The 121,896-nt window shown below is 47.4% G+C and overlaps 4 protein-coding genes, 1 long non-coding RNA gene and 1 pseudogene across 7 annotated transcripts; 4 read left to right on the top strand and 2 right to left on the bottom strand.

The window, feature by feature from the left end:
- Window positions 1-31,075: 31,075 nt before the first annotated feature.
- Window positions 31,076-34,705, top strand: LOC103108228 (zinc finger protein 709-like; annotated as a pseudogene).
- A 28,413-nt stretch (window positions 34,706-63,118) lies between these two features.
- Window positions 63,119-69,271, bottom strand: CHCHD4 (coiled-coil-helix-coiled-coil-helix domain containing 4). The gene is made up of 3 exons (XM_007517072.3): window positions 69,113-69,271; window positions 66,821-66,919; window positions 63,119-64,193 (listed from the first exon to the last, which is right to left on the bottom strand). Exons 1-3 carry the CDS (start codon window positions 69,132-69,134, stop codon window positions 63,892-63,894), a joined length of 423 nt encoding a protein of 140 aa, XP_007517134.1. The 5' UTR covers window positions 69,135-69,271; the 3' UTR covers window positions 63,119-63,891.
- A 95-nt stretch (window positions 69,272-69,366) lies between these two features.
- On the top strand, window positions 69,367-76,416 carry TMEM43 (transmembrane protein 43). The gene is made up of 12 exons (XM_007517073.3): window positions 69,367-69,511; window positions 71,201-71,350; window positions 71,861-71,995; window positions 72,403-72,497; window positions 72,702-72,751; window positions 72,930-72,999; window positions 73,472-73,542; window positions 73,649-73,770; window positions 73,907-73,981; window positions 74,236-74,337; window positions 74,879-74,996; window positions 75,233-76,416. Exons 1-12 carry the CDS (start codon window positions 69,374-69,376, stop codon window positions 75,433-75,435), a joined length of 1,329 nt encoding a protein of 442 aa, XP_007517135.2. The 5' UTR covers window positions 69,367-69,373; the 3' UTR covers window positions 75,436-76,416.
- Window positions 76,417-77,433: 1,017 nt separating this feature from the next.
- Window positions 77,434-97,952, bottom strand: XPC (XPC complex subunit, DNA damage recognition and repair factor). 3 transcript variants are annotated; one of them, XM_007517127.3, is made up of 16 exons: window positions 97,817-97,952; window positions 95,587-95,782; window positions 91,744-91,862; window positions 88,375-88,498; window positions 87,146-87,230; window positions 86,661-86,818; window positions 86,193-86,313; window positions 84,926-85,015; window positions 82,627-83,463; window positions 81,639-81,799; window positions 80,752-80,833; window positions 80,064-80,198; window positions 79,819-79,988; window positions 79,530-79,623; window positions 79,332-79,421; window positions 77,434-78,713 (listed from the first exon to the last, which is right to left on the bottom strand). In XM_007517127.3, the coding sequence occupies exons 1-16, from the start codon at window positions 97,917-97,919 to the stop codon at window positions 78,504-78,506; spliced, it is 2,775 nt and encodes a 924-aa protein (XP_007517189.1). In that variant the 5' UTR covers window positions 97,920-97,952; the 3' UTR covers window positions 77,434-78,503. The 3 variants fall into 3 exon arrangements, with proteins under 3 accessions (XP_007517189.1, XP_060036608.1, XP_060036609.1); XM_060180625.1 differs by lacking the exons at window positions 91,744-91,862; window positions 97,817-97,952 and having other exon boundaries at window positions 95,587-95,749; XM_060180626.1 differs by lacking the exons at window positions 91,744-91,862; window positions 95,587-95,782; window positions 97,817-97,952 and adding an exon at window positions 89,414-90,377.
- LOC132535290 (uncharacterized) lies at window positions 91,171-91,602 on the top strand. The gene is made up of 3 exons (XR_009547073.1): window positions 91,171-91,330; window positions 91,404-91,444; window positions 91,587-91,602. It is a non-coding gene; the product is annotated as an uncharacterized LOC132535290 (long non-coding RNA).
- A 108-nt stretch (window positions 97,953-98,060) lies between the features above and the next one.
- LSM3 (LSM3 homolog, U6 small nuclear RNA and mRNA degradation associated) lies at window positions 98,061-118,422 on the top strand. The gene is made up of 4 exons (XM_007517074.3): window positions 98,061-98,174; window positions 101,081-101,191; window positions 104,547-104,642; window positions 118,069-118,422. The coding sequence occupies exons 1-4, from the start codon at window positions 98,154-98,156 to the stop codon at window positions 118,147-118,149; spliced, it is 309 nt and encodes a 102-aa protein (XP_007517136.1). The 5' UTR covers window positions 98,061-98,153; the 3' UTR covers window positions 118,150-118,422.
- The last annotated feature ends 3,474 nt before the right edge of the window (window positions 118,423-121,896 follow it).

Here is a 121,896-nt window from a genome sequence, read left to right on the forward strand (position 1 = left end):
CTCAGCGCACCCACCATCCCTACCCCCCTGTTCCCATTCCTTCTGGTAATCTCCATATTTTTCAGAGTCTAAGAGTTAACTTTTTTTTTACTTCATTTGATCTAGTTATTTATATCCCTCACATGAGTGTAACCATTCAGTACTCTCATTTGTTTTATTGTTGTTGTAGTTATTATTCTTGTTATTGCTGTCATTGTTAGATAGGACAGAGAGAAATGGAGAAAGAAGGGGAAGACAGAGTGAGGAGAGAAAGACAGACACCTTTAGACCTGCTTCACTGCCTGTGAATCAACCCCCCAGCAGGTAGGGAGCCAGGGGCTCGAACCGGGATCCTTACATTCATCCTTGCACTTCAGCTCATGTGCACTTAGCCCATTGTGCTATCTATAGCCCAACCCCCTGGTTGACTATTATTTCTATAAATATCTGTATTTATGTATATTTGCTTTTTTTTTCCTATGGTCCTGACTTCTCTTCCTCTCTAAGTCACACCTACACCTATTACTACTCCAAATCTCCTTCCTTTTTTCCTTTTTTCTCTCCAAGTCTTGATGGAATCTCGGTTCAGAGCCATCTTCCCCTAACATTTCTCCGCCTAGAGTAGGAACCAAAATTCTATATAGGGTGCAGAATGTGGAATGTCTGGCTTCTGAAATTGCTTCTCCACTGGGCATGGGCAATGGCAGTTCAATCCATACTCCCCTGTTTCTCTCTCTCCCTAGTGGGGTAGGGCTCTGGAGAAGTGAGCTTCTGGGACACAATGATGAGGTCATCTGCCCAGGGGGTTTAGGATAGAATCATAGTAGCATCTGTAACTTGGTAACTGAAAGGTGATAAGATATGAAACAGGACAAAATGTTTAATAAACAAAAAGGAACCCTTTTAATGACTGAGTAGTATTCCAAGGGCAACATATCTTTATAAAATCTATGCTGAGGAATGTCTACTACACTATATATAACTTGATATTTTAGACTTGTGTCTGTTTCAGATTAGCACTAACTATGACTTAATCAGTCACTCTGTAATATGATAACTCCATGGATTTCCAGAGGTCAGTGGGTGTTGGGAGAGGTCAAATCCTTCCCCTCCACCAGAGCAAGCGCCTAAGAACTGATAGGAAACTATGTGACCTGTTAGCCTTCAGAGACTTTACCTACCTTGATACCATGTGAAATTAGTTAGTAGAAATGGGAAAATATTGTACTTGTCCTGAGAAAATTGATGACCCTGCCATTCAGTATTTTCCCTGTGTAATCAATATCTCTGCTATGACCCCACAACATCTTTCCAGATGTACCCATCATGCTTTTCACTGATGTAAGCTTTGTGTGGAATTTCTTTGTTACAAAATTATAAAAGAATGGACTGATCTAGTAAGAGACACTGCATTCTCCTGTCTCTTTCAGAAAGAAGAGTATTTGTCATACCATCTCTACCAAGAATAAACTTAAGTCTTAGAATATTTTTCCTTGTTTGAGTAACTTTGAACTAGCCTACATGAAGATTTCAGTCTCAAGGTCCAGCAGAGCACGTTCTTGACTTCTGCAACTGATTTGTCTAATCATCCTTTGATGGCTATTTTGCCTGAATATTGTGCTTAGTGCTACTATAAACATAAGGTTACAATCATATTGTTGAATTAAAGTTAAACCCAATTTTAAGTGGCTTCATCAGGTAGGTCTCAATAGTAAAGTATAAGCCTTGCGTGTCTGAGGTCATATATTTCACCCCTAGCACCATATGAGGGAGATAAAAGACAAAGCAAGCACAGCTTCCTAGAGGGTGGAGAGATGACTTGGCTCCCCATAAATCAGTAAAAAAAAAAAAAATAACAAAATGCCATAAAAGTTGTGTCCTTGACATGGTTCAGTAGCTCATACATACCAAAAAAAATGTGAGGTTTGATCATCCCCAAGCTGCAAAACCAAAATAAAATAATATATTTATTATCTTAACCATTCTGGTTACCATGTTAATATTTTTTGTGAAAAATCTTTTTCGTTGTGTGTGAAAAATCTTAAGGGTTGTTCAAGTTTAAATGATCCAGGTTTTTTTTTTCAGAGTATTTACCTTTTTAAAAAATATTTATCTATTATTTATTCCCTTTTGTTGCCCATGTTGTTTTATTGTTATAGTTATTGTAGTTGTTATTGATGTTGTCATTGTTGGATAGGACAGAGAGAAATGGAGAGAGGAAGGGAAGACAAAGAGGGGGAGAGAAAGATAGACAACCTGCAGACCTGTTCATCTCTTGTGAAGTGATTCCCCTGCAGGTGTGGAGCCGGGGGCTCGAACCGGGAACCTCCTGCGGTTCCTCGCACTTTGCACCACCTGAGATTAACCCGCTGCAATACCGCCTGACTTCCAGTATTTACCTTTTAAGATTATGTTTCATTTCCTGTCAGGGGTCTTTGGAGCACAACTCTGCTCCACCATACTTTCTCTCCGTGACACTTTCTTCCAGTGGGAATGCCGGGTTCTTACTACCTCTAATTTGTACGCTGTGTTATGACGCCATCTTGAGCAAGAAGAATCACATTTTCATAGCACATTCAAGAGCAAAATGAGTCATTCTGTTGTTAAAATTTCGGAAGCTCTTGCCGGGCGGGCTAGCTTCACGGCGGGTAACAGAGATGCGGAGACAACAGCTGGGCAGGGAAGCTGTATTTTTTTATTCAGGAACAACGATTCATAAACTAAGACAAACTAATCACCAAACAAAACTCTGCTGTCTCTTTGCGGTGGCGCAAGAACTCTCTCTCTTACTCTGGAACTCAGGAACTCTCCAACTCTGGCACTCTGGAACTCTCGTACTTGAGAACCCTCTGAAACTCTGGCACACTGGAACTCTCTCTTACTCTGTAACCCTGAAACTCTCGAACTCAGGAACTCAGGAACTCTGTCTAACTCAGGAACTCAGGAACTCTCCGACTCAGGAACCCTCTCTCGGGGTTTCTTTTTGGGCGGGGCCAAGTAGGCCCGCCAAATTAATAGGACTCACCCAATTCCCTTGGCGGGGGAGGGCTAGAACAAACCAATCTAAAGCATACGACAATTCCCCCTTTTCTTTTTAACTAAATGACTATAGTATCAAGGGTGTGGGGTGAACAGAAACATATATAACAAAAACCAGCATGTTGCCAAGGGAAGGCCTGAGGGGGCCATATCTGAAAAAAAAAAAAAAAACATTTCTTGCCTCTGGGGGGCTACTTGCCTCGACGGGCAATTGCATTGGGGCGGGGAACGGCCTAGGGTCCCAAAGGCAGCTGGCTGCAACTTACTTACTATGAAACAAAACTTGTTATTAGCATATCTACTGCACGATCCAACGTTTCTAATAGAGAAGGAATTTGAGACTTTTACATATCAACAATGTCTTTTAACCTTTTGTTACACCCATTCAAGATGGAGACACACCCTAGGTGTGGGCCAGAGAGGAAACCTCAGGCATGAGAATAATTAGCATAGCCATTGTGCGATCTACCATTTCTAATAGAGAAGGTAGTGTTTTACATATCAACAAGTCTATTTAACCTTTTGTTTAGACCAACTTAGTTAAAATATATTGATTGTTAACTAATTTTTACCTCAGACTTTAAATGTAAGTTAATTTTATCTTTATGAGAATTACATTGAAAACCTTTTTCATTTAACTTTGACTAGTAAGAATTTAGCCTTAAAGCTACTGTTTACCAAACTTTAAACATACACATAAACATGGTCATTAATACACAAGGAGAGAAACCTTTGTTATGAAGACATGTCATTTTAAACACGAATTTAAATCTGTACTGTCTTAGTTGTTGGGGGGGGGGTTTTCACCATCCGGAGGTGGCTTCCCGTGTAGCTCCACTTCTAGGAATTGCAGGTTGCGATCTCTGCACAAATCTCTGCGTACTCCAGCTTGTCTGCCTTCAGACCGGACCGGCGGCTGGAGATCTCGTGTGCCCAGTTTCAGCAGGGAGCCCGGGGGTCCGGGAGGCCCGGGATGGTTCCAGAATTCATAGAAAGAGGGCAGGCAGGCCAGCTTTGCAGAAGGCGTGGGCCTAGATTCCCAGGGGTGGCGGCCATGATGGGCCGCCGCGGCCCTGCCCCATGGCCCTGCCCCATGGCCCTGCCATGTCTGCTGCCCTGTTCGCAGTGGCCGAGCAGCGTAGAGGGATCACGCGTCCAGTGCCCTGCGCCATGCGGTGGAGAGCCGGCTCCTGTGGGCTGGCCTCGGGCTCTTGTGTGTTGGCCTCGGGCTCTTGTGTGTTGGCATAGGGCTCCAGCATGTTGGCATTGGGCTCCAGGGGCTCTTGTGTGTTGGCGACAGCCTCCTGCGGGCTGCGGGGCTGCGGGGCTGCGGGGCTGCAGACGCAGTGCGCGGGGTTGTCTGGGCGCAGCCGGCTGGCTGGCTGTTTAACCAGGTAGAAACAGCAGCTCCGCGCCTCACCTCCCTCCCGCTGGCTCTTCCCGCTGGCTGTTCTGAGTTCGCCAGAGTGCGTGGAAACCACAGAGTGGTCCAGAGATAAATGTTCCAGAAACAGCAAAACAGTATCGTGAAGAAAGAGCAGAGGCCTTTGGAGATCTCTTCACAAGCAGAAGAGAAGGCCATAGTGCATAGGTAGCCAAATTGTCTTTACTTATCTGAGAGATGCGCAGGTCAGGTCCACGTGGGCGCCATTTGTTGTTAAAATTTCGGAAGCTCTTGCTGGGCGGGCTAGCTTCACGGCGGGTAACAGAGATGCGGAGACAACGGCTGGGCAGGTAAGCTGTATTTCTTTATTCAGGAACAACGATTCATAAACTAAGACAAACTAACAGAACTCTGCTGTCTCTTTGCAGCGGCGCAAGCACTCTCTCTCTTACTCTGGAACTCAGGAACTCTCCAACTCTGGCACTCTGGAACTCTCGTACTTGAGAACCCTCTGAAACTCTGGCACACTGGAACTCTCTCTTACTCTGTAACCCTGAAACTCTCGAACTCAGGAACTCAGGAACTCTGTCTAACTCAGGAACTCAGGAACTCTCCGACTCAGGAACCCTCTCTCGGGGTTTCTTTTTGGGCGGGGCCAAGCAGGCCCGCCAAATTAATAGGACTCACCCAATTCCCTTGGCGGGGGAGGGCTAGAACAAACCAATCTAAAGCATACAACACCATTCCATTTTTCTGTGGTGCCAGATCAAACCTAAAGTCTTGTGCAAACATGTTACCGAAGAGCCACCTCCCTGATCCAACTTTTCTCTTTTTAAAAACTGGAATGGGGGGAGTTGGGCGGTAGCACAGCGGGTTAAGCGCAGGTGGCGCAAAGCTTAAGGACCGGCATAAGGATCCGGGTTCAAGCCTCCCCCCCACCTGCAGTGGAGTCGCTTCGCAAGCAGTGAAGCTGGTCTGCAGGTGTCTTGTCTTTCTCTACCCTTCTCTGTCTTCCCCTCCTCTCTCCATTTCTCTCTGTCCTATCCAACAACGACGACATCAATAACAACAATAATAACCACAACAACAATGAAAAACAACAAGGGCAACAGGAGGTAAAAAAAAAAAAAAGGAATTAAATATCTAGTGAGGGAGATTGAGAAAGGAGAAGGAAAATAAAGGAAACCACTGCTCTGCCTCATACAGAATTCTTGTTGCCACCATGTGGTGCTGGGGGTTACAGTCAGATCCCCATGCATAGTAGGTGGTTGGTCTATCACTAAGCCACCTCCCCAGTTCCTCCTGATATTCAGTTGGGTGTAGTTTAATATGACTGTAAATCTTCTATTTATAGGCTGTGTAGAGAGTTCCTCTGACCTTTGCACATGGTCAATGTTGAAGCATTCCCTTAATTTTTTTTTTTCCTGTGGTCCGGGAGGTGGCACAGTTGCTAAGGCACTAGTCCCGAGTTCGATCCCCGACAGCACATGTACCAGAGTGATGGTAAATTCTTTTTAAAAAAATGTTTTCTATTCTATGTACACGAAAGGACACACATGCATGATTCCTATTTCAATCAGCTATTAAAATCTCGAATGTGGGCAGGGGTAGATAGCATAATGGTTATGCAAAGAGACTCATGCCTGAGGCTCCAAAGTCCCAGGTTCAATCCCCTCCACCACCATAAGCCAGAGCTGTGCAGTGCTCTGGTAAAGAAAAAAAAAATCTCAAACTTATAGGAGCCAAGCAGGGGTGAGCCTGGTAAAGCATACACATTACTATGAGCATGGACCTGTGTTCAAGGACCCAATTCCCACCTTCAGGGGGAAGCCTCAGTGGTGAAGCAGTGCTGTAGGTGCTTCTGTTTCTCTCTCTCAATCCCAGCCTTCCTCTTAGTTTCTCTATCAAAAATAAAGAAAATATTTGTTTAAATCTCAAGTATATATATATGTGTGTGCATATATATCTATATTATGCTATTTTTCACTTTATCTTAGCAGTTTTCTTAATTAATGGACACATAAGACCCTATTTTTAAGACCCTGTTTAAAAAATTTATTTTTTTAATATTTTTTTTTCAATATTTTTCAATTTATTTTTTTCAATATTTATTTACAAAATTATAAGATAGCAGTGGTATAATTCCACATGTTTGCTATCACCAGAATTCTGTTCCCCCATTCCTCCACTGGAAACTACAGTGGTTCTCTCAAGGTCACAGATATGGGTTGGCTATGATTTCTACAACTACCCGTTTGTATTTATATATATTTGCCCTTTTTCCTATGGTCCTGCCTTCTCTTCCTTTCTGAATCACACCTACTACTTCCAAGTGTCCTTCTTTCCTTTTTCTTTTTATTCCTTTTCTCTATGGGTCTTGATGGAGTTCAGAGCCCTTTGGTCTTCCCCTAACATTTCTCCCCCTCTTGGAGTATGGACAAAAATTCTTTATTTTGTGTAGAAGGTGGCAGTTCTGGCTTCTGTAAATGCTTCTCTGCTGAACATGAGCATTAGCAAGGACCTTATATTTTAATTTTTTATGTTTCATTTGTGACTGACAATAGCTTATAAGATTGTAAAATTAGAGTGTATAGTTCCACACCAAAGTTTTATGTCCCCACCCGACCACCTCCCAAAGATAACCACCATAGTTCCCACTAGTCTTAGAAACAGTTGGCTTGCTTGTTGTTTTTTTCCAAGTTTATGTTCATGTGTTCTCTAGATTACACATGTGAGTGAAACCATCTAGTAGTCTTTCATCTCTTATTTTGTTAAATACAGTCACATCCAGTTCTGTCCATTTTGTCCCGAAGGACACAATATCATCTTTTATTTTAAGAATTTATTTATTTATTTATTTATTCATGAGAAAGATAGGAGGAGAGAAAGAACCAGCCATCACTCTGGCACATGTGCTGCCAGGGATCGAACTCAGGACCTCATGCTTGAGAGTCCAATGCTTTATCCACTGCTCCATCTCCTGGACCACACAATATCATCTTTTTCAATTGCAGAGTAGTAGTCCATGGAATATATAGCCCATAAGTTCTTTAGCCAATCATCTGTTGATGGGCATTTAGGCTGCTTCCAACCTTTGGCTTTTGTGAACAATCAATCTATGAACATAGCGCAACGCTGTATTAATGAACATAGGATAATTCCTGTATGTTTAAGGCATACAAGTCAATTCATTTCATCATATGTAACATATAGAAATCTAGCCAACATCATGCCTTAAATTTTCCTTGTGACTATTAATAATTCTTTCTCAGGATCGGGCAGTAGTGCAGCGGGTTAAGCGCACATGGTGTGAAGCACAGGGACCAAAGCAAGGATCCCAGTTGGAGCCCCTGGCTCCCCACCTGCTGGGGGGTCGATTCACAGGTGGTGATGAAGGTCTGCAGATGTCTGTCTTTCTCTCCCCCTCTTTTTTTCCCCTCCTCTCTCGATTTCTCTCTGTCCTATCCAGCAACAGGAATGACAACAATAACTACAACAAAGGTAACAACAAGGGCAACAAAAAGAAAAATAAATAAAATACTAAAATAATAATAATTAATTCTCTTAAATATTTATTAACAAGGGGAGAGGAAAAAGAGAGAGAATTAGAGCATCACTCTAGCACATATGGTGTTGAGGGCTGAACTGAGAACCCCATGCATGAAAGTCTTTCACTGTTCTCTGTGTCATCTCTTGGGCTGCCCATTTTTCCTGTTTTCATGTTATCCCTGTGCCATCTTCAGACAGCTACTTTCTGTCACTTGATGGTTTGACACTGGTTACGTGGTTCTGTTCTTAGGAGTGTGATTTACATTTGATCCTTGAATAACTGGTAGTTATGAGTGAAATTACCTGTAGTTTTTAACTACAAACATCTCTAAACTAACATTAATAAAATAAAAATAATAAAAGCCAAAAACATATATTTCAACTAGTCCATACAACCTATTCAATATCCTATGAACAACCATTTAAAATTATTACATTGCTTTATATTTTTTTTTAAATTTTTATGTATTTATTTATTTATTTTCCCTTTTGTTGCCCTTGTAGTCATTATTGTTGTTGTTACTGATGTCGTCATTGTTAGATAGGACAGAAAGAAATGGAGAGAGGAGGAGAAGACAGAGAGGGGGAGAGAAAGACACCTGCAGACCTGCTTCACCACCTGTGAAGTGACTCCCTTGCAGGTGAGGGGCTGGGGGCTGGAACCGGAATCCTTAAGCTGGTCCTTGCGCTTAGCACCATGTGCACTTAACCCACTGCGCTATCACCCGACTCCCTATATATATATATTTTTTTAATATTTATTTATTCTCTTTTGTTGCCCTTGTTGTAGTTATTGATGTCGTCATTGTTGGATAGGACAGAGAGAAATGGAGAGAGGAGGGGAAGACAGAGAGACACCTGCACACCTGCTTCACCGCTTGTGAAGCAAGTCCCCTGCAGGTGGGGAGCCGGGGGCTCGACCCGGATCCTTATTGCTGGTCCTTGTGCTTTGTACCACCTGCGCTTAACCCACGCAGAGCTACAACCCGACTCCCAAGGACATACTTTTTTTTTTTATTTTATCAGAGCACTGTTCAGCTCTGGTTTATGGTGGTACAGGGGATTGAACCTGGGACTTTGGAGCTTCAGGCCTGAGAGTCTCTTTGCATAACCATTATGCTATCTACCCCTGCCTGCTATATTTTCTTTAAAGATATTTTATTAATTTGTTGCATAGAGGGAGAGTAAGAGTGAAAGCGAAAGAGAAGATAGAAATATGACACTGGTCAGTTCTGACTCACTACCACCGGCCCCCATAAACAGACTGTTAGGCCTGAGGCTCTGAAGTCCAATGTTCAATCCTCCACTGCACTGTAAACCAGCTGGATTATCAGTGCTCTGGTAAAAAAAATTTAAAAAAAAAGAAAAAAGAAAAGTCCTTCTAAGAATGAGGTGTTCTCCACCTCTCTGAGTTAAGATATTTTCATTGTGGAAATTAAGGAATACTGTGCATGCAGTTCCTTTTTAAGCTTATTAATGATATCTTTCATTATGAGAGCAGATGATCTCAGTCTATGAGAGGAAAAAGGAGTTATCAGCCAAAGCAGGGCCTCAGAACAGCTCCCCACAGGGTAGAGAGCATAATGGTTATGCAAATTGTTCACATGCCTCAGGCTCAGAATCCAGATTCCAATCTCTCCACACCACTACAAGTCACCAAGACTGGGGCTATTCCTCCACTCGTGCTGACGGCTCTATCTTAGCCGACTGGGCTTCAGCGAATGACCTCTCCCTATTATACGATCCCAAACAGCCAGGCTCTTTTCACAGTGCTAGATGGAGTAAAGACTCGTCACCCGACCTGTGCTGGATTAGCACAGTCAACGGCCAAGCCTTTCCCGCTACAAGACACGTTCTCAAGATCTTCCCGCACAGTCATCACTGCCCAGCTATCATCCACATTGGTCTCCAGCTCCCACTGATTCTGTGCTCGGAGAAACTAAGATGGAACTTTCGGAAAGCAAACTGGCGTCTGTTCAGTGATCTTACCAACAAATCTATTCCTGCAATTCCAATTAACTCTATCCCCTCTGAAGATTCCTACAGGCGCTTCCGCCAAGCCATCTTCAAAGCAGCTTCCCAAGCCATTCCTCGTGGGAGACGTGCTAACTATACGCCTTGTCTTGATGCTGAATGCGAGCAACTACTAAAGCAGTATGATGAGTCGGGTGACCCAGATGTGGCTGACCATCTCATTGCCTCCCTGGATGCAGCACTGTCTGAACTGGAAGACGCTTTGAAGAGGGTTAAACCGGGAACAGCTGCTGGCTATGATAACATCACCCCAGAACTCATTCTTTTTTTTTTTTTTTTCCTCCAGGGTTATTGCTGGGCTCGGTGCCTGCACCATGAATCCACCGCTCCTGGAGGCCATTTTTCCCCCTTTTTGTTGCCCTAGTTGTTGCAGCCTCATTGCAGTTATTATTGCCATTGTTGACGTTGCTTTGTTGTTGGGTAGGACAGAGAGAAATGGAGAGAGGAGGGGAAGACACAGAGAGAGGGGGAGAGAAAGATAGACACCTGCAGACCTGCTTCACCACCAGTGAAGTGACTCCCCTGCAGGTGGGGAGCCGGGGGCTCGAACCGGGATCCTTACGCCGGTCCCTGCGCTTTGCGCCACGTGCGCTTAACCCACTGCGCCACCGCCCGACTCCCCCCAGAACTCATTCTTAACTTGGGCCCCGTGGCAAAGAAGTGGCTCACTTCATTCCTGTCCCACATCTTGGAATCCGAATCTATGCCCAAAATTTGGCATCGTGCGAAGATAATAGCAGTTTTGAAACCAAAGAAAGACCCAACACTGGCCACCAGCTATAGACCAATTTCTCTCCTCTCCATGTGTTACAAACTCCTTGAGAGGCTGCTTCTGTCACGAATTTCTCATCTTACAGAGAAATTCCTATCACCTGCCCAAGCTGGTTTCCGCCAAGGAAGATCTACCTGTGAACAAGCCCTGGCCCTCTCAACTTACATTGAAAATGGATTCCAGAAGAATTTAAAGATGTCTTTGTTGATCTCACAGCAGCCTATGACACGGTCTGGCACCGTGGTCTCCTAGTCAAGATCTCAAGATGCCTGCCTCCATGGGTGGCCAACACTATATCGTTTCTTCTCCAAAACAGAAGATTCCGGGTGCATCTGGGTGACAAGTCTAGCAGATGGAGACTTGTCTCAAGTGGCCTCCCCCAGGGCTCTGTTCTGGCTCCTACACTATTTAATATTTACATCAATGACCTCCCAGAAACTTCTTCAAGGAAGTTCATCTACGCCGATGACATCTGTTGTGCAACTCAGGCATCCAAGTTCGACATCCTCGAGGAAACACTCACGAAAGACATGTCTCTGATATCTGATTACTGTAAAAAATGGCGACTAATCCCTAGCACTGCAAAAACGGTATCATCTGTTTTCCATCTACACCATGCCTCGGCCTCGCATGAGCTTAATGTGCAGCTTGGCGATACGAGAATCCGGCATGAAGCCCAGCCAGTCTATCTTGGCGTTACTCTCGATCGCACTCTGTCATTTCACGAACATCTCATAAAAACTGCAGCAAAGGTGGGCGCGAGGAATCACATCATTGCAAGACTGGCCAGCTCCTCATGGGGCGCGAGCGCTTCCACACTACGATCATCATCTCTGGCATTATGCTATTCCACTGCAGAATACTGTGCCCCAGTATGGTTCTGTAGCCCCCATGTCCACTTAGTCGATTCCAAATTATATTCCTCCATGAGGATAATTTCTGGAACCATCCGTTCCACCCCGGTTCCATGGCTGCCAGTTCTTAGCAACATCACCCGGCCAGATATTCGTCGGGATGCGGCATCATCTAAGTTCATTTCCCACGTCTACGCTCGACCGGACCTGCCAATATACGCGGATATCTTCGCCCACCCTGTCCGACATTTGACGTCTCGTCACCCAATCTGGTCCCCTACGCCTACACTGAACTTCTCTGTTCCAGACTCTTGGAAACAGAGTTGGCAGTCAGCTGAGGTAAAGAACAAACACCTCATCACAGACCCCTGGAAGCTTCAACCCGGCTTTGACCTAGCACGTTATGATTGGGCCCTCCTCAATCGCTATCGAACAGGCCATGGTCGGTGCACCGCTATGTTCCATCGCTGGGGAGCCAGAGACGACCCGAACTGCCCCTGCGGCTACAGACAGACTATGACCCACATAGTCAACGACTGCCACCTCTCCAGATTCAAAGGAGGTCTCGAAACTTGACATCAGGATCCACCTGACGCTGTTGACTGGCTACAGAAGAAGGGCAAATGCTAGAAGAAGAAGAGCTTAACAGTGTCCCAGTTGGGACAAAACAAACAAACAACAACAATAATAATAATAAAGGAACAGGACTCCAAGCCTCGCGGTTCCAGTCCCAGAGGCCCTCTGAGGCCCCGGTTCCAATCCCGCCATACCACTACAAGTCAAAACTGAACAGTTTCCCAGTCAGGACAAAAATAATAATAATAGGGTGGGGGTAGATAGCATAATGGTTATGCAAACAGACTCTCATGCCTGAGGCTTCATCAAGTTCCAGGTTCAATCCCCCACACCACCATAAGCCAGAGCTGAGTAGTGCTCTGGTAAAAAAATATAATAATAAAATAAAATAATAATAATAGTAATAATGGAACAGACTACAAGCCCCACCCCCTCCGCGGGGCCCTGGGGCTGCTGACTTTACCATCTTCCATCAGAATTAGCAGGAAAACCTGTGGCCAGTAGCCAGCTGGACTAGGGCCTAGGCCTAAAATACCCATCAGTGGGATTTGAAGAAGAAAAACCTGTGGCCAGAGGCCAACCAGAGTGATCACCTAAGTGGCAGAGGCTTGGCCCAGCAAGCTAGAGCTGCACAAGTCCAAAAACACTGCAGGTCAGGGCATTAAAGAGTGAAGGATGCCTGTGTCCACCTGAGAGCCCTCCAGACTTTCAGGCTGTCCTGGCTGGCTCCCGTGCTCCAGAGGGTCTTCTGAGGATGCAGCTGCTTCGGATAGAGAGGTCACCTGGGAGGGGCCCAGGGGCAGGCTGGCTGCTCACCACCATAGCCACACTCCAAGGGGCCACAGGAGGCAGGGGCAACAACTGTACTTATGCTCCCATGTCTTGCTCATCTCTAACTCAACAGTTTGGATCCTCAAATGCATTCACATCTTGACCGTACCTCCACTGCAGAAAGCTAACAACCCATCTAGATGACATATCCCTGGGATTCATTGGCTCAGAGAAGTGCCACCCCCCACCACCGTACCAAACACACATGCCTCTAAGCTGGATCAGCCCTGCAGTTGTACTCTTATCCCTCACGTTGCCAGCTTCTATCTTTGCTCCCCTTTCCCTGTGTGCACCACAGCCTCTGTGTCTTCACTCTCTCTGATCAGTTGAATAACACAAGACTCCTACATTCTGCTCAACACCACAGTTGGGTGGGGTAGGGCTGAGGGTTGGGGGAGGGCATGGATTTTTAAAAGTCCACTGTGAGTGGTAAAATAGTGCAGGCAAAGTCCCAGCACCGTGGTCTGGTCTTCAAAGTCAGAAGCCTCCTTGCTGCCCAAAATTACATGGGGATACTGTCATTTTACTCGCAGTCAACTCTTGTAGAAAAGGGCGGGGGGCCTAGGGAGCATAATGGTTATGTAAACAGACTGGTTTTTTTTTTTCCTTTTTGTTGCCTCCTGGGTTATAGCTGGGGCTCAGTGCCTACACTACAAATCCACTGCTCCTGGAAGATATTTTTGCCTCTTTGTTGCCCTTCTTGTTTATCTTTGTTGTTGGTACTATTACTGTTATTACTGTTGTTGTTAGAACACAGAGAAATCGAGAGAGGAGGAGAGGACAGAGGGGAAGAGAAAGACACCAGGGAGTCGGGCAGTAGTGCAACAGGTTAAGCACAGGTGGCACAAACTGCAAGGACCAGAGTAAGGATCTCGGTTTGAGCCCCCGGCTCCCCACCTGCAGGGGAGTCACTTCACAAGCGAAGCAAGTCTGCAGGTGTCTGTCTTTCTCTCCCCCTGTCTTCCCCTACTCTCTCCATTTCTCTCTGTCCTCTCCATTTCTCTCTGTCCTATATGACATCAACAACAATAATAACTACAACAGCAACAAAACAAGGGCAACAAAAGGGAATAAATAAAATGAAAAAGCAATAGAAAATTAAAAGAGAGAGAGAGAAAGACACCTTCAGACCTGCTTCACTACTTGTGAAGCGACCACCCTACCCTGCAGGTGGGGAGCCAAGGGGTTCAAACCAGGATCCTTGGGCAGGTCCCTGTGCTTTCCACCATGTGAGCTTAACCCATAGCTACTATGTTCATTTGCAGTTGAGAGGTAAAATTTACATGTCACTCAACCCAGACTTCCATTAGAAATGTATATACAGGGGCAAATAGTATAATGATTATGCAACTCAGTCTATTTTAATTAGTTACAGTGATTTGACAATGTTTAAAAATTATATTTTGGGAGTCGGGCTGTAGTGCAGTGGGTTAAGCGCAGGTGGCACAAAGCACAACCCCGGCTCCCTACCTGCAGGGGAGTTGCTTCACAGGCAGTGAAGCAGGTCTGCAGGTGTCTATCTTTCTCTCCTCTCTGTCTTCCCCTCCTCTCTCCATTTTTCTCTTCCCTATCCAACAATGACAACAACAATAATAACTACAACAATAAAACAACAAGGGCAACAAAAGGGAATAAATAAATATTTAAAAAATTATATTTTGGGGTATACTTTCTCATGCATACATGGTTCTAATCTTCTATATTCCACATATGAGAGGAATAATCTGGCCCTTATCCTTCACTTCTTATTTCAGTTAGGTTTTATAGAAATGAGGAAGGTGTCTTGCTGTCTTAAAAGTTAAGAAGACAACAGATAATTATTATTATAACCAAATTATTTGGAAACTTGGTTTACCTTAAAAATTCCATGGTTAGGGGACTTCTGGAGGTGGAGCTATGAGCAGCAAATCGCTTTCTCTCCTCTCCTCTCCCAGATCAACTAGGAATACCAAAGGAGACCACCCAGGACCTAAACAAGACAGGACTAGAATGAACACAGGAACCCAGTAAGTCACCGGTGAGTACAAACACATGTGACTGGTGACAAAGAGGAGAGAGGAGCCTAAGGAGAGATTAAGTGACTGCTAACAGTTCAGCAGTTAATCAGTTGAGACACCACCTCCAGTCTTCTCCGCCAACAAGGGGACAGCTTAAGGGAGGAAAGGACTCCCCAGAGACTCACCAAGTGCAACTCTGAGTCTCCATTGCTACTACCCTCAGAATTTGGAGCAGTGAAAGGGAGGAACACCAGAGGACAGAGATCTAACCGGGAAACTCAGGAGAAGACCTATACGTTGGTGGCATAGCTGAGGGGCTGTGAAAGTGTCTTTGCATAACCACTGGATTATCTCTGCCACAGCCTGCTTTATCTCTTCGTCAGGAGTCAGTGATTAAGCTAAGAAGCCTATTGATAGTTTAAAAGCCCTCAGGCTCCCATAGCCTACAGGGAAGAAAAAAAAAGAGGCTTTTAAACCACTGAGCTCCAACTCAGGGATTGAAACAACTATTAATGTCCACCACTGTGAACCCCTTAATTAACTTACTTAGACACAAGTAAATCCAGGCAATAGTGATCAATAATTTGAAAAGTACTGATAAAGGGAACTCATAACATAATATATAAAATGGTTAAAACAACAAGAAAAAATATTGGAGAATCAAACCAGGACAAGAATCCAGCTAAAAGTCCTCCAGAGGTTGAAGCACAAAACAACGAGTTCAACATCCAAACATTAGCTAAGGAAATAATAACAGGAGTGAGTAAAGAATTTGAAAAAATTGTAATCAGAAATGCAGGAACAACAAATGAGAATATGGAAGAAAATACTAATTATCTCATGGTTATTAGAGAGCTGAAAGCTGAAATGGCTGAGCTAAGAATGCAACTAGTTGAACAAGCTAAAACAGTATCAGAGCAAGGCAACAAAATAGATTAACTCCAGAAAGCAGTAGAGGGCAGAGAGAATAGAATCTATGAGGCTGAAGACAGAATTAGCAAGATTGATGATGAATTAGAGACAACTAAAAAAGAAGTAAGAGATCTAAAAAAGAGATTAAGAGATGCTGAAAACAACAACAGAGTCCTATGGGATGACTTCAAAAGAAACAATATATGCATTATTGGCATACCAGAGGAAGAAAGAGAAGGAGAGGAAGAAAGCATTTTCCAGGCCATAGTAACTGAAAACTTCTCTAGTCTAGACAACATCAAAGACATAAAGATTCAAGAAGCCCAGAGGGTCCAAACAGAATTTACCCAGACCTAAAGACACCAAGACATATCATACTTAGAATGAAAAGGAATAAGGATAAAGAAAGGATTCTGAAGGCTGCAAGAGAAAAACAAAGAATCACCTACAATGGAAAATCCATAAGATTAGCAGCAGACTTCTCCATACAAACACTACAGGCCAGAAGAGAATGGCAAGATATCTATCGAGTGCTCAATGAGAAAGGCTTTCAACCAAGAATACTATATCCTGCTAGACTGTCATTCAGACTAGATGGAGGCATCGAAACCTTCTCAGACAAGCAACAGTTGAAGGAATCAACTATCACCAAGCCTGCCCTGAAAGAAGTTCTGAAAGGTCTCCTATAAACAACCAGACCACCACAAATAGGACATATATCAAAACACTCTAAAACTCTACAAGAATGGCATTAAAATATCTTCAATCTTTGATATCAATAAATGTCAATGGCCTGAATTCACCTATTAAAAGACACAGAGTAGGAAGATGGATCAGAAAACACAACCCAACAATATGTTGTCTACAGGAAACCCACCTAACTCAACAAGACAAACACAGACTTAAAATGAAAGGATGGAAAACTATCATACAAGCCAATGGCCCACAAAAAAGGGCAGGTACAGCTATTCTCATATCTGACATGATAGACTTTAAAATAGATAAAATTCAAAAAGATAGGAATGGACACTACTTAATGCTCAGAGGATCAGTCAATCAAGAGGACTTCACAATTATTAACATCTATGCACCCAATGAGAAGCCATCTAAATACATCAAACTTCTACTGAAAGAGCTACTGCAATATATTAACAGTAACACAGTCATAGTAGGGGACTTCAACAACCCACTCTCTCAACTTGACAGATCATCCAGGCAGAAAATCAATAAAGACATAAGGGAGCTAATTGAAGAGATAGATAAACTAGAACTATTGGACATTATCAGAGTCATTCATCCCAAGAAACTGTAATACACATTTTACTCAAATCCACATGGGTCATTCTCTAGGGTAGACCATGTATTAGGCCACAAAGACAGCATCAGCCAATTCAAGAGCATTGAAATCATCCCAAGCATCTTCTCAGACCACAGTGGAATTAAACTAACACTTAACAATCAACAAAAGATTAGTAACAGTCCCAAAATGTGGAAGCTCAACAGTACACTTCTTAACAACTTCTGGGTCAAAGAGGAAATCAAGGAAGAAATCAAAATGTTTGGAGACTTCAATGAAAATGAAGACACAAGCTATCAAAATATTTGGGACACAGCTAAAGCAGTCCTAAGAGGGAAGTTCATAGCTATACAAGCACACATTAGGAAACAAGAAAAGGCAGAAATAAACAGCCTAATTACACATCTTAAAGACCTAGAAGAACAACAACAAAGGAACCCTAAAGCAACCAGAAGGACAGAAATCACTAAAGTTAGGGCAGAAATAAATAACATTGAGAATAGGAAAACCATACAAAAGATAAACGAAAAGTAAATGTTGGTTCTTCGAAAGAGTAAACAAAATCGACAAACCTTTAGCCAGACTCACAAAACAAAAAATGGAGAAGACCCAAGTAAATCGGATAGTAAATGAAAGAGGAGATATCACAACAGACACCACAGAAATTCAACATATCATGCGAGGCTTCTATGAACAACTATATGCCACCAAGCTAGAGAACCTGGAAGAAACAGACAATTTCCTAGATACCTATGAACTTCCAAAACTAAGTAAACAGGAAGTAGAAAACATGAACAGGCCCATCACAGCTAATGAAATTGAAACAGTTATCAAAAATCTCCCCAAAAATAAAAGTCCTGGACCAGACGGTTTTACAAATGAATTCTACAAAACCTTCAAAGAAGAACTAATACCTCTACTTTTAAAAGTCTTCCAGAAGATTGAAGACACTGGAATACTCCCTGCCAGCTTCTATGAAGCCAACATCACTCTGATACCAAAAGCAGACAGGGACACAACCAAAAAAGAAAACTACAGACCAATATCTCTGATGAACATAGATGCAAAAATATTGAACAAAATTCTAGCCAACCAGATACAGCAGTATATCAAAAAGATTTTTCATCATGACCAAGTGGGGTTTATCCCAGGCATGCAAGGTTGGGTTAATATATGTAAATCAATCAATGTGATCCACCACATCAACAAAAGCAAGACCAAAAACCACATAGTCATATCAATAGGTGCAGAGAAAGCCTTTGACAAAATACAACATCCCTTTATGATCAAAACACTACAAAAAATGGGAACAGATGGAAAATTCCTGAAGATAGTGGAGTCTATATATAGCAAACCTACAGCCAACATCATACTCAATGGTGAAAAACTGGAAGCATTGCCCCTCAGATCAGGTACTAGACAGGGCTTCCCACCATCACCATTACTATTCAACATAGTGTTGGAAGTTCTTGCCATAGCAATCAGCAGGAACAAGGAATTAAAGGGATACAGATTGGAAGAGAAGAAGTCAAACTCTCCTGATTTGCAGATGACATGATAGTATACACAGAAAAACCTAAGGAATCCAGCAAGAAGCTTTTGCAAATCATCAGGCAATACAGTAAGGTGTCAGGCTACAAAATTAACATTCAAAAGTCAGTGGCATTCCTCTATGCAAACACTAAGCTAGAAGAAATTGAAATCCAGAAATCAATTCCTTTTACTATAGCAACTAAAACAATTAAATATCTATGAGTAAACCTAACCAAAGAAGTGAAAGACCTGTATACTGAAAATTATGAGTCACTACTCAAGGAAATTGAAAAAGACACAAAGAAGTGGAAAGATATTCCATGTTCATGGGTTGGAAGAATTAACATCATCAAAATGAATATACTACCCAGAGCCATCTACAAATTTAATGCTATCCCCATCAAGATCCCAACCACATTTTTTAGGAGAATAGAAAAAATGCCACAAATATTTATCTGGAACCAGAAAAGACCTAGAATTGCCAAAACCATCTTGAGAAAAAAGAACAGAACTGGAGGCATCACACTCCAAGATCTCAAATTGTATTATAGGGCTGTTGTCATCAAAACTGCTTGGTACTGGAACATGAATAGACACACTGACCAGTGGCATAGAATTGAGAGCCCAGAAGTGAACCCCCACACCTATGGACATCTAATCTTTGACAAAGGGGCCCAGACTATTACATGGGGAAAACAGAGTCTCTTCAACAAATGGTGTTGGAAACAATGGGTTGAAACATGCAGAAGAATGAAACTGAATCACTGTATTTCACCAAATACAAAAGTAAATTCCAAGTGGATCAAGGACTTGGATGTTAGACCACAAACTATCAAATACTTAGAGGAAAATATCAGCAGAACTCTTTTCTGCATAAATTTTAAAGACATTTTCAATGAAACGAATCCAATTACAAAGAAGACTAAGGCAAGTATAAACCTATGGGACTGACTACATCAAATTAAAAAGCTTCTTCACAGCAAAAGAAACCACTATCCAAACCAAGAGACCCCTCACAGAATGGGAGAAGATCATTACATGCCATACATCAGATAAGAGTTTAATAACCGATATATATAAAGAGCTTGCCAGACTCAACAACAAGATAACAAATAACCCCATCCAAAAATGGGGGGAGGACATGGACAGAATATTCACCACAGAAGAGATCCAAAATGCTGAGAAACACATGAAAAAATGCTCCAAGTCTTATTGTCAGAGAAATGCAAATCAAGACAACAATGAGATATCACTTCACTCCTGTGAGAATGTCATACATCAGAAAAGGTAACAGCAGCAAATGCTGGAAAGGGTGTGGGGTCAAAGGAACCCTCCTGCACTGCTGGTGGGAATGTCAGTTGGTCCAACCTCTGTGGAGAACAGTCTGGAGAACTTTCAGAAGGCTAGAAATGGACCTACCCTATGACCCTGCAATTCCCCTCCTGGAGATATATCCTAAGGAACCCAACACATCCATCCAAAAAGATCTGTGTACACATATGCTCTTGGCAGCACAATTTGTAATAGCCAAAACCTGGAAGCAACCCAGGTGTCCAACAAAAGATGAGTGGCTGAGCAAGTTGTGTTCTATATACACAATGGAATACTACTCAGCTGTAAAAAATGGTGACTTCACCGTTTTCAGCCGATCTTGGATGAACCTTGAAAAAATCATGTTGAGTGAAATAAGTCAGAAACAGAAGGATGAATATGGTATGATCTCACTCTCAGGCCGAAGTTGAAAAACAAGATTAGAAAAGAAAAAAGTCGAACCTGAAATGGAATTGGCATATTGCACCAAAGTAAAAGACTCTGGGGTGGGTGGGTGGGTGGGGAGAATACAGGTCCATGAAAGATGATGAATGACATAGTGGGGGTTGTATTGTTAAATGGGGATCTGGGGAATGTTATGCATGTACAAACTATTGTATTTACTGTTGAATGCAAAACATTAATTCCCCAATAAAGAAATAAATTATAAAATTAAAAAAAGAAAGATAAAGATGAGTATGGGATGATCCCACTCAAACAGGAATTGAGAAAGAATAACAAAGGGAAACTCAAAGCAGGATTTGACTAAATTTGGAGAAGGGCACCAAAGTAAAAACCCTGAAGGTGAGGGTGGATGTTCAGCTTTATGATTTTGGCTGTAGGTTTGCTATATATAGAATTCACTATCTTGAGGAATTATCCATCTATTCCAATTTTTAATAGCCTTTTGATCATAAAGGGATCTTGTATTTTGTCAAAGGTTTTCTCTGCATCTATTGATATGACCATGTGGGTTCTGGTCTTGATTTTATTGATGTGGTGGATCACATTGATTGATTTACATATATTAAACCTCGTTTGCATTGCATGGAATAAACCCCACTTGGTCATGATGAATAATCTTTTTTATATACTGCTCTATCTGATTGGCTACAATTTTCTTCAATATTTTAGCATCTATGTTCATCAGAGATAGTGGTCTGTAGTTTTCTTTTCTGGTTGTGTCCCTGTCTGCTTTTGGTATCAGAGTGATGTTGGCTTCATAGAAGCTAGAAGGGAGTATTCTGTGTCTTCAATCTTCTGGAAGACTTTTAAAAGTAGAGGTATTAACTCTTCCTTGAAAGTTTTGTAGAATTCATTTGTAAGACCATTTGGTCCAGGACTTTTATTCTTGGGAAGGTTTTTGATAACTGTTTCAATTTCATTTGCTATGATGGGTCTGTTCATATTTTGGTTCCTCTTTAATTTTGGAAGTTCATAGGTATCTAGGAAATCCTCCATTTCTTCCAGGTTCTCTAGCTTGGTGGCATATAGTTGTTCATAGAAGCCTCTCATAGTATGTTGAATTTCTGCAGTGTCTGTTGCTCTCCTCTTTCATTTACAATACCACTTATTTGGGTCTTCTCCTTTTTTTTGTTTTGTGAGTATGGATAAAGGTTTGTCAGTTTTATTCACTCTTTCAAAGAACCAAGACTTACTTTTATTGATCTTTTGTATGGTTTTCTTTTTTTTTTATTTTTTAAAAATTATTTATTTATTCCCTTTTGTTGTCCTTGTTTTATTGTTGTGGTTATTATTGTTGTTATTGATGTCATTGTTGGATAGGACAGAGAGAAATGGAGAGAGGAGGGGAAGACAGGGGGAGAGAAAGATAAGACACCTGCAGACCTGCAACTCCCCTGCAGGTGGGGAACCAGGGGCTTGAACCAGGATCCTTATGCTGGTCCTGGCTCTTTGTGCCACCTGTGCTTAACCCGCTGTGCTACTGGCCAACTCCCTTTCTAATTTTTTTATATTTATTTATTTTCCCTTTTGTTGCCATTGTAGTTGTTACTGTTCTTGTTATTGATGTCATCATTAGATAGGACAGGGAGAAATTGGGAGAAGAGTGGAAGACAGGAAGAGAAAGCTAAACACCTGCAGACCTGCTTCACTGCCTGTGAAGCAACTCCCCTGCAGGTGGGGAGCCGGGGTTTGAACAGGGATCCTTAGGCCAGTCACTGTGCTTCCCACCATGAGTGCTTAACCCTGTGCTACCGTCCAACTCCAAGTTTTCTTATTTAAAAGTTATTTATTTCTGCCCTCACTTTAGTTATTTCTGTCCTTCTGGTTGCTTTAGGGCTCTTTTGTTCTTCTAGGTATTTAAGGTGTGCAGATGGTTTATTTGTACTTTTTCTTGTTTCCTAGTGTGTGCTTGTATGGCTATGAACTTCCATCTCAGGACTGCCTTAGCTCTGTCCCAAATATTTTGATAGCTTGTTTCTTTGTCTTCATTGATTCTTTCAACTGTTGCTTGTCTGAGAAGGTTTTTATGCCTCCATCTAGTCTGAATTACTGTCTAGCAGGATACAGTAGTCTTGGTTGAAAGCCTTTCTCATTGAGCACTCGATAGATATCTTGCCATTCTCTTCTGGCCTGTAGTGTTTGTATGGAGAAGTCTGCTGCTAATCTTATGGGTTTTCCTCTCTAGGTGACTGTTTTTCTCTTGCAGCCTTGAGGATCCTTTCTTTATCCTTATTCCTTTCCATTCTAAATATGAAGTGTCTTGGTGTCTTTAAGTTTGGGTTAATTCTGTTTTGGACCCTGGGATTCTTGAACCTTTTTGTCTTTGATGTTGTCTAGACTAGAGAAGTTCTCAGCTATTATTTCCTGAAGAATGGTTTCTTCCCCTCCCTCTCGTTCTTCTGGTAAGCCAATAAATAATGTATTATTTCTTTTGAAGTCATTGCATAGGTCTCTGTTGTTTTCAGTATTTCTTAATCTCTTTTTGAGATCTCTTCTTTTTTATTTGTCTCTAATTTTTCTCTAAATTTATCTCTAATTTGGATGGCCAGAGTACCATTCAGTTATTTCCTGTGGTGGTGCTGGGCATTGGACCTAGGACTTTGGAGCTTCAAGCAATGATTTGCATAACCATTTTGCCATCTATTCTCTGCCCTATGTCCCAAATATTTTGATAGTTCTATTTCCATTGATTTTGGGAACATTTTAATTTATTCCTTAACTTCCTTTTTGACCCAGTAGTTAAACTTTTTTTTTTGTTGTTAAGTGTTAATTGAATGATGTAGTATTTTTATGCATTACAATTTTCCTCTTGTAGGTAAGTGCTATCAAGTGAAGAGGCTGCTGGTGGATTTAAATCAGAGTCTCAAGCTGCAACTGTGATTTCTCTTCATTTTCTGCCTTGAAAAAAAGTCAGAGAAAGACAAGATGGCAGTTTTTCAGGTAAATGACCTGTTCCTGATCATAGTTTCCCTTTCTCTTCCTGAATGAGTTGTATTTCAAATAGTAAATATTTATTTTACTGGTTCAGATTTTCCTGTCTTACCTGCCATTCCATGTACTGTTAAAACAAACAAAAAATCTATTGGAATTATCACTGCAGCTCAGTGCTTCCTACACACTGTCACCACTCATGACTGCCAAGAGATAGGGAAAAGTGAGGGAATAGCAGGAGAAATACCTTTACTTGAGAAGCTTCCCCCTGCAGGTGGGTCATTATAGGACCTGAACCACATACCATCACAGGATAATAAGTGCTCTTTATTCTGGACGTGTTACCATGCAGACCTTATAAAATTTTTGAAGGCCCAAGATCCAGCTGAGATGTCAGAGTTTAACTACCATAGTTGGAGACCCAGTCTCAAGCCTCTCTAACAACTTATTAGGACATAAAAAGGGGAAACATCATTAGTGTTACTCTTTTTTTTTAATAATTTATTTCTTTATTGGGGAATTAATGCTTTACATTCAACAGTAAATACGATAGTTTGAACATGCATAACTTTCCCCAGATTCCCATTTAACAATACAACCCCCACTATTTCATTCATCATTTTTCATGGACCTGTATCCCCAGAGTCTTTTACTTTGGTGTAATACTCCAATTCCATTTCAGGTTCGACGTGTGTTTTCTTTTCTGGTCTTGTTTTTCAACTTCGGCCTGAGAGTGAGATCATACCATATTCATCCTTCTGTTTCTGACTTATTTCACTCAACATGATTTTTTCAAGGTCCATCCAAGATCGGCTGAAAATGGTGAAGTCACCATTTTTTACAGCTGAGTAGTATTCCATTGTGTATATAGAACACAACTTGCTCAGCCACTCATCTGTTGTTGGACACCTGGGTTGCTTCCAGGTTTTGGCTATTACAAATTGTGCTGCCAAGAACATATGTGTACACAGATCTTTTTGGATGGATGTGTTGGGTTCCTTAGGATATATCCCCAGGAGAGGAATTGCAGGGTCATAGGGTAGGTCCATTTCTAGCCTTCTGAGAGTTCTCCAGACTGTTCTCCACAGAGGTTGGACCAACTGACATTTCCACCAGCAGTGCAGGAGGGTTCCTTTGACCCCACACCCTCTCCAGCATTTGCTGCTGTTACCTTTTCTGATGTATGACATTCTCACAGGAGTGAAGTGATATCTCATTGTTGTCTTGATTTGCATTTCTCTGACAATCAGAGACTTGGAGCATTTTTTCATGTGTTTCTCAGCCTTTTGGATCTCTTCTGTGGTGAATATTCTGTCCAAGTCCTCCCCCCATTTTTGGATGGGGTTATTTGTTATCTTGTTGTTGAGTCTGGCAAGCTCTTTATATATATTGGTTATTAAACTCTTATCTGATGTATGCCATGTAAAGATCTTCTCCCATTCTGTGAGGGCTCTCTTGGTTTGGGTAGTGGTTTCTTTTTCTGTGAAGAAGCTTTTTAATTTGATGTAGTCCCATAGGTTTATACTTGCCTTAGTCTTCCTTGTAATTGGATTCGTTTCATTGAAAATGTCTTTAAAATTTATGCGGAAAAAAGTTCTGCCAATATTTTCCTCTAAGTATCTGATAGTTTCTGGTCTAACATCCAAGTCCTTGATCCACTTGGAATTTACTTTTGTATTTGGTGAAATACAGTGATTCAGTTTCATTCTTCTGCATGTTTCAACCCATTGTTTCCAACACCATTTGTTGAAGAAGTGTTACTCTTGTGTCTCTCCCCACCCCCCCCTTTTTTTTCCTCTCACTCTCTTCATAGAGAAGATAAACAAGGTTGCATGGTGGTGCACCTGGATGAGCACACATTTTACAATGATCATGGGCATGGATTTGAGCCTCTAGTCTTCACCTGCAGGTAGAAAGATTCAGAAGTGGTGAAGAAGGACTGGAGGTGTCTCTCTTTTTCTCTCTGTGTCTGTCACCCATTTTCTTCTCAATTTCTGGATGTCTATAGCAAATAAATAGATAATAAAACAATTTAAAATTTTACTTAAAGAGAAAATAAAAACAGATCACCAATAGTGGTGGAATTATGCAAATATAAAATTCATTAGATCATACTTGACTATATTCAGAGCCTTCTTTTCTACATAGACATTCTATGGGAATGAGAAATTCTTTTATTTTTTACAATTTCTTTATTGAGGGATTAATGGTTTAGTCAACAGTAAAATAAAATAGTTTGCAAATGCATAGCATTTCCCAGCTTTCCACATAACAATATAACCCCTACTAGTTCCTCTGTCATCATATTCCAGGGACCTGAACCCACCCCCACCCCAGAATCTTTTACATTGATGCGATACACCAGCTCCAGTCCAAGTTCTGCTTAGTATTTTCACTTTTGATCTTGGTTTTCAACTTCTATGAGTGAGATCATCTCAATATTGATCTTTTCCTTTTTTTTGCCTCCAGGGTTATTGCTGGGGCTCAGTGCCTGCACCATGAATCCACTGCTCCTAGAGGCCATTTTCCCCCTTTTGTTGCCCTTGTTGTTGTAGCCTTGTTCTGGCCATTATTGTCATTGTTGATGTCATTTGTTGTTCGATAGGACAGAGAGAAATGGAGAGAGGAGGAAAGCCAGACACCTACAGACCTGCTTCACTGCCTGTGAAGCGACTCCCCTGCAGGTGGGGAGCCGGTGGCTCGACGAGATCCTTACCCCAGTCCTTGTGCTTTGTGCCACATGTACTTAACCTGCCGTGCCACCATCCGACCCCCAATCTTTTTCTTTCTGACTTACCTCACTTAACATATCTTCAAGCTCCATCCAAGATGGGGTAAAGAAGGTGAAATCATTTTTAATAGCTGAGTAGTATTCCATTGTGTATATATACCACAAGTTACACAGCCACTCATCTGTTACTAGACACATGGGTTGCTTCCAGGTTTTGGCTATTAAAAATTGTGCTGCTGAGAACATAGGTATACACAAGTCTTATTTGAATTGGTATGTTTGGTTCCTTGGGATATATCCCCAGGAGAGGAATTGGAGGATCATATGGTTTGTCTACTTCAGCTTTCTGAGAGTTCTCCAGACTGCTATGCACAGGGATCTAATCAATTTATATTCCCACCAGCAGTGCAGGAGGGTTCATTTGTCCCCACAATCTCTCTTGCATTTGTTGCTACCTTTTCTGATGTATGACATTCTCCCAGGAGTGAAGTGATACCTCATTGTTGTCTTTATTTGTATTTCTCTGACAATCAAAGACTTGAAGCATTTTTTCTTGTCTGTTGGCCTTTTGGATCTCTTCTATGATAACATTCTGTTACTATTGGGCATGAGGAATTCTTGATTAGTAGCATGAAACTGTTGAGTGTGTTGTCTTTTTCACAGATCATATTAATCAGAGTAATATTTCTATTGAGGGTACTATCTGTCCTGGGGTATCAGTGAGATAACATTTCTGTTTATTATCAGTGTAGATCTTCCATAATTTTTTTTGATCTTCCATAATTTATATCTAGAGTTGAATAAGAAATGTAATTCCACAAAGGGATAAAAATTTATAAATAGCCATAGTTTTTTTTTTAAAATGCTGTTACCTGTGGTCCGGGAGATGGCACAATGATAAAGTTTTGGATTCTCGAGCATGAAGTCCCAAGTTCAATCCCTGGCAGCACATGTGCCAGAGTGATGTCTGGTTCTTCCTCTCTCCTCCTTTCTTTCTCATAAATAAAATCTTTTTTTTTAAAAAAAAAAATTCTGCTACCTTTTCTGGTGTATTACATTCTCACAGGAGTGAAGTGGTATCTTGTCTTTATTTGCATTTCTCTGACAATCAAAGACTTGGAGCATTTTTTCATGTGTTTCTCACCCTTTTGGATCTCTTCTTTGGTGAATATTCTGTCCATGTAAATGGGTGGGGTTATTTGTTTTCTTGTTGAATTTGGCAAGCTCTTTATATATTTTGGTTATTAAACTCTTATCTGATGTATGGCATCTATGTCTTTGATGTTTGAATTTGGTTTACTCACATTGGTCATATCACTCTTTCCTTTCTTCCCTTTTCCTATATGTCTGCTCTTTTTGTTACTTTTTGAGTTTGTGTTTGAGTTCACATTTATATTCTACCACATGCTACCCTATTTGGAGTTAAGAGTTCCTTTACATATTTTCTTGTACTCCTTTCAATAGTCCTTGCAAGACAGGGTTATTACTGGTGAAATCATTCAGTTTCTATATGTTTAGATTTTGTTTTTTCAGGTGTCTCCATACTTGAAGGATAATTTGGCAGGTTATAGTACATATGGCCGATAATTCTTTTCTCCTAATGGTATTAAAAATGTCGTGTTTCCTTCTTGCTTCTTGGGCTTGTATTGAGAAATCTGGTGATGCATGATGTTTCTGCTTCTTTCTGTCATCTTCCTTTCTCTTGCAATGTGCAGTAGTTCCTTTTCTTTACTTATGGATAGTGCTTTTATTATACTTCTTGAGGTTGTTATTTATTTAATAAATTATGATGGATTATGGTGGTGTGGAGGATTGAACCTAAGACTTTGGAGCCTCAGGCATGAGAGTCTCTTTCCATAACCATTATGCTATCTACCCTCTGCCCAGAGGTTTGTTTGTTCATGGATAAGCATTTTGGCTTCCTTTCAGCTTCTACCATATTTATCTTTTGACCATTACCCAGATGTGAGAAATTTTCTGCAATATCATCAGGGATCCCAGAAACTTACACTTTGTTTTTTTTCCCTCCAGGGTTATTGCTGGGGCTCAGTGCCTGCACTATGAATCCACTGCTCCTGGAGGCTACTTTCCCCCCATATGTTGCCCTTGTTTTATTGGTGTGGTTATTACTATTCTTTAGTGCAATACACCAGCTCCAGTTTAAGTTCTGCTTAGTATTTTCACTTCTAATCTTGTTTTTTCAACTTCTGCCTATGAGTAGTTCATTCCATTTTCATTATTTTGTTTATGTTTATCTCACTTAACATGGTATCTTCAAGCTCCATCAAAAATGAGGTAAAGAAGGTGAACTCACCATTTTAATAGCTGAGTAGTATTCCATTGTGTATGTATACAAATGGCTATAGTCTGGATAAAGTTTTATTGATTTTTATTTACTCTTTTGAAAAACTAACATTTAGCAGGAGTCAGGCAGTAGCATAGCAGGTTACGCGCATGTGGCACAAAGCTCAAGGACTGGCATAAGGATCCTGGGTAAAGCCCCCAGCTCCCCACCTGCAGGGGTGTCACTTCACAAGCGGTGCAGGTCTGCAGGTGTCTGTCTTTCTCTCTCCCTCTGTCTTCCCTTCCTCTCCCTATTTCTCTCTGTCCTGTCCAACAACAACATCAATAATAATAATAACTACAACAATAAAACAAGGACAACAAAAGGGAATAAATAAATATTTAAAAAACCTAACATTTAGCTTCATTGATATTTTGTACAGTTTTCTTATTTTTAATGCTATTTATTTCTGCCCTAACTTTAGTTATTTCAGTCCTTCTGGTTGCTTTAGGGTTCTTTTATTCTTCTAGGTCTTCAGGTGTGTGATCAGTTTATTTCACTGAGCTTTTTCTCATTTCCTAATGTGTGCTTGTATGACTATGAACTTCCCTCACAGTACTGCCTTACCTGTATCCCAAATATTTTTATAGCTCCTGTCTTCATTTTCATTAAATTCTCAAAATATTTTTACTTCTTCCTCAATTTCCTCTCTGATCCAGAAGTTGTTAAGTAGTGTACTGTTGACTTTCCATATTTTCTGACTTGCTAGTTTTTTGTTTGTTGTTTAGTGTTAATTTAATTCCACTGTGATCTGAGAAGATGTGTGGGATGATTTCAATACTCTTGTATTTGTTGACACTCTCTTTGTGGCCTAACATATGTTCTATCCTTGAGAATGACTCTTGTGGACTTGAACAAAATGTGTATTCCACTTTCTTGGGGTGAATGACTCTGAAAATGTCAAATAAACTAGAACTCTTCATTTAGCTCCCCATTTTTTTTCTTTTTGTTGCCCTTGTTTTATCATTGTTGTGGTTATTATTATTGTTATTGTTGGATAGGACAGAGAAATCGAGAGGGGGGAAAGATAAAGACACCTGTAGAGCTGCTTCACTGCTTGTGAAGTGAACACCCCTGCAGGTGAAGAGCCAGGGCCTCAAACCAGGATCCTCAGGCCAATCCCTGCACTTTGTGCCATGTGTGCATAACCCACTGAGCTACCACCTGACCCCCAGATCCCTCATTTTTTTATTGATTTTTCTGCCTGGATATCTGTCAAACTGAGAGAATAGGGTGTTGAAATTCCCTACTATTACTGTGTTGCTATTAATATATTGCTGTAGCTCTTTCATTAGATGTTTGATGTATTTAGATGGCCTCTCCTTGGGTGCATAGATGTTGATTTTCATTAAGTCCTCCTGATTGACTGAGAATTAAGTAATGTCCATCCCTATCTTTCTAAATTTTACTTGTTTTAAGGTCTATCATGTCAGATATGAGAATAGCAGTCCCTGCCCTTTTTTGTGGTCCATTGGCTTGTATGATATTTTTTTCATCCTTTCACTTTGAGTCTGTGTTTTGTTGAATTAGTTAAAATTCCTACAGACACTTATATGGTTGGGTTGTGTTTTCTGACCCATCTTCCTACTCTGTGCCTTTTAATAGGTGAATTCAGGCCATTGACATTCATTTGATATTATAGAACAAAGATATTTTAATGCCATTATTTGAAACTTTTAGAGTGTTCTGATATGTGGAATGATTATGTGATATGGTTGTTTATAGGAGACCTTTCAGAATTTCTTCTATTTTTACTTTACCTTTTGTTGCCCTTGTTGTTTATCATCATTGTTATTATTGCTGTTGTTGTTGGATAGGACAGATTGAAATCGAGAGAAAGACATCTGTAGACCTCCTTCACTTCCTGTGAAACAAACCCCCTGCAGGTGGGGAGCTGGGGGCTCAAACCCAGATCCTTATGGCAGTCCTTGTGCTTTGCATGATATGTGCTTAACCCACTGTGCCACCGCCTGGCTCCCCTTTCAGAACTTCCTACAGAGTATGAGCCCTAGAACTATTGCTTATCAAAGAAGGATTTTATCCCTCCAACTATTCTGAATGACGGTCTAGCAGAATACAGTAGTCTTGAAAGCTTTTCTCATTGAGTGCTGGTGCTATTAACTTTATGACCATCTATGTGAATATAGTGATTTATATTAAATAATTGCTGTTAGTGGGCATCTTTCTATATCTATCATTTAAATAAATAAAAGTCAAATGATGAAAATTATCATCACTATCATTTTTTGCCACCAAGATTATAACTGGGACTTGCTGCCTGTGCAATAATTCCACAGGAACAAGTGGATGTGGAATTCTGGGGAATAGATTCAGAATCTCATGCCTGAAAGTCATATGCTGTATTCACCGTACCACCTCCTAGTCCATGGAAAAGAGGTTTTTGCAGATCAAAATGCCAAGGATATATTTGGATATCACAAAACCACAGCTTTCATTAAATACAGTCTATATATCCAGTCTTCTTTTGATATAAATCATTGTTCATATTCAGATACTGTATATATTGTAGGACACAATGTTTTGTGAAGATGTAACTGTGAACTTCAGTCAAGAATAGTGGGCACTACTAAGTCCTTCAAACAAGAAACTCTACAAAGATGTGATGTGGGAAATATTCCACAATTTTGTCTCAGTAGGTATGAATAATCTTTCATTTGCTATTTAGTAGCCAATTTCTCTTTTTGTCCACCAATGTTCTATGCTAAATATGGGAAAGGGGGATTGTTAAACTAGCAGAGGCATGCCTTATTTCTATGTCTATTTACATTTTATGAAAATTGCTGGAAGATTCATTTATTGAACAATAGCAAGACCATGAAGGGAGTAAACAAAGGTGAGAGTGGGGCCAGGCAGTGGTGCCCCTTAACTCACTACAGTGCTGAAGGATTCCAGTTCAAATCCCTGGTCCCCAGCTGCTGAGAGCTGCTGGTGTCTCCCTCTCTATATTACACTCTATTCCTAATTTCTGTTTCTATCCAATAATAAATTAATTAATCAATTAAAGAACTGTTGAGAGTCACATGTACTATAAAATATACTGAGAAAGCTACTGTGGTTTTGAGGTTTGTTTTTTTTTCCAGTGGGGGGAAAATAGTATAAAGGTTATGCAAACAGACTGTCATGCCTGAGGTTCTGAAATCCCAGATTTAGTCCCCTGCATCACCATAAGCCAGAGCTGAGCAGTACTCTGGTTAAGACAAAAGAAAAAATGTTGCTATAGACTTCACTGCTACTTGGTGCCTACATGGTTTCCCTGTGTTAATATTTTTGATTTTTCCAAATTTAGTGTAAATAACAGAGTAGGAATGTCAGAAATAGATCATATCAATGCTCTACCATCAGTGAATTTTCCACTGTGTTTGGTAATGATTTTTTTCTAGTATATTAAAAACATCTAAGCATTTTTGTCTCAGGCAGGAGTATGTCTTTGTATAACCATTACTATCTACTGCCCTTGCTTTTCTTTTTCCAAATTTATTATGAGTGTCAGAATGGGATAATAAGAGAAAAAGAAGACATAGCTTTCCTTAACACCTGTGAAGTATCCACCGTGTTGGGTAATGATTTTTTTCCAGAATATTAAAAATATCACTTTTGTGATTACTTATTTTTAATAAATGCCTATACTTGAGGGTTTTTTTTATCATTTTTATTGCTTCCAAGGTTATCGCTGGGAGTCATTTTGACACTAAGAATTTGCTTTTTTTTTTTTTTTACTTCATTGTTATCGCCGGGGCTTGGTGCCTGCACTATGAATCCACTGCTCCTGCTGACCATTTTTCCCATTTTTGTTGCCTTTGTTATTGTTGTTACACTCTTGTTGTTGAATAGGAAAAAGATAAATTGAGAGAATAAGGGAATATGGGCGAGAGAAAGACTCCTGAAAACCTTCTTCACCATTTGTGAAGCGACCTTTCTACAGGCCAGGACCCTCCCGCCAGTCATTGTGCTTTGCACCATGTGAGCTTAAACCATTGTCCTACTCTCAAAATTCACCATTCTTAGTGACCATACTTATTTTTTTCCTTCAAATTTTTATTAGATAGGACAGAGTGAAATTGAGAAAGGGTGGGGAAATAGAGTGAAGGAAAGATAAATAAATTCATATAGAACTGATTCACCACTTGTGAAGTGGACATCTTGCAGATAGGGGACTTGAAACCAGTTCTTTTTGTTTGGTAATATGTTTGCTTAACTGGATGTACCACCACCTCCCCCCCCATGTATACTTTTTCCCTAATAACACTAACAACTTATTTATTTATTCCCTTTTGCTGCTCTTGTTTTATTGTTGAAGTTATTGTTGTTATTGATGTCATTGTTGTTGGATAGGACAGAGAGAAATGGAGGAGGGGAAGACAGAGGGGGAGAGAAAGAAAGACACCTGCAGACCTGCTTCACTGCTTGTGAAGTGACACCCCTGCAGGTGGGGAGCCGGGGCTCAAACCTGGATCCTTAAACTGGTCCTTACGCTTTGTGCCACCTGCGCTTAACCTGCTGCACTACCACCTGACTCTCACATTAACTTAATTTTATTTTAAATAATTAGTAATGTCTCATATTTTATAGAAATATAGAAGATAAGATATCTGAGAAGGAAGTAAGTCTATATAGAGAGAAACCTCAGAAATGTGAAGAATATCACAAGAAATGCACTTGTTGCAGTTATCTTCAAACATATGAAAGAAATCAAATCAGGAGGAATCCTCATGTGTAAACTATGTAGTAAAGAATTCATTCAATTCAGCAAACTTTGGACACATGAAAGATCTGAAAGTGGAGATAATTTCTATGAATGTAAACAGCAATGTAGTAAAATATTCAGTCAATCTAGTTCTCTCCAGATGCATGAAAGAACTTACATTGGAGAGAAACCCTGTGAATCTAAATCATGTACTAAAACATTGATTATATCCAAATATCTTCAGATCCATGAGAAAACTCACAGTGGTGAGAAACCCTATAAATGTAAACTATGTAGTAAACATAAAAGAACTCACAGTGGAGAGAAACCCTATCAGTGTAAACAATGTAGTAAGACATTCAGATCTTCCAGCCATCTTAAGAGACATGAAAGAACTCACAGTGGAGAGAAACCCTATGAATGTAAACAATGTTCTAAAGCATTCAGTTATTACACTTCTCTTCAGAACCATGAAAGAACTCACACTGGAGAGAAACCCTACAAATGTAAACAATGCAGTAAAGCATTCAATTTTGCAAGTTCTCTTCAGAAACATGAAAGAACTCACACTGGAGAGAGACCCTATCAATGTAAACAATGTTGTAAGAAATTCCGTTCTTCCAGTTCTCTTTGAAAACAAGAAAGAACTCACAGTGGAGAAAAACCCTAAAAATGTAAACAGCGTAGTAAAGCATTCATTTGTTCAACTTATCTTCGGGAACACAAAAGAACTCACAGTGGAGAGAAACCCTACAAATGTAAACAGTGTAGTAAAACATTCCGTTGTTTAAGTTCTCTTTGAACACACGAAATAACTCACACTGGAGAGAAACCCTATGAATGTAAACAATGTAGTAAGAAATTCAGTTATTTCAGTTCTCTTTGGGAACATGAAAGAACTCACAGTGGAGAGAAACCCTACAAATGTAAACAATGTAGTAAAGCTTTCAGTTATTCAAATTATCTTTGGAAACATGAAAGAATGCACAGTGGAGAGAAGCCCTATGAATGTAAACTATGTAGTAAGACATTCAGTTCTTCCAGTTCTCTTCAGAGACATGAAAGAACTCACACTGGAGAGAAACCCTATGAATGTAAACAATGTAGTAAAGCATTCAGTTGTTTAAGTTCTCTTCGGGAACATGAAAGAACTCACAGTGGAGAAAAACCCTACAAATGTAAACAGTGTAGTAAAGCATTCAGTTGTTCAAGTTATCTTCGGAAACATAAAAGAACTCACAGTGGACAGAAGCCCTATGAATGTAAAAATGTAGTAAAACATTCATTCCGGTAATCTGCTAAGCCATAAAAGAACTCACAGTGGAGAGAAATCATATGCATGTAAACAAGTAGTAAGACTTCAAGCCAGTTATCTTTGGACACATTAAATAACACACAGGTGTATGAAACTTTATAAAAGTAAACAGTGTTATTAAATGTTCAATTTATGTAGTTCTTTTCAGACAGAAAATAACTTGTTAGGGAGGAACTGTATGGATGTAAATTATTATTAAGCAGAGTACTGCTCATCTGTGTCTTAAGTTGGTGTGGGGGTTGAACCTGGGACTTTGGAGGGTCAGGCATGAGAGTTTCTGTGCCTAGCCATTATGATATCTAACCCTGCCCTATATGTAAATTATATAGTTAAGTATTCATTCCTCTACCCTTTGGAGAAATAAACTTGCAAGGTATACATCCATAAAAGTAAAATGTTTAGTAAAGCCTCAGTTATTCCAGAAATCCTTAGTTACATGAAAGAAATAGCATTATCCAACTATGACACTATGTTCCCAGACAATAATCTGGGTCACCTGCATATTACATGTCAGGCTCAGGCAAAAAGAAGTAAAGTCATGGACTCCTTGGAAAATAAAAATAGACCCACTAGCTTTTTTCAAAACAGAGACCCCAAATCTTAATCTGCAATATTCTTGCCATTAGGTTCATGATTAGGCAACAATTCATTCTGCTTTCTATCTTAACTCTTTTTCAGATGTCTTGCTAGAATTCCATTTGTTCTTTAACTACACACAATCCCTTCAGCAATGTCCTTGAGAGGAGGAATAGTAATTGCTACTTTCTTCCACAAAAAACATGTTTAACCCAAGAAACACACATCCCATTCATCCCTATGCTAGTTATACAAACCTTTGGTCTATTAATTCAACTGTTCCTCCACATATATGCGGAACAATCAATATCTCTGGCAGCCATGTGCTATTTTAATTTTTTTTTTTTGCCTTCAGGGTTATTACTAGGGCTCAGTGCCTGCACCACGAGTCCACTGCTCCTGCATGCTATGTTTTTCCCTTTTGTTGTGCTTGTTGTTTTATCATTGTTGTGATTATTATTGTTGTTATTTATATTATTGTTAGGGCAGAGAGAAGTGGGGAGAGGAGGGGAAGACAGACGGGGAGAGAAAGATAGACACCTTCAGACTTGCTTCACTGCCTGTGAAGTGACCCCCTGCATGTGGGGAGCTGGGGGCTCGAACTGGGATCCTTATGACAATCCTTTGTGCTGTTTGTGCTTAACCTGCTGTGCTATTGTCCAACCCCTTAATTTTTCTAGATGTAGCTAAGCAGACATTGCAGCACAGCCTCCATTCCAATTCCTTTAAGAGGTTGCAGGGCTGTAGGAAGGCAGAATCTGCACCAGCAGTCACCTATGGTGTCTTCAACAGGAATGTCTGTGCTTCCTGACACATAGATGAACCCACACAAGTGATAACGTGAATTCAATTCTACTAAGGAGTAATTATGTGAATAGAGATTTACTTTAATTAAATACATAAGACTTGATCAAAGATTATGGGAACTTAAAAATAGTATGTTTAAAATAATGTGATTGGGGTTGTGTGGTGGCACTTAACACATGTACTTAACCCGCTGCACTATCACCTGGTCCCCATTTGAGTTATTTTTTAAAGAGTAACATCTCACTACATTAAAAAAGAAGTTTGTGGTAAAGACTTTTGGAACAATTTGAAATAGAATACTTAATTATTGTAAATATTAACTTTCTAGAAATTGGATATTTTCTTTTTTATTTTTTAGATTTTACTTATTTCTGAGAAAGATAGGAGGAAAGAGAAAGAACCAGATATCACTCTGGCATGTGTGCTACCGGGGATCAAACTCGGGACCTCATGCTTGAGAAAAAAAATTTTTCCAAAGTTTTATCACTACACCACCTCCCAGACCACTGGATTTACTTTCTAAACTTTCCTCATTGGTGTCATAAATCTTATAGACAATTTCTGATAGAGGGAGAAAAAAAAAAAAAAAAGAGCTTGTCCAAGGTCAATTAGAAAGTAGAGCTATATCTATGGCTATACTGCCCTAAACATGCCCAATCATGTCTGATATGGGAAGCTAATCAGAGTCAGGCCCAGATTAGTACTTGAGAGGGAGAATGCATTGACACATATACACATAATAATTACCTGGCTGGGGGTTCAGGCGGTAGCATAGCAGGTTAGGCACACCTGGCACACAGTGCAAGGATATTGATTCAAGCCCCCAGCTCCCCACCTGCAGGGGATCGCTTCACAAGCAGCGAAACAGGTCTGCAGGTGTCTATCTTTCTCTCCCCCTGTCATCCCCTCTTCTCTCATCTTCTCTCTGTCCTATCCAACAACAAGAATAACGACAATAATAACAATAAGCAATAAGGGCAACAAAAGGGGGGAAATAGCCTCCAGGAACAGTGGATTTGTAGTGTAGGCACTGAGCCCTAGCAGTAAACCTGGAGGCTATATATATATCCAGGTAGTTTTGATACCAAGCATTCCAATAGCAAAATTGGGTTTTCCTCTTTTTAAATAAAGATTATATTTTTATTGAGCAGAGATAATATATAACCTTAGTATTATAATTACCAACTACCAGGTATACAGTTTATTCTATATATACTTCTATGCTGCAGTGAACATTGATGACAACAAACACTGGGTATTCCAGAAAGTGTTGGAGGAAGGAGAAAGGGTGCAGGTCAATTTGGGAAGTTGGTAAGTCAATTTATGAATTTCTTATCTTTTAAATATGGAACATAAGATCACATTTAATCCATGAGATCATAAAGTAGATGCTCTGGTTAAATATACGTATATGTCCAACAACAGACAAGAAATAAGAAATGTGATATAAATGTGATATCGTGTATATTTTACTCATCAGCAGTAATGATAGAGGGGCCAGGTGGTGGCACACCTGGTTGAACACACATGTCACAGTGCACAAGGACCAGGGTTCAAACCCCCAGTACCCACTAGCAGGGGGAAAGCTTTGGGGGTAGTGAAGCAGTGCTGCAGGTGACTCTCTCTAATTGGATTATTTCCTGATGAGATGGTCAGCTTTCCTCCTGCCCCATCTTCTGTGCTGGGTTGAGCCTTTCCCTGCCATCATTTTTTTTTAATGTCTTTGTTTATTGGATAGAGACAGCCAGAAATTGAGAGGGAAGGGCTTGATAGGGAGAGAGACAGAGAGACACCTGCAGCTCTGCTTCACTGCTTCTGAAGCTTTCCCCTTGCAGGTGGGGACCGGGAGCTCAACCTGGATCCTTGCACATTGTAACATGTGCTCAACCAGGTGTGCCACCAGCCGGCTCTTTTTTTTTTTTTTTAAGTGAAGAAAATTCTAGTACTTCAGGTTTTAAAACAAAAGTTCTCTCGGGGCTGGAGAAACAGCTCAACTAAGAAAATTCTAGTAGAGGTTTATTTTTAAATCTTTACAGTTTGTATTGAGCCACTTGGATGTCAGCACCAGCTGTATATGTACATTGTGCTAAGTGGTGTGGTATTGAATTGCATGCAATAGATTTTTTTCTCTGTTATTAAGATATATTTTTATTTTGATTAATGGTGGTTTAAAGATTTTATAGTTTCCACATGAACTTGCTAAAACAAAAACTGAAGCAAAAAAATAGTTTGGAAGATTTTGTGAAAAATATTACAGTTATCTTTGGAATGGTGGGGGACACAGAATTTTGTTGGTGGGTGCCAAGTATAATCTCAATCTTGTAAGCCACTACCACAAATTAAAAAGTTTGAAAAAATAAAAAATCTATAAGGAAACAACCACACGTGATGATTGTATAGTTTTTGTTTTGTTTTGTTTTTTAATGGAGTTTTTTGGGTTTTTTTCCCTTTTGTTGCCTTTGTTTTATTATTGTTGTAGTTATTACTGTTGTCATTGTTGGATAGCACAGAGAGAAATGTAGAGAGGAGGGAAAGACAGGGACAGAATGATAGACACCTTCAGACCTGTTTCACTGCCTGTGAAGCGACTCCCCTGCAGGTGGGGAGACGGGGCCTCGAACCGGGATCCTTACGCGGGTCTTTGCCCTTTGCGCTACCTGCGCTTAACCTGCTGCGCTACCACCTGACCCCTTGTATAGTTCTACACTACACCCACCACCAGTGTTCTGTCACCCACTTCCCTAAGGATATGTACCTTAGGATATTTCTCCTAAAACCTTAGAGACAGTTTGCTGTAGTATTCTGTTTTCTTTCTTTTTGTTTGTTTTTTGATTTTGGCAATTTCATAAGTTCCAGTTCTTATATCCACATGCAGTAGTTGTCTATTTCTTTACATGCTTTGATAAACATAAAAACTTCCATGTCTGAAGCTGTGTGGGAGTGCACCCAGTTAAGCATACATATTATCAAGTGTAAGGATCTGGGTTTAAGGCCCTCAATCCCCACCTGCAGGGGGTCCACCTCATGAGTGGTGAAGCATGTCTACAGGTGTCTTTCTGTCTATCCATTCTTAAACAATTTCTGTCCTACAGTTCTGATAAAAATTTGGGGAAAAAATGGCTGCAAGGAATGCTAACTTCTGCCAATATTTTTCTCTAAGTATTTGATAGTTTCTGATATAACATCCAAGTCCTTGATCCATTTGGAATTTACTTTTGTCCTTGGTGAAATATCATGGTTCAGTTTCATTCTTCTGCATGTTTCACCCCAATTTTTCCAACACCATTTGTTGAAGAGTCTCTGCTTTCCCCCATTTAATAGGCTGGGCACCTTTGTCAAAGATTAGATGTCCATAGTTATAGGGGCTCACTTCTGGGCTCTCAATTCTATTCCACTGGTAAGTGGGTCTACTCTTGTTCCAGTACCAAGCAGTTTTTATTACAATGGCCCTATAATTCAATTTGAGAATTGGGAGTGTGATGCCTCCAGTTCTGTTCTTTTCAAGATTGTTTTGTCAATTATATTTTCTGGTTCCAGATAAGCATCTGTAGTTTTTGTTCTATTCTCTAGGAGTGGTGAATTCATAGTATTATCATTAAGCCCCAGTAATAACCTTGATGGCAAAAAACAAATAAACCCCCCAAGCCCAACCATTCTGTAACAAAGGACACAATATCACCTTTGCATTACAGAGCAGTATTCTATAGCATATATAACCCTATTATTTTGTTCAATCATTTGTCAATGAATATTTATGATGCTTCCAATCTTGGCTACTACAAATAATACAGCTATGAACTTAGGGGTTTGTCTCTTTGAATTAGGAACACTCTGACTTTAGTCAGGAGTTGTCTACCTCTTTTTGCATAAGCAGGGCTTTCAAGCATCTGCCCTGTGTCTCATTCTAGACTCAGACCCAGCCTGCACTGTACTCACTCATTTATTAGACCTGACACACTCTGGTACTTGAAATAAAGGAAGCTTTTACAAAGTGTGAAAGAGGATTTTTAATAGAAAAAAAAAAAAAAAGCAACCACCAGGGACTGAGAATTTGGAGGAATCTTGCACACAAGGTGCAATGCAGTATTAAGTTACATTTTGTGGACCTGAAGGATGATATCCAAATATCATCTTTAGAGACTACCAACTATGCAAGTCAGTTCACTGGCTACAGCTCAAATGTAGAACAAGACATCCACGTTTGAGGTTATGGGTCCTATCAAAGGACTCCTGTGCCCCAGGAAGCTATGGCTTCCCCGGATCCCCTTCGTACAATACAGAAACATCTTTGGGAAAGAACAAAGGCCCAGTGTGTGAAATGTAGTGTTTCAGAAATGGAGAAAGAGGAACCTGGCGCACCTCTCTTTGCCATGAGCTCTAGATTCAGAGCTGCTGCCAGGGTGATTCTGAGTGCAGAGACCAGAGAGCCTCATGTCTCAGGAAGCCTTTCTGCCCCTTTGGGATAACTTGAAATGCCTTGCAGATATGACCCCTGAAAACCACACACCACTATAAAGGCAAGTTTAGGGGAATCGGGTGGTAGTGCAGTGGGTTAAGCACATGTGGCACGAAGCACAAGGACCAGTGCAAGGATCCTGGTTTGAGCCCCTGGCTCCCCACCTGCAGGGGGGGTCACTTTGCAAGTGGTGAAGCAGGTCTGCAGGTGTCTATCTTTCTCACCCCCTCTGTCTTCCCCTCCTCTCTCCATTTCTCTGGCCTATCCAACAATAAAAATAACTACAATTAAAAAAAGGCAAGTCTAGGCAGTGCCTTATAATTTTTAATCAGAAATAATCAGCTCTTGCTTCAGACTATTGCTGGGAGCTCAGTGCTGAGCCTCAGGAATGAATGTTGTTTGCATACCCATTAGGCAGGTTTCCCAAACCTACAATGTCCTACAACTACAGTGGATGCATTTTTGTTTTTAAATCTCCTAGAGATTTTGCCTCTTTTAATTTTATGATCAGGATACAGCGAGAAAGAGACCAGAGCACAGTTCATCTCTGGCTCATGGAGATGCCTAGGATTAACACTGATTTTTGGAACCTCAGGCAGCAAATTTGTTTGCATAACCATCATGTTGTCTCTCACAGACCTGCAACGATTTTTAAATAGCCCATTTCTTCTGGTTGCCTTAAATGAGAAACTTATTTCCAGGACTCCTGAGCCTGGAAAGTCTGGATCAAGATGTTTGATGATCTGGTACTGAAGAAGGCCTTGCCTACTACCATACCCCTTTAGGGCAAGGTGGATGACAATCATCAAACACCAGCTAAAGACAATTAAGAAAAAGACAAAGAAAAGATTATACTAACTCATGGACCTTCATGAGGAAAATATAACTTTTCATGCATAAGCTCAGTGAATCTGAATTTCCCCCCAACTGTTCTTTTCTTCATTCTATTTATTTTTATGTGTTTACAAAAAAATATGAGAATGGCCCAGGAGGTGGAACAGTGGATTTAGCACTGCTTACTTAAGCATGGGGGTCCTGAGTTCAATTCTCAGCAGCACATGTTCCAGACTGATGTCTTGTTACTTCTCTCTCTCCTAACTTTATTAATAAATCTTTAAAATTATCAGATGGTGGGGGTATAATTTTTTAAAACTTTTTTTTTGCCTCCACTTGCTGGGACTCAATGCCTACACCATGAATCCACTGCTCCTGGAGGCCATTTTTTCTATTTTGTTGCCCTTATTTTTATTGTTTATAGCTGTTGTTGTAGTTGTATATGACAGAGAGAAATTGAGAAAGGAGGGAGAAGACAGAGGAGGAGAGAAAGATAGATACCTGCAGCCCTGCTTCACCACTTATGAGGTAAGCCCCCACAGGTGGGAAGCTGGGGGCTTGAACCAGGGTTCTTGCACCAGTCTTTATGCTTTGTGCCCTGTGTGCCTAAACTTTTGTGCTACTGATCAGGGTTATAATTTGATAAATGAATTTTTAGTGGGTAGGCTTAGCAACGTTAACTGACTTAATTATTAAACATTTTCTAGAAATTAAAGAGGCACAAATAAGCAAATATGAGAGAAAAATAAATTATGAGACAAATATTACACAGCTGCACTGAGTTTTGAAATAAAGTTTGATGAAATATGAAAAAGTAAGACTAATTTTTTTAATATTTTATTTATTCCCTTTTGTTGCCCTTGTTTTATTGTTGTAGTTATTATTGTTGTTGAATAGGACAGAGAGAAATGGAGAGAGAAGGGGAGAGAAAGACAGACACCTGCAGACCTGCTTCACCACCTGTGAAGTGACTCCCCTGCAGGTGGGAAGCCAGGATTGCTGTGCTTCGCACCATGTGCACTTAACCCGCTGCACTACCGCCCAACACCCAAAAGACTGAAAATTTATGACCCATATCTATAAAATATGTTGAAAGGGTTGACTTAAAAATGGAGAATCCCAAAGCTTTAAGACCATGTGGAAATATGATGTGGAATATGGTCTTTGTTCTTCATAATCAACTTAAGGAAAGGCTGGGAAATAATAAGTCTCTAGCACAACCTGCATACCAGAGTCCCAAATTTGATCCTTGGTATGACTAATACCTAGAGTGAAAGAGTGCTGTGGTCTGTCATCTATATGGAAGTGAACAACTATGAGAGCATCATGCCTGTGCCTGGTTGGTGATGCAAGTCCCAGGTCCCCACATGCAGCGGGGGAAACTGAAGACCACTGAAGCTGTACTGTATCACTCTTATCTCCTCTCCCCTCTCAGTTTTTCTCTGTGCTAACAAATAAAAGAAAGGCTGAAGAAGGGGTAGAAGAGAAGGAATCGTCTTCCAGATTTAAGCTCTACGTCCTTCACTACTAAGAGCTTTAAGATATTAGATATTCTTTGCACAGCAAGATACCCCTTTGAAGAGCTTTCCCCTTTATGTATGTACTTATCTCTTGCAAAAGGCAGGGTTATCCCAGCTTTAACCTGAGACTTTGGAGCTTCAGGCATGAGTCTCTTTGCATAACCATTAGACTATATGCCCCCACCCTCTCCTACAATATGAAATAAACACAAGTCTTCAAGAGAATGTGGTGAGAGAGAGTTACTCACCTGTTAAGAGACTCTGGGTTAAAACCTGACACCACATGGAGGCACCATGGAAGACACCTGGAGCACTTCATAGATGGTGGGGTTTCATTCCCCTAAACACCTTTTCCCCTACTAACACTATAAGCCAGAGCTGAGTATTAGATAAACTTGCTCTCCACTAGACCAGCAGTCAGCAAATTGACTTGCATATTTGAGACTCTAGCCATGACATTTGGATGTTAGGAAGGTGCATTCTGGTGAATATCCACATGAGGGCAGGTTCTTTATGCAAAATTCCAAATGCTCTGGAGTGAGGAGGGGTGGATAGCCCAGCGTGTTAAGCACATGTGCTGCAAAGCACGAGGACTGGCATAAGGATCCCGGTTCGAGCCAATTCCATTTCAGGTTATACTTCTGTTTTCATTTCTGATCTTGTTTTTCAACTTCGGCCTGAGAGTGAGATCATACCATATTCATCCTGTTTCTGACTTATTTCACTCTACATGATTTTTTCAAGATCCATCCAAGATCGGCTGAAAACGGTGAAGTCACCATTTTTTACAGCTGAGTAGTATCCCATTGTGTATATAGAACACAACTTGCTCAGCCACTCATCTGTTGTTGGACACCTGGGTTGCTTCCAGGTTTTGGCTATTACAAATTGTGCTGCCAAGAACATATGTGTACACAGATCTTTTTGGATGGATATGTTGGGTTCCTTAGGATATATCCCCAGGAGAGGAATTGCAGGGTCATAGGGTAGGTCCATTTCTAGCCTTCTTAGAGTTCTCTAGACTGTTCTCCACAGAGGTTGGACCAATTTACATTCCCACCAGCAGTGTAGGAGGGTTCCTTTGACCCCACACCCTCCCCAGCATTTGCTGCTGTTACCTTTTCTGATGTCTGACATTCTCACAGGAGTGAAGTGGTATCTCATTGTTGTCTTTAGTTGCATTTCTCTGACAATCAGAGACTTGGAGCATTTTTTCATGTGTTTCTCAGCATTTTGGATCTCTTCTGTGGTGAATATTCTGTCCGTGTCCTCCCCCCATTTTTGGATGGGGCTATTTGTTGTCTTGTTGAGTTTGGCAAGCCCTTTATATATGTTGGTTATTAAACTCTTGTCTGATGTATGGCATGTAAAGATCTTCTCCCATTCTATGAGGGGTCTTTTGGTTTGGGTAGTGGTTTCTTTTGCTGTGAAGAAGCTTTTTAATTTGATGTAGTCAGTCCCATAGGTTTATACTTGCCTTAGTCTTCTTTGTAATTGGATTTGTTTCATTGAGGATGTCTTTAAAATTTATTCGGACAAGAGTTCTGCCAATATTTTCTTCTAAGTATCTGATAGTTTGTGGTCTAACATCCAAGTCCTTGATCCACTTGGAATTTACTTTTGTATCTGGTGAAATACAGTGGTTCAGTTTCATTCTTCTGCATGTTTCAACCCATTGTTTCCAACACCATTTGTTGAAGAGACTCTGCTTTCCCCATTTAGTAGTCTGAGCCCCTTTGTCCAAGATTAGATGTCCATAGGTGTGGGGGCATAATTTTAAAATATTTTTTATATTTATTTCCTTTTGTTGTACTTGTTTTATTGTTGTAGTTGTTATTGATGCTGTCATTGTTGGATAGGACAGAGAGAAATGGAGAGAGGAGGGGATACAGAGGGGGAGAGAAAGACAGACACCTGCAGACCTGCTTCACCGCCTGTGAAGCGACTCCCCTGCAGGTGGGGAGCCAGGGGCTCGAACCAGGATCCTTGCGCTTTGCACCACCTGCGCTTAACCCACTGTGCTACCACTTGACTCCCCATAAAGATAATTTTTAAAAAATAAAAAGATTGAGATAATACAAATTGTACTGCTATGTACATAAGTTTATATACATCACTTCAAATATGTCCCTTTGAGTCCTATGTGTGCATATGCACAGAGGAGTTACCCAGTCATAGGCTGAGTCCATTTCTAGCGTTCCTCTGAGCTTCCAGACTGTTTTCCATAGAAGATGAATCCACTTACATTCCACCCAGCAATGCAGGAGAGGTCTTTTTCACTTCACCCACAGCTTCTCCAATAGTTAGTACTTATGTTTTTTCTATTGTACAACATCCTTGGATGGATGGAGTGATATCTCATTATTGTTTTTATTTGCCACCTAATGGTCATCAGTCACTCTGAGCATTTTACCATCTGTTTTCTTGATCTTACTGAGTACAAATCATGTCTTACCATGAACGCAAGCTGGTCGTTCCAGGGCACCAGGAAAAGCCCTTGTGCTTTAGTTTCTTTCACTTTTTTTCCCCTAATTTTATTAGCTAGATAGATAAATTGAGAGGACAGGGAGGATAGAGAAGGAGAGATATAAACACACCTCACCACTGTTGAAGTGGATCAGGGGTTTGAACCCAGGTGCTTCTGCTTTGTAATATGTGTGCTTAACTGGGTGTACCATCTCCTGTCTTTCTGCTCTCCAGATATGTAACTTTCAAATAAAAAAGAATGAAAAAACTCTAGGGCAGTGGTGCAGGAGGTGGCACAGTGGACAAAGCATTCAACTCTCAAGCATGAGGTCCTGTGTTGCCACGTGCAGCACATGTACCAGAGTGATCTAAGGTTCTTTCTATCTTCTGTCTTCCCAAATAAAAATCTTTAAACAATAGAAAGGCTCTAGAACAATGAAATGACATCTTTGTAAGGATCTATTGCTGACAAACACAATTTTTTCCCAGTAAGGCAAAGTGTAAGTGATCCAAAAAGGAACAGTAATTTTCCTGTTGAAATTGAACTCTATGATTGTATTGTAAACCATTAACTCCCCCCTAATAAAGTGGAAGGAACAACTATACTATAATCCATTAATTCCCCCCATAAAATGGAAAATAAATAAATGGCAGCCTTGCGATTATATCGTTTTGTCAAATCACTAATAGTAAAAAGTAAACCCATCTTTGTAATGTAGCATTTGTCATGTTAAAATTACAGTTCACTCAGGCTGTGGGTATTGATTGACCTGCTAATGCTCATGTCCAGCAGAGAGGCAGTTACAAGACAGAACTACTTTCAGTACCCCCAAAAGAAATTTTGTCTCTATCCCCATGGGGGAAGAAATGTTAGGGGAAGATGACTAGAGGGCTCTGAAGTCTAATTCCATCAGAGCTCAGAGAGAGAAGAGGAAAAAGGGAAAGAGATACAGAAGTAGTAGTAGGTGTGACTTAAAATGGGAGATAAGGCAGGGCCATAAAAAAGCATAGAAAAGACAGATAATAGGTAATAGATTAGATGGCCGAAATAATAAAAGAGAACCCCTATGTCTAAGTCTAGAAATCAGAAGAGTAGAATCAAGTGATCCCACAATGGTAGAGAGTTGCCGGGTTCGAGGACAGCCATCATGAAAGCATACTGGCAGTGGGATTAGGGACAATCAAGATAAGACTGGTCCCTGGGACCTGGCCCTGGACATAAAATAATTCTTAACTCCAGTTAGATGAGCTGGTTTTGTTCATTATGAAATCTTTTCTTCCCTTTCATTGTTCTTTTTTTTTAATATTTTCCCTTTTTTAAAATATTTATTTTCCCTTTTGCCCTTGTTTTTTATTGTTGTTGTTATTTTTTATTTTATTTCCTTTTGTTGCCCTTGTTTTATTGTTGTAGTTATTATTGTCGTTGTTATTGATGTCATTGCTGTTGGATAGGACAGAGAGAAATGGAGAGAGATGGGGGGAGAGAAAGGCAGACACCTACAGACCTGCTTCACCGCCTGTGAAGCGACTCCCCTACATGTGGGGAGGCAGGGGCTCGAACCAGGATCCTTACACTGGTCCTTGCGCTTTGCACCACATGCGTTTAACCCACTGCGTTACCGCCAAACTCCCTCTTCATTTGAAATTTTTACATGCTCCCTATCTACAGGGGAGTCGCCCCCTATGTCTTCTCCTCCTGTCTCCATTTCTCTCTGTCCTATCCAACAACGACAACATCAACAACAACAATAACTACGACAACAATAAAACAAGGGCTGGAACCGGGATCCTTATGCCGGTCCTTGTGCTTTGTGCCATGTGCGCTTAACCCACTCCACTGCTGCCTGACTCCCCCCTTTCGTTATTCTATATCATCATCATTGGCACAAATTGTGAGTTGCTGGTAACCATGAGGAGCTACAGTACGAAGAGGTTTTGCTGCTGGGCTTGGAGACAGAGGCAGGTGTCTGCAGTGAGTGACAGAGCACCAGAGCCACCCAGGACAGAGCAGGGTCTCTGCTGACTTAGGAGCTAGGGTCCCCCCCACACACACACACACACACAGGCTGAGGCAGCATCTACCCAAGGTCCAGGACTTGGTGATGACTAGTGGGTTTTTGACCACACTCTATACCAGTAGAATTCTTCTTTCATCGCCATCCTACCCTGGCTCCTAACTCACTGTCAGTCCCAGTTGGCATCATTAGACCAGCCTCAAGGTGAAGGCTGAAAGAGCAAGAGCAATAGGGAACATTGCAAGCACCCAGTTCCCAGGAAGCCAAGGGCACAGCTGTCCCAACACATAAACCTGTCAGTGACACAGTGACCATTACAGTTCAGACACTGGGCCAATCTGGGAGTGTTGTGGGGTGTGCAGTGTGTAGAGAGCCCAGAGTGCAGAGGGTCAGACAATCAATGGTTATCGGACTCACCTGTGAGAGCCCAGCGAGGCTGGGAACTTCTGTGGTGGAGGCCATGGCAGGAGCTGACCGGGTTCCCTAGCTGTGGAACTGAGGCTGAGGCTGCTGAAAGGTGGGAGGTGTGGTTGCTTGGCAGCCCCCCCCCCCCAGCATTCTGCTTGCCCATTGTGACATCAGGACTGGCCACACCCATGCCAGCCACATCAGGTCGGTACCCACTCTTAGATCTCTGGAGTAGGTGCCAAGAGAGTGCTAGGGAAGCCCATGGTGCAGGGAAAACAAATAGCACCAATTGTTGTCATTTTTGAGAGCTCAGTCTGGAGAGCCGGCTTGGTAGAGGGAACGGTAGTAGGTGCTCTGGGGTCCCCAGCCCATGGGCAGAATGAAGCTGCTTAAAGGGTGGAGCCTGCAGTTCTGAGGTAGCCCCTGCCTTTCTTCTCTCTTAGTGGAACTTCAGATCTGGCCATACCAACCCTGCCACCCACCATCAGCTGTCCACCCTGTACCACAGCAACTCAGGAACAGGAGTGAATGCAGGTGGGGAGGGGGTGCAGGGGGGAATTAGAGCCAACTGCTCTCACATATGTGGGAGTGTATCCTCTCCTGGCTCCGGAGAAATCTCAGCAGACTTCAGATGGGCCCTCTGCCCAGAACTAGCCTGTGACCACTAAATGGACCAAGGTTTATTGGGGAGAACATTCACAGCCTACCTGCTTGCAAAATCAGACTTCCCACACCACTGACTCCACTAGGAAGCCACACTCCAGCTTCTCCACAGCCTAGGACACTTTCTTTCCTGGCAGCCTCTTGGGTGCAATGCAAGGCAGAATCCAACTAACTCCTGTGGATAGTTCTACCATTCACACAGGCACAGTCACACTACTCTGCAATAAATCTCAAAAGTGTGTGTGTGTATGTGTACCTGGGTGGGTGAAGTGGGGTGAATTAGGTTAAAGATCAAGCTGATAAAGTGTGTTCTGCACCCCATAAAGATCTTGGTTCCATACTCTCAGAGGGATAAAAAATAGGAAATTTTTCAATGGGGATGGGATACAAAACTTGGTGGTGGGAAGTCTATGGAACTGCAGACTTCTTATCCTACAATCTTGTCAATCATTATAAAATCACTAATAAAAAAATTTTGATGTGGGATTGATTTGGAAGAAATGGGGGTGGAGTTTATGACGGTGACATCTGTAGTGTTTCCAGCCTTTTTACTTATTGTGGGTTCTTTTAAAGATTCATGTAATTTTGAAGGTACACAAGATAGAGATTGAGAGTAACATACACACACAGAGAGAGATAGAGAGAAGAGAGAGAATTATGACCAGAAAAATCACTCTAAGCATGCTTGTCTGGGCATGGGAGAGGGTACTCCTGTTTGATAGTGCATGGCTTTATCTGTTGGATTACACACAAATTGTCCCATACCCTGGGATCTCCAAGAACACATGGTCACCCCAGTAACTATGGTCACCAAGTAACCTGCAAGAATGTGCTTTACTTGTTTTGAATTTTCAGCCTCTGCATCTGGAGAAAAAGAGAAGGAGCGGGGAGAGGAATATAGAAAGGAACACTGGGCTTGAATCTTGAAGGCCTGGCAACCCCACAAGCAAGTGCTCAGTAGAGCTTCTCTAAAAGTAATATATATATATATATATATATATATATATATATATATATATATATATATATGACAAAATAAAGTATATAATTGAATGTATGACATAACACATAAACTTGTCAATGACATAGTGTCCATTACAGCTCAGACACTTGGTCAATCTGGGAGTGTTGAGAGGTGTGCAGTGTGTGGAGAGCCCAGAACGCAGGGGTCAGACAATCAATGGTGATCGGACTCACCTGTGAGAGCCCAGCCAGGCTGGCGTGCTGCTGTGGTGGAGGCCATGCCAGGAGCTGACTCAAGGTCCCTGGATGTGGGCAGACTAAGGCTGCACAAAGGTGGAGGGTGTGGTAGCCTAGCAGGCCCCAGCATTCTGTTTGTCCATTTGTGACATCAGCACTGGCCACACCCATGCCAGCCACATCAGCTCTGTAACTAACCTCTTATATCTCTGGAATAGGGACCTAGAAATTGCAGGGGCAATAAATAGCCCAATAGTCAATTATCTCACCTGTGAGAGCCCAGAGAGGCTGGAGAGCAGGCTTGGTAGAGGGAAAGGCAGTGGGTGCTCTGTGGGTCCCCAGTCCATGGGCAGAGTGAGGCTACTAAAAGTTGGATCCTAGGGAGTCAGGCAGTAGCACAGCCAGTTAAGCACACGTGGTGTGAAGTGCAAGGACCGGCTTAAGGATCTCAGTTCAAACCCTGGCTACCTACCTACAGGGAAGTCACTTCACAGGCAGTGAAGCAGGTCTGCAGGTGTCTATCTTTCTCTCCCCCTCTCTGTCTTCCCCTCCTCTCTCCATTTCTCTCTGTCCTATCTAACAATGACGACATCAATAACAACAACAATAATAACTACAACAAGAATAAAAAACAAGGGCAACAAAAGAGAAAATAAATAATTTTTTTTAAAAAAAAAGTTGTATCCTGTAGTCCCGAGGCAACCCCTGCCTTTCTGCTCTCTCAGTGGGACTTCAGATCTGGCCACACAGACCCTGACAGCTCCATCAGCTGTCCACCCTGCACAGCAACAACTCAGGCACAGGAGTGAATACAAGCTGGGAAAGAGGGAAGCAATTAGTCAATCGGCCTCACCTGTGTGTGGGTATGTTCCCTGCTTGTCTGGCTCAGGACAGATCTCAGCAGCCTTCAGGTGGGCTCACTGCCCAGAATGTGCCTGTGGCCACTGAAGGGACATGGTTTATTGGGGAGAAACTTCCCAGCCCACCTGCTGGCAGAGCCAGACTTCCCACACCACTAAGAACACTAGACAGCCATATCCCAGGCTCTCCACAGCCATGAACACCTTCTTTCCTACAAGCTTCCTCTGTGCTTCGCAAAGCACAAGCCAGATATGTCCCCTCTGATGAAGTTATGTCATTCACACATTCACAGTCTCCTTCAAGAAATATGTGCAGTGTTGTGTTTGGGGTGTGTGTGTACCTGAGAAGTGAACGCCGTGGACATATGAAAGGTCAAGTTTTAATTTATGGTAACATCAAAAGTCAGAGCTTGAAGGGTAGATAGCATAATGGTTATGCAAAGAGACTTTCATGCCTGAAGCTCCAGAGTCCCAGGTTCAATCCCCTGCACCACTCCACTGTAAGCCAGAGCTGATCAGTGCTCTGGTTAAAAAAAAAAAAAAAAAAAAAAAAAGCCAGAGCTCAATAGAGCTCTTAAAAATGTAACTATAGGGAGTCAGGCGGTAGCGCAGCAGGTTAAGCACACGTGGCGCAAAGCACAGCACTGGCATAAGGATCCAGGTTCGAGCCCCCAGCTCCCCACCTGCAGGGGAGTCGCTTCACAAGCGGTGAAACAGGTCTGCAGGTGTCTTTCCCCCTCTCTGTCTTCCCCTCCTCTCTCCATTTCTCTCTGTCCTATCTACAACAACAACATCAATAACAAAAACAATAATAACTACAACAATAAAATGAGGGGAATAAACAAATACTTTTTAAAAAATGTAACTATAAGTGACTGGATAAGTCAAAATAACTTATTAAACGAATGAGTAGGTGAGTGAGCAAGTTGATGAATAACAAATACATTAATCTCTGGGCCCTGGGCTTGTAAAGTTTGTAGCTTATAATCCGTTGCTCTCTGAATATTGAGATCCCTAGTTGAATCACTGGCATGTGATACACAGGCTAATGTTTTGCTTTTCTTGCTCTCCCTCTCTCTCTCTCACTCTTTACTTCACTCACTCACATTTTCTTTGTTCCTCAAATAGTAAGTCAGTCTTTCAGAAAATATCATAAAATTTTCAAAGGGAGACATTTGAATTTTGATGGGTCTGTCCACAGAAATATCATGAACACTGGATATATAATATAAAGTGTTGCTAAGTACAAGGAATCATTTTCCAGGAATTGAGGATGGGAGAAATGAGAAAATATTCATCAAAATATACATATGATTTCAAGTATATAATTAAGTTAGGGGGTTCTAATACATAGTATAGTCTGTTAGTAGAGTTAAGATATATAGATTAGCCACTTGCTTGGGGAAAGCAAATGAAGCTTATTGCTGTACAAGTCACTGCATGGCAAGCAATAAAAATGTAGAATCAAAGGAATGTCCATAACATCTCAATAAGAAAAGAAGGAATTAAAATGATCAGATTGGAGATGTTAATATAGTATTTTATCATAGAGTTCCTAATTGTATTCATTTAAAAATATTTTGCTTATTTATTCTTTTTAAAAAATTTTTATTATTTATTTACTGGATAGAGACAGCCAGAAATCAAGAGGGTAGGGAAGATAGAGAGGGAGAGAGAAAGAGAGACACCTGTAGCCCTGCTTCACCATTTGCAAAGCTTTCCCTCTGCAGGTGGGGACCGGGGGCTTGAACCTGGGTCCTTGAGTACTGTAACATGTGCGCTCAACCAAGTGCACCACCACCTAGTCCCTGCTTATTTATTCATGAAGACTATAGGCAGAGACAAAGAACCAAACATCACTCTGGCACATGTGGTGCTGGTCATTGAACTCAGGACCCCATCCCTAAAAGGCCAATGTTTTATCCACTGTGCCACCTCCCAGACCACTCTTATTGTGTTTCTTGAAACATTCTGGAATATAACTGTGAACCAGGTAGAAAACTTTCTGGATTTTTTAGATCATGCAGTTGAAGGAAACAAGAAACTATAAATGAGTGATCCAGGAGGTGGTGCAGTGGATATAGCATTGAACTCTCAAGTATGAGGTCCCAAGTTCAATCCGTGGCGTCACATGCATTAGAGTAATGTTCTTTCTCTCTTTCCTCCTATTGTAAATAAATAAAATATTTTTTAAAAAGAAATGATTGCTTTTAATCTCTTTATTGGTGAAACATTGGGAAACATGGCTGTTGTCACAGGGTACTGATCCTCATGGCCTTAAATGGGTGGCACCAGACCTTATCTCTGCCCAGTGAGCATCCTCTGCCCAGTGAGCATCCTCCCACACCAGCAGCCAATGGACCCCCAACCCCATCACTGAATCCAGATTTATATGGAAGCAGTAATGGGTACCCATGTATGAAAAAAAAACTCTATTTCTTTATCAAATTCTATAAAGTCTTAGGGAATGTGCATAGATAATGAAAACAAATCAAGAAGGTATGAAGAGCTATGCACTATAGGGAGTCGGGTGGTAGTGCAGAGGGTTAAGCAAAGTTGGCGCAAAGCGCAAGCATAAGAATCCCGGTTTGAGGTCACTTCACAAGTAGTGAAGCAGGTCTGCAGGTGTCTATCTTTCTCTCCCTATCTCTATCTCCCCCTTCTCTCTCCATTTCTCTCTGTCCTATCCAACAGTGACAACAACAATAATAACTACAACAATAAAACAACAAGGGCAACAAAAGGGAATAAATAAATATTTTTTTAAAAGAACTATGCACTATAGATGCACTGAGATGATGCCTTGAGATAAATTATGTAATTTAACCTGGGGTTGAATCAGGGGCAAATTCAGGTAAATTTAAGTTTGCGCTTTAAAGGTAAAAGAGGCATGACCACTATTGATCCAAGTGGAGGGCAAGGTTCTATGGGGCCCACAAGGGGTCTATTGTGTTGTTCCTGATAGAGATGACTGGTAACATTGGGGAGAGGGATTTATTCGAGGTCTAGGCCCATCATGTCTGTTTGGGAATCTCAGGACTCCCCGACTAGGGCCCCAGCTGATGGGGTGGCCTGATAGTGACTAAACAGTCATTGTTAAAGTATGCCAGTCTCTTGCCCTTACTCAGCTTTTGCAGTCCTTGCTTTGATAAGGTTAGCTTTGGAGTGAGTGAGAGAAGTCTTATAACAAGTAGGTGAGGAGGGTATCTAAGTCTAAGTAGACACTATTTCATTATGAACTTTGTACTGACTCACTGCAGACTACTTTTGCTTTCAGGTATATATTTTGCCCTAGTTTATGTATACGTGTGAACATATGCCCCATCTCTTGCTGTATATCTAGGTTTGGTGTATATCTAGGGACTTGGTGTATATCTAGGTTTTGGGACTTTGTTAGGAAGTGAGCCACCTGAAATGGAATTAGAAAATCCTATGAAAGGAAAGGTCTCACCTGAGTAATGAGGCTGAAAGGTTGACAATCCATGCCTGACTTCTCTGGACACAGTCTGAAGTGAAGCATGCTGAGGTGGTACTCGTTGCATTGATCAGGTTGAGATCAGCAGATGCGATATCATTTGGTATGAATTGAGAGAAGCATGCAGGAAAGTGTGCTCCACCCTAGAGGTTCCAGGACTGGGGGAAATAAAGGCTCTGAGGAAGCTGGAGGTTTCTGCTATCTTAGGGTTTAAGAAGACAATAGATAGTTATTACTGTAATCAAATTATTTGGCAATTGGGTTAACTTTGAAAAATCCCTTTGTTAGGATTTGCTGTATCATATACACAACATCACCATATTTTATGTCCTTTGACATTATTTGTATATAGCTGTGCCACTGGTTGCTTCTGTTCTCCCTGGTCTAAGCTTTTAAGAGTCAACATATCAAAGACTCAGTCTATGGTCTGCATTAAAAAGTTTGAGACATTCAATCAATTTTTCCCCTCTCATATTAACTAAATAGTGATTTATATGACTACAAATTAATAGGAGTGTACATAAGCACCATAATATTCCCAACACCAAAAGACTGTGTCCCATCCCATCCTCGCCCCTGCCCACACCCCCACCCCAGGAAGCCGAACATCCACCCTCACCCTCAACCCAGAGATTTTGCCTTTGGTGCCATACTCCAAATCCAGTCAAATCCTGCTTTCAATTTCCCTTTCTGTTCTTCTTTCTCAACTTCTGTTTATGAGTGGGATCATCCCATACTCATCTTTGTCTTTCTGACTTAACATAATTCCTCCTAGCTCCAGCGAAGATGGGTCAGAGAATGTGGGTTCAATTGTTCTTCTTTTTTTTTTTAATGAGAAAGATAGGAGGAGAGAGAAAGAACCAGACATCACTCTGGCACATGTGCTGCCGGGGATCGAACTCAGGACCTCGTGCTTGAGAGTCCAAAGCCTTATCACTGCGCCACCTCCTGGACCACTCAATTGTTCTTAATAGCTGCATAGTGGGGTGGGATGGTGACGCACCTGGTTGAGCACACATGTTACAGTGCACAAGGCCCCAGGTTCGAGCCCCCAGTCCCCACCTCCAGAGGGAAAGCTTTGCAAGTGTAAAGCAGGGCTGCAGGTGTCTCTCTGTCCCTCTCTATCACCCCTCTCCCTCTCAATTTCTGGCTGTCTCTATCAAATAAACAAATAAATATAATTATATTTTTATATATTTTATTTATTAATGAGAAAGGAGGAGAGAGAGAAAGAACCAGACATCATTCTGGTACAGGTGCTGATGGGGATTGAATTCAGGACCTCATGCTTGAGAGTTCAATGCTTTACCCACTGTGCCACCTCCCAGACCACAAATAAAGATAATTAAAAAAAAAAAAAAAGCTGCGAAGTAGTCCATTGTGTAAAGCTGTGTACCACAGCTTTCTCAGCCATTCATTTGTTGTTGGGCACCCAGGTTACTTCCAGGTTTTACTATTAAGAATTGTGCTGCTGGGAGTCGGGTGGTAGCGCAGTGGGTTAAGCGCACATGGTCCAAAGTGCAAGGACCGGAGTAAGGATCCTGGTTGGAGCCCCTGGCTCCCCATCTGCAGGGTGTCGCTTCACAGGCGCTGAAGCAGGTCTGCAGGTGTCTATCTTTCTCTCCCCCTCTCTGTCTTCCCCTCCTTTCTCCATTTCTCTCTGTCCTATACAACAACAATGACATCAATAACAACAACAACAAAACAACAAGGGCAACAAAAGGGAATAAATAAATAAATAAATAAATAAATTTTTTATAAAAAAATGGTGCTGCTGTGGTCCGGGAGGTGGCACAGTAATAAAACTTTGGACTCTCAAGCATGAAGTCCTGAGTTCAATCCCCAGCAGCACATGTGCCAGAGTGATACCTGGCTCTTTCTCTCTCCTCCTATCTTTCTCATTAATAAAAAATTAAAATTTTTTTTAAAAAAAAATAAGAATTGTGCTGCTATGAACATCGGTGTACACATATCTTTTTGGTTCGGTGTTATGGAGTTTTTTTTTCCCCTTTATCTTTCTTTTGCCACAAGGGTTATCACTGGGGTTCAGTGTCAGCATTACAATCCACTGCTCCCAGAAGTCTTTTTTTTTTTGCCTTTATAATTGTATTAGATAAAACAGAGGTAAATAGAGAGGATGGGTAGGTAGAGGGAAACAGAGACAGACACCTGCAGACCTGCTTCACCACTCCTCAAGTAGACTTCTTGCAAGTGGGGAACAGGAGCTCCAACCTGGGTCCTTGAGTTTGGTAATATGTGTGCTTAACAGGATGCACCACCACCCATCTCCCTTTCTCTATCTGAAAAAAAAAAGCATGAGGTGACACCAAAACACATATAATTGATAAGTTAAATCAGTGATAACACTTTATGACCTTGAATTTCAAACCAAGTTTACGTTTGATGTAAAATTTATGATCAGAAGGCGGCGGTAGCACAGCAGGTTAAGTGCACGTGGCATGAAGCGCAAGGACCAGCATAACGATCCCGGTTTAAGCCCCTGGCTCCCCACCTGCAGGGGAGTCCCTTCACAGGCGGTGAAGCAGGTCTGCAGGTGTCTATCTTTCTCTCCCCCACTCTGTCTTCCAATCCTCTCTCCATTTCTCTCTGTCCTATCCAACAACGATAATAACTACAACAATAAAACAACAAGGGCAACAAAAGGGAATAAATAAAATAAATTTTTTGTTTGTTTTTACTTATTCTTTTTTTTTAAATTTTTTATTTAAGAAAGGATTAATGAACAAAAACATAAGGTAGGAGGGGTACAACTCCACACAATTCCCACCACCCAATCTCCATAACCCACACCCTCCCATGATAGCTTTCCCATTCTCTATCCCTCTGGGAGCATGGACCCAGGGTCATTGTGGGTTGCAGAAGGTGGAAGGTCTGGCTTCTGTCATTGCTTCCCCGCTGAACATGGGCGTTGACTGGTCGGTCCATACTCCCAGTCTGCCTCTCTCTTTCCCTAGTAGGATGGGTCTCTGGGTAAGCTGAGCTCCAGGACACATTGGTGGGGTCTTCAATCCAGGGAAGCCTGGCCAGCATCCTGGTGGCATCTGGAACCTGGTGATTGAAAAGAGAGTTAACATATGAAGCCAAACAATTTGTTGAGCAATCATGGATCCCAAGCTTGGAATAGTGGAGAGGAAGTGTTAGGGAGGTACTCACTGCAAACTCTAGTGTACTACTGCTTTCAGGTATATATTTTGCAGTAGTTTATGGATACGTGTGCACATAAGCTCTCTCTCACAGAAACTGGTGTATATCTTGGTTATGGGACTTTGTTAGAAAGTGAACTACCTGAGATGAAATTAGAGTATACTATAAAAGGAAAGGTCTCACCCGAGTAATGAAGCTGAAGGGTTGTCATTCCACACGTGAAGTCTCTGGACACAGTCTGAGGTGAAGCATGTTGAGGTGGCAATCGTTGCGTTGGTTAGGTTGTGATCGGCGGATGCAGTATTATTTGGTTTGGATTGGGAGAGGCATATGGGAAAATGAGCCCTATACAATGGTTCTAGGACTGGGGGAAGTAGAGGCTCTATAGTGGAGATGTGAGGTTCCTGCTGCCTTAGGGTTCAAAAAGACAATCGATAGTTAATGTTATCATCACATTATTTGTTAATTGGGTTAACTTTGAAAAGTCCTTTTGTTATGGTTTGCTGTACAGTACCCAGTATCTTGTTTATAGCTGTGCTATTGGATGCTTCAATAAATTTTTTTTTTTTAATTTCTCAGTGTTTCACATAACAATTCAAGCCCCAGTAGGTCCCCCTCTGCCATCATGTTCCAGAACCTGAGCTTTCCCCTCCCCCACCCCAGAGTTCTTTACTTGGGCGCAATACACCAAACCCAGTCAAGTTCTACTTCGGGTTAAGCGCACGTGGCACAAAGCGCAAGGACCAGCTTACAGATCCCAGTGCGAGCCCCGGCTTCCCACCTGCAGGGGAGTCGCTTCACAGGCGTTGAAGTAGATCTGTAGGTGTCTGTCTTTCTCTCCCCCTCTGTCTTCCCCTCCTCTCAATTTCTCTCTGTCCTATTCAACAACGACATCAACAACAAAACACAAGGGCAGCAAAAGGGAAAATAAATAATGAAAATTTTTAAAAAATAAAATAAAACACTGGGCCCTGGGAAGTGGCACAGGAGGCAGAGTGTTGGACTTTGAAGCATGAAGTCCCACAATGGATCCCTGGTGTCCATGTGCCAGATTGATGCTCTGTTCTCTTTCCCTCTCTCTAATAAACTAATCAATAAAATATCGCCTAGCAGGAAAAAAGATACTACTTACCAGTTTATACTGGACATTAGCAGTCTTGATTTCAAAACTTGTAAACATTTTATTAAAAAATAGGAGAAAAAAGTATCGTAAACCAGTGGTGTATATAAATAATGCGGACTAACCCAAGCGAGAGCCTCTTCATGAGCCCGTCGATTTCCCTGGAGTGGAGCAGAAAATCTTGGTGGTCCGGGAGGTGTCGCAGCAGATAAAGCACCCCGGGCCTTGGGGCGGCCGGCCTATCCCTCTGCCCATAACCTATGTCTGCATGGGCCTGTTTTCACACTGATGGCACCTGCCCCGTGACACAGGAGAAATCTCTCATCCCTCCAGTCATAAGCTGCATCTTCAGAGCCAGAGCCTCCCTCCCAAGGAGCACCCCCAGAAAAAACAGAGAGGGGGATTGTTGAGAGGAGTCTGCTTCTGGTGAGCTGTTTTACGCTCAGATCTGTTGTGGATGTGGTCACGCCATCTTCCATGGACAAGGGGCCCAGTTGGTAGTGTGTCCAGAAGCCCGTGGTCAAGGCTATGGCACAGACATGCCCTTGGTGCTAATCAGTGCTCAGAAACCAGTGATTATGCAGACACTATGCCCATGTGAAGAAAAGCTTGATACGTCACAGACCTGCAATAGAAATCTCTATTTCCTGGGGTGGGGGTGGGGGGGAGAGTACAGGGCCTGGAAAAGGATGACAGAGGACCTAGTGGGGGTTGTGTTGTTGTGTGGAAACCTGAGAAATGTTATGCATGTACAAACTGTTGTATTCACTGTCGAATGTAAAACATTAATCCCCCAATAAAGGGGAAAAAAGAAGAAGAAGAAGACTATTTCTTGGAGCTGGGTCCTCGCAAAGGTGACCTCACGGCAGGCACCTGGGGCTGACAGGGACACAGGGGCTGACACAGGGGCTGACAGGGACACAGCAGGAACTGTGGCTCTCCCAGGACGGCCAGGGCTTGAACCTAGACTGTGCGCCAGCAGGACAGTGTATTTTTATTATAGCATACACTCTATTTTTATTTATTATAGCATACACTCCTTATTTTTATTATAGCATACACTATTTTTATTTATTATAGCATACACACAGAGAGAAATTGGGAGGGACGAGGAGCTAGGGAGAGACACCTGCAGCCCTGCTTCACCACTCGTGAAGTCTTCCCCCTGCAAGTGGGGACCAGGGCCTTGAACATGGGCCTTTGTGCACTGTAGTGTGTGTACTCAACCAGGTGTACCATCACCTGCCCTGCAAGGCACCCTGATCAATAATATCTCCAGTCTAGTATTTCAAGAAACAAAGTCTTCCCTTCTTCTAAGGTAATTTTGCTTTATAAAATTCTCTGAAAAAATATTGTGGGACTATAAATCTTATTAAAAAATTACAGTCTTATTTGCAAATAATTTTGATGTCCATATCAATTAGCAATTTGGATAATATTTACATTAACTCGGTGATTTTTTTCTTTTTTTTAAATACCTATTTATTCCCTTTTATTGTCCTTGTTGTTTTATTGTTGTAGTTATTATTATTGTCATTGTTGTTGGATAGGACAGAGAGAAATGGAGGGAGGAGAAGACAGAGGGGGAGAGAAAGACACCCGCTGACCTGCTTCACTGCTTGTGAAGCGACTCCCCTGCAGGTGGGGAGTCAAGGGCTCGAACTGGGGTCCTTACGCAGGTCCTTGCACTTTGCGCCATGTGTGCTTAACCTGCTGCGCTACCACCCGACTCCAATTTTTTCTTTTTCTTTAACCAGAGCACTGCTCAGCTCTGGCTAATAGCAGTGTAGGGGATTGAATCTGAAACTTCGGAGCCCCAGGCACTGAAGTCTTTGTGCATAACCACTATGCTCTTAATAATTTTTAAAAATTATCTTTATCTCCCGTTATGAGTCCCTGGTTCCCCACCTGGAGGGGGTTGCTTCACAAGTGGTGAAGCAGGTCTGTAGGTGTCTTTCTCTCCGCCTCTCAATTTCTCTCTGTCCTATCCAACAACAACAGCAACAACAATAAACAACCAGGGTGACAAAACAGGGAAAATGGCCTCTAGAAGTGGATTCATGGTGCAGGCATTAAAACCCAGTGATAACCCTGGAGGCAAAAAAAAAAAAAATCTAAATTATCTTTATTTGTGGATAGAGACAGAACTCAAGAGGGGGAGGGGAAGAGAGAGGGAGACACCTGCAGCCCTGCATCACCACCCACAAAGCTTTTCCCTGTAGACGGAGACAGGCTGGGACCCTGGTCCTTGCACTAACAGGTGCGCTCAACCAGGTGCCTCACCACCCGGCTCTGGTAATTTTAAGAACACGTCCTGTAAAAAAAACATGACAGGGGCTGTGTGCCTAGTGCTGACGTGAGTGTGCATCCCAATCACGTGGCAGCACATGCAGGGGGAGCCTCAAGGGCTGGGCGGCGGTGCTGCGGTGTCTCCGCTCTCTGCCTCTCCCCTCTAAGGAGAATGGGAGCACTGTGCATGGCGGGGCAGTGCTGTTCCTCCCTGTTTATAAGCATCACAAACACCGCAGGGGATGGGTGGAGAGGGGCCCAGGCAAGGTCTCAAGGGGACTGTCCCTCAGACCTCAGGCTCCAGCTCACAGGGACTCTCAAGGCTCCGCTACATGGGCATGGCCGACTAAGCTCCTGGCCATCGCAACACAAGTAGCTTAAACACCTCAATTTTGAGATTTGCAGTATTTTTATACATTTAAGTTTCCCTTTTATCAGTGGCCTGGAACATGGCAGTGGATAAGACACAGGGCTTTCTAGCGCAAGGTCCCAAGTTCTATCCCCAGCACCATGTGTGCCAGAGGGACACTCTACTACTTCTCTCTCGTGTGGATGTGTTTTTTTTTTTAATATTTTTTTCATTTTATGGTTGTAATTATTGTTTTTATTGATGTCATTGTTGTTGGATAGGACAGAGAGAAATGGAGAGAGGAGGGGAAGACAGAAGGGGAGAGAAAGATAGACATCTGCAGACCTGCCTCACCACCTGTGAAGAGACTCCCCTGCAGGTGGGGAGGTGGGGAGCCGGAGGCTTGAGCCAGGATCCTTATGCCGGTCCTTGTGCTTTGTGCCACCTGCGCTTAACCTGCTGCACTACCATCCCAACTCCCGGATCGTTTTTTTTTTTTAACTTTTCATCTATTTGTACTTTTGTTTTTGTTCTTGGGGATAAATGAGGGATAGGAGAGAAACAACCAGACATCACTCTGGCACATGTGCTGCCGGGGATTGAACTCAGGACCTCTTGCTACAGTCCAACACTTTACACTGTGCCACTTCCCAGACCACTGAAGTACCTTTCTTTTTTTTATATAATTTTTTATATTTACTTTCCCCTTTTGTTGCCCTTGTTTTTTATTGTTGTAGTTATTGTTGATGTCGTTCGTTGTTAGTATAGCGATATGGATAGAGGAGGGTAAGACAGAGAGAGGGAAAGATAAGACACCTGAAGACCAGCTTTACCGCCTATGAAGTGACACCCCTGCAGGTGGGGAGCTAGGATCTCGAACCGGGATCCTTATGTGAGTCCCTGGGTTTTGCACCACGTGTGCTTAACCCGCTGAGCTACTGCCCAACTCTCTGAAGTACCCTTCTTTTTTAAAAAAATATGTATTCCCTTTTGTTGCCCTTGTTGTTTTATTGTTGTAGTTATTATTGATGTTGTTGTTGGATAGGACAGAGAGAAATCAAGAGGAGGGGAAGACAGAGAGGAGGAAAGACACCTACAGACCTGCTTCACCACTTGTGAAGTGACTCCCCTGCAGGTGGGGAGCTGGAGGCTCGAACCGGTATCTTTATGCTGGTCCTTGTGCTTTGCGCCACGTGCGCTTAACCCACTGCGCTACCACCGGATTCCCTGAAGCACCTTTCTTAAAGAGCAGTTGGTTGAGACGGTGTATGTCTTCATTGGTGACAATATCAGTTTGGATGAACATTCACGACAGTCCCTGAATCTCTTTCTTCTGGGTCCAAATTCCAGATAGTCAACAACATGCTGTCATTGATTCTGCTTTTTTTTTCTTTCCCCAGAGCCCTGCTCACTTCTGGCTGACGGTGATACAGGGAACTGAACTGGAATGCTGGAGCCTCAGGCAGCAGTCTCTCTGCATAAGCTTTATGCTGCCCACCTGATTCCACTCTGAGCCTGTCATCCATCTCAACTGCTGAGCAGCCACTAGGACTTACGGACACTGTGTGGACATTTGCTTTTCTCTCGGAAGCTTTGGTAGTAGGTACCTGGGTTGTCTGGTGTGTCCAACTTTCTAACGTTAACTGCTAAAGGGCTAGGCAGTGGCCCACCAGAGACCCGGGTTCAAGCCTCTGCTCTCCAAGAAGACTGTGCAGGTGCACCCTCTGAGTCTGTCTGTCTGTCTCTCTCTATAAGGAAGAAAACAACTGGCCCAGATGGAGCAGCGATGACCCTGCTGGCAATGCAACCTGCAAAAGCCTCCCAATGCATATGGCCGCACATCTGTACCTGCTTCCTTTCTCTCCCGGCCATGGCTTTAGTTTAAGAGAAATCCACGTGCATATAAATAATCAATCATCCTCTAGTGTACAACCCAGTGGTTACCGTGTTCTACGCTCAGTTCTGACGAGGCAAGTGTGCTAGTGCTCAGTAAGTGTTCAGCCCATGCACATAAGCAAACACCTCCCCTATAGTTTAGAGCATTTTCAGCACCCTAAAACAGCCCATAAAAAGTTGACAGACCCAGGGCCACGTTGTGGCACATCTGGTTAGGCACACACAACAGTGCCCAAGGACCTGGGTTCAAGCTCCTGGATCCCCACCTGCAGGGGGAAAGCTTCACGAGTGGTGGTGAAGCAGGGCTGCAAGTGTCTGTCTCCCTCACCTCTCAATTTCTGTCTCTATCCAATAAAGAATATAGTTATCAGATCCAACCTGATTCACCAATTGCATCAGAGAAGAATTGTAAATGAATTTTACATTAAAACCAGCTGTGACTATTAAGAACAAACCCAGCATTATCACGTTTTCCTTTTATTAACACGTAATTCACACCTGTCCTCCCCTGGCTGCTACTCAAGTAACAGGTTCCTCCCTTCTTGAGAACAGGGCATCTCAAGAGGCTAGACAGAGGTGGTGTGAACACAGGGCTTCAGAACAACAGAAACAGCAAGAAAATAACAGTTAGTTTCCCCTCTGCTAAGAAAGGGACTGTGAATGTGAGGTTCCAAAGCTCCACTTTCTCCATGGAGAAAACAGAGCTCATGGCAAAAACAGTAGCCAAACTGCATTGGAAACAGAACCCTGTGCCTCTTCACATACTCGGGTCAAGACGGCTTTCGGGTGAGACCTGACTGGCCTCTTCTGGTAGGAATGCCCACTCCAGCTGGTCTAAAGATGTCTTTGCTTCTATCTCAGTTCAAAAAGGAGTACAAAATCTATGACAGGTGACACTACAAGTCACAAAAAACCAGCCTACTTGCAGGAGACATTCTCAGTCAACGCCTTCTGCTTGCTGAGTTCTTCAGCATGTTACTGCAAAGTGGCAAAACCCAGAGAAGCCTGAGAATCCCAAAGTGCCACCTATACTAGTGGGTGGTTCTGGGTTAGACACACATACACACACCGTATTTTTTTCAGTGTAGATGACAAGGTGCCAGTAAGTCATTTTTCACATCACAGTACAGAGTAAAGGGCAATACTTTCTGGAGAATGACGGGAAGGCATTCTGCAAAAGGTTCATGTCACTCTGGGGTGGAGGGATAGGCGCCCCGAGCCCGCCAGCCTCCATTAGCTCGAGCCCCCTTTCTCTTTGACTGCAGGAGCCTCAGAGGGAGCTGCTTCTGCTGAGGGCTCCACTGGCTCCTCCTCCACCTCCTCTTCCTCCTCATCCTGGGGATAGAGGTCCGGGTACTTCTGCATGCATTCCTGCATGGCTCGGAACTGGCCTACACAGTCCGACCCTTTGATCTCCTCCCTGCTGTGGTGGAAGCAGGAAAAGGCCGACTTGAACTGCTCCCCACAGGGGCCACTGGCCATTCCCCCCAGGCACGGGCAGTTCCAGTTAATGTCTCCATTTGGCAGTATCAATCCTGGAATGGGAAGATGGGCAGGAAAATGAGAGAGCACATTCTCAAAGGGCTCAGAAAAGCAAGTCCGGGCTCAGCTGAGTCCACACTCCCTGGGGCCACACCAGAGGTGCAGAAGACTGAACTGCCCCGACTGGGTTCAGTGCCTGCACAAGCCCAGCGTTCCAGGCCACATGGCCACCCCCAGTGCTGTGGCTGCAACTGGGCCCCAGGAACTAAACACTGGCAATGATTTAGCCCAAGAAGCTGCAGCCTCGATGGCCAGCAGCTTTCTGAAAGCCAAGTGAGCTTAAGGAGCTGAGATGTTTCTCAGAACTGCCCCTCTGGCCCGTGCAAGCCCAGCACAGGAAGGACCGGCACAGGGCAGGCGCTGGGTGCGGCAGTGCTCACTGGGGAGACGCCGAGACTTCGGAGGACAGGTGAGGGCTAGCCGGTGTCCCTCTGGAAGACCAGACGCTGGGGGTAGGAGCCAGAGGACCCTCTGCTCGGTTACACCTGTGTTGGGGAGGGGAGGGTTACAGATGACTCTAGCTGCAGACCATAGGGTCCTGTTGTTTTCCCATCCTGAGTCTTTTTCCCATCTCAAGTGTCCGCTGACCATCTTTCCCCGTTACTGCGGCACCGGTGCGTGAACCCACAGATCCGCACAGGTCACACTACTTAGGGCCCCTCCAGACCTACTTCCTACTCAACACGATGGCCTGCTGACAAATATGAAAATATAACTCAGACTCTTTTTCACAAGACTTCTACAGAAACCGAGAGCACTCTTAAAGACTTCAGGAGAGGGTTGGGGGAATAGAGTAATGATTATGTAAGACTTGTGCCCAAGGCACCAGAAGTCCCAGGTTCAATCCCCAACACCACCATAAACCAGAGCAGAACAGGGCTCCGGTAGAATAAGTAAGTAAATAAATAAGCAAACAAACAAATAAATAAAAGGCTGCAGGGAGAAGAACATTCAAGACTGGGTCAGACAGAGGCACACCCTGTTATCACACACAAGGACCCAGGTTCAAGCACCCACTACTCCCCATCTGCAGGGTAGAAACTCATGAGCAGTGAAGCAGGGCTGCAGGTGTCTGTCTCCCCTCCCAATTTCTATCTCTACCCAATAAGTAAATAAAAGGAAATTATAAAAAAAAAAAAAGGTTAAGAAAAGCATGTGCATGTTTTTCCCTGCAGAAGTCCCCAGGCAGGCACTCTGAGCTGGGGCCAAAGTCCTGGTCCTGGTCCTGGTCCTGGTCCAGGCAGAGCCCCACCACAGTCCTGCTTAGGAGGTCCCGAGTGCCAACAGGCACTGGTACATCTCCTCCCTGGTGGGACAGGACAGGCAGCAGTGGGGGGCAGTGACTCAACCAGGTGGTGACGCACCTGGTTGAGTGTTCATGTTACAATGTACAAGGGCCGGGTTCAAGCCCCTGGTCCCCACCTGCAGGGGAAAAGCTTCATGAGTGGTGAAGCAGGGCTGCAGGTGTCTCTCTCTCTCCCTTCCCTCTCAATATCTGGCTGTCTCTATCCAATAAATAAATAAAGACAATAATAATGAGAGAGATGGCAGTGGGAGATCTCCCCACCTCAAGGCAGATGGCTACCAGTGAGCACCGTGGGTGACAGCCAGGCCACACACAGGCTTCTGCGGCCCACTGGGGTCAGCTCAGCATCACTCAGCATCACTTCTCAGACCCCTGCACTACCCTCACGCCTCATTCCCACCCTCCCTGCTCCCCCGCAACCTCACCACTGCAACATACAGGGGCTGCCACCTGGAGGTCAGAACCCGAGCAGTGCTGCAGGCGTGCATCAGTCTGTCTCTACCTACCCCGTCTCTCGCAAAATAAGTAAGTAGGAAATGTTTTTAAACGGCGCAGCGGCAGGGGGTGGGGGGCAGTGCTGCACCTGGCTCAGTGCACACAGCATCGTGCACACGGACCCAGGTTGGAGTGCCAGCTCCTCACCTGCAGGATGAAACTTCACAAGTGGTGAAAAAGGCATCTCTCTCTCGCTCTGTCTCTCTCCCTATCTCCCTCTCAACTTCTCTCTGTCCTATCAAATGAGAAAGGAGAGAAGGCAGGAAGGAAAATGTGCTGGCGCGACAGCTTACTTGGGAAGTACTCTGCTCTGCCATGTGTATGGCCCAGGTTTAAGCCCGGCCCCCACTGCACTGGAGGAAGCTTCCTCACTCTGCCAGTCTCTGTCTCTGTGTATCTGCAGGAGTCGTCCAACAGAGGTGAAGGACAATGCTGTCCATGTGGGCTGAATGTGAGATCAGCACCCAGCACCCACCTCACCAGTACAGCCAGTGCGCCCAGTAGTCCAGGTCTTTGGAGGGCACCTTGAGTGACCACTGGCCACTAACCAGCCATGTGCAACAGTCCCAACCAGGTGACTGTCACCCCTGTCTACATGCAGCAGCTGTGACCACTCTGTGACCGACACACGGGCAGCATCTGTCAGAATGGGGGAGGGGTGCTCACAGACCCCTCGGCTGAGGGGGAAGAGCTTCCTGTCCCGAGAGCTGGTGCGTGGCTGGGATGGATCTGGAAGCCCAGCTGTGGCCAGGATAGGCGGGAGGGGGCTTTGCAGACGGCCCTGCCCGCCCCGGGTGTGCGTCTGTCCCCGTCACTCACCATGCTCCTCGTAAGGGTCGTTGGGGTCATCTGCCACCAGCTCTGCACTGCTGGGCATCTCGTGGTCTTCTTTGGTCACGAATATAATTCGGTCCTTCCCTGCCATCAGGGGAGAAAGGAAGAGCTTCTCTCAGACAACAGCAGGAGCAGCCCCGAAGCTGAGGCTCAAGCCAGGTCTGAACCCAGTGAGACCAGCACTGCCCCTGGGGAGGAGTCACTGCCCACCAGACGCCAGAGGGGGAGCTGAAGCCTCCAGCAGACTGACAGACCCTCAGGCAGACTCTCAGACAAGAGAGACAGACTGCAAAGGGCAGCGGGGTGAAGAAACTCAAGAAGGTGAGGAGTGAACCCCAGGTACGAGTCCCACCACCACCAAGCTGAGAATGGGAGAGGAGGATGGGTCCCCACAGGGCCCCAGACTCAGAGGAGTCAATCACACCGGGGAAGCTGAGCACCAAAATGTCCCCAAACAAAACGCTTTCCCAGCGAGTAGTGCCAAACCCTTCAGGGAGCACCTGCCACTCGCATCTCGAGCCCTTCACACCACCCGACAACTCAGGCTGGCGCCCCACGCCGTGCTGCCAAGGCTGCGCACCCCGACGAGCCAGCGCACGTGGACAGGAAAGGAAGACACGGCGCTGACGGCCTGGGGCTCGCAGGCACAGGGTCCCGAGTGTGAAGACCCCCAGCACAGCACGTGTCAGCGCTGCTGCTGCTGCTGCTGCTCGGGTCTCTCCACCTCCACTGACGACAAATCTTTCTCTTACTAGTTTTGATCCATGTGGTTATTTCAACAGAGGCTAAAAGCCTCCCAACAAGATACAACATCCTCTTAGGTGCTGACAGGAAAGCATGGCGTCCCAGGGCCAGGGGCGAGTCATGGTGGACAGCCAGAGGCCGGGTGGCGGTGGCCCCCGTCACCGTGCACAGGGCAGGCTGGGCTCACCGGGCAGGGGGTGATGAGACCCGTGCAGGAGGCAGGGGCGCGGCCCACCGAACACTCTGCTCAGTGAGCAAGGAAGGAGGCAAAAGAGAGCACGGTGAGCCGTACAGACACCTAGGGTCCCGGCCCGGGTGTGCAGCAGCGCCCAGGTGGGGAGCCAGCAGCCTGGAGCGGGTCTCTGGGTCTCAGAAGTGCTTCCACCGTGAGGAGCTGGGGTCCTGTGGCCAATGCCATGGGGACAACAAAGAACAGCAGGCAGAAAGCAAATTCGAGGACACAGAGAGCAGAGAGCGGAGAGGCGCACTCTCCACCAGGGTCCCTGTGGCTGCCAGGTCCTCCGCTGGCTCCTGTACCTCAAGGCCACAGAGGGTGGGTGCTCATCGCCCCGGGGAGGGAGGCTCACGCCATATCGGATTCTGGAAGAAAGGGAATTAGGAACCGGAGGCCCACACATCACAGTGCTCAAGGATCCGGGTTCAAGCCCCCGGTCCCCACCAAGCTTCGAGTGCTGAAGCAGGACTGCAGGGGTCTCTCTCCCTTGATTGCTGGCTGTCTCTATCCAATAAAAAAAGCAAAGATAATAACAATAATAATTAATAATAATAAAAGATGAAAGAAGCGAGGCCTGGCAGCTAATATCCGTGAGGACTTTCACCCGCGGCTCAGCCGGGCATGTCAGCCCCAGGGCACAGACGCGGTCGGTGCCGCACCCCTGGGAGCAGGGTGGCGGCAGGGGACGAATCTAAGGGGTTCACCCCAGAGGCCGCCCCTGTCCTCTTCTCTAAGCGAGAGCCTGCGGTAAACGGGGCTGGAGCCCGGGGAGCAAACAGCAGCGCGCCCCGCCTCAGCACCCGAGCTCCAGGCCAAGGGGCCCCTGGGTCCGTGCCCGGGGCTGCGCTCGGTGGGCGGCCGGCGGGACAGAGTGGGGGTGACCCCTGTGGGGGATGTGTGGGGGCTACCCCGGGGATGTGGCTGTGACCCGGGGGGTGATGGGGGGGGCCCTGAGGTGTACGGAGGGCTGGGGGTGTGGGTGTGACCCCGGAGTGGTGGAGGAGTGACCCCCGGCGGAGGGAGGTGGTCCGGGGGTGTGTGGGGGGTCTTCCAGGGCGGCCCGCAGAGGCGCAGGAGCTCCAGGGCCCCCTCGTGGCTCCGAGCCCCCAAGTGCACGTGCGCTGGGCCCGGGTTCAAGCCCCGCCTCGCAGGATCTGGGTGGCCGAGGCCGCGAGGAGCGCCGGCGGTCACCAGGGGCCTCGGGGGCCTCACGTGGTCTTGTGGGTCACGGGGGGGGGGGGCTCATGGAGTCACGTGGGGTCTCGGGGGGTCGCGTGTCCCCTCAGTCCTCCGCCTACCTTCCTGCCGGCAGTAGGCCATGGCGGCTCACGCGGTGACCTCCCCGCAGCGGGACAGAGGCTGCCGACCCGCCCCTCCGGCTGCGCGCCGCGTTTATTCAGTCCGGCCCTCTGCACGCGGCTCCACCTCCCGGCAGGCCGCGCTCCGTAGGCCCCGCTTCCGGCCGCGGGAACTACGCGTCCCGGCAAGCTCTGCGACGCGCAGGCGCTCCGGCGGGCTCCGGGCATGGACTACGCTTCCCAGGAGGCCGCGCGGCGCGCATGTGCAGACACGCCGGCCGCGGGCGCGGGCGGGAGTGTCCAGGCTCTTCCTGGCGGTGTTCGCAACTCCGAGCGCCAGGCTCCGCTCTGCTGTCTACACCACGTTCCGCGAAGCGAGCCGACGGCATGGCGGCCAACGTGAGTGCGGGGCCCTGCCCTCTGCCCCGGGGGAAGAGAGGTTCTGTCCGGAGGAGCCTACTTGGGTCTCTGTGTCCCCCCCAACCTGGCACCCCCTCCCAGGGCTCTGCCCCCCCAGTCTGGCACCCCCTCCCAGGGCTCTGCCCCCCCCAGTCTGGCACCCCCTCCCAGGGCTCTGCCCCCCCCAATCTGGCACCCCCTCCCAGGGCTCTGCCCCCCCAGTCTGGCACCCCCTCCCAGGGCTCTGTCCCCCAGCCTGGCACCCCCTCCCAGGGCTCTGCCCCCCCAGTCTGGCACCCCCTCCCAGGGCTCTGTCCCCCCCAGCCTGGCACCCCCTCCCAGGGCTCTGCCCCCCCAGTCTGGCACTCACTGCCCCTTGGGCCCTGGGGTGCTCAGGGGTGGACACTGCACCTCCCTGGCCGGGGCTCCCTCAGATGGCCTGGCACCCTCACGCAGCTGGAGGGGGTCCCCAGTGGGTGTCCCAAAGCCCCCCACCACAGTTTGGCAGGTGGGTCCCGGGGATCTGGCACTGCCCCGGCTCCTGCTGACACGCCCTCCTCTGAGGGCCCAGGGAGACTGTGCTCGGCACTGCGCCTGCTGCGCAGCAGGTACTTAGTGCACAGGACAAACCTTTTGTGGCCAGGGGAGAGGTTGGCTAAGCCCGTGGCCAGAGTTGAGCAGGGCCATTACCCAGTGAAGGACAGGGTGCTCGCTGGCAGGTGTCCAGGGTGGGTGGGTGCAGGCCTTGCAGCAGCTGGCCTGCATCAGGGAGCCTCCAGGGACAGGAGCGAGGTGGGGGGAGAGGCGTGGGTGATGCGGGTAGGTGGGGAAACAGGGTCAGAAAGACTTGCACAGCAGGTCCCTGCAGTGCCGGGTTCTCACCAGCTTGGTCCGTTCCAGAACCTGCTGCTGGGTGGGGCCAGCGTGCCCTGCACGGGGCATATGGCAGGGCAGGGGACAGGAATATCACGGGACACATTCTCAGTTCTGATCACATTCTGACCTAACCCCCCCCCCACACACACACACAGGTGTGTGCAGAGCTGGTGTGAGGCAGGCACAGTCCAGTCCAAGCCCAGCCCTGGCTCCAGGCTGCCCTCTACCCTCACTCAGCAGTGGACACTTGTCCACACCAGCCTGCCGGTTGCCCTTAGGCCATGCCCTTCACAGCCAGGCGTCCCTGGTCCACTCCTCCATATTCCCAGGCGTCCCAGGACCTCAGAGTGGCTTGACTGAGTTCATGGCTGCGTGAAGCTATGTCACCTGACCCTGGAGTTGAGGACCCCGAGAACCAGCCTGATAGCCTGGCAGCCCTCATTGCCAATCTACACACACCCCCACTCCCCACTCCAGCTCCCCTCCGGAGTCGCTTCCTCACCCCTGCTCTTCAGTGCCCCCAGCCAAGGCACCCTGACCCAGGATCTTGCCCCAGAGCCCCCTGCAACCCAGGCGGGCAGGGTCACTCCGTGTCCTGGGCCTCAGGTGTTCAGGGTCACTCTCTGTCCTGGGCCTGTCCCCCAGAGGCAGGGTTACTCCGATCCTGGGCCTATCCCCCATAGGCAGGGTCACTCTGAGGGCCTTGAACCCAGGTCCTTGTCTAGGGTAACATGCACTCACCTCCTTTAATTCATTGCTAAGTAACTGTTTTTACTCTGCTGTCTCTAAATATGTATTTCCCCCTCATTCTAGTATTCCAGCACAAGTCACAGGAAAGAGCACGTCAGAACCACCACAGAGGCCCAGCCGGGCTTTCTGGAGCGGCTGAGTGAGACGTCGGGGGGGATGTTGGTGGGGCTCTTGACCTTCCTGCTCTCCTTCTACTTGATCTTCACCAATGAGGTAAGGCCGGGCCCGCTGGTGGGCACCTCCACGTCACGGGGAGGAGTTCTGCCAGGCACCCTCCCCATGCTCGGAGCAGAGGATGGAGCCAGGCTCTTGTGTGCCTGATAGGGTCTCCATTTCTAACCCCCCACCCTCCCCTGCTGTGGATCCCCACTCTGCTTTGTGGTGACCAGGGGCCCAGCCCCCCAGGGTCACACCCAGGCAAGTTAGCAGCACCCACAGGGTAGGGGCCACCCTGGGTCTCTCCCTGGCCAGGCCTTGAGTGAGTGGACTCCTGATCTGACTGGCTGGGCCCAGGCCACGTGAGCTGGCCTGCAGCTGGGCCTGCGTGAGCCCCGTGGAGTGAGACAGGGTGGTAGGCAAGCACTCTAGCCAGAGCTGCGGGGTCTCCGAGTCCAGCCCTGGCCACCTGTCTGGGCCCACTGTCCAGCTGCGGACGACTGCAGCCCTGATCCCTGCAGCGGGCGCTGGGTGTCCAGACCCCAAGCCTGCTCTCCATGCTCCCAGGGCCGGGCACTGAAGTCCGCCAGCTCCCTGGCTGAGGGGCTCTCGCTGGTGGTGTCCCCCGACAGCATCCACACTGTGGCCCCTGAGAACGAGGGCCGGCTGGTGCACGTCATCGGGGCCCTGCGCACGTCCAAGGTAGGTGGGCAGGGGCAGCAGAGGCAGGCCGGCTGCCGCACCATCACTCCCGTTTCAGTGTCCTCGTTGGTGAAGCAGGGGTGACTGTGGTCCGTACGTGGGGCTGTCCAGTGCTAGACCCAGCAGGCTCTCCCGCTCGGGTGGGTGTTGGGATGGGGGTGCATCTTCTGGGGCAGCCGTGGGGGGTGATCCCTGCCCACCAGGCACCCTTTCAGTCTCTGGTCTCCTCTGTCCCCCCACCAGCACTGTCTGTCTGGGAGCCTGGCCCTTCACTGTGTCTGAGGGCCCTCTCTCACTCTCTCTGTCTGGGAGCTGCCCCTCGCCGTCTATCTGGGAGCTGCCCTTTACTGTCTGTTTGGGAGCCCTCTCTCACTGTCTGTCTGTCTGTTCCTTGGTTCTCCCTGAAGCTCCTGTCTGACCCCAACTATGGCGTCCACCTTCCAGCTGTGAAGCTGCGGCGGCAAGTGGAGATGTACCAGTGGGTGGAGACTGAGGAGACGAGGTAAGGGACGGCTGGGTGGGGGGCAAAGGGTCACAGAGGTGGGGGGAGAGCAGTGGGTGGAGACCTGGTGAGGCAGAAGGGGTGGGGGGAAGAGCCGGGGGACTGGAGGGTGGGGGGCAGAGGGCGTGGGGAAGCAGGGGTGGTGGGGTGGTGGGAGGACGCGGGGCAGAGGAGGATGGCTGAGTGGGCACTGCATCCCTGCAGGGAATACACGGAAGATGGGCAGGTGAAGACTGAGCGGAGGTTCTCCTACAGTGAGTCCCCCCCACGCAGCTGGTCTTTGCCTCAGCAGGGGGGTGGCACCCCGAAGCCGGGCCTCAGCCACCCTGTCCACCCTGAGGCGGGAGCCACCCCCTTCAGAGCCAGGCTTAGGAGGATGTGGGTCTCAGACCCAGGACGACTGCACAGCCTCTGAGCACTTGTTTCCCACAGACACGGAGTGGAGGTCGGAAATCATCAACAGCAGGAACTTCGACCGAGAGCTCGGCCACAAAAACCCCAGGTGGGCGCTGGCCCCTGGCCACCTTCAGCTGACTGTGGTCGAGGACATGGTGCTGACTGGACCCCAAGCTGGGCCCCAGGGATGCAGGCCTGACCTGCATCCTCGATTGGCAAGGGCAGAGGGGACCTGGGCTGAGTGTGGGGGTGCTCCCCAGGTGAGGAGGTCTCACTGACAGCCAGGAGCATCAGAGAACAATCCAGAAGGCCTCCTGGGGCAGCTGTAGGGGGCTCGCGGGGTCTGACATCTGGGGAGGGGGCTGGAAGGGCCGGGGGGAGGCTGGAGGCTGACAGCATGGTGGGGGGTGGCAAGGACGTGAAACTGGGGATGAGGAGGGTGCCCTAGTCACAGGCCGGAGGAGGCCCACAGGCTGATGGACTCAGAGCAGCTGCCCTGTGGCTCCTGCCCAGGCCAGCAGTGGATGCAGACAGTGGGGGCCCGCCGGCCTGACCTGTCCCCTGTCCTGTCCCCCCAGCGCCATGGCAGTGGAGTCCTTTACGGCCTCGGCACCCTTCGTGCAGATTGGCAGGTTCTTCCTGTCGGCAGGTGAGAAAACTCGGCCGAACGGCCGTCGTGGCCTCTGAGGGGCTTCCCACAGGCAGGTGGGACAGAGGGCCCACCAGGCTGAGGGTCTCTGTCCCCCTCCCCCCAGGCCTCATCGAGAAAGTGGACAACTTCAAGCCCCTGAGCCTGTCCAAGATGGAAGACCCACATGTGGACATTGTCCGCCGGGGCGACCACTTCTACCACAGTGAAAACCCCAAGTACCCTGAGGTGCGTGGCCGTTGGGGCAGGGGGCCTCCTGGACAGGGCAGGGCTCAAGGGGAGTGGGAGCTCTGCGCCCCCCTCACCCCTCTTGCCCCACTTCCCCTCACACCTCACCCTCACACCCCTCATCCCTCTCTCCCAGGTGGGAGACTTGCGAGTGTCCTTCTCCTACGCGGGGCTGAGCAGCGACCATCCGGACCTGGGCCCAGCTCACGTGGTAACCCCCCCTCACTTTCACTGCACCCCACCCCTGCTCATTTGACCTCCCAGCCCCCCATGTGGGGAGCTTCCCTCCCCCTGGACCCTGCTCACATGGTGACCCCCCCCATAACTCCACCCCCACTCTCCCTGAACACGAGCCTGCAGGACCTGGTGTGAGGGACCCAGTGGGGCTCTGTCACACACACACACCCCAGGGTGGCCTGGTGCCTCACTGTCCTCTGCCCCCGCTGACGTGCATCTTCTGGCCAGGTCACGGTCATCGCCCGGCAGAGGGGTGACCAGCTTGGTCCTTACTCCACCAAGTCTGGGGACACCCTGCTTCTGCTGCACCATGGGGACTTCTCAGCAGAGGTGAGTGACTGCCACACTGGCTGCCAGCGTGGGGAGGGCTCCTGCCCCCCCCCCCATCTGTGGCTAGCTATTTTAAAAATATCTTTTTAAAAGATATTTTACTTATTTTGGATGGAGACAGAGAACTGAGAAGGGAGGTGGAGAGACAGCCACCTGCACCCTGCCCTCTCGCCAGCCCCCCTCCAGGGTAGGGCTGACAGAAACTGCATGTGGGAGGTGGCCAGGAGCCCAGGCACCTCGGGGTGGGGCTGCCCCCTCCCAGTCCCACCCCATGAGTCACCGTCCCTGTCCCCCGCAGCTGCCAGGGCCTGGGGAGTTTTTAGAACCAGAGACCTGCCCTGCCCTGCCCTGTCCCAGAGCCCCATCTCCCTCCTGCTGGGAGCACTGGGTCTCAGAGCCGCCCCATCTAGGATTACAGGGCTGCTGGCCCAACTGCCCCCACCCCAGCAGCTACGGATGGCCTGCCTGGGCCCTGAGAAACGTGACCCCTAGGTCTCTGGGCTCAGAGACAAGACAAGACCCCTTCTCCCACACCCCCCAGGAGGTGTTTCGCAGAGAGCAGAAAAGCAACGCCCTGAAAACCTGGGGGTTGCGGGCGGCCGGCTGGGTAGCCATGTTCATGGGCCTCAACCTCATGACTCGGATCCTCTATACCCTGGGTAGGTGGGGAGGGGGGGTATCCCCCATAGCCCTGGGTGCAGGAGGGCGGGGGCTGCCCAGCCGGGGGATGGGTGGAGGACCAAGTCTGGGAGAAGTATGGAATCTGTCTGCCTGAGCCCCGGCTTTGTGACAGGCCTGACAGGGAGGAAACACTCAGGAGCCCCCACTATACCTGTGCCCTCCTGCCCCAGTCCCCAGCACCCTCCCTCAGGGCCTCACTGCCTTCCCCCCACAGTGGACTGGTTCCCCATCTTCCGAGACCTGGTCAACATCGGCCTGAAGGCCTTTGCCTTCTGTGTGGCCACCTCGCTGACCCTGCTGACTGTGGCCGCTGGCTGGCTCTTCTACCGCCCACTGTGGGCAGCGCTTCTTGGCTGTCTGGCCCTGCTGCCCCTTTTCATCGCCCGGGCACGGGCGCCCGCCAAGAAGCTGGAATAAGGCCCCCTGCATCCTGGCCCTGTCCCAGACCTGTCCTGGGCATGCACCTGCTGGACTGGGAGTGCCCCCCCAATAACCTGCTCTCACTGCTTTGGTCTGGGACCTTCGTCTTCCCCACCCTTGGACACAAGGCCAGGGCTCTGCCACAGCCCTGCCCAGGGCCCACAGGGAGGAGCCCAGGAGACTGAACCTGATGAGCTTTGGGACAAAGCCTTCTGCAGCTTCACCAGAGGTGAATGTGTGGGCCACCCTGGGCCTGTCGCTCTGCTCCCCCCAGAGCTTGCTGCTCCCCCCTGCTGTGCTCCCCTCTTCTCTAGCTCCCCCCAGGGGCTGTAGGAAAACTAGAAGCCAGAGGAAACTCACTAGCTTCTCCAATGCAGGGTGGCAGCTCAGACTGTTACAGAAAAACACAGGAACCCAGTTTACACGCTAATTCAGCACAGCGGCCAAGCCAACTGTCACTCAGGCCCTCTGCATCCCTTCTGAGGTAGCATGTGCTGTCCCCTGCCATCAGTGTGCCTGTATCATGTCCTCTATCCAGCCACTAGGAAATAGCTGGAACTATTGTTCTGAGCAGCTGTTTCCTCACAGCCTGGTAAGCCAGCCCCAGGGCTGGCAGAACAACGCTGGTTCCTGGGCCTGCCTGTGGTGGCACCAGTGTTGGCTGCTGTGAGGGCTTCTATGCCACAACCCATGGTTCTGCTCTAACATGAGTGGCATGCTTGGTTCACCCCTCACCACTGTGCCTGGCTCCCAGGAATGCTGCTCACTGGCGGCTAGAGCTACGGACTCAGCTGGCATGACTGGGACGGTCTAGGTGATTAGGTGGCAGCCAAATCCTTGGGATTGAAAGCCTTTTCAAGCAGGAGTTTTAAATAACCATCTTCAAGTACTCCCAGAGCAGTATTCTGAAACCTTTGGAAAATCATGTCTGTATCTTTGTATTTTTGACAATCGGAATAAAGTTTTAACTATCATTTAGCACGTTAACAAACCATTATAGCATCCACACCCACATTCTTCAGTCTCAGAGGAACCAGCCACAGCCTCAGAGAACATGGGGCTTCCTGCCAAAGGCTCCCATATGATCCTCAGTGCCAGCTGGAGGACCCGAGACTTGGGACTCTAGCTCTTCAGTCTAATAGTCACATTTAGTGGTTGGTTGTTTTTAAGCAACTTCATTTTCTGCCATGTAGGAGCCCCACACCCCAAGCTAACTTTAGTGCACTGATCTGTGCTCAGAATGTGGTAAAGGTGGAAGGGGGCCAAGTGAGTACAGAGGCATCAAGGGCCCAGCCCCCAGTCTGCTGGCTGTGACAGGCTGTGTGGCACTGGGAACCTGAGCCCTACATCCTCGCCTGCAGATGTGGAAAGTACTTCCCATGGGGCCACCACAGGGACAGAGATCAAGTCTACAAAATGCCAAAACAGGTGATACATTAAAACATTACTTGTTCTGCCAGTGATCTTGAAGTTAACTGCACCCTTGCTATGGCCTAGAATGTAGGTGATAATGTCATCTGCCCCCAGACCTCTTCAGAAATGGGGAAGCCCCAGAACACCTCTGGGTGCTGTGCCACTGCTGTGAGCCAGCACCCAGCCCAGGTTCAAGCCCTGCAGGCCCTGGCTGGTGACCCCACACACACACACATTTTGGTGTTTGATGCTGATGAAGTACAACTCCCCAAACCCGCTGTCATTTCTCAGCAGTTTTGTTCCCATAGAATCTCTTCAGCTCAGTGGCCACCTCCTGGGGGTGGGGGCTGGGGCAGGGAGCCTCAGCCAGGAGTGACTCACTTAGGAGTCACACCCCAAATGTTTTGTTTCCCCTGGATAAAACCGACTCAGTTTGTAACGGCTCTGGTCAGATTGAGTCACACAGCTCCTTGCTAGAACAACGGCAAACTCCCAGCCCCCAGACGTGACATCTGGTTGAAGGCTCATCTGGTCCCATGCTGGGCACCCCACAGGTGGCTCCCCTGAAGGAACATGCTCCAGGCTTTCTAGACACTTTATTTTTTTCTAAGTGGCATCAAAAGTATTTCTCTGGATATATACAGTGCATAGCTTTCTGATTTCCCTAGTAGCAAGCAACGACCACTTACTTCTACTTCCATTCCTGCTTTTCCTGACCATAGCTCCTGCTCTGGTCTTCTGCCATCTGAGTATTAATCAGGCCCAACCCTGCTTAGCTTCTGAGACCATACGAGATCGGGTGTGTTCAGGGTGCTATGGCCATAGACCTGTTCTAGTCTTCTGCCATGATGCTTTTTGAAAAAGTGGATCCCAGTTCAGCATAATCTGAGCTTTGCTTGCCCCATCCCTTGCCCCCCAGGTTGGCATGAGGCAGTTAGCAAACGTCCCTGTCCCATCCCCCACCAGAGGTGGTGTGAGAGTATTAGCAAACCCTCTGAGCTGTCCCTAGTCCTGTCCCATACCCCCCCCCCCACCCTGCCCAGGGTGGGCTGAGGCAGCATAGCAAACCCACAGTGGGCAGGCATGGCCAGCAGATGAGCCAAGTTTGTAGGAGGAAAGATTCCTTGGTGGGGTGCACCCGGTTGAACACACCTATTGGTAGGCACAAGGACCAGGGTTCCAGCCCCCACTCCCCTCCTGCAGAGGGGGCACTTCACTGGTGGTGAAGCAGGGCTGCAGGTGCCTCCTCCTCACCTCTCAATTCCTCTGTCTTAAGAAAAAAGAAAAAGAAAATGGCCACCAGGAGTGGTGGATTTGTAGTGCCTGACACCAAGCCCCAGCAACAACCCTGGAGGAAAAAAAAAAAAGACTCCTAGGTGGGTTCCACAGAAGCACGGAGTCCAAGGTCTAGGTAGGCTGAGGCCACAGGGGCCAGCCCGAGTGGGTATGTGGGGGACAGAGCTCAGGGCAGATGCCACCATGATACCAGGCCTCTCGTCTCTGTCCTTTCATCAATGCCGGCCAGCCCCGGAATAGAGAAATGGCACGTGTGCAGGGTCCCGGATCCATGAATAAAGGTTTAGACTGTGAGTCCTGCTGTGGGAACAAGGCCCCCGAGACCAGATGGGGGCCTGCATGGCAGAGGGCATGCCTCACAGCTTCTCGAAAGGGAACAGGTGGGCGGCAGCCTCCTTCCCTGCCCGCCTGGGCTTCACGGCACACGTGGACTTCTCCTCAGCCGCTCGGTTCCGGGGCCAGGAGGCAGCCAGGATTCTGGCTGCTGCTGCCTGGGAGCTGGTGCCCTCCTCTTCATCAGACGAGAGTCCACCTCCTGCATCCGTGTGGTGGCCCGCAGCCTCACTCTACAGGTAGGCAACAGTGGGCAGAGGTCAGGAACCAGCAGAGGGCCTGGACAGCGGCAGAGCTGGCAGGGCAGAGTCTGCCAAGACTGTAACTGCCCAGCCCCAAGGACTGAGGGTGGAGGAGGGGGCAGACGCTGCAAGTGAGCCAGTCGGGGCCTAAAGGTAGGTGAAGGGGTCACCACAGATTTCAGAGTGGAGCGAGAAAACTATCTTTAAAGGCACATGCACAGTACAGGGCTGGTGACAAGAAGACAGCACCAGAGAACAGGTCACGGCTGTCCCCAGGGCTCTGGAACCTACCAGCCAGGCATGTGTGGACCTGTGAAAGCCTCTGCCCAGGTGGTGCCCAGACGATTGCAGGCAAGCTCACAGCCTGCCTGGGACATGGACGGACACTGGGCCTGAAGCTGGGCACCTGCGCTGGGTGTTAGAGACACACACAAACTCTTTCCTCCTGGGCAGCTCTGCCTCCAGCCGGACCCACTGAGGGGGAGCTCAACCACACAACAGAGCTGGCAGGGGGTATCGGGGGACTCAGGAATAAACAGCCACCCCAGAGGCCAGGACTACAATGCCTAGACTGACCTGGGGTGGGAGGGTGTGGGTGTCCACACTGACCTGGGCACCGTAGCGCAGCCTCAGCCGCTCCCGGATCAGCAGTCCCCTGGTCAGCAGCTTCCAGTGTCCCAGCACCCGCTTCTCCCTTCTCTGTAGCAGGAAGGAACCCAGCACCAGCTCTGAGTGCCCACCCTCAGAACCAGCTGGGAGTGCCCACCATCAGGACCAGCTGCGAGTGTCCTGCACTCCATAGCTCACCTCCTTCTCCCGCTGCTCAATGAGGGCCTGCTCGTTTTCCCAGGCGGTCAGCAGCACATCCCTGAACTCCTCGCAGACTATGTAGCCATCAGTCCTGTGGGGACACCACCAGGGTCCCTAACCTGCTTTGCCCCTTTGTGGAGGTCACAGGGTCCCTCCCAAGCACTCCAGGGGCCCAGCCCTCAAGACCACAGGCTCTTCCCCCCAGGCCACCCTCTGCCTGCCCAGGTCCTCACCCCTGCCTGCCCAGACCCTCATGCCCACACCCTCACCCCAGGCCCTCACGCACACAGGGTGGGAGTAGCCTCCATGGAAGTCGAAGCCGGTGATGGCCTGGACACAGTCAATGCCCAGCTTTCGGGCCACACGGTGCAGGTTGGGCAGCCTCAGCTGGACGCAGCCGATGGGCATCATGCTGGGCAGGAAGAGGTATACGTTCCCAAACTCATTCCGGGGCACCTGCAGGGAGGGACACACATTGGCTGGCCCCAGGGCCTGGCTGCCCCCACACCCCGCCCAGAGCGCTGGCCTCACCTTGCCATCCACGGCCACGGGCGGCTGGTACTCCTCCGTCTGCCACAAGCCAAACAGACCCAAGTCATTCTGCTCCCGCAGCTGGGGCTCGGCCTGGCGGGCCTTGCGGGCACGGTTGGAGTAGCCTTTCACCATCTGCCAGGGGAGGCAGTTTCACTGACTTAGTGGACAGAGCCAGAGAGAGATCAAGAGGGAAGAGGAGGGAGTAAGGGAGTGACCCTACAGCCCTGCTTCACTGTCACGAAGCTTTCCTCCTGCAGGTGGGGGTCGGGGGCTTGAACCCGAGGCCTTGCAAAAGCAAGGTAATGTGGTAACGTGTGTATTCAGCCAGGTGTGTCACCACCCAGCTCCTCAATTTTCTTCATTCTGAATTTGTTCATGTTAAGTGGTGCCACAGCACTGTCAACCGCTGAGCTCCCCCTGGTGCTATCCACGGTGCTCCCGGGTGGTGCTGGGGACTCCGTATAGTGAGGCCTGTGCTCTGTCCGCTGAGCCCCGCCCTGGGTCTGTGGTGATGCCTTTGACCCTCCCTCTGCTCTCACTGGCAAGGGTTTTCTAACAAGGAGATCCATCATTCCAACTCAGCAGAGACACTGTCAGGCAGTTCCCTGGGGGGTAGGGAGGGAGTGCTGTCCTCACGACAGAGCTGCCTGGAGGACCAGGGGCTGGGGGCCTGCCCACTGAGTACCTTGTAGGGCACTTCTCCGAGCCTCACCACTCGGGCCTGCTTCAGCCACGTGTCCCTGGAGTGCAAGGTGTGCACACAGTCCCTGCAGAGATGGAAACCAGGAGACTCAGCCCAAGACCCTATGTTGTGCATTCAGTCTCTCTCTCTCTCTCTCTCTCTCTCTCTCTCTCTCTCACACACACACACACACACACACACACACAGAGACACACCCTCTGGTGTTTCCCGCTCACTGACATAGTCCTTCTAATTTTTGGCCTTGTATTTCAATAATTTAAAAACTGATTTTTCCTGTAAACTATTTTTAAAATTTTTTTATTATTTATTTTCCCTTTTGTTGCCTTTGTTTTATTGTTGTTGTAGTTGTTGTTGATGTCATTGTTGTTGGAAATGACAGAGAGAAATGGACAGAGGAAAGGAAGACAGAGAGAGGGAGAGAAAGATAGACACCTGCAGACCTGCTTCATCACCTGTGAAGTGACTCCCCTGCAGGTGGGGAGCCAGGGGCTTGAACCGGGATCCTTACTCCAGTCCTTGCACTTTGCACCACATGCGCTTAACACATTGCTTCTACTTATTTTTTTACCTTGAATTTACAAAGATTAAAATTTTGTATCAACACACAATATACATTCGTTCTCTATCTATTCCTTTTACTTCCCTAACAGCTGTGTCTACCGAGACACTCCACTTCACCGCTCATGCTCAAGCCTCCTGCTTCCCCATGTGCAAGCTGCAGTCACGGGGTGCCTTCAGTCGTGCACTGCTGTCAGCCCTCCCCAGAATTCACTCCCCTGCTGGCCCAAGCCTTGTCTCACTTCAACCTCCCTCTCTTACAGCCCAGCCCAGCTCAGGACGCAGGCCCCCAGCCCTGCCCTGCCGCATACCTGGAGTAGACGGCCTCCCCACGGCAGTAGCCCAGGATGGTGGCCGTCTCGGGATAGATGGCCTCATACTTGAGGAGATGCCGCTTCAGTGCGTACAGGGGGTGGTTCTTGTAGGTGCTGACGGCGGTGGGCAGAGGCTGGTCCAGGTGCTTGGCCTGAAACTGGGAGACAGAGATGGGACAGCTGGTGAGTGTGCCCCCAGCCTGGGAAGTGAGCACCCGCAGGCAGGGGCACGGTGGGCAGGCACTGGATGCCAGGTGTGAGGCCGAGCCTGATGTTGGGCATCGCAGTGCCGGGTGGCTTTCTCTCACCAGCTAGTAAATGATTCTCCTAAAAGCTGACACAGCAGAGCCTTACACACCTGCACCTTTGCGGGTCATGATTAAACACAAACACACACGTGGGGGAGAAGCGGCCAGTCAATCCCAGCCCTGCACCTGCAGCAGAGCCCCCCACCCCCATCCCCACCCCCACCCCCCACAGCACTTCACCCAGGAATCTAACTTCCTGCTCAGAGCTCCAAGGTCTGTGAGGAACATGAAGCAGGGAGTAGCCTGCACTAGGATCACCGTGAGGGGACACAACTGCCCTTTCAGCTGGAGCAGCAGAGTGGACAGCACTGGATGCCCCAAAGAATACTCTCTGGCATGGAGTGATGGAGAGAGTGCTCAATGATGGGGCAGGGCTCCCCCAAGCCAGCTGCCACACAGAGATGCCAGCTCCACCTAACACCACAGCCCCCCTAGTCAGCAGTGAGTACTGAGCAGGAGGTGAGCAGGGGGCGCTGAGCAGGAGGTAAGCAGGGGCACTGAGCAGGTGAGCAGGGGGCGCTGAGCAGGGGGCACTGAGCAGGAGGTAGCAGGACAGTCAGGCCTTCCTTTCTAGCTGCTGTGCAAGTGAGGAATGTATAATAGAGCCAAGCAGAGGAAGTGCTCAGACACACAGGAGCAGAGCCAGTGCCCGCCCCACGCCCAGACCCAGGCCTCACCTCCAAGTCTTCCTTCCGCTCCCTTTCCAGCTGTGGGCTCCGGAAGGGCCTCAAGGTCTGGGCCCACCACTCGGGGTTAACTCGGCACTTGCGGGTAGCCGTCATCCAGACGGGGTCGTACCTCGGGGTGACATCCCGGGCCCAACCGTGGTTGTCGATGCCCACGACGTAGGCCAGGGGCTTGCTGGCGTACTGGTAGCAGGCCAGCGGCTGGCCCACCACGCCGTGCACGCAGTCCACGCACACCCACCTCTCCTCCCGCTCACAGAACACCTCCAGCCACTGGTCCACACCTGCCGCTCGGTTGCCGACCACCTCTCCGGCACCGCTCACACTCCTGCGTCTCTTATGCTGGCTGTCGAGGGAGCTGCTGGAAGCGGCCGGGAGGCCAAGGCGCCCCGACTGGCTCCTGCAGGGGTTCCTGGCATCCCTTCTGGCGCCCCCCTTCGCCTTCTGAGGGGCCGGGGTTTTACGTGGCCTGGCAGGGCGAGGATCAGAATCTTCATCAGAGGGATGTCCAGTGTCCTCACTGGAGAGCTCAAAGTCAGAGCCGCTGAAGGCATCACTGTCGCTGTCCTCTCTGTAAGAGACCCTGGAGGCCCCACAGCGCCCCTGGCCACGAGGGGGCAGATGCCGTGGGGCTCGAGGCTGCTCCTCTTTCTTACTGCAGGAGGGCTCCTGCCGCTTCTCCTCACTCCTCTTGCCTCTGGAAGGGACCCCCTCTTGCCTGGCCCCTCTGCTGGTCTCTGGTGTGGACTGGCTTGCAGGAAGGGGGCTGGAAGCTTCTGAGGAGCCTCCAGGACCCTCTGTGGCTCTCTCCTTGGAAGATTTCTTCCCCTAAAGCAGAAAAGGAAGCCCAGCTATTTTTCTTCTTGGCTAACGACAGCCCAGAGATCCTGTTCTCTAACAGACCTGACTGGGGCCCAGGGACAGCTCAGCTGGCAGACACAGGACTTGAGCACCAAGGCTGCCTGTCAAGTTCCAGGCACTACATGTTCCACAGTGGTGCCTTGGGTGCCTTTCCCCCTTTCATGGAAGTCTCTCTGTAGATGAACTGTAAGGGTTTATTTGCTCCAGATGAGACAGAATGTTATCTCCAAGACAGCCAAAGCACTACTCTGGCCATGCGGTGACAGGGCCGGGACAGGAGCCGTCCGTAGGTGTGCGAGTCCTGTGCTCTACCAGCTAGGATCTTTCCCAAGCCACTAAATTTAAAAGAAGGACCAGGTGTGGCCAGGTGGTAGTACACACCTGTCACCACGCACCTGGCTGAGCACACCTGTTCCCATGCACAAAGGCCTGGTTCAAGCCCCTGGTCCCAATCTGCAAGGGGAAAGCTTCACGAGTGGTGAAGCAGGTCTGTCTCCCTCTCCATCTCCCCCTTCCCTCTCAATTTATTACTGTCTCTATCAAATAAATAAAGATTAAAAAAAGAAGAACCAGGGACTAGCTCGGCATCAGAGCACAGGTCTTGCATGTCCAAAGTGCCAGGCCCAGCCCCTGGCACATCAACTGCCACAGCTGAGCAGTGCTCCAATCCCCCTTTCACAAAAAGACAGACAGTCTGAGTCACAGGCTGCCCAGCTCAGTGAGAACTGGCCACAGGGGAGTGTCCACAACACCTGCAGCACCTGGGACCAAGACACACCGAGGCCTTCACCCCAAGGTGCAGCTCAGGGCAAAGAGCGCAGGATGTCCAAGCAGCTAAGAAGAGATTCACGTTCCAGTTTGCTTCTTGATTATTACTTATCTTAGGCGGGTTATGTAACCTCTCGGCTCCCTCAGCAGTAATACCCATCTTGCACGTGTTATATTTTGCAAACAGATGCTTGTGGATTTACTATGTTAGTTCTAGGTTGTCCTGTTTTAAGACTGATATTTAGAACTGAAGCACTGCTCAGCTCTGGTATATGTGGCACCGAGTGTCAAACCCAGGGCCTCATGCTTCAATATCCAAGTTCTGTGTTCTGCCACTAAGCAATTTCCCCCAGGTAAAGGTATAATTTCCAACACCTGAACATTACTAGCGTCTAGGCCTGCAGGCCACAGATATTGCCAGCTCCCCAGGAAGGGCTTGCCCTTCCTCCTCAGCACTGTCAGAGGTCAGGGTCCTCCACACTACTTCACACCACCAGTGATTGGGTCCAGTGCCTTCCTTCTACTCTTCTGTAAGTAGAGACAAGATGTCTTCCCGGAGCAGGCATGTGCAGCCCAGCTCACAAGAAACCACACTCCCTGTCTGCCAGCCCTTAAAGCTAGTCCAGGATGGGGGTGCTGTCTCTCTCACTGACCAGCTCACCTTTGCTGCTGGTAACTTCAGGGGAATAGGCTGGAGGGACAGAACCAAGCGGGTCAGCAGCTGCAGGGCCCGGAGGATCAGCAAGAATATCTGTAATGAAGAAGCAGGTGTGCTCATTCTAAGAAAAGGGAGGGTTAACTGCTCCAGTGGTGCTGGTGGTACTCGGTGACAGCCAGATCAGGCTGGAATCCCCAGTGCTGGAAAATACTGCTGCAGAGGCCTGGGAGGCAGCACAGTGAGTAAACTGTTGGGCTTGGAAGCATGAGGTCCTGAATTTGTTCCCCAGCATTACATGTGCCAGACTGATAATCTGGTTCTTTCTCTCTCCCTCTTATTAATTAAAAAATATCTTTTTTGGGCAGGGAGGCAGCATAATAGTTCTGTAAAAAGACTTTCATGCCCTGAGGCTCCAGAATTCCCGGTTCAATCCTCAGCACCACCATAAGCCAGAACTGAGCAGGGTTCTGGTAAAAATAAATAGAAATTAAAAAATAATTACTCTAAAAAAAAATGATGCCAGACATATTTGCCTTTATAGATGAGATTAGTCTACACATCACCACACCATAAAGGAAAACCACTTTTAAAAATGTGTAAGTTTATGTCAATTTAAATGTAAACGTCCAACACACATGGACAAGAGTCTGTATGACAAGCTGTGGGTGTTTTTTTCCAGCTCACATACATCTATGCTGACTGTCCTGTACCCATCCAATGTGCGATGCTTATGATTAAAACAAAAAGCTCAACAAAATATGCCCACGGGAGAAAAAGCACCATCAGATCACTGAGGCTTTCCCCTGCATTCCGCTTCTCCACACTGGTTCTCCCCACAGGCTACAGTCTGTGAGGAAGTGAGGAAGGGACTGGGCAAGGGGCTGAGCCTCCAGGTGGCACCACCTGAACTCGGCTCCAAGGCGTTTCTCCTGAGAAAGCCAGAGAAGGTGAGAAACGGCAGCAGGTTTTCTCCAGAACCAGCCTCAGGTCTGGAAAAGCATGTCCACAGGACTGCTGGATACCAACTCTGAGTGACCAGTGTGGGACCACCTGGCTTCAGGGCACGAGGGCACGAGGACACGTGGCAGCAGGAGAGGGCTCAGGCTCTGGCCTCTGATGCAGAGGTGCCGTCCAAGGACTGTACCCAAGTGCCGGAGCTGCAGTGCCCACTTGCAGTGCCGGCAAGGACTGAATTATAAACACGTCAAGCAGCAGGGGTGTTCTGGGATCTGACTGCAACACACAGGGGCCAGGAGGATGGATGGCGTACGTGGACCAGTTCCTCTTCATCCTGTGCAGAGTAAATAGCAAATCTCCTCTCCAAGGTGGTCTGCAGGCCGTCTCGCGCATCAGTGGAGATGTCTGCATTGACGGTGAAGGTCCCTATGAACCTGGGAGACAGGTTTCCCTTGACTGCTCGGCTCTTCACAGCAGAAAAGCCAGGAGGGAAGGAGACTCGGGTGGGTCTGGCTGACTTCTCCCCATCACTAAAGACTCTGTGTCCCTGTGGAGCCTCCCCAGGCCCCAGCTGAGTATCTGTGTCCCCCGAACCTTTTCCAGTACCTGTCAGTCTAACTCTATCAGCTGAGGTGGGGACGCAGCTGTCCTGTCCCAGGGCAGAGGTTGTACCCCAGGCCCCTTGAACTCCCGTGCCTTCCCAGGGCCGGCACACAGGCCCAGCTCAGGAGACGTCTGGGGATGGCCTCAGCCAGTGCACAGGGCTGCCCAGGGCCCATACCATTTCATCAGGTTTGACAGGTAGTGGAGGTCCACATCCTGGGGAGGCACTTTGGTGAAGTGGGCTGGGACGATGGACAGGCCGATAGCCTGCAGATCTGGCTGGCAGCAGATTCCGTTCCGGTAGAAGCCACTAGCCAGCAGGCACAGGAGGTGGACCTGGGAGGGAGGGGAGAGTTAAGAGGGTAGGCAAGCAGGAAGGTCAAAACTGGAAAGACGCTGGCTCCAGATGGGAAGCTGCTTGTGTGCAGGCCCTGCTGTTACTTCTTCATAGGAAAGATCAGATCACTGTGCCGGCCACTTGCTAAGACTGTCTTCCCTTCACCCACACTTCTCCATTCCAGATGCCCATGCTCTCCAGGAAGCCCAGTCTCTCTCTCTATAAACTCCCCACCACAGGACCTGGGGCAGTGGCTCAGTGAGCAAGAGCCCAGCCCCGCCCCAGTGCCCCAGCCCCAGCCCCAGCGGAGGGCTCCTCTCCCTCACCTTGTGTGTGTTCTCGTGCACTTCTTTATTGAAACGCTTCATCATCCTCCGAAGATGCATCTCAAATTCTGCTTTTATCTTTTCGCTGCAATACACGTTTAAAACTCCGAGGGTGAGTTGGGAGTCCGAGAGCCCGCTCCAGCGCCTCGGCAGCTCGTACTTATTCTGGCCCGTGAGGGCACCTCCTGCTGGCCGGAGCAGGCCTCTCCTGCCCAAGCAAATCTGCCACCAACAGCTCCCCCCATGCACTCCTGCTCCTTCTCACCTGCGACCCCAAGCCCAAGCCCAGACTCACTCACGGTCTGTTGGCACCAAGCCACGCCTCAAACACAAAGCTCACTCCACCCCAGGAAGTGCTCTCTCATTGCACGGCCCCCAAGTCCCAGTCCCCACTTTCAAGTCAAATGAGTATGATGACATATGTAAGCCCTCACATGTGAATCTCCATGTATGATGACATTTGGGAATTGTGTATGATAGACAAGTCTCCATGTGTGGTGATATATGTAAATCTCCCACATGCAGATCTCGATGTATGATGATGTGTGTAAACCTTCATGTATGGTGACATGCAGAAAACTTCAAATATGACGTCACACATAAACCTTCATATGTGATGGCACATATAAACATTCATGCATAGTGACACTGTGAACTTCATGTACGGTGACACGTGTAAACCTTCCTGCATGGTGAAAGTGAATCTTCACATATGGTGACACATGACTCTTCACGTCTATACCCTGTGCATCTTCAAGAAAGCCTAGTGCTTTTTGAATGAGTTCTACTCTCTCTCTTCACGCTGGTCCCAGCGTTGGAGTCACCGCTCGTCGGCCAGCTGCCAATGCCACGCTCTTGTTCCCAGCGCCAGAGGCAGAGGCTCTGAAGCAGTGGGGCTCCCGGCCTCCGGTCCCACAGCCACGTGGCAGAAGCAGGTCCTGTGCTGAGTGTGTCAGAGGGATTCAGAGCTGGCCTGCCCACTCCGGGCCAGCCTACAATGCTCTGTGCCCACCTCCTCTTCCTGGAGACAGCAGGCTGAGGGCACCTGCACAGTGCTCTCCAGGCAGAGTGCTCCCTGCCCACCTGCTGCCTCAGCCTGGACACACCTCCCCAGCTGGCCCAGGGGCTCTCGGGTTCCTTTACTCTCAACCCTGTTGCCCAAGGTCTCTCCAGTTCTCAGCAAGTAGTAGCTGCTGCCAGCGCCTGACAGGATCTGCTCCTAAACTTACCTTCTTTCTCTTGCTTTCATCTGCTCTGGAGTCTCAATCTCGATTTCCACCGGCTTCATGGGCAGAACAGACTCAGAGAATGCCACACCTTCTCCCATGCCAGCTGGCAGGGGCTCACCAAGCTCTAACAACAATAATTTTAATTAGTAATAATAATTACACTTACATAATAGCTACTGTCCCAAACAAAACCAAGGTTTTGCTGGAAAGGAAGAAGCAAGGAGAGAATTAGAAGCAAAGAGCCAGAGACCACTATTCCACCATAGTGGGTACCTATGACAATGGCAGCCACAGTGCTGAGCCACTATGACTGCCATACTGGGTGACCACAACAATGCCAGCCATGGTGCTGAGCCACTACACCCACCACACTGGGTGCCCATGACGATGCCAGCCACGGTGCTCAGTGCTGTGTGTGCTCCGTTTAACCCAGACAACAACTTAGAGAAGTGCTGAGAGGAAGGAATCAAAACACACAGATGCCGAGTGGATCTGACACAGGCGCCTGTGACAAAGATGCTTTCCTTTGTGTTTGTCTTTTTTTTTGTTTTGCCTCCAGGGTTATTGCTGGGGCTCGGTGCCTGCACTACGAATCCACTGCTCCTAGAGGCCATTTTTTCCCTTTTGTTCATCTTGTTATCTTTATTGTTATTATTGTTGTTGATATTGGTGTCATTGTTCGGTAGGACAGAGAGAAATGGAGAGAGGAAGGGAAGACAGAGAGGGGGAGAGAAAGGTAAGACACCTGTAGACCTGCTTCACCACCTGTGAAGCGACTCCCCTGCAGGAGGGGAGCCGGGGGATCAAACTGGGATCCTTAACACCGGTCCATGTGCTTTGCGCCATGTACGTTTAACCTGCTGTGCTACCTCCCAGTCCCTAGTACTTTTCTTTAGGAAGGAAAAAAGGGGGCAATGACAGCTCGATGCAGGGCGTGTGCCTTACCACACATACACACCAGGTCCACATCCTTGCACCACACTGCACTGCCATGGGACCAGGGGACTCCAGGACTGTGGTGTGTCTGCCTTGCTCTTACCAGATGAAAGTCAGCCCTGGCTGAGCGCACATGTTACACTGCACAAGGACCCAGAGTCACGTTCTCAGTCCCCACCTGCAGGGGGAAAGCTTTACAAGTGGTGAAGCAGGGCTGCAGGTGTCTCTGCCTTTCTTCCCCTCTCTCTCCCCTACCCTCCTGATTTCTGACTATCTTTATCCAATAAATAAATAGTAATTTTTTAAAAAGTCAGCCCAGAGAGGAAAAAGAAAAATCCAAACAAGAACAATGATTTCCTTTTCACTGCACTATTTTTTTAATGTAAAAGATTATTAACATGAAAGAAACAGGGAGAGAACAAACCAAACATCCCCCACCCCACCCCGCACCTGTGACACCTCATGCCGAGAGCTGACTCTTTACCCCTGCGCCACCGCCTGGGCTCACCCCTAACAACGCATCACTTTCCTCTACAGAATCTTCATGCCCTTCAGTCTCAAGTTTGCAAATGACAAGAAACACATTTTATTCACCTCTTCACCTGCTGCACTGCTTGAGCACTAGCTGAAATACAGAGTTTGCTGAGTTGGATCTAATAGTAAATTTACAGCCTCTGAGAAGAAGCCGTGGGGCTTGAAGCAATGGCATCCCTTGACTATGAACACAGGGAAAGCCGAGATCTCGCCTCCCACAGCCCAGCCCCTACTCCCATCAAGAGGGCTTCCTGGAGGGGAAAGGCTGGACTCCTGGCCTGGAGCAAGGAAAGCACAGGGCAAGCCTGGACAGCCTGCTGTGCCAGACAGCCCAGCCACAGCCAAAGGACACAAGGACACAGCAATCTCTCACTAGCCAAACCTTAAGATCAAAAAGTATGGGACTCGGGTGGAAGGCGCAGCGGGTTAAGTGCATGTGGCGCGCCAAGCGCAAGGACTGGCATAAGGATACCGATTCGAGCTCCCAGCTCCCCACCAGCAGGGAAGTCACTTCACAGGCGGTGAAGCAGGTCTACAGGTGTCTGTCTTTCTCTCCCCCCCTCTGTCTTCCCCATCTCTCTCCATTTCTCTCTGTCCTATCCAACAACGATGATATCAATAACAACAATAATAACTACAACAATAAAACAAGGGCAACAAAAAGGGAATAAATAAATGAGTATTTTAAAGTCCACTCAAATGAAATGACTAAATACACCCAATTCTCAAGTGGCAAAGTGCTCCTTTACAGATCCACGTCAGCTAATCAACCAGTGAAGAATTTCATACCCTGAGGAAAAAGTCCTGTAAATGGTGCCAATGGGCTTGATCAGGGCACCTCCTTCACGTCCCCTAAGCCTGAGGCATCCTCCATGAGATAAAGTGACATTTTCATCTGAGCGATGAGATATCCCTCCAAGCTACTGTTTTGCTCTTATTTTCTTCCCCAGTCCAAGACCTAGTCCAAGTGTAAGTCTGACTTTTGGATCCATCTCTGTAAGGATTAACAGAGCAGTGTGTCTATCAGGCTTTCCATTTTATACACTGCCTTCTGAAGAGTCCTGAGTCCTTGCTTCATGAATGTCTCATGTGCTGATAGGTCTGACAGTTTGAGACAATTTTCAGTGGCATTTCCCCATATTTATTATAAATTATGAATTAAATCAGATGACTTGACTTAATCTAGACTTTTTAACAGAATACTTGACAATGTGACATTTCGGGCTTTGAACACATCCCTGGCAGTTCACATGGGTCTGCCCACTGGTGACACTAAGTGTGACCACATAAGTTAGTGCTACCAGGCTGTACCCATCCACAGGTGCATTCGCCCTTTTAAATCCTCTCTGGGATAGCGGCAGCCGATTCTGTGTGAGTCTCACGTTCCCCAGTGACATTCTGCTACTTGTGCTGGCTTCCTGTCTGTGCCAGTGGGGCAATTCAGGCAATATGTCAACCCTTGTGTTGTGTGTAGTGTTGTGTAGTTGTGTTGTATAGTGTTGTGTAGTTGTGTTGTGTAGTATTGTGTAGTTGTGTTCTTGTGTAGTAGTGTTGTGTAGTTGTGTTGTTGTGTACTTGTGTAGTGGTGTTGTGTAGTTATGTAATTGTGTTGTGTAGTTGTGTTGTGTATTTGTGTTGTGTAGTTTTGTGTAGTTGTGTAGTGTAGCTGTGTTGTTGTGTAGCTGTGTAGTTGTGTTGTGTTGTGTATTTGTGTTGTGTAGTTGTGTTGTTTTGTTGTGTAGTGTTGTTGTGTAGTTGTGAAAAAAATAAAGCAGAAGCAGGTCCTTCCTACAACCTCCTACTTGGCCAAATTTTAACAACAACAACAACAGCAGGAGAGCACTAAGCAGTCAGACTCCAAGAGGAGCAAGCTGCCTGAAACAGCCACAGGTGTCTCACCCTCCACCTCCTCCCAGTCATCTTCACTCTCCTCCTCGCCGTCCCCTTCCTGGTGGCCCACATCCACAGCGGCCTCTGTCTTCAGAAGGGGTGCCTTCTTGCGGCCACCTGGAGAGTCCCTGGTAAGGGTCACAGGAGGGAAGACAAAAGTGGTTCAGACACCCATGTTACCTGCAGGCTAAAAAGTGAGTTTTCAGAGAGGCTCCATTTCCCAAAAAACCCACCAGTTATCTGCAGCTGATCCCCAGCTCGGAGGCTGCACTCACCAGCCTAGTCTCAGCGTGCTGTCGGGCAGGATGCAGACCACTAGCCTGACCCCTGGATCCCCCGGAGGAGAACAGCCTGCTATGCTTGCAAGACCTGGTCAGGAGACCCTGAGACAGTGAGAGCTCAGATGCTGGAGAGGAGGGTGGTGGCCGGGAGCACAGTGTGCAGAGCATGAGGAGAACAGGAGGGAACTCAGTGTTGATGCCAGGAGCCAACTCAGATTCCCCCACGTTAGAGAACCACACTGTAGGAGGGTCGGTCCGATGCAGCATCTACACGCGTGAGAGCCGAGGTCCAACACGGAGCATGGCATCCGATCTGAGCAGTGCTCTGGGGGGTTTGTGTGTGTGTTTCTCATAAAAGTTTTGTTTGCTAGAGACAGATAAATTGAAAGGGAAGGGAAAGAGAGAGAGACCTGCAACACTGCTTCACCACACATGAAGCTTCCCTGGTTCCTGTGTGCTACACTATCTGTACTCTATCACATGTGCCACTGCCAGGTGCCTTAACAGATGCAGCTTTTAAAAACATAAACAGGGGCCAGGTGGTGGTGCACCTGGTTAAGCTCACACACCACAGTGTGCAAGCACCCAGGTTCAAGCCCCTGGTCCCCGCCTGGGGGGGGGAGCTTCACGAGTGAAGCAGGGCTACAGGTGTGTGTGTGTGTGTGTCTCTCTCTCCTTCCCCTCTCAATTTCTCTGTCTCAATCCAATAACAACTATTAAATAAAACAAACAAAAAAGGGAATGTAAGGAGATCCAAGTTGATAAGACACACTTATATCAGTGCAAAGTGTTTGTTAGAGTCCTGAATTTCATAGCACAGAGGTTTACACAACATACTTCCTGCCCAGCACATCAAGGCGTTTCTTTTTCTTTTAAGCAGGTACATTCCCCCACACCGCCTTAAGCCAGAGCTGAGAGATGGTCAGAGATGGGGGGGGGGGGGGAGACTGAGAGAGAGAGGAGAGAAACCCACGGCAAGAGTATCTTTCTTTAAGCCCCTGTAATGCTTGACACCTGGTACCAAGTGAGGTATTGCCTGGGGTTGTGAGCACAGAATGTCAAGTAACAGCCACGACCTCTTTGCAGTCCAGCACCTCTCTCACCAGACACACACCTGCCCCTAAGTGCACAGGAATGTCGCCGTTTTGTGGGTCCGAGCCTACTCAACTTTTATCTGAGAGGGAAGGGGGCCCAGGAGTCTTCCGCGGCAACAGTCCCAAGTGGGTATGGGTGGCTGCACAATGTCCACCCAGCTCAGAGGCTTCCCTGCCGTCTGAGATGGGAAACCCGCCAGCCTCCCTGCTGTCCTGGCCGCTGCCCTCTGCTGGAAAGAGTCCCCTGCAAGGATGGAGGGCTCTCAGGCTAAGGACAGCCAGCCATTAGCTCTGGAGCAAAGAAGCACAGATATTTCCTACTGCTCCTCTGAGCTTTTTAATACTGATTCATTTATTGCCACCAGGGTTTTCACTGAGGCTCAATGCCTGCATGATGAATCCACAACTCCTGGTGGCCATTCTTTTCTTTTTGTTCCTCTTCTTTTTACTTGATAGAACAGAGCAGTTGAGAGGGAAGGGGGAGCCAAGAGGGAGAGACAGAGAGACACATGCAGCTCTGCTTCCCCACTTGTGAAGCCTCCTCCCCCCTGCAGGAGGGAACTTGAACCTTGAGCCCTGCGCATGGTAATGTGCGCTCAGCCAGGCGCACCCCCACCCTCCCCATCCCTCCTCCCAGAAGACAGAGAATCGCGCTCATCGTGCCGTGCCCCAAGTCACTGCTCCTAGACAGAGAATCGCGCTCATCGTGCCCCAGTCACTGCTCCTAGACAGAGAATCACGCTCATTGTGCCCCTAGTCACTGCTCCTACACAGAGAATCGCACTCATCGTGCCCCTAGTCACTGCTCCTACACAGTGATATGAAGCTCACTTGTGCAAAGACTCAGCACTTGCCACATAAAAAGGTCTTGACCTTGATGCCACAGGGTGCCCAAGATACACCTGAGACGCATCTGGCATAGACACAAGCAGGTGGAATACAGTCTCTCTGTCTAGCTTTCTTACTGGCACTGAGACTGGCATATGAGTGACATCACCACTGACGGGCCTCCCCAGGCTTGCTTTTTCATACATTATTTGAGACAGAGAAAGGGGGAAGAGAGAGGAGCACCCCCCCCCAACACTGCTCCACCATCCTTGAAGCAAACTTGATGCTGTCTGGAGTGCTCCCACGTGGTGTTGGGAGAACCCCATGCATGAAAAGGAGCATACTCTACCACCTGAGCTATCTCCCAGACAAGTTATGCTCTTAAGAGACACTGACAAAGGGAGTCGGGCGGTAGCGCAGTGGGTTAAGTGCAGGTGGTGCAAAGTGCAGGGACCGGCATAAAGATCCTGGTTCGAACCCCGGCTCCCCACCTGCAGGGGAGCCGCTTCACAGGCGGTGAAGCAGGTCTTGCAGGTATCTATCTTTCTCTCCCCCTCTTTATCTTCCCTTCCTCTCTCCATTTCTCTGTCCTATCCAACAACAACAACATCAATAACAACAACTACTACAACAACAATAAAAAAATAAGGACAACAAAAGGGAAAATAAGTATTAAAAAAATTAAAAAAGAAAAAGAGACACTGACAGAAACCAGAGGAGTGTGTGTGTGTATTGGGGGGGGATCAGTACAGACTGCAGAGTGGGAGGGCTTGAGATCTGCAAGGTAGTAGAAAGCTTTCTAGGAAGAAGAATCTGAGGACAACAGAGGAAACAGTCTAAGCAGTAAGACGGTGAGCGGTGAGAAGTCTGCCGAGCTAGACGGTGGGGACTAACAGGACTAATATGACACAAGACAGGAGGGCCTGGGAGAGTCTGCCTGGTGATGGTCACGCCTCGCCATGCCTAAGACCCAGGGTTTGATCCCTGGCACCACATGGGAGTGCTACGGACAGCACCACAGGAAGCTCCATGAGTGGTAGAGTGATGTTACGCTGTCTCTCTTACTCACCCTCACCCTCTACAGGGGGTGGGCACACAGGAGACAGCTCGCCATCGCCACAACCCAGGTTCAAGTCCCTGGTTTACCACATGGGAGCACTATGGCACTGAGGGAAACACCATGCTTTTGGTGCCTTCCCATCTATCTGTCCATCCATCCATCCATCCATCCATCCATCCATCTGTCCATCCAGACAAAGTCCACCTGAAGCAGTGAAGCCCCACTGACAACAACAAAACAAAACAGGAGCAGTGGTACCACCCATGAGCAAGGCACTGGTAGCACATTTTAAGAGAAGACAGAGGTGGCGAAGCAGGTCAGCGTTTAAGAGCTCCTGGAGTTAGGGGAGAGAGGCCACGTCCTGGTTCCCGCCACTGTCCAGCCAACCGCTGGGAGTCAGCCTGCTGTGAGCTGCCACCTCGCTGGCCGACCCTTGGGGAGGCAGCTCCGGAAGCCCTCCGACCCTCCGTGCTATCGGGTCCAGGTGAGCCCAGCAGAGTCGGGAGGTGCCCTGCTGCTCACCGGCCCCTTCTCCCACTTCCAGAACCAGCGGCAGCACGGCTGGGGAGCAGCGTGCCCCGTGTCTCACCTCTGCTCTTCTTCATGGCCGGGGGCCTTGTCCTTCGCCACCCGGGGGGACCCAGGCTTTACAGGCGCCTTCGCTGCTTTCTTTCTGGCCGGGCTGTCTGCTTGGCCCCCAGGGTCACTGTGGCCCCTCTTCCTCGCGCCTCGCGACGCTTTGGATAGCAGACTCTTCCCTGGGGGGTTCTCCTCTTCGGAGTCATCTGTAGGACACAGACCGTGAGAGACAAGCCCATAGAGCTCCCCTCCACCTCTCCTCCAGCTGCCACCAGCCAGCACTGCCCACCAACCAGCTCTCAGCCTCCGGGTCTTCTCCACCCTCTGCCCTGTCGAGAGACCGTCCTCCACCACCAGCATCTCGCTCGCTCTGCAGCTAAGGCTACAGGGAGACCACCACGTGACTCAAGTAAATTCTAACTTCCCAATCTTAAACCAGCAAGAGAAGACACTGTCTTGTGAGTTGTTGTTTTTTTTAACTTTATTATTAAGTGATAATTTTTTTAAATTACCTTTATTTATTTATTGGATAAAGACAGAAATCAGGAGTGAAGGGGAGATAGACCTGCAGCACTGCTTCACCACCCACAAAGCTTCTCCCCTGCAGGTGGGGACTAGGGACTTGAACCTGGGTCTTTGCGCTTTGTAACATGTGCGCTCAGCCAAGTGTGCCACCACCTGGCCCCTGTTTGCCAAGGCTTTTTTTTTTTTTTTTTAATTCAGCATGAACTAGACCACAGCACCAATGCTCCCTTCACCACACGGAGGCTGAGCCCAAACCTGGTGGCAGGTGGCACAGTAGCGCCCTGTCCAGGTGGGCTGTCTCGCTAGCCCCAAATGTATTCTTTACTTTAAGGCCAATCTACTCCTGAGTGACGTGTGTCAAGTTCACATGCACGTCTGAGATTCACTAAAACCTCATTTCAATAACACCTCTTTGTCATCTTCCCATGCCAAAGCCTCTGGAAACCCTCACTTCATGGTACTCATATATCAACCATCTCAGCAAACTGGTTAGAGTAACCATAGTAGCAGTTCAAGTATATGTTTATCCTTTTAAAAAATAAAATAATTCACTCTCCCCTAGGACCCAGAGCAGGGTCCAGGACACAATCAATGTTTGCTTCCGAATTAGTGAACGACCCAGTGAAGGCACTAACAGGAGAAACAGGAAGATGCCAGAGTTGCCTTTATCCCCCAGTTCTGGGGAGCAGTCAAGCACGTGCAATGCGCTGAGCTGCTGTGAGACGCCTCCTTCCTTCATCTGCTGTTAAAAACCACACCCGACTGTCCCCAGGTCTGTCGCCTGCAACCCAGACCACAACAGAGCTTACATGTAGCTCTCCCCAAAGCCACAGCATCTGAGTGAAGTGGCGTGCATCTTGACCTATGTCTGGGCCGAAGCTGATATGAGCTGCTAGCCCCCCCCCGCCCCACTGCCTCCTGTGGGCACCCCAGGCTCTCTCATGTGCTTTCTCCCTGAAAACACCCGGCAAACTGCCACCAGGATTCAAAAAGTCAGCGGCAGGCCATGTACAAACAAGTCCCAAGCATCCCAACTGCGCGAGCAGGTGTTGGGACAGCCTTCCGCGGGGAGGGGGGTGGGGACACACGGACACAGCCACGGTCCAAACGTCTAATCCCTGCAATGCCAGACACTGAGACTGCATTCCCTCTGACAAGAGCCCTGAGCCCTTTCCAGCTATCTTCTAAAAGTGGTTCCCAAGCTCTGGATCAAACTGGGCTGAGCACGAGACATTGGGGTGCAGGGCTGAGTCCAGGACATGGGGGTGCGATGGGCAGGGCTAAGCCCCGCGATACGGCGGCGCAGGACTGAGCCCGGGACATGGGGTGCAGGGAGGGCTGAGCCCGGGACATGGGGATGAAGGGCTGAGCCCCAGGACATGGGGGTGAAGGGGGTCCAGGGAGGGCTGAGCCCAGCACATGGGGTGCAGGAAGTGCAGGGCCGAGGCCCCGGCTGGAGCAGGGGCTGCACCGAGTGCGGTGGGGTCCGGCCAGGGGGCGCAGGGCTGCCCCGGACACAGCCGCCCAGGGATGTGTCCGGGCAAGCGCCGGAAGCAAGACGGGGTTGACTCCGCAATCACGGGAGCGGAGCTCCGAACCCCGAGTTTAGGGACCTGTTCCGGGCGACGGGACTGACCGACGGACGCGGCCGGACCGCGGGCGCCCGCCTCCTCTGCAGCCATGCGACCCCTCAGCCAGCCCCACCTCGTTCTCACCCGCTGCCGCTTTGTCCTGGCGCCGGGCCGCGCTCTGGGGCCTGACCGCCCGACCTCGCGCCCCCCGACCTCGCGCCCCCCGGCCCCGCGCCCCAGGCGCCATGTTGAGCCGACAAGAAGCTATTCGCCGCGGGAAGTTCCCGAGTGATGACTCCGCCCCCTGGGCGGGGTAAGGGGGGACACGCCCCATCGACAAGAGAATCCCGCCGCCTCCTGCCGACCAATGCGAGCTGCGGAAAGTCGTCTACTTCCGGCGCCGTGTGCGCCTGTGCTTCCCGGAAGCTGAGAAGGGCCAGCGAATTCTCGCGAGAGGCGGGAAAAGGCGCAGGTTTGAAACATGGCGGACGATGTGGACCAGGTGAGTGTTTGCTGCGGGCCGCTAGTCCGAGTGCTCTCCCCCTCACTCCGGGCCTGCTCGCTTGCGCAGCCGGGCTGCTCTCTGCAGACTCTCCAGGGCCCCCGCACAGCCCGCAGCCTCGCAAGCCCCAGGGCCACAACGCCCCAGCATCCCCGCACCCTCCCAGGACTCCCCTAGCACCCCGCACCCCCCCAGGGCCATAACGCCCCGAACCCCCCAGCACCCCCGCACCCTCCCAGGACTCCCGCAACCCCCCCCAGACCCCAGCACCCCCGCCCGGCGTTGCTCCGATCCGGCCTTCTTCCTGAAACTTCGTTCCTTGGCTGTCTTGCTTGCTCCAGCCACGAATTAATTCCTCTTTCTCCTGAACCCACTTTATCATAGAGGACTTCTCTCCACCTCCGTTAGGATGACAGTGTGCTTGTCACCCCATTGAGGTTTTGTTTCTTTACAGCCTGGCGTTTGCTCTTGTTAGATATAGACGTTACATCTATGCACAGGTGTGTGAGGAAGAGCAGGGCTTAGAGCAGTGCTGGCACATGCAGGTTTTACTAAGGGATGATTTGGGTGATTGGGACACCTCTTTGAAAAGGCGGTTATCAAAGGTATAAGGTGAAAAGAGTGGACAGTGGCCATCCTAGACTGAAGTTAAAGGAAGGGTAGTGTGGTCATGTATATATTCTTACAATGTCGTGATTTTTGCAAAAGGCTGTATTTCTCATATTTTAGGTAGACAAGCAGAGAGAGACCCACAGCCACTGAGCCTTCCTTCCACGCAGTGGGGACTCGAATCTGGGTCCTGTCCATGGCAGAGCAGCACACTGTCTAAATGAGTTATTTCACTGGCCTTGGAGATCGATCTCTCAAAACCAGAGCATTGCTCAACTTTAACTTACAGTGATGCTGGGGATTGAATTGGGAACCTCAGCCTTTAAGCTGTCTCCTCAGCCTCTCACGACTAAAATGAGCTGGAAAATGGGGACTGACTTAGGTCGTAACAAGCTCCTATTGAGGAGGACATCAGTAGGGGACCAGCTGAGGGTCAGGAGTTTGGGGTTTTTTTTTCCTCATGTAGACTTTTAGTTATTGTGCATCTATTCTGTAGTATTTTGTAATATTGTCATCATCTTCCATTAGCCTTGTGTACTCACTGGAACTCCTTGAATAATCTTCATCAACTTTCAGGGCTTCAACTACCCCCCCCTTTGATTTACAAAATTATAAAATGATATGGATGTAATTCCATATTGTACCCACCATTAGAGTTCTGTGTCCCCACCGCTCTCTAGTGGAAACTGCAGTAGTTCTCCCAAGGTCGCTGATACACATTGACTGACTACATATATCTATATCTAAATATATGTTTTGTCCATTTTTATTTATCTTTACCGTCCTGTATTCAGTTTCTTTCTTAGTCATACCTATATCACTATTTCCAGCGTCCTTCCTTTTCCCTCTTCTCAGATAAGTGAAACAGTGCCTGGCTTCCTCTGATGTTGTTCACATTATCTTTCCTCTTAGTGATGGTATAAAAACCCAGATTTCTGGTCTGGGTGGAATTGGGAGTCCAGAACCCTCTCTGGTTATCTTCCCCTAACATTTCTCCCCCTCTGGGAATATAGACCAAAACTCTTTATGGGTTGCTGAAGGCAGGAGTTCTGGCTTCTGTAATTACTTTTCTCCTGGATATGGGTGTTGGCAGGTGGATCCAGATCCCCAGCCTGTTTCTATCTTTCCCTAGTGGGGTAGGGCTGGGGGGGGGGGGGGGGTTCCAGGACGCATTGACGAGGTCGTTTTCCCAGGGAAGTCAGGATGGAATTGTAGCATCTGCAACTTGGAACCACGCTTTCCATAAGAATGAATGGTTCTCAAGCCATCCTAGCCCCAACCTTTCAGAAACCTGTGTTTCCAGTAGTTCTAACTATAATCAAGAGAAGCATTAGTAATTACTTTGAGCTTGCCCGCTAATGTATTTTTTAATACGTTAGCTTATCTTCACTAGATCTGTGACGTTAAGGTCATGGCATTCTCAGTTTGCAGATAAGGAGCTGATTGGAGCTCCAGTACCACAGTCAATTGGCGCTCAGTACTTATACAGATAAGGAACTGATTATGGATTTTAGTCTTTTTGAAAATATATATATATATATTTGGATAGAAGTTGAGAGGGAAGGGGGACATGGAGAGAGCAAGAGAGAGACCCCTGTAGCCCTGCTTCACCACTTGAGAAGTTTCTCCCCTGTAAGTGGGAACTGGGTCCTTGTGCCTGGTGACATGTGCTATACTATCTACTAGGTGTGCCACTGCTGGACCCCTGAGTCTCCAACTAAATGTCCAAGTCAATAATTGAAGGTGTATTGCCAGACTGGAGAGTCAGCGCTTTAAGCCAGAATTCCGCCCTGCATACTGAAGGTGTTCCTCTCAGTAGCCTGCCCTGTGCTGAGAACATAATCTCCCCTCAAACCTTCCTCCCTGCTTAGCATGTTAGCGTGTGTGCTTGGCATCAAGTGAATGTTTTCCAGATGGTTGAGTGATATTCAGGTAAGTCTGAGCATATCGGAGAGTGGCGCCCATGTCCTGAGACTGGCTCAAGGCAGGTTGGCTTTCCTGGTATGAGGAGCAGTCACCGTTGTGCTGTGTGATGGCTGTGTGGTGGTTTCAGCCCACCTTGAATAATCTTCATCCACTTTCAGGGCTTCAACTACCCACAGTATCCAGCACTTACTACGTGCCGGGTAGTGTTCTAAGCATTCACAGATGCCTTGTTTTCTTTGCCACACTATTAGGTAGGCACTGCCACCCTCACTTTATCAGCTAGAAGATTGGGGCATAGCGAGGTTAAGTGTCTGGCCTACAGTTGCAGTAGTCAGTGCCTCCTAATACACTAAGCTTGTCTCCTCCTTCAGCAACAAACGACCAACACAGTAGAGGAACCCCTGGATCTCATCAGGCTCAGCCTGGATGAGCGAATTTACGTGAAAATGAGAAATGACAGAGAGCTCCGGGGCCGGTTGCATGTAAGTAGATTCATTGGTCTGTTCACATTGGCCTGTGGCCGTATCCTCTGCCCCTCCCCATACGTCTTAAACTGTACAGATGTAACGCGTTTTGAACATAAGACAGAAAGTTACCCACGTTTTTGTAAGCTATATCTAACTATATCTAACTCAGCTTCAACATGTTTTCCCTTGATGGGAATGGTGTGTTTCTTAAGGAATGTTTTCTTTCAGCTGGGAAGATAGTCCAGCTGGCAAGTGAGGGGCTGAGGCTCCCTGTGTGATGCTGCATATGGTGGAGCAGCGCTCTGGCTTCACACTCTCTCTAATGTGAAATTAACAAAGCGATCTTTAATTTTAATAAAGGATAGTTTTCCCTTCTGTTTATTTGTAAGTAACGCTTTGACTCCTTTTTGTTGCCCTTGTGTTTTGTTGTTGTGGTTATTGTTGTTATTGACGTCTTTGTTGGATAGGACAGAGAGAAATGGAGAGAGGAGGGGGAGAGAAAGACAGACACCTGCAGACCTGCTTCACTGCTTGTGAAGCGACTCCCCTACAAGTGGGGAGCCAGGGGAGTAAGGTGGTAGCGCAGCGGGTTAAGTGCATGTGGCGCAAAGCACAAGGACTGGCGGAAGGATCCCAGTTTAAGCCCCCTGCTCCCCACCTGCAGGCGGTGAAGCAGGTCTGCAGGTGTCTGTCTTTCTTTCCCCCTTTCTGTCCTCCCCTTTCTCCATTTCTCTCTGTCCTATCCAACAACGACGACATCAATAACAACAATAATAACTACAACAACAATGAAAAACGAGGACAACAAAAGGGAAAATAAATATCAAAAAAATTTTTTAAAAAAACACAAGTGGGGAGCCAGGGCTCAAACCAGGATCCTTATGCCAGTCCTTGCACTTTGAGCCATGTGCCCTTAACCCATAAGTAACGCTTTTAAAAAACCAGACCCCTGCTCAGCTCTGACCTACAGTGGTGCAAGGGATTGAACCTGGGACATCAGAAGATCCGGCAGGAGAGTCTGAACCTGCATGACTATTACGCTGTTTCCCCTGCCCATCATTCCTTCTTACTTAAATGTTCTTGACAGTATCGCTAGATTAATAGCAACACAGAAATACACAGTGAAAGATGAAATCCCATAGGCTCTTGGTAACAGCTGTTAAAATGACAATTGCAGTCTTCTGGCTCTTACATAAACACATGTGCAACCATAGATGTGTTTCTGTACTTAAGCTTAACACCTGTTTCACCCTGGAAAGGTGTTGGCCTTTGTGGTGGCAGTACAGAAATCCAGATACACCATATGCAGATGCCCGTGACATGACCACGGAATGCGGCCTGTCTTCCACTTCCTGCACTGTAAGCGCTGCTGCAGTAGATAGCTCCTAAGACTTTTCTGGATGTTGAGTAATATATATATATAGTCTTCTCTGGAGAGTCGTCCCTGACTTTTTACACAGAGAGATACTATGGGTTTTGCCTCTTCTCAACGACATGCCACTTTTCAGAGTTTTTTATTATTGTTACTCTACCCTCAGGTTACCTACAGTGCTTCATGATCTGGATTCAGTCCCTGGCATTCCACCACATCACATGGCATCACATCTCATGACACACCAAAGCAATCCACTGCTTCTTTAGCTCATAGAACAATTTCTCAGAGCAGGAGAGAGAGCATAGTGGTTATGCAAGATTCTCATACCTGAGTCTACCAGGTTCGAGCCCATACACAACCATAAGCCAGAACTAAGCAGTGCTCTAGTTTAAAAAAAAAACAAAACATTTCTGTTTGTGTGTGTGTGTGTGTGTGTGTGTGTGTGTGTAGTTGTGAACAGATGAGGAACTAGCTCAGCCACTAGAGTGCAGGACTAGCATGTCTAAGACTCATCGTTGAGTCCAGGTTCTGCACATTGCAGAGTGTTGCTCTTAACCTCTCAGGGGTAAAACTCAGTATCTTAGAGAACATCAACTAAAATGGCCAGTGCTGGTCATCAGTTCCTGCCAGAGGCTGCTTTTCTGAGTGCTTTATATGTGAGGTCTCACTTGGTCCTTTCCGTAGCCCTGTGGCACTGGCCGTCCTCATTTCACAGTGCAGGGAACTCAGACCAGAGAGGTGGAGTCGACAGCTAGAGCTGACAACAGCCAGTTGGGACATCCAGGCTACAATCCCAGGCATGCTGCCCTCAGCCGGCTTTTCAGTGTTGTGGTTCCACCTTCCGTGAATCTCGAGAACTGTGGTGCCTGGAAAGAAAGCCAAAGACCTCTGCAGACAGTGGGCTTGAAGTCCGGCTCTTTCCCACATGGAGACTCCCTCGTTCTCTGCACTGGCCACCCCCTGCCAGCTGCTGGCTTTCTGATTCTGCTCTTGGTGGGCTGTGCCTAGCAGCTCCCCTTGTCACTCTCAGGCTCACTTTATCTTGCTGTGCCTCGCAAAGCATTTAGCACTTTGCAGAGTGAGCAGAAGTGGATTCTGAACAAGCCCTCAGGAGGCTCAGCTCCTAGTAAAATGTATGAACTTTGGAGCTTGGGCTTCTGGGCCACAACGTTTATTGATTGTCCAGGCACAGACCTAGTTAATTTGTAAATGGGCAAGGTGTTGCTTTGCCTAGTTGACCTGCTCTACTTTGTGGTATTTAAGACAGGAAGAATTTCCTTTACAGTTTTTGTTTTTGAAGTAACCTGAATTTATAAGCCTATGTCTTTGGTTTGTTTGTTTTGCTGTTGCTGTTTTATTTACCCAGAGCCCTGCTCAGCTTTGGCTTATGGTGGTGCTGGAGATCAAACCTGGGACCTTTGCGGCCTCAGATGTGAAAGTGTTTTGTTTTGTTTTGTTTTGTTTTTTGCATCACCCTATGCAGTCTCCCCAGCTCAACTGGGAGGGTTAACCACAGTGTCTGCTGGGCCATCATCTTAGCAAATAGGAAATGTTGATGAGATGTGAAGAAACAATGTTACTGGGAGTTAAGTGCAGGTGGCGCAAAGTGCAAGGACCAGCATGAGGATCCCAGTTCGAGCCCCCGGCTCCCCATCTGCTGGGGAGTCAGTCGCTTCACAGGCGGTGAAGCAGGTCTTCAGGTGTCTATCTTTTTCTCCCCCTCTGTTTTCCCCGCCTCTCTCCACTTCTCTCTGTCCTGTCCAACAATGGCGACATCAATAACAACAACAACAATAACTACAACACACAACAATAAACAAGGGCAACAAAAAGGGAATAAATAAGTATTTTTTTAAAAAGAAACAATGTTACTAACTGCAGAATAATCTTTATATGAATTAGCTTTGTGTGTTGTCTGTAAATGAGCCGTTTGCATCTGTAAGCCTTATTTCTTGCTTTTACTAAATCCCTTGGTTCCTCGCCTTCCCACTTCAGGCTTATGACCAGCATCTAAATATGATACTGGGCGATGTGGAAGAGACTGTGACGACTATAGAGATCGATGAAGAGACGTACGAAGAGATCTACAAAGTAAGCCGCCCAGTCGCCGCCACCTCCTGATGTCCTTTTTTTTTTTTTAAGATTGTGTTTATTCATGAAGAATGATGGGCAGAGAGAGAGAGGGGAGAGAAAGAACCAGATATCACTCTGGTACATGTGATGCCAGGGATAGAACTCTGGACCTCATGCTTGAGAGTCTCACACTTTATCCACTGCGCCACCTCCTGGACCATGGTGTTCTTTGTTCTAACACCCACAGTCTAACTTTTACTTAGGGAGAGCTTGCCTGCTCCCCCATATAGCAGATTAGGCAAAAGGCTCGGAACAGACAGGCCTGGTCCAAGGACTGACCTACTTCCATGAGGGTTACCAGGCATGGGGATTCACTTAGCAGACACGGACACAACTTCCTCGTTGGGAACCAGCAGTACTACCTACCACTCACTGTAGTATCACCACAACTTAGTGCAATGTGGCTTTTCTAGGCGCATCTTAAGTGCTGGTGCCTAGCTGCCTGGCCAGCCGAGTCTGGAGAGCACTACCTTTGATCTAGCGCAACTTCAGAGAAAACCTTGTGTTAGGAGCTCTAGTGGTGCATTGTGTTAGGAGTTCTAGTGGTGCACGGTACTTATACAGAAAACCTCGTGTTAAATGAGGAGGGTATTGTTATAAGGGGACTTGAGAAACGAGGTGTGAGGGACCTGGTGGTGGGGCAACTCACAGTGCGCAAGGACCAAGTTTCGAGCCCCCGGTCCCCACTTGCAGGAGGAAAAGCTTTGCAAGTGGTGAAGCAGGGCTGCAGGTGCATCTCTCTCTCTCTCTCTCTCTCTCCCCCTCCCTCCCTCCCTCCTCTCAATTTCTGGCTATCTCTATCCAATAAAAGAAACAAGGAAAGAGAAAGCACAAAGTAAAACTTGGCCTGGGTGGGATGGGTTGCAGCACAGCAAAGAGCTCTGTGGGGAGGGCGTGAAGAGGGCCCTGGGGGCCCAGTTCTACGGGAAGAAGAACTTGCGTTGGTGGTGGGTGACTCCTGTCATGGGAGGATAAGAGCTTAACCTGTGTGTCAGCGGCTGTCTTAGTGAGATTGTCTGGAAAATTACAAAGGAGGAAAGGAGATGCATTTGCTCACGCAGGTAACATTTTTGTAAGCTGTAGCTTTTTGTTTGTTTGTTTTTTTGCCTCCAGGGTTATTGCTGGGACCTGGTGCCTGCACTATGAACCCACTGCTCCTGGAGGCCATTTTTCCCATTTTATTGCCCTTGTTACTCTTGTTGTCATTATTGTTGTCATTGCTATTGTTGTTGGATAGGATAGAGAGAAATGGAGAGAGGAGGGGAGACGGGGGAAAAGAAAGACACCTGCAGACCTGCTTCAATGCTCATGAAGCAATCCCCTGGGGGGCTCAAACTAGGATCCTTGAGCTGGTCCTTGAACTTCGTACCGTGTGAGCTTAACCTGCTGCACTACCGCCCAACCCCCTTGCTGTAGCTTTTTTTAAGGTGGTATTCCATGAGAGGTATATTTTACATTTGCACAATCTCTTTAATGCCTCAACATCTAGATTTTCTCATCTTTTCATCTGTTTTACCTCTTGAAATATGATGTAGAAACTCCAATCTCATGGTCCAGGAGGTGGCACAGTGATATGATAAAGCTTTTGGACTCTCAAGCATGAGGTCCCGAGTTTGATCCCTAGCAGCACATGTGCCAGAGTGATGTTTGATTCTTTCTCTCTCCTCCTATCTTTCTCATAAATAAATACAATCTTTAAAAAAAAAATTTAAAAAACTCTGATCTCACACAGACAGTAGAGTGACTGTTTTCTTTTTAATTCAAACTCAGCAGATGGTAGGTTTTTTTTTTAGTTTTTATTAACAAAATGGAAATATTGACAAGACTGTAGAATTAAAGGGTACAGTTCCCACCCCCAGAACTCTATATCCAATCTCCTCCCTTGATAGCTTCCCTATTTTTTTTTTTTTTTTAAGAATAGCTTCCCTATTCTTTATCCCTCTGGGAGTATGGACCCAAGATCATATGGGTTGCAGAAGGTGGAAGGTCTGGCTTTTTTTTTTAAGATTTTATTTATTTATGCATGAAAAAGATTGGAGAGAGAGAGAGAACCAGAACCAGACATCACTCTGGTACATGTGCTGCCAGGGAATGAACTCAGGACCTCATGCGCTTGAAAGTCTAGTGCTTTAGCCACTGTGCCATCTCACGGACCAGAGGTCTGCCTTCTGTAATAGTGGGTTTTTTTTTTGCTTGCAGAGTGATACTTATTTGCCAGATCCAGCCAATTAGAGAACAAAATACATCACAGTGAGAATTCACTCTCTGAGTGACAGGCAAGTGTTTGGTTTTCCTCACTGGTGAGTGATTTTCCCTGTCATTCAGCTATCAAATCCATGCTGGACAGTCAGGCTGTGGCAGCCTCCTGACAGTAATCCATGCAAGAGCAGGATGTGACATGCCTGTATCGATAAGGGGCCTCTGGGAGCATGGACCCAGGGTCGTTGGGGGTTGCAGAAGGTAGAAGGTCTGGCTTCTGTAATTGCTTCCCCACTGAACATGGGCGTTGACTGGTCGGTCCATACTCCCAGTCTGCCTCTCTTTCCCTAGTAGGGTGGGTCTCTGGGGAAGCTGAGCTCCAGGACACATTGGTGGGGTCTTCAATCCAAGGAAGCCTGGCTAGCATCCTGATGACACCTGGAACCTGGTGACTGAAAAGAGAGTTAACATACAAAGCCAAACAAATTGTTGAGCAATCATGGACCCAAAGCTTGGAAAAGTGGAGAGGAAGTATTAGGGAGGTACTCACTGCAAACTCTAGTGTACTTCTGCTTTCTTACTTTGGTGCCATACTCCAAACTCAGTCAATTTCTGCTTTGCGTTTCTACTTCTTTTTTTTTTTTTTTACATGCATAACATTCCCCAGATTCCCATTTAACAATACAACCCCCACTATTTCATTCATCATTTTTCATGGACCTGTATTCTCCCCACCCACCCACCCACCCCAGAGTCTTTTACTTTGGTGTAATACTCCAATTCCATTTCAGGTTCGACTTGTGTTTTCTTTTCTAATCTTGTTTTTCAACTTCGGCCTGAGAGTGAGATCATCCCGTATTCATCCTTCTGTTTCTGACTTATTTCACTCAACATGATTTTTTCAAGGTCCATCCAAGATCGGCTGAAAACGGTGAAGTCACCATTTTTTACAGCTGAGTAATATTCCATTGTGTATATAGACCACAACTTGCTCAGCCACTCATCTGTTGTTGGACACCTGGGTTGCTTCCAGGTTTTGGCTATTACAAATTGTGCTGCCAAGAACATATGTGTACACAGATCTTTTTGGATCGATGTGTTGGGTTCCTTAGGATATATCCCCAGGAGGGGAATTGCAGGATCATAGGGTAGGTCCATTTCTAGCCTTCTGAGAGTTCTCCAGACTGTTCTCCACAGAGGTTGGACCAATTGACATTCCCACCAGCAGTGCAGGAGGGTTCCTTTGACCCCACACCCTCTCCAGCATTTGCTGCTGTTACCTTTTCTGATGTGTGACATTCTCACAGGAGTGAAGTGATATCTCATTGTTGTCTTGATTTGCATTTCTCTGACAATCAGAGACTTGGAGCCTTTTTTCATGTGTTTCTCGGCCTTTTGGATCTCTTCTGTGGTGAATATTCTGTCTCAAGTCCTCCCCCCATTTTTGGATGGGGTTATTTGTTGTCTTGTTGTTGAGTCTGGCAAGCTCTTTATAGATGTTGGTTATTAAACTCTTATCTGATGTATGGCATGTAAAGATCTTCTCCCATTCTGTGAGGGGTCTCTTGATTTGGGTAGTGGTTTCTTTTGCTGTGAAGAAGCTTTTTAATCTGATGTAGTCCCATAGGTTTATACTTGCCTTAGTCTTCCTTGTAATTGGATTTGTTTCATTAAAAATGTCTTTAAAATTTATGCGGAAAAAAGTTCTTCCAATATTTTCCTCTAAGTATCTGATAGTTTCTGGTCTAACATCCAAGTCCTTGATCCACTTGGAATTTACTTTTGTATTTGGTGAAATACAGTGGTTCAGTTTCATTCTTCTGCATGTTTCAACCCATTGTTTCCAACACCATTTGTTGAAGAGACTCTGCTTCCCCCATATAATAGTCTGGGCCCCTTTGTCAAAGATTAGATGTCCATACGTGTGGGGCCTCATTTCTGGGCTCTCAATTCTATTCCACTGGTCAGTGTGTCTGTTCATGTTCCAGTACCAAGCAGTTTTGATGACAACAGCCCTATAATACAATTTGAGATCTGGGAGTGTGATGCCTCCAGTTCTGTTCTTTTTTCTCAAGATGGTTTTGGCAATTCTAGGTCTTTTCTGGTTCCAGATAAACATTTGTAGCATTTGTTCTATTCTCTTGAAAACTGTGGTTGGGATCTTGATGGAGATAGCATTAAATTTTAGGGGGTCGGGCGGTAGGCACAGTGGGTTAAGTGCACGTGGCGCAAAGCTCAAGGACCAGCAAAGGATCCTGGTTCCCCACCTGCAGGGGAGTCACTTCACAGGCAGTGAAGCAGGTCTGCAGGTGTCTGTCTTTCTCTCCCCCTCTCTGTCTTCCCCTCCTCTCTCCATTTCTCTGTCCTATCCAACAACGACAACATCAATAACAACAACAGTAATTAACAACAAGGGCAACAAAAGGGAAAATAAATAATTTAAAAAATTGTAGATGGCTCTGGGTAGTATATTCATTTTGATTATGTTAATTCTTCCAACCCATGAACATGGGATATCTTTCCACTTCTTTGTGTCTTTTTCCATTTCCTTGAGTAGTGACTCATAATTTTCAGTATACAAGTCTTTCCCTTCTTTGGTTAGGTTTATTCCTAGATATTTTATTGTTTTTGTTGCTATAGTAAAAGGAATTGATTTCTGGATTTCAACTTCTTTTTTTTTTTAATATTTATTTTATTTATTCCCTTTTGTTGCCCTTGTTTTATTGTTGTAGTTATTATTGTTGTTGTCATCGTTGTTGGATAGGACAGAGAGAAACGGAGAGAGGAGGGGAAGACAGAGGGGGAGAGAAAGATAGACACCTGCAGACCTGCTTCACCACCTGTGAAGCGACTCCCCTGCAGGTGGGGAGCCGGGGGTTCGAACCGGGATCCTTATGCCGGTCCTTGTGCTTTGCGCCACCTGCGCTTAACCCGCTGCGCTACAGCCCGACTCCCTCAACTTCTTCTAACTTAGTGTTTGCATATAAAAATGCCACTGACTTTTGAATGTTCATTTTGTAGCCTGACACCTTACTTATTGCCTGATGATTTCTTGCTGGATTCCTTGGGTTTTTCTATGTATACTATCATGTCATCTGCAAATAGGGAGAGTTTGCCTTCTTCTCTTCTGATATGTCTGCCTTTAATTCCTTGCTCCTGCCTGATTGCTATGGCAAGAACTTCCAACACTATGTTGAATAGTAATGGTGATAGTGGGCAGCCCTGTCTAGTACCTGATCTGAGTGGAAATGCTTCCAGTTTTTCACCATTGAGTATGATGTTGGCTGTAGGTTTGCTATATATAGACTCCACTATCTTGAGGAATTTTCCATCTATTCCCATTTTTTGTAGTGTTTTGATCATAAAGGGATGTTGTATTTTGTCAAAGGCTTTCTCTGCATCTATTGATATGACCATGTGATTTTTGGTCTTGGTTTTGTTGATGTGCTAGATCACATTGATTGATTTACATATGTTAAACCAACCTTGCATGCCTGGGATAAACCCCACTTAGTCATGATGAAGAGACAAAGCAGGGTGGGGCAGAGATAATCCAGTGGTTATGCAAAGAGACTCTCACAGCCCCACTGCTAGGCCACAGAGGTATAGAGCTTCTCCTGAGTTTCCTGGCTAGTTCTCTGTCCCCTGGTGTCAGCACAGGGCCTTCCCCCTGCTGCTCCAGATTCTGAGGGCAGTAGCAATGGAGACTCACAGTTGTATTTGGTGAGTCTCAGGGGAGTCCTCTCCTCCCTTCAGTCTTTTTGTTGGTGAAACAGACAAGAGGTGGTGTCTCAACTGGTAAACTGCCGGACTGTTACTAGCCACTTAATCTCTCCCTAGGCTCCTCTCTGTCCACGAGCCACACGTGTTTGCACTCACCGGTGATTTGGTGGGTTCCTGAAGTCACTCCAGTGCTGTCTTGTTGCGGTCCCAGGTGCTCTCCTTTGGTGTTCCTAGTGACCTGGGAGAGGAGGAGTAACAGCTGCTGCTGCTCCGTAGCCCCGCCTCTGGAAGTCTCTTTCCCTCTCTCATCTCTCCCTTCCCCCTTTTATTTTAATTATCTTTATTTGATAGAGACAGAAATTGAGAGGAAGGGGGAATATAGAAAGGAAGAGAGATAGACACCTGCAGCACTGCTTCACCACTCATGAAGCTTTCCTTCTATAGGTGGGGTCTGGGGGCTCAAACCTAGGTCCTTGCACATTGTAACAAATATTCTCAACCAGGTGTGCCACCACCCAGCCCCTCTCCCCCTTGCCTCTCAATTTCTCTGTCTCTATCCAATAATAATCTTTTTTGTTTGTTTTTTAAGATTTTATTTATTCATGAGAATTTATAGGAGAGAGAGAAAGAACCAGACATCACTCTGGTACATGTGCTGCCGGGGATTGAACTCGGGACCTCATGCTTGAGAGCCTAAAGCCTTACCCACTGTGCCACCTCCCGGACCACTCTTTTTTTTCTGCCTCCAGGGTTACTGCTAGGGCTCAGTGCCTGCACTATGAATCCACTGCTCCTGAAAGCCATTTTTTCCCCATTTTGTTGACCTTTTTTGTTACTATTATTGTTTTTGCCATTGCTGTTGTTGGATAGGACAGAGATAAATCAAGAGAGGAAAGATGGGGAGAGAACGCTTGCGAAGTGTCCCGCATGCAGGTGAGGAGCCAGTGACTTGAACTAGGACCCTTACACTAGTCCTTGTGCTTTGTTCCATGTGTGCTTAACCCACTGCAATACCACCAGCCCTCAAAAGTTTTTTTTTTTCCCCTCCAGGGTTATCACTGGGGCTTGGTGCGTACACCACGAATCCACTGCTCCTGGAGGCCATTTTTCCTATTTTGTTGCCCTTGTTGTGGTTGTTATTGTTATTGTTGTTACAGCTATTGTTGTTGGATAGGACAGAGAGAAATTGAGAGAGGATGGGAAGACTGAGAGAGAGAGACACCTGAAGACGTGCTTCACCGCTTGTGAAGTGACCCCCCCCCCACAGGTGGGGTGTTGGAGGCTTGAACCAGCATCCTTGCGCCAATCCTTGCACTTTGCACCATGTACACTTAACCCGCTGTACTACCGTCCAGCCCCCCTCCCCCAAGTATTTATAAAATAAAATGCTGAGAGTCATGAAATCACTTCTTCCAGCTGTGGAGATGTCGCTGAGGTTGGGAGGAAAGCCTTTCTGTTGGCGGCAGGCACGTAGGTGTTGGAAGGCCTCTCTTAGTTGGGATTCTTCTTTATCCTGACTTTCCTCCTCTCTCCAGCCACTGCTGACTCCTTGCTCCTGTATAAGGTCCTTTTTCCCTTTGTCTGCATGTGTTTCCTCTCAGATGGCAGGCTACGGCATCAAACCGCATCAGCACTGGAGGTCTTTGCAGATGCAACTGCAGAGCCAGCTCCTAGCTGGATATGTTCACTGGCGGCCGCAGGCTGCTACTGAGATGACGGGCGCCTCACTGTGCTGATGGTGGCTGTCAGTCAGTCAGTGTCTCCTCCTTGGGAGTGTTTTCACCCAGCTGGTAGTCACCAAAGGAGACTGCTCTCAATTGCAGTTTTTCATTTAGGATTTTTCAGTTTAGACTGTGGTGTTTCTCCCTTTAAATCAGACATCAGTGGCTGATTATTGAGTCTTCGTGTTTGTGTGTTGTCTTTAGGTTTTTTCTCACTAGACCCTTGATCAGGCGTTCCCCTCCTCACACCCACCTTGGTTCCATACACAGCTGGCTGCAGACATGACTGTCCTGGAACTCTCTCTTGTCCAGGCTGGTCTCCGGCCTTTGGTGGCACTCCCTCCTGCCTCTGCCAGTCCCCACACTGTTGACGACTGCCCACCCAAGGCAGTCCTCCCTCAGCTTCCCTCTAACACCTTCTTTTTCAGGAGCCAGCTCGACCTAAACTCTTCTGTGGCACTTTCTCTGACTGCCTCACCTTCTCTGGCTGTAGTTAAAGAAAAAAGCCGTCTGGGGAGTCAGGCAGTAGCGCAGCAGGTTAAGTGCACATGCGAAGCGCAAGGACTGGCGTGAGAATCCCGGTTTGAGCCCCCGGCTCCCCACCTGCAGGGGAGTCACTTCACAGGCGGTGAAGCAGGTCTGCAGGTGTCTATCTTTCTCTCCCCCTCTCTGTCTTCCCCTCCTCTCTTCATTTCTCTCTGTCCTATCCAACAACAATGAAATCAACAATAATAATAACTACTACAACAATTAAAACAACAGCAACAAAAAGGAAATAAATATTTAAAAAGAAAAGAAAAAAGTGGTCTGTAGAGTGTAGTCGTTTGTCCTCATGAACACCAGTGACTAGAAGCCACTGCCCCCTCCCCCCACAAGAAAGTATTCTTAGTGTGCACTGCCACTCAGATACCCGGTGTGTTTGCTGCTGATGTTTGTTTTCACACCATTGTGGAAGACTTAAGGAAACTTGGTTCAAACGCTCCCTAGTCTAACTATTGTACTTTTTTAAAAAAAAATTTTTTAATTTATTCCCTTTTTTGTTGTCCTTGTTTTTTATTGTTGTAGTTATTGATGTCGTTGTTGTTGGATAGGACAGAGAGAAATGGGGGGGAGATAGACACCTGCAGACCTGCATCACCGCTTGTTTTAGTATTTATTTATTTTCCCTTTTGTTGTCCTTGTTTTTATTGTTGTAGTAGTTATTATTATAATTATTACTGATACCATCATTGTTGGTTAGGACAGAGAGAAATGGAGAGAGGAGAGAAAGACACCTGCAGACCTGCTTCACCACCTGTGAAGAGACTCCCCTGCAAGGAGGAGCTGGGCCTTGAACCGGGATCCTTACACCAGTCCTTCTGCTTTGCGCCCACTGCGCTACCACCCGACTCCCCCTGCATCACCACTTGTGAAGTGATTCCCCTTCAGGTGGGAAGCCGGGGACTCGAACCGGGATCCTTACGCCAGTCCTTGTGCTTTGCGCCACCTGCATTTAACCCACTGTCTTACCACCCGACTCCCAGTAGTGTACATTTTATCTTAACAACACCTTATTGTTTATTGCTATGTAACAGATTCTCCCCAAACATAGCAGCTTCAAAGCCCACCGACTACAAGCTCATTGTTTCTGTGGGCAGGTCTTCAGGCCAGCCAGGTGAGTCCTCTGCTCCAGCGTGGCACAGGGGCAGGCTCAGCTGAAGCCTGAGCTGGGGAAGTGTCTGCTTGCAGGCTCACCAGGGGTTTGGTCCACACACATAAGACACAGCACTGAGGTTGTTGGCAGGACTCCATTCCCTGGGGGCTGTTGGACCAAAAGCCGCAAAGGAAGCGCCAGAAAGATGGGAATCTCAGTCTTATGTAACCTGACTGTGGCATCCAATCCCTCCACAGCTGGAGGCCAGGCCCAGTTCCACCCACAGCCAGGGAGGGTAGCACAGGTCTGAATGCCAGGATTAGTGAGGGCTCTCACAAAAGCAGCTTGCTGGGAAAACGCTGACAGATTGGTTCCAGCTCATGGGTCTCTGCAAAGTCATAGCTGAATTAGGGTGGAGGTGGTGGATTCCATGAAGTGGTTTGGAATAGGGCCGCCCAGTGAGGGGGTTCAGCAAAATGCCTGACCCTTCATTAAACAGCATCTTTTACAGCCTGACAGCAGCCAACACTAAATGCTGCTTCACAGCTGCAGATGACAGGCATGCAGCTGTTTCTCTGAGGCTTTGGTTCTCAGAGGATCACTGGCATTGGCATCTCCCTTGAGCTTCTTAAACATGTGGACTTGTGGGGGCCAGGCGGTATAGCAGCGGGTTAAGCACACATAGTACAAAGCACAAGGACCAGTGTGAGGGTCCTGGCTCGAGCCCTCAGCTCCCCACCTGCAGGGGAGTCGCTTCACAAGTAGTCATGCAGGTCTGCAGGTGCCTATATTTCTTTCCCCCTCTCTGTCTTCCCTCCTCTCTCAATTTCTCTCTGTCCTATCCAACAACAGCAGCAGTAATAACAACAATAAAGGCAACAAAATGAGAAAAAATGGCCCCCAGGAGCAGTAGAGTCATAGTGCAGGCCCCAAGCCCCAGTGATAACCGTGGAGGCAGCGCAAAAAAGATTGTGGATTTGTAGACAGGCACCTGCATCTGGGCACCTGGGGCTTGAGCACCAGTCCTTGCACTGTTGCTTTCTGGAGTTCCACCTGCATGAGCATTCTGTCTTTCACTAGTAGAATCCACTCTGGAGGAGCCCGCATCTTGTGTGGCGACATCCTTTAGCCCAGCGTGGGCCCTGGCAGTGTACCTGCCGTGGGAGCCCAGGGCTTCCTGAATCTGGTCTGTCTGCTCACTCATCTGTGACTCAGTAATCTCAAAAGTTCTCACCTAGGTATTTATAGGGACTTCTAAATTCCTTGTCTGTTCTTTAGCTTCAGTTTACCTTGCTACCTTGCCAGTTTCTCTGGTTAGCTGGAAGGGCCAGGACACACCCTTCATCTGAACTTTGCTTCAGGGCTGAGTTTGTTTTTCTTGGCTTTGTCCTCACACCTTTTCATGTATTTTTGTAGCCTACAGTTTGAAGTCTAAATAAACAATTGACTTTGCTACCTCTGATGGGCTGGCTGCTGGGCCTCACCTGAGCTCTTTGTGCAGCTCTCTGCTGACGGCCAGTTTAGCACAGCGCCTGCAGTAACATTGGCTTTGTTCCCCCTGACCCTCCAGGTTCCGGTAGCCCTCAGGCTACTTACACTGTAGGCGGTAATCCTACCTGTTTTGCCAAGATAAGATTTCAGACATTCTGCTTCCTGCTTCAGGCTTGAGCCTGGCCTGTGAGCTACGCCTGTTCTCCATGTGAATGCCGCACACATGGTCTGGCTTGGCACACGGCCGCTTACTTCACCTCACACCCACCCAGAAGGCCCAAGGTGTCATGGAGAGGGACTCAGAACTGCTCCCATAAACAAGTCTATTCAGCACCAACAGGAGTTGCCACTCAGGACAGAGTGTAGCAGGCATGTTTGCTGAGAGCCTGGGCGAGGGAAGATGGGAGAGCTTAGTCAGAACCTGTTTTAAAAAAACAATCAAAACCAACTCAGCCATACAAATAAAGCCCAGCTTGTCCCATGTTGTAAGAGCAGTCTGATTGGGGACACCTCTGTGCCTCTGGAACCACAGCCATGAAGAGCTTCATGAGACAGTTTTTTCCCAGCAAGATGCACCTTTAATATCTGGGTCGCAGCTGGACTGTGGGAAGAGCCCCCATGGGGCAGGGACCCTGATGCTGGGGGCGTGAGGGAGAGAAAGTCACCACAGCCCTAAGCTTTTAGGTGCACAGGAGCCAGGCTCTACAGGCAGCGTTTGATTACTTCCTTGTCAGCTAAGAGAATTTGCAGGCCAGCAGCACAGCTCAGTAAGGTAATTGCTTATTCTGTCATGAACACAGCCCACCTTCAAGCCTGGCCTCTCACTGCTGTGACATCAGTTAATAATTAAGTCACAGGAGTCGGGCGGTAGCGCAGCGGGTTAAGCACATGTAGTGCAAAGCAAGGACCAGGTAAGGATCCCAGTTCGAGCCCCCGGCTCCCCACCTGCAGGGGAGTCACTTCACAAGCGGTGAAGCAGGTCTGCAGGTGTCTGTCTTTCTCTCCCCTCTGTCTTCCCCTCCTCTCTCCATTTCTCTCTGTCCTATCCAACAACAACAATAGTAACTACAACAATAAAACAAGGACAACAAAAGGGAATAAATAAAAAAAATTATTGAAAAAAACAATAATAATTAAGGGGCTAGCTGAACACAGTATTTATTGCAAGGCAGCCAGAGAACTTGGCGGTGGGAGTGCCACCCCTACAGGGTAATGCGGACAGGATTGTCATCCCAGCTGAGATCCTCCCCCATCAAGAACTTGATGAGAGTCCGTCTCTGGCCCAGGCAGTAGCCTACCACATAAACTGTCTTGATAGAAAAGAGTGATCGATCTCCACACTAGGTAACTGGTTTGTGTAAGGCATAGAGAAGTGGCTTCATCGGTAACCCCCAGAGGGCCTCGTCCTGTGGATGTAAGTACTCATGTCCCCAGTATCCAGCACTCAGTCCTTCCCCTGGGCAGCAGCCCACCCTGCCATACTGGACACAGCTCTAGGGGCTTGGTCTGTGCCCGGACTGTTTGCAGACTGGAGCTTCAGGCTGTGGGATCTTTCTGTCCATTTCTGTCTGTCTGAAAAATCAGCCTGGAGTGGGGAAGCCCCATTGACAACAGTTACAAAACAAAAAAAGAACCAGCCACTGTGAGGATGAACAGCGAGTTCTCTTGTTGGGTGAGCTGCTTGTGGCAGTGCAGCCCTGAGTTCTGCCTCCGTGCTCCTGGCTTGCAGACAAGCCCCTTGTGTGTGCTTAATACAGTAGCAGTGGCTGTCTGGGTGATTCATTCCTTTTCCTCTGGATATTTCTGGACTTCCAACAAAACCAAGCAAAAAGTTTATAATCTGAGGAAGGAGGAAGATCCTTGGCAAGCGTCCAGTGGTCGAGGGATAAGTTTCCGTTTTCTGTAAATCACGTGTTTACAGGAAACGGAGTCTCGGCGCTTGTCAGCCCCTAAGTCTTGTTTTCTTGGCGCACACAGGCATGAGGTTGTCGTTTTATAGCCTCTGGATGCTGCTCAAGAGCCCAGCACTTTCCCACTGCCCACCTCCTGGTTGGCTAGCTTCATTTACTCGAGAGAGACCCCTGCCCCAAGCCTGCATAGAACCTGCTGTGGTGCTGGGGGACCCCCCCCCCCATGGCAGGGTGTGCCCCATACCCAGTGGGCTCACTCCGCACACTCCTCCAGTTGTTTTAGGTGGACAGCCTTTCACGGAAGTCAGCACAGTCCAAATACTCGGACATCCAGTCTTGTGTCTTCCGGGTTGTCCATTTCCAGACCCACTCGGGCATTTGGCAGGTTTATGGGTGGATCATTCCGTCCTCTGAGGTTAAGACCCAGTTCTGTATCTCCAGTCACAGGGAGGATGAACGTTGAGAGAGGGCTCGCCTGTGACGCACACGTGTGCGCCTGCCGCTAGCTGTGTGCAGGAAGGGAAGGGCGCACTTGGATAAACAGCCCTTCTCTAAGCAATTAGTAGATTGATTCTTTGTGCTGAAAAGGAGAGTGACCAGCTTTTTAAAGTCAGTCTGTTCTCATGAAGTCCCACGTTTGTTTTTCTTACCAAACTTCTCTTACAGACTGTGATGTGCATGTGAGTGAATGTTCTCTTGTCTCCTAGTCAACAAAGCGGAATATTCCGATGCTCTTTGTCCGAGGAGATGGGGTCGTGCTGGTCGCCCCTCCTTTGAGAGTCGGCTGAAGCTGGGAATCCCTCCTGTGTGGAACCGGGAGACGGCAGGCTGCCGCGTCCTCAGATGGAGAAGACTCAGGAGAGGAGGCTTTGCAGAGGCTGCTCTACTCCTGAAGTCCTTTCACTCACAGATGACGGCTGCTTCAACCAGCCTCTGCGTTGTTTGTTTGTTTGTTTTCTCCAGCCCTTCTAGCAGATGTAGTCACCAAGAAATGGATGTTCTCGGGAGCTAATTTGTTTTCTTTAAATAAAATGTTTCCTCTTAATTTTTTTTTTTCTAAATCTAGTCTCCAGTCTGGTGACCGCTTTAAGATACCTGTCTCCTTCACACTGGTAGGTAGTATGCTGTGCCTCGGGCAGCATGTTGAATTCTGGGAACCAAAGGTTAGGTACCTTCTTAGTGGATAGAGACAGACATCTAGAGGGGGAATATAGAGAGGGAAGGAGACAGACACCTGCACACCTGCTTGACCGCTCGCCAAGTTTCCTCCCTGCAGGTGGGGCCCAGGGGCTTGAACCCAGATTCTTGCACACTGATGTGTGCACTTTGAGACCGGGTGCACCTCCACCCAGCCCCTGGGAACAGTTCTGTCAGTAAGCTTCGTTGTCTTGAATCTTGTAGGGAGACCTTGATGACTTAAGGTCAGACAGATGGTGCGCTACAGAGCGCGCAGAGGGCCCCGGTGTGGGCCACTGGGTGGGTTCCCTGTGTGACTGGGACCCAGCCACCACAGTGGAGGCTGGGCTGTCATGTCTGCGCTCAGTTCTAGGCCAGCTTGTTTGTTTTAGGGCTTCTGGGAGGGGAGTCGCTTCACAGGCGGTGAAGCAGATCTGCAGGTGTCTTTCACTCCCTTTCTCTGTCTTCCCCTCCTCTCTCCATTTCTCTCTGTCCTATCCAACGACGACAACATCAGTAATAACTACAATAAAACAAGGGCAACAAAAGGGAATAAGTAAATATTTTTTTTAAAAAAGGTGTGTGTGTGTGTGAAGTTCAGAGAAGCCCTCCTGGCAGGGTGCACCTTCCCTGGGTTCCAGCCCCGAAGCCCAGGGCACACCTCTGTCTCTCACAGAAAGTGAAGGAGAGCTGGGGCAGGGCGAGCTCCTCCACGGTCACTTCCCAGTGCTCCTCAAAGCCAAAGCCGGGGACTCTGCACTGTGGTCTCGAAGGCTGCACACTGTGCGGCTGGCCATCTCCCACTGCAAGGTCACCGTTCTGAAAGGTCAAGGGTCCAGCCTGTGAGTTCTCAGCATGCGTGATGCCCGAGTGGTGCTCAGCCATGTGTCAGGCAGATGCTTCTGGTCAGCGCTGTGGAACAAGCCTCATTTTCTTTTTGTTTATTTAATCAGAGAGGAACAAATCCAACAGAGCTCTGGTGGATGGTGGTCCTGGGGATTGAACCTGAGGCCTCAGGGCCTCAGGCAGGACTGTATAACCACTGTGCTGTTTCCCCGGCCTTATTTTCATTTATTGTACCTGCCCTGCCAGTGAATGAGGAAGGAAAAACAGATGTGTACATGGGGTTCCTGAATAGACAAGGCAGTTTTCCTCCTCCTTCCCCCTCTTCCTTTCTCCCTCTCCCGCCTCCTCATCCTCTTTCCCTTTCTCTCCCTCCCTCTTCCCCCTCTTCTCTCCCTCCTCCTCCCCCCTCTCCCTCTATTCCTCTCCTTTCCTCCTACTCCCTCCCTCCCTCTTCCCCCTCTTCCTCTCCCTCCTCCCCCTCTCCCTCCCTCCTTTCTCCCTCTTGCCCCACTTCCTCCCTCTCTCCCTCCTCCCTCCCCCCTCCCTCCCTTCTCTCTCTCTCTCTCTCTCTCTCACACACACACACACACACACACACCTCCTTGGGCCTCAGTGCTGCCAGGAACAGTCCTAATTAGAGCAGCCTGTTCGCTGCAGAAATGAGGCCTCTGTTCTGGGGGCACATGGCCAGTCCTCTGGGTCCCCCCTCTGTAGAACCGAGTGCTGCTGCACAATAGTCTGCACCTGGTGTATTTAGTTCTCGTCTGCTGGAGGTTGCAGCCATGTGTCGGCGGGCTGAGACCCTCCTGTGCCAGCCTGTGGGCGGGTGCCCAGCAGACCCTGGGGGGAGGCAAGTGGGTGCTGGGCCACCAGCCACGTGGCCACTGCAGCACCAGCTGTTGAGCCGACTGCTGTCTGCGGCATCCCAGCTCTCCCAGTCACGCTTCACTTGAGAGCGGATGGCCGCGTCCAATTCCTGGACACCTACTCCCTCTCTGGCTCGGTCTCTCCTGCTCCCTCTCTTCCCTCTCAGAACTGATGGATCCTGCACAGACACCAGACTGCATGGGGTTAAAGTCCCGGGAAGCAGCAGGTGGTAAGGTCTGCCCTTCAGCCTTTGACAGGAGGAGATGTGTGCACACAGGCAGTCTGAGCTGTGTCCTCCGTACCACAACTTCTGACCATCCAGAAAACTGGAATCTGATGGTTCCCGTCTCACAGGAGTTGAGCCCCTTCCCTCCTAGCTTCAGAGGGAAAGGGCTGAGCATTAGCCACCGGACCCCGGCTAACCCAGTCCCTGACCCGGCGGGCTGTGAGGACCCTGAGCTCCAGACCACCACCACCACAGGGCGAGGTACCTGGTCTGCAGAAGCATTATGATAGTGTCCCCACCCCCACTCCCTACTCAGGTGCCCACACAGGGCGGCTGAGGTCACTGGTCTGCAGACTGACCACAGCTCAGGGAGCCTCTTCAGGCCCATAGGGAGTCCAGTCTTGGAGGTGATTATGCTTAGCGAAATGAGGCGAAAGCCGACCAACCGCGGGTTTCACTGCTGTGGAATCTGGAGGATCCCAGGAAGAAGAAAAACAAAAACAGTCTGGAGGCTTGTGGGAGCTGTGTGGTAACCACTGGGCGGGTGGGGGCGGCTGCTGTGGAGCTACACCCTGTAACCCACAGCACGAAGCCTGCTGTGAATCAAATAGAGATTTCACAAGGGAAAAAGGAAAACCTTACAAATCACTGTTTCCTACAAATATATGTGGACGAGCAAACTGTAGGGCCACACATTCAAGTCCCCCCTTCTCCCTCTCCCACTCTCTGCTCCCCCCACCCCACCTCACCCCCAGTAAGATAGAGAATGACCCACAGTGTCTGGTGCCATGTCTAGGTGACGCATGTGGTGTCTGGCCATGTCATTTGCCATCTTGGGCTGCACATGGGCTGTGTCTGTGTCTTCCGGCACCACCTTTCTTCAGGGCACTTGGAGTTTCCCTTCCTTTTTCTCCTTCAGGGAGAGACAGGCCACAGCACCAAAGCACCCTTCAGAATGAGGGGCCTGGCTTGAACTTGAGTCACACATGGCGGGCCAGGGAGCTATTTCTCAGGCCACACACTTCCCCAGGGAGCTGTGCCGGTGTTGCCACACACTCGTCACCCCACGATTTTGCCCCCTGCCATCCTGTCCCTGTAGCCCGCCAGCTGGGACGGCAGCCCACGCCAAGCCCAGATTCCTGCCCAGCTCACGTGGGACTCGGCCGGAGCCGTGAGGAGGCCAGGCCCAGCCCTCATTCCTTCTGGAGCCCTAGCCCCAGAGGGAGCGTGTAGATTCCCATTTCTTGGCCACGTGCAGGCGCCTCCTGGGCGTGGGCATACATCCCCTGTGGTCATGCCTTTGGTTACCCCCGAAGAATGTGCCCTGGCGCCTCCAGCCCGCCATGCGTGGGGCCGAGACACTGGCCCGTGGCCACCTGGGTGGGCTGAACACTGGCCTTGGGGGTGGGGGAGCAGGTGA

The sequence above is a fragment of the Erinaceus europaeus genome, chromosome 21 (assembly GCF_950295315.1).
Source record: "Erinaceus europaeus chromosome 21, mEriEur2.1, whole genome shotgun sequence".
NCBI classification, from domain to species: Eukaryota; Metazoa; Chordata; class Mammalia; order Eulipotyphla; family Erinaceidae; genus Erinaceus; species Erinaceus europaeus.

What these genes read in the sequence shown, in the direction of transcription:
- XPC (XM_007517127.3), bottom strand. Translation starts at nt 97,919, where the DNA reads ATGGCGCCTGGGGCGCGGGGCCGGGGGGCGCGAGGTCGGGGGGCGCGA. An exon ending in TGACTGGGAGGAGGTGGAGG is followed by an intron (nt 88,499 to 91,743) that starts GTGAGACACCTG and finishes TATTGTTGTTAG; the next exon opens with AGCTTGGTGAGCCCCTGCCA. An exon ending in ATGAAGAGGAACTGGTCCAC is followed by an intron (nt 85,016 to 86,192) that starts GTACGCCATCCA and finishes TCTTCATTACAG; the next exon opens with ATATTCTTGCTGATCCTCCG.
- CHCHD4 (XM_007517072.3), bottom strand. Translation starts at nt 69,134, where the DNA reads ATGGCCTACTGCCGGCAGGAAG. An exon ending in GGCCTACTGCCGGCAGGAAG is followed by an intron (nt 66,920 to 69,112) that starts GTAGGCGGAGGA and finishes CCCTGATGGCAG; the next exon opens with GGAAGGACCGAATTATATTC. An exon ending in CGACCCTTACGAGGAGCATG is followed by an intron (nt 64,194 to 66,820) that starts GTGAGTGACGGG and finishes TTCCCATTCCAG; the next exon opens with GATTGATACTGCCAAATGGA.
- TMEM43 (XM_007517073.3), top strand. Translation starts at nt 69,374, where the DNA reads ATGTGCAGACACGCCGGCCGCGGGCGCGGGCGGGAGTGTCCAGGCTCT. An exon ending in CCGACGGCATGGCGGCCAAC is followed by an intron (nt 69,512 to 71,200) that starts GTGAGTGCGGGG and finishes CCCTCATTCTAG; the next exon opens with TATTCCAGCACAAGTCACAG. An exon ending in AAAACCCCAAGTACCCTGAG is followed by an intron (nt 73,771 to 73,906) that starts GTGCGTGGCCGT and finishes CCTCTCTCCCAG; the next exon opens with GTGGGAGACTTGCGAGTGTC.
- LSM3 (XM_007517074.3), top strand. Translation starts at nt 98,154, where the DNA reads ATGGCGGACGATGTGGACCAG. An exon ending in TGGCGGACGATGTGGACCAG is followed by an intron (nt 98,175 to 101,080) that starts GTGAGTGTTTGC and finishes CTCCTCCTTCAG; the next exon opens with CAACAAACGACCAACACAGT. An exon ending in CGTACGAAGAGATCTACAAA is followed by an intron (nt 104,643 to 118,068) that starts GTAAGCCGCCCA and finishes CTTGTCTCCTAG; the next exon opens with TCAACAAAGCGGAATATTCC.